The 144179-nt window shown below is 44.6% G+C and overlaps 2 protein-coding genes across 4 annotated transcripts; both read left to right on the top strand.

The window, feature by feature from the left end:
- The first annotated feature begins 36260 nt into the window (after positions 1 to 36260).
- Positions 36261 to 64476, top strand: LOC105280546 (sarcoplasmic reticulum histidine-rich calcium-binding protein). The gene is made up of 2 exons (XM_020032037.2): positions 36261 to 36617; positions 60885 to 64476. The coding sequence occupies exons 1-2, from the start codon at positions 36261 to 36263 to the stop codon at positions 62715 to 62717; spliced, it is 2190 nt and encodes a 729-aa protein (XP_019887596.1). The 3' UTR covers positions 62718 to 64476.
- Positions 64477 to 74983: 10507 nt separating this feature from the next.
- Positions 74984 to 138086, top strand: LOC105280544 (dipeptidase 1). 3 transcript variants are annotated; one of them, XM_026974457.1, is made up of 10 exons: positions 74984 to 75249; positions 78232 to 80574; positions 92256 to 92409; positions 100636 to 100768; positions 106543 to 106693; positions 111317 to 111386; positions 130824 to 131000; positions 131124 to 131208; positions 136484 to 136559; positions 137325 to 138086. In XM_026974457.1, exons 2-10 carry the CDS (start codon positions 80450 to 80452, stop codon positions 137326 to 137328), a joined length of 975 nt encoding a protein of 324 aa, XP_026830258.1. In that variant the 5' UTR covers positions 74984 to 75249; positions 78232 to 80449; the 3' UTR covers positions 137329 to 138086. The 3 variants fall into 3 exon arrangements, with proteins under 3 accessions (XP_026830258.1, XP_026830260.1, XP_026830259.1); XM_026974459.1 differs by lacking the exon at positions 137325 to 138086 and having other exon boundaries at positions 74984 to 75156; positions 136484 to 136647; XM_026974458.1 differs by lacking the exon at positions 137325 to 138086 and having other exon boundaries at positions 74984 to 75166; positions 136484 to 136647.
- Positions 138087 to 144179: the final 6093 nt, after the last annotated feature.

Below are 144179 nucleotides of genomic sequence, written 5' to 3'. Positions count from 1 at the left end.
ACAATACCTTTAAAGTCCCACCAGACTGACAGCATAATCTTTCTTTGGTGAATATCTGCTTTTCAAGTGCTTTAAGCAAGTTCATCACGCTTGCTCCACGATCTTTTTCGTTTGACGTTGTTGTAGACGATCGATTTTTCGTCGCCTGTTACATACGTTTCAAAAATCGATCATTTTCCTCACGTTTCAAAAGAGAATCGCAGATGTCAATACGCTTAGTGAGATGAATTTCTTTGAGCTCATGTGGTATCCAAATATCGAGCTTACTAATGTATCCAAGTCGTTTTAAATGGTTTTCAACACTCGATTTCGATATGTTAAGATTCTCAGCAATCTCTCGTGTCGTTAAACGCCGATTGGAATCGATCAGTGCCTTTATTTTGTCATCATCAATTTCGATTGGCCTTCCTGAGCGTGGTGCATCTTTCACATTAAAATCTGCAGATCGAAATTTAGTAAACGAATTTTGACACTGCCGCAGCTTTAAAGCATCTTCGCCATATACATCAGATAACTTTTTATGAGCTTGCACAGCGTTTTTCCCTTTTCGGAAGTAATAAAACAAAATATGATGAAAATGTTCTTTTTGATTTTCCATTTTGAAATCGACGGCAAACAAACAATTGTTAACGAAATCGTGTACTTTCTTTTTCTAAAACAAGCTTGAACTATGAGTTGTTAACCTACATAATGAATTTGCGGTTTAGAATGAAGTTAGTTACATTTCAAGACATGTATGTCCATCTATTGGAAAAAAACGCAATTACTTTTTGGCCAACCCAATAACTTTGAATATTGTATGTTCTGTTCCGATCGGCGATCTTTTTTCTCTCCTCGCTCGTCTCGTTGAACGTGTTAATTGCGGACCGTTTGCGAACTGATAGTTTCACAGCGATGCCGATTGCATCGCGCGCATGCGTTTTATACGCATCCGGACGTATCCATATGACGATGATAACGAGCCGCGAGAAATATGGAACTTCATGCGAATTCTGGGCCACACGCCAGGTTCTCGATGAAGGATACTTGGTGCGCGACTCGAGTGAAAATTTCGCTCGATCGGCGATCCGTGCAGAATCGCTCGGGTGAGTATGTCGAGTAAAGAGCCGAACGTCATTACTGCGTCCCGCTCGCGGCGAGTTAAACCTCGCTGCCATGAAACGTGCGGTACCAAATGACAAGTCTCGAACATCGGCCAGTTCAATTCGCTTCCATTTGAAGTTCTGGATTTCGTAGATTCCGCACGACGAATCGCTCTGACATGAGTCGGCTTAATAAAGTTCCGTTAATTGAACTCATCGCAGATGAAGCGTGAAAAATATGCTTCACCACACCACATTAGATCGTAGAGTAGCAAGCTTTCAAGAATCATCGCGTCTCCCTTTAGTGACAATCCAGTAGAGAATTAATATTCAACTCGCTCACCGTGCAGAATGATAATAACTCGCGTGGAGACGAATCGTTGTTTCTCTACTAATTGGGAAACTCGTTTCTCTCTTCAAATTTCCATCGAGTTCGGGAAAGCGCCAGAGTTTTATTCATGAATATTTTTCTTTCCCGTTCAAGAGGCGTCGCATTTTGTCCGCGCAAATTTTATTTCCACAGGGAAGACGGACAATTTGTTTTCCGGCTACAAGTCGGTTTTGCACGCGGCGCGGTGCGGTTTGGAGTATTCCGCCGACCAGTACACTCGTTCCACCATGTCTGTCGCTGCACTTTACTCGAGAAGCTTTCGATTCGAGTGGAAATCCAATCAAGGGCCGCTGAGTGTAGCGAATAACGAGTTCGATGAAATTACCACGCCTTTTTGTGTACTGTTCGGCCGTCGGTCGATCGGTACCATTGAACGTTGCACAGGGTCGTTGGCACACTGACTAAATCGATAACGCACATTGTGCACGCGTAATCCCGTTTATCACGATAAAAGTCGTCATATATGTTTACGTATTATTATACGCATCGTGCAAAGAGTAATAAAGCGCATCACATTCGTCACTCGTATGTCGTACATCTCGTACATCCGTTTTATCGAGGCATATCGTGCTTGACTGTGCACATTATTGTTATTGAAAACTGATGCTTCGCTATCTTTCGTCAGAGATTCCGATACCAAATTACAATAAAAAACACGATAATGATATTACACATCGCGACCAATATTTAATCGTCGGATTAAAAACGCATGCAAGGGATGAACAGTTAAAGAATAATCCTTTTCGGTCGCCGTGAACATCTTCCCGACAATTTACAAGTATCAGGAGTCAGCCAGTTTGGCGCAGATGGTCCTTAACATAAATTCGCGGAGGCGCCGCCGCCACCGGCGACGCCGGCGTCGTTGGAAGGCGCCGAGAGCGAGTACCGGCATAATTCCTCGCGAGCGGGAAGTGCGCGCGCGCGCGCGCGCGAGTGCATACGTATGCGCTCGCGCATACGCGCTTATTTAAGTGGAGTTTAAGCGACGCGGTCGGCCCTTGCTCGCGGCTGCACCTGCTCGTAATTGTCCTGATATTTGCTGTGCTGCCATGCCACCCCCATGCTCGCCACCGCTACCGCCGCCACCCATCTGGAGCTTATATATTAATCGGCTCTAAATTCAAGCACGAAAATGTATCCCGCTTTGTGAGTAGTGGCCGCACGTGCACGCATGTACGCACGCACGTATGCGGTCACGTCGCGAAAGAGTCGAGCGTTTACAGAATTGCGAACTGCTACCACCGAATCCACCCGTACTGGCTGTGAGGGAGCGTTTTAACGACCGTGGCCGAATCGGAATAATTTTTTCATGAACGCAAATGCATTCATACAAATTGGAAAAAATAATCTATCCCGCGAAGCGAAATTAAACTGCCGCTGGGCAGTTATTCCCCGGGGAGAGCTACGTTCTCGCTAATTGCGCTATTGCATCTCGCTGCGTTCCTAAACTACTACTGTAACGTTCAGCTAGTAAAAACGACAGGTGATGTTTAAGTCAGCATCGCGCGCATCACGTATGTTACACGAGATGGCGATTAGAATTCGGCCAGCGAATTCTGTTCCTCCACCGAAATCGGCATGGAACGCAGATAATGAAAGATCATGCAACAACAGAGATAAAGCGAGATGGATTCGAGGCGAATCAATTGTGATCCGGGTAGATTCGTATTGATAAGTTCGAATGCGCGCGCTAGCTCCCATGAATGATGGCGATGGAAAGTAGGTCGCCGCTGCATGTATCGAGATCGTTCCCTTGCAAAACGCATTCAAGATATCGTTTTTGTTCGAGAAATTATTTTCGGTTGAGACGTATATTTTACGATGAAATATTTCAGAACTTTCATTCTTTCCTTCAGTTACAGCGACTCTGATAAATCTGCAATCAACTCCTCCGAACAAAAATTTGATGGCAACTCTTGAATTTTATACGTCAGGGTTTTGATAATAATGTAATACGAGCAATTATAAAGAGAGAAGTTTAATGATCAATTAAATGATCAATTAAATATTTTATATTTAATTACACACATAATAATGTAGATATTATTATGCAATATGGCTCTAATTTGAATACTAAATAATATTGTAATTTAGTAAAATAGCAAAGTAATATTCCATGCAGGCCGTATGTGTAGAAATATTTAATAATACTTAATAATAACAATGCTTGATGTAATATTACAGAAAAATTTCAAGAGATATGTAATAGTACTTGACATTTTATACTTGATTATAATGTGAAAGTTGGATATTATTATATCATAAAATGTTCTATTTTTTCTTCTAAATAATACGCGAATTTATTCACTCTTAATATTATAATTTTTAGTTATATACATAATTTAGTTACATCACCCGTAACCATATTATTCAATAAAATAGTTCAGTCATTAATACCATAATGCTAAATAATATTGTAATTTAGTAAAATAGCAAAGTAATATTCCATGCAGGCCATATGCTATAGAAACGTCCAACCATAATAATACGCCGCGAACTCGCAAGCAAACAATTTCGTAAACAAATATTTTAATATTTCATGTCACGTTGTAATATTAAAGAAAGCAAGATATATTTTAGTCAGGTGTCGTTCTAATTATGATGTCCGGATAACATCGCAATTTAGTGAAACGTCAGGCCATTTAGATATTTAATTAAATGTCTCCGGCGACGCGCGAGAATGTTATTAAAGCAGATTAAATTCCCGAAAAAAGAGAATATCGTGACAGTTTCCGTTGGGCGCGCCAAGGCGCTTAAATATAACTGAAGAATTTACGTCGGGAACCGTATTCCCGCGGGGCGAAGCCGTGTAAACGGCATTATCCTGTCCCCCGGGAAGAGGAGCTGGCATCCCTTCATTCCGTAAGATTCCGTTTGCTCGTTAGATCAAACCCTCGCCCTTCCTCGTCCAAGAGCCTCCGGGCAATGATGACCGGAATCAGGGATCGAGCAGGACTCGTTACCAGGTATCTCGCGAGTTTGCGCTTCCTAATTCGTAGTTTGCTCCCGCGTCTGCACAACGGCTATCGTCCCGATAGGTATTTTTGAACGGCCGAAACCACGCTGCTCTCCTTTAAGTTCCGCCCGGCATTATCACGATCCTTACCGCGTGATTGCAAACGTTTACTCATTAAGATCGGTACATACCAGCAGTTATTATATTAAAAAGACGCTTCTATGTGCGCGCCTGCAAGTTCGTTCCGATCGATAACGATCCGACGCGTTCACCCACACGCGCGAAATTTGACAACTCCCGCCGAAATTTAATTTTTTGTCGGTTGCTCTTTTTTTAAATTTGATTGCACAATACGAACCTCGCGTAATGGTAACGTGCTGCACGCGCGCGCGAACACGGCTCCGTCCGCTGCTGGTGCGCACAGCAATTGGGTTTTGCGTAACAATGGCGAACGAGGCTGCAGTGGCTGCCGCGATCAATAAGCAATTACGCCCGATCGCTGATGCCGATAATGTATCGGTCCCATTGTCGTCGCTTTAAGAGTCGGACGCGAAACGCTGTCGCGAAACGGCGACTAAGATCTATTATCCGTGTGTACACAGTGTGTGTCACGTATCTGATGCAGCGCCCGCGGACAATCCCGAACAGTTTCCATTGTTCCCTGGTCGGCGCCACGATCACGGTTCAAAGGATTCTAATCGAGTTCGTCCAGTGGATCCGTGCGCGATCCGTCATCGAGATTCGGGTTATCCCACACGCACGAGCACTTTCGATAATCGCGACGCAGGACACCGCTGTTTGGACAAGAGAACGGCGCACCGGACACGGACGGCACCAACGCGCGTGGCAGCTTCAGCTCCTGGCCTGCGTGGACGCGCAATCGATTCCGCTAAATCGATTTCAGGGACGCGCCGACCGACTGCAACCGCCATTTCGGAAAACCATCCGGCTGAAAGATGCACCGCGATGCCGATGAGTGGTCGGGCACTGCTGAAGCGGATGATACTCAATACAAATCGATGAATCGTCCGGCGTATGATTTCTCCTCTCTCTTTTTTTTGTTTTTTAGAGTTGCTTGTTTTGCGACTTGGCTATCGAGAACAAATTTTGAAGTGACCCGAGTCGTAATTTTGCGCCTACTTTAATGCTTTTAGCAGTCGTACGAATCTACTTTTAGGAAAATAGAACCTAGAACTCTTACATTGAAACTCAAACTCCTACAAACAGATGTTAAGATGCTATTTTGACCCCGCAACATTCGGCTATAATCTTGATCGTAACCTGCTTTGACGCTCTAGCGACAAAAAAGGAAATTTCGGACATATTTTAGTGTTAAAGTAGTAGCTAAATAGACGCTGAATAACGCCTCGGATGAAGAATTCGAGGTTCAATGTAGAACTAAAATTTCGACTCGGGATGTTTCGATCTATTACCCGAGTCGAAATTTTGCGCCTACTTAAATGCTTTTAGCAGTCGTACGAATCTACTTTTAGGAAAATAGAACCTAGAACTCTTACATTGAAATTCAAACTCCTACAAACAGACGTTAAGATGCTATTTTGACCCTGCAACATTCGGCTATAATCTTGATCGTAACCTGCTTTGACGCTCTAGCGGCAAAAAAGGAAATTTCGGACATATTTTAGTGTTAAAGTAGTAGCTAAATAGACGCTGAATAACGCCTCGGATGAAGAATTCGAGGTTCAATGTAGAACTAAAATTTCGACTCGGGATGTTTCGATCTATTACCCGAGTCAAAATTTTGCGCCTACTTTAATGCTTTTAGCAGTCGTACGAATCTACTTTTAGGAAAATAGAACCTAGAACTCTTACATTGAAACTCAAACTCCTACAAACAGATGTTAAGATGCTATTTTGACCCCGCAACATTCGGCTATAATCTTGATCGTAACCTGCTTTGACGCTCTAGCGACAAAAAAGGAAATTTCGGACATATTTTAGTGTTAAAGTAGTAGCTAAATAGACGCTGAATAACGCCTCGGATGAAGAATTCGAGGTTCAATGTAGAACTAAAATTTCGACTCGGGATGTTTCGATCTATTACCCGAGTCGAAATTTTGCGCCTACTTAAATGCTTTTAGCAGTCGTACGAATCTACTTTTAGGAAAATAGAACCTAGAACTCTTACATTGAAATTCAAACTCCTACAAACAGACGTTAAGATGCTATTTTGACCCTGCAACATTTGGCTATAATCTTGATTGTAACCTGCTTTGACGCTCTAGCGGCAAAAAAGGAAATTTCGGACATATTTTAGTGTTAAAGTAGTAGCTAAATAGACGCTGAATAACGCCTCGGATGAAGAATTCGAGGTTCAATGTAGAACTAAAATTTCGACTCGGGAAAGCACATCGATTGGATGTTACAACTGTAGCCGCATGTGTACTTAATGCATGTGTGCATGAGTTAGGTTTCCTATATTTTCAGAAAAAGAAAGAAGTAAATGGACTGATAATTAAGTTGTGGAAAATATTTGCTATTCAAAACCGTTGTGCTTTAATTTCGCAAAACGAAAGCTCCTCGTTGAGAGTATCGCCGAGAAGACATCGCATGCACGACGAGCAGCGCCGACAGTCCAATGCAATCTCGTTCAACGTAACGTCTGATCAGACTTTAGGGATGAGTGGATATTTACGAGCTCTGTTCGCAATCGTAACCCCGTAAAGCAAACCCCGGTTCTCCGTTTCTTCGTTTGCATCGTGAGTGCCGGGAGCGAATGGCGTTTCACCGCGTAACGAAAAGGCCTCACGTAGCAGTAGAGAGTAGAATTGGAATAATGCAGTTGAGAGGATAGAAACGAGAGAGTAGAATTGCGCCGCATGTCGACGAGTAGTTATGATACGATTGAATCAGACACCGCGCCCCGCAACGGAACGATTTCCACCTGCAAAGCACCCTGGCGTCAGGATGTAAATCCGTTTCGCGGAATTTCATTTCTACACGCGCAGCAGATGCAAATATTTTGGGAAAGAAGGAGGAAGGAGAACGAGATGCAATCCGCAGCGCGGTTACGTAAAATCTGTTCTTTGCGGAAAATTTCTGTACGCCTATTCTTGACGCATTATCGCCGCGAGGAAATTGCCGCGGAAAAATGTCATGCTATTCCACGAGCTTTTCCGAAAATCGGGAAATCGCGTGGCACTTGCCGCGCATCCGGAACGTAAAATCAGCCGCAATCGCAACAATTTCCGTGTAATAACGGAACCGTTTAATATATAATAACACAACGCTTATCGTTGCAGACATAATGCGAATAAAATTCTTCTCGCGGTTAAATCCCATAATCTTGTGTAACTATTGTTCCTGGTCCCATACTGGGAGATGCTTTTCCCGGCGCGCGTTACGACGCGTCACTTGCATCGTGGCATGTGCGCTCACCATGGGATTTTCTCATGGCACGTGAGTGCTCCAATCTCCCTTCGTCGCTCGATAACATGCCGATCATAAATTCCTATACACGGCGCGGCTGAAAACACCTCTCTGAGAGTACCCCGCGGATTCGTTCATTCTTGGATGCTGACGCGATCAAAGCGCAAGAAGAGATGCTTCTCGCGATACTCAGACGTGATACGTCCCGAGAGCGTAACGAAAGCAACATCTTTAGTACAATCTCTATTTCTCGGCTAGAAAACTCGTCATTGCATTAAGTTACAAATGGCTAATCCGAGTATTCCCTGGAGTACGCGTCCATCAATTACCGGCACGAATTACCGGAAGCGGGAGGACGGTAAACCACGTGGGAGAAAGTACGCGTGATTCTTGGCACGAATTTATTCGCCTAGAATCGTGGAACCTTCAACCGCAAGAGGAATAGTTGGCCGCCTGAGTTGCTCGCTCGAGCTTGGCTCGCGCAAAGTTTCGGATATTTTTAAGTTTGCGCGTTATTGGATTTCCCTCGTAAATTCAAGAGCCGCGCCGAGAAGAGCGCGCGATCTTATTCACGATTCATGGCTCATCCGGTGGTTCGCGTATACATTATATAATTCGCTCGGTGCGGCTTAACGTATTATTGCTTCCAATTGCGCGTGCTTTACATGCCCTAAAGTTTGCTACCTGGTCGCTACTTTCGCCACTTGGTCTCCCGCATCGGTCCGCAATACGTCACGAGAGTTTCGAGAGAAGGATTGTGCGCGCTCTTTCGAAGGCGGAAAGCTGAAGAACGATGAAATTGCGCTGCACTCCTGCGCCGTCGACCATTCTTAATGCCGCGATACAGAAAACTTTCCCGGTCCTATCCGTTCTTTTTTCGCTCTTGTCGTGACGCCTATCACCGGAGTGGGCAAGAGTCGGGTGCTTTCAACTACGTGGAAATAATAAAAGAGACAAGAAAGAGGATACGAGGTCCTTCGAGTTTCCGATATCGGGCGGGCGAGCTAAAAGGGAGCTCTAGGGCCTGCACATTGCGAGCGCGACGGCTGTAACTTTCTCTCGCCGTTATCGGTAAACAACGTTTATTTCCCGCCCGTTGTTTCCGTTTTCTTCTTGCGACGGGAAGCGCCTTTGTCCCGGAAATTTAATTACGTGCTGCATCGGCGCGCGCAAGCGTATGGAGGCTGTTTTCCCACCCGTCAGCCCTTCTTTTAATAATGAATTAAGCGAAAATTTATATGTAGCCCGATTTCACGCTTTACAGCGCGTGGACTCGAGGGAAATTAAATATTTCACCCGCTACCGTATTTATGAAATCAGATACTGATAAAAAACACTCTGTCGCAAGGATTGTCCGATCATGAGCTTTCCTGCTGGAATTATTCGCATGTGCAACAGTCTTGCAGGTTTCAAGATTTGAAACAAATTCTTTCTACAGCTTGCCATGCCGCAATTTTTCAAACTTTTACCTTTAACTCGTTCAGTACTTGTTTTTTTTTTTAGCTATGATAGAAATTTAATAATATAAAAAAAGAGAATTTTTGGAAAACTTCAAAACTTTTAAAAATATCCATCAAACTCGTATGTAAACTTGCACAACGCTTTTATATAGCTTCGTAAAATATATACGAAATAAAATATATACGAATCCAGGGCGACGCGTGTGCGGAATCGGCGTTTGAGCGGATGCATCCGGCTTCTCTGACGGCGAGCAACGGCTCATTTTTTCTCACAATTAACTTTCTTAACAGCGATCGATACTTGTAACAGTTTCCGTTCCGCTTCTCCATCCGTTGAAGGGTACAACGAGATAAATTCTCCAAACAGCAATTGCTCGCCTCCAGCGATCGCCGATCGCGTCCAGGCCGCAACACAACGGGCTGCCCGGCACATCCTTTTCTCCTTCGCGCGAACCACATCGGCGAGTGCGGCAAATTGCTCGTCGGTGAAAACTTTTCAATTCCTGGCTCGTTCATCCGACCATCCGTTCGTCCGCTCATTCGCTCGCTCGCTCGTTCGTTCGCGAGGAATATCTCTCCCTCGTCGGCGGAGTCTCAACTCGCACGGAATCAATTATCCGCAACCGAAGCCGCATGTCGTAGCTCGAGAACACTCGAGGGAATCTGCCAGACGTTACACGCGAGCGCGCGCGAATGTCGGTACCATCGAATTTGCACGTCGCGGATGGCAAGCTGCGATCATCCGTTTCCGGTATCGTGAGGATCGCACGCGTTCGCACGATTCGTGATGAGAGAAGGGTGAACGGATGATCAGAACAACTAAGCATGGAATGCTAAATCGCATTGAGAAACAATTACGAGCGCTATGAAAGCGTTTACGGCATATTCCACCGCGAATGGTGGGTAGAAGACTAAAGTTTCTTACAGGTCAATAAGCACGTTGCGCTCTTCCGATTGATGTATCATCGGAGCGCGGATACGAAAAGACCAAATCAAAGGGAACAATGATCGCTCCAACATCAGCGTATCGAGAGATACTAAACACGGTTGGGAGAATATTCGACGGATTTCGAGATGAAGATAAACGCCAAAGACTCACAGGCAGTCCTCGATCGATCCTTATTGAGCGCCTCATCATTCCCTTTTCAACAGGGGGACCATAATTGGCAAAGAGGGCCGTTTCGCAATTGACTCGATGCAAATGTCGATCGAGTTTACATCCGTGTAAACCTTCCGGCAACGTGCGCAGATGCTCGAATGACATGGCCCGCGTGCACGTAATTTTGATTACAACTTGTACGTGAACGAGGTCGGCGCGCGGCGTCGACCCCGCGTTGGACGCATCCACGAGGGAATAGCGATGGCGCTACATCCGGTCGGGGGTGAGGTCGCACGGGGAGATAGGCTGCGTCCGCGAAGGGAGGCAGCGTGTAATAACCAGCCAAATCCGCGTTCCTGTTAACGTTGCATGCCAAGCTCGCGGCCCTCTGTCAACGGTCGAGCCTATAACGGCGAGCAAATGCAGCATCGCCAGACAATACGCCGTTTAATACCGCAATTGCGACACGACGCGCTTTTGCGTTGTTCTCGCCTTGCCGGACGCGTACCGAAACGCCAATATGCTCGCATCAGATTTTTGCAACGAGGTGCACCCGCACGCGCCCACCGGAAAGCACGAAGGGAGAGAACTGATTGATGCAACGAAAAAAAAATAGTAAAGGGTTGTTTTAAGCGAAAAAGAGGTTTAATAAGTATATGGATTGCAGTTGTGTCATTTTTATACATGTGCCATTTTACAGATGAATTTCTGTTTCCAATGATCATAATATGATATGATTATATTATAATCATGACTGAAAATATCCATTACGTTTTATTCTTTTACGCGTATTAAGTGAAAATAAATTTTAATCTGATTCCAAGTAAAATCACGCGGCTCTTTCCTCTTTATTTTATATTATTTGTGCGTGTGCAATATAATATTGACCAATTTTACGCAATCATCAGCGTAACGATTTAGCAATATATAAATTTTGGTAAAAGCTTACATTTGGCTTTTAATATTTAATATTTTTACACATTGGTATTTCGCAGTTCCTGGTAATGTTTCTCCATTTTATCGTAGTAAGAGAAATTCATGCGGATAATGGTAGGCAGTGTATGAACAGACAACATGCGCGTGCACTTGATTCCTAATTGTACTGACCGCGTGACATGTTCCTCTGCACACGCATGTACGCTCTGCATACGCGCCTGTGTACTAACGCGCCTTTTTCCAATTACGTAAATGTGTTACGATTGCGACGGGAAAAAAAGAGTGACGCACTGACAATTAACATACAAATGATCGTCAAATTCGTTTACAAATAACAAGCAAGCCACGGAGTTTTCAAAGCTCGTTACCTTTAAATTCGTAAACAACGACTCGTTATCACGTGCCATTTGTGCCATCGATAACGTTTAATTAAATTTGTCCAATAATCAACTCGGTGCATCGACGAGTAACATTAATTACCGAAAATTCGACGGACAATTCGCTCGATATTAAATATTCATTTTTAATAATACCATTCTGTGTATGCACGTGTCGCGCCGAATTCAAATCGGCTCCGTGATTGATTAGGATTTTAAATATGAACGGCGCGCGACTCTGATTTGCAGAAAAACAGAGAAATTACGCTGATGTATCGCGCTACTCCACTGTGCATGGCGTACATGCCAGTTTCGCCGGCATTACAAGCGGAACAACCGGCATTTCGCGTAAACGTTGTGTTTGTTCATCCAGGTTGAACGCAACGCAACGAGTGCATGTTCAGGACGATTCGAAGTCAGTGGCGGGAATGTTTTTGCGGAGGGATTGCTGTAGAGCGTGTAGCACGGTGTCCGAGCGTATGCCGTATTTTGCACGCGGCCGCGTGTAATTATTACAGAAATGTCGGGGCGAAACATCAAAATCGGGCCGCGCGGAACTCGCCGGTGCAAAACGAGCAAAACGAAAAAATAAATGTGCGGTTATTCGATAACATGCGAAACGTGAAATATTGCATGTAAATGTTGCGTGTTTTGCACGAAACTTTGTCGTGTGTGCTAATGTCCCTATGTGATAAATCGTATCATTACACGATAAACATGACTGTGTAAAAAAATACCCTATTACATGCGCATTGTGCATACATGCTCACATTGCTTGCGCAATTACAAACTCTCTGTTAACCTCTGTTTTATTCGGCCATACCGAGCGTTCTCCACTGAATCATCCATCGCAAAATCAGCACTCATTCTCTGCGAATTTTTACAATTCTCTGTCGAATTTTTCCCGCTGCAAATATTTTCATAAATCATGATAAGTTCGTAATTTGTATGTGATCATTTCATTTTTTATTCGTCTTGTTTTTCTCTCTTGTTCTATGTGTTGGAAGAGTTTTACATGTTCTGCCTACTTTCGCATATAACGCATACAATGCGTTTGTAATTATATGGACCGTTCATTAGCGTATAGCGCGTGATAATGTAAAATTGCAGCATTCTGCTACATTTGTTAGGATCAGTTTCAAGTTTGGCAATTAACTTTTAACTATTGCACGAAATGCCAGGCCACTGCTGTGTTGACGACCCACGCTGCTGTCGCTAGGAGGAACATGTAAATTTCTTGATCGTTTGAAGTTTGCATTGGGATGCGTTACGGTGCATCTAACACGCCTTCAGTTTCCTCCCCCAGTTATAATTTCGACATGTCACAAGCAAAAATAACGGTGTTGTTGCTCTAATGCAACAATGACTATATTGTCCTCTCAGATTACATTAATGTCAGTTTACAAAGGGGGTATATTTTATTTTAACGTGCAACGTGTTATCCGATTTCGCATTATTTAAACGCCGCATATGCCGCCCTGTAATTATTTTATTAATACTGCATAATGCGGCTATATACCGGATGCAAAAATTAAAAGATTATCGATGCAGTTATTAATTCACGGACCACTATTATTCAGGACTGAATCATTCGATACATGCGCTGCCTGCGAGAATATAAATAATATCCGGGCGGACCCTGATACATTGCAATTATAGAACGCTTTAATAAAATATACGATGTGCGAAATAATAATGAAACAATGACGATGAAATACGCGAGAGTAAATAATAAAACAAATTCGAAACTTCTTCCCGAGTATGTGCCACAAACGTTAAAACATTACACAATTTATTATTCAACTCGTTTGTGGAAAGTTACATTTTGCTGGAATAAATGTTCAATTATAACAGCCGATAAGCCAACAAAACTAATTCATTCCAGACCGTCGCACACGAGCAATGTCGTCTTATGAATTATGAGACGCTGCTACGCGTTCAATTAAACGAGCTATTGTCTGGCATGAATCCTGCATGAATCATGAACCAACTACGTTATGATGACCGACGACGACGTTGCGGATAAGATGAAGGATATGCATTCCTTAATCGTTCATCGTCAAACTTTGTTAAGATCAGTCGACTTGATAGGCAGTTTGACACACTTCGGATATTACTACAGCACGTTAGTGTCCGACCATGAAGGCTTTTGCAGCTCGGTGATAATTAACCGTAACGCGCAACGTTACGGCGACTATGACGTGGATTATTAAAAGGATCGCAGTGTTAACATGCGTCATCTTGCTCGGGAAAATTGATGCATTTGGATCGAGCGATCATACGATTGAAGTAAACTGACAAAGCTCCAGCTGGAACCTTGGACAAAGTTCCAGCAAGTGACTTTATAATTTCCTATATATTTTTCTTTCGGAATTGAATCGATACATCTTGCATTGATAATTTCAAGGAAGATAATCTGTACGCGAACGTATCTGGATTGAGAAGGCTGAAAGGAGGAATCCCTGCAATAATGTTGATCTTATGACTTATTATCTTCAATTTCAGCCCAGAATTCCGAGAGTGGACTTTGCGCGAAGTACAGCAATGTAATTAAGCCAAATCCGTGTTTATACAGTGAATGTGCGCGCTTTTATGTATGGGAGTTATTAATTTAGGGCGACAATAGCCAACGAAACGTGCAAATTCCTCGCGAGTGTAAATTTCGTTGTACGCTTTATTACGGAAATCGCGATATAACATGTCGGTTAATACACTTGCTGTGAGTGTGCTAACGTGATTGTTTGTACGAAATACACACGCGCGCGCGCGCACACATGTACACACGTGCAGGTGATTTGAAAATATCACGGAAACTGAAATGAATTATACTCGACTTTGCGTTAATCTGTGCGTTACGGCGAGTTAAGTGGCAATATTTGAAGCACTCGGAACAAAAACTAGATAAATGATACTGCGAGTCCAATTAAGCATACAATTGCAGCAGAGGGTGAGCCCTTTTAAGGGACGTTAACGCTATCCAAGCGGCACGTGTGCCGCGTACCGTCTTTGTCCGAGTACGACAGAACGTTCGTTAACCGATAACAGAATTGTCACCAATTAGTATGCGTTAATGACATTACGGTGTTTCTGCCGCGTGCGCGCGATGCGAAAACCATAGAAACTGAAATTCACGCTTGCACGACACGTCATTTTACGCAGCGCGGCGTACAGCCATGGAGTCGCGCAGCCATTGTCAGGAACTCCTGTCTCTCTGTCTCTCTCTCCCTGTCTCTCCTACACTCTCCTCATTTACTCAAAGTGCAACAGATAACAAACAGAGCAGAAACTTAGTCTATGAAAGCCTGTTTAACGTGTATAAACTTAAGCGACAGACGGATATGCGTCAAACTAATTACGAGTTTCGTCGCCGCCAGTGTCCAAAATAATGCAAACGTGCAAGCGTTCGAATGAGATCATTTGCTCGTGTTTTCCCTCCCTATGAAATGGCATTCTATCTTCTCTTTCTCGCTCTCTCCTTCTCTTTCTCGTTTTCTCTCGCAGCGAGTGTTTCGTGGGTGCTTCAATCCGCGTTGGAATATTTTTGCCAAATTTTTTCGTCATCGCTGTCGCTCGCTCCACGCGCTTTGAAAAGAGTCCCCGGAGTTCCAACTATCGCGATGAACGCATGAAACGTGTTTCGCCGACACGTTCTCAGTTGCTTCCTGTCTGCGCGAGCTCGAAATGCATCCCACGGCGAATTCATCAATGTCGTCGCTCTCTCGATACACCACGCAACGCGAGTCGCTGACTCTCTCTTGTCGCCGCGCCGACTGCCAGGGGTTAAATCTTTCGCGACACGGGTACGCTTCCGGTACGCTTTTAGGGAGGATGATAGTTGCGCTCGTGTGTCGCGCGCGCGCACTTTTCCGAATACCGGGAAATAAATCGCGCGAGAGCACGGAATCTTTCTAGCCTGATGCTTTTGTCCGCTGCGATATTTATCGGCACGTGAAATCGATGTCGACGGTGTCGATGACCGGATTTCGACATCGTCCACAGGCGTACGTAATGAAGAAGCAACAGCGACGGAGTATTATTCTGCGGAAAATTATCGCAACGAGAATCACGTCGCGTCGGAGATCGCGGCCGGTTTACGGCTTAACCGACGTGTAATCATCTGATTATTTTCCGCGATATTTGTCGCGATATATTCGCGATATTTTCGCGTTTTTTCGTTCAAATTGGTATGATCCAGTTGTATGTGAAGCACATTTATCTCATGCACATTTCAATAACGTCTATAACGCACTATCCTCTCTGCCGGATTGGCGTGGTAAAGGTAGTTAAAGTCGGAAGATAATTTTGGCGTAATTGCTGTCTCGTGCTACAGGATTAAGGATTAATTGCATCCCCTTGAAATAAGGCGCGTGCGCACCTGGGGGTCAAGCGAGAATCTCGTTAAAAAAAAGCGAAAGGGGTAGAAATAGCCACGACACAGTCAGACACCGCGTAAGCGCACGGAAAAATCTAAAGAAAGAAGCTCACGCGAGCGAACCGCGGGAAGGTCTGATATAAATCTCGTTTACCGGAAAATGAGTGAGAGCAAGAGATAGAGAGAAAGGCATAAAGATTTATCGCGCATTCAGGTGTCGAGTATACTCGCGGAGAGATATAAAATCTCGTGTAATTGCGCGCCGCGAGAACGCTACGTGACGCGCAGTAAACGTGATTATCAAGAGCGCTTGTCGTTCATTGACGCATAGCGTGCAAACTATGAAAACGTTTTTGGTGAGATACCCTCCTGTTAATCAATACTTATCGATATTCTTTCGAACGATATTAAATGAATCTCTGAAGCAACTATTTATTCAGTAGCGAGCTTATTATATTTTGCCGCCGTGCTTTTTTACCTCGAGATATTATTTCATATGTACGCGAGGCGCTACAAATTTTCTTAATTAATTTTTTTAGCTTACGCTGACCCAATGCGTTTTCCGCGCAAGAGCGTCCGCGATTTATGAGAGGTCGCTAATGGCAGAAAAGGAAGGTCGGAGCGAGCGGTGCGTTCGCGTAACGTCGTCGTTTAACGTACGAATGCATATTTCTGCGACTGTTCTATTGCCTGGTTTTGCAAAATGCACATTATACCGAGTAATATTCCCATAAATTCCATTCTTTCGTAATTTCCCTGCGTAATCCCCGTATTCTTCAAGATACAAATTTAAGACAGCTTTCAGAAGTAAGCTCTTTATCGAATTACCAAGAATTTGTTTCTGTGTCAGTAAGATACCGGTAAAAAAAGCGGGAGGAAAAAAGTGCCTTTCCCTGATCAGCCTTCACGGATCGCTGGCAGGTTGATACGCTACAACCGTACACTGCAAAACATGTCCACTTTAAATTCCGCGAAACTATAACGGAAAAAAAGTCATTTTTTTCCGCTTTAACTTGTAAGTGTGAAATTAAAGCGGAATCATTGCGAGTTGTCATAGTTACGTTATTTTCGTCCGCTTTAAATATGTATGACCGAAATCGTAACCGATGATCACATCCTTTATAATATCCGTTATAATGCTAGATTATTACCAGTCCTATTTATATAAAGGATTTTATATTAAAATTTTATATTAAACTCGCAATATGGCAGCAGTATATATACAGGGTGGCCCATTTTAATTTATACAGTCGATTTTTTAAAAAACTAAAAGAGATACGAAAAAATGTTTCAGACAGACATGTCACGATTTCGAGGGGGACATAAGATGATACCATTGGTTTGACCTTGAATAGTCGTTTGAAGGTCACGCGAAGATCACCTTCAATTTCTTAAATTGAAACCCCAACTTTTTATTGCAGATTCTTATTCTCCATCGAAAAGTAAGTAACTTTTGTCTGAAACATTTTTCCGAAAAATGTCATCTTATGTCCTTAAAATGTCCTCAAAACTCATCTTGAAGATCATTTTAAGGACATAAGATGACATTTTTCGGAAAAATGTTTCAGACAAAAGTTGCATGTTTTCTCGCGTAGAATCTGAATCCGTAATAAAAAATACCATGTCTCATTAAAAAAAAATTTCAGAATTCTAACTTCCGGTCTGAAATTTTTTTTTAATGAGACATGGTATATGATTCCGCTTTAATTTCACACTTACAAGTTAAAGCGGAAGAAAATGACTTTTTTTCCGTTATAGTTAAAGTGGACATGTTTTGCAGTGTAGCGATCGGTTCTTCTATGTCACTTCGTTCCTACATTAGTCTGCTACAAGCGCTCGCACGTCCCTTCGCCACCGTCCGTGTTCAACCCTTCGTTCCACCACGCGCGCCCACATCCCCCGCTGTTCGAAAAGCACCGGACCGAATTAGGGGCTGGTCTTGTTTAAGCTGCTCTCTGTTTTATCACTCCACCCTGACATGAGTCGCTGTCCATGCCGTGGTTGCCGTATATCTATCTCTCGTCTTCCGTCGAATTTCCGACTACGTTCGGCACGTACGGCGGAATTGGGTTTTCGCTCGGCCGGTCTCTTGATTTTCCACGTTAAACCCGCGATGGTCCGTTTGTACTGTGCGATTTTTTAATTATATTCTGTGTGCACACTGGCCGGATGGCTCGCGACCGCGGTATACCGTAAAATTATTCTGTAACGCGGAACGCGAACTTGAGAGACGTAACAGCGGCCGACGCAGCGAGGAATCGTTGCGATTTGCATTCGGCACTTAGAGTAAATTGTTGGCATAAAGTACAATGTAACTTGTGATATCTCGGCATTGTGTTCGGAATTTGCTCTCTGTATAAATCCCGAGTGCGGGATCTCTGAAAGCCTCTCGTTAGCGTGTATGTTACGTTCGGTTGCCCAAGTTATCGACTTCATCGGCACCATTTCCGACGACCGCTCTTCGGGATTCATGCACAGTCGCACGTATGCACCGCGGAAAATGCGCCTGGCTCCGGGAACGTACCTTTTAAATCGCGACGTCGAGCATTTTTCGTGCTTTCGTGCCTTTCTATAGAATTTGTCTCGCCTAGGAGCGAGAGCCAACCGAGTGTATTGAGTCGTTCGCTTGAGCTCTGATTCCTGCGGTCGCACGGGACCTGGAAAAAAAAAGCGACCGGGAAAAAGGGAGTATCGGAGGGTGGACGGCGCGTGTGCGTGCAGTTTTACGCTGGCGTATCGAAAAAAACTGCAACGCGACGTTACTTCGTGACAGGTGCACGCGTGCACGGTGATGACTGATTTTCGTTTTCGTGCGATCCTTTTTCTAGCCGCACCGGTGAATCGCGGCGAAATCGCGCGGGCATGAGAGAGAGAGAGAGAGAGACAGGAAATACGAATGAAAGAGAGAGATCGCGTGAGACTAGTCGCATTCGTCTCGCGTTATCTCATTCGAGAGCGTTGGACCACGAATTTCATTTGTCAGATAGAAACATTTTCCGTTTTCTGAATAACGCGAATGTGGAGAAGAGAGCAGGAAGAGGAGGAAACTAACGCGTTTGCTAGCACGTTATGTTCTCGTTCTCTTTCTCCATTTCGTTCTCGTGCTCGGTTAACGTTGATTCCCAAAAAAGCTCACCAAAGTTGACAACTGCTTTTTCTCGCGAATGGCGCGCGTGTGCATCCCCAGGCTTGATGTGTAATTTACTCTAAGAATTTTATCTACTTCGGGCAAATCTCAAATATCATCTTTTTTTGTAGGAAAATAGAAACGATCCAATTTTGTAGAGATATCAAATCTGGTTTTAGTACATGGGCATGCACAATAATGTATGACCGCAGTTTTGTATGTATAGTGTCAATAAGTAAGATCGTTAAATTTGAAAAAATTTTCTCTCTCAATTCAACACAGTTTATCCATCATATAATCAAAATAAAACGAATTGTTAAATTGCGTCATTATATGTTCGACCGTTTTACATAATGAATCGGTATATTGCACGGCGAATAATGACATTACGTATGCAGGCAGGACAGTAGGTGCAATCGCACATTGCCGGTCGAAGAATCCAAACCAAAGGGGATTGAAAATTGGTGCGCGCTCATTATGAATACGATAGTGGTATATTACACAGGGAAAAATTGGTGTTTATCGGAATGAAAGACTTATCGAACGCGGAGTTAATTAAACCGTCAGGAGAGGAAGGAATTGCTGCACAATGCAAAATCGAATTCGCAAGCAAATTACAAATAAATCAAAATAAATGTTTCCAGCCGAATGTTTCGCATTACGTGTGTGCGTTCCTTTAAATATGCTCTTTTGGCGAATCTTTGTAAACCGACGCCGTACAAAGAGTCGGCAGAGCCTAGACAGAGATAGAGGAAACCTTTGGCAATCGAGTCTAGAAAATCTCTCTCTTTAATACTCGAACAATATGCAGACTGTTTACCCCTGGAATATATCCGACGATGGAAAACCTGGGAGCAATATGCATGCAAAAAAAGCACGAGCCTGGTTTTCCTTTCTCTCTGCAGACTTATATTTTCCCCCTTCCCTTTCGCCTCGTTTTTCTCTCTGGCAAGCGAGTCATATACTCTTGTCTTAAAGGACTTTGCGCATCGTGTTGCAGTAGAAATTCAGCCTTGATTATTCTATGCTTCATATTTATGTAGTATATGCACCTACACAGAGAGATTAGTTTTTGCTAAATCGTTTCGCGCTTTACGAAGGAAATGCGAGAGAAACGCACTCAATTGGAAACATCTTCTCTCTCTTGTAAAATTTTAACAATGATATCTCTTTTGAATAATAATGACGCGAAACAGTTTAAAGCCTAAAGACGATACAAATTGTAAGAAGGAGAAATTAATAAACAATGAGAACGTTTAACAAAAGATGATGCGGGATTACATAGCGGGACATAGTCAAAAAAATTCCTCAAATTTTTAATTCGCACTTATCATCCACGCGGAAACTCGAAAGTTGGACGCGCGTCGCGTCCCGTCCACACGATGGAAGCAATTTTCCACAGGCCGGTATCCGGCGCATTCGTTATTCAGCAGTATGTATCGCGAAGGAAAGTTTCATTTCTACAGCCTCTTTTTCCGTGATACGGAAGCGGAAGGGTAACGAAAACGCGGCGTAAAATTCGACACGGCGCGAGTGCATCGGCCGTCGGGAACGCCGGTTGTCAGGACCGATGATAGCCGCAGGATGGATATTCCTCTCGCTCCACTGGGATCCGGAGGCGTCACTCGTCGCCAGATTTCCCGTGGTGGTCGTACTTCATCCGAAATTACCTGCGAGCCACGTCCGGCTGATTCGTCTGGAGCTCTCTGGTCAGTCTCTAACGCGACTGCACAACTAGGTTTAGGCGAACATTAACCATTCAATACTTGTAAACAAGCATCCCGAAAATTTCTCGCTATGGAAACGTACCGTATTGCTTGCGTTTGAGTTCGAGATCAGAGTTTTTTCTTTTCAGAAAGTGGCATCAGGATTAGGACTTTGTGAAGTACAGATGCGCTTATTAGTAATTCAACGAATCTCAAGATTGAAAAACGGAATAATTATTATGGCATTCTGATATAACTTGCAAACGCGAACTCAAACTGAAGAAATCGGAGGGATGTGCGTGTATATGTGCGAAAAGGAAAAGACAAGATTATAAAAAATGCATTACGGCATTCACGTGGAATGAGAATAAATGCAACGGCGACGCGCGTTCTCCGTCTTTATTTCCCAAGATTTTCCTTACCACGCTTTCTTCCCGCTTTTACCTGCGCGTATCGGATGTAACTGTGATTCATTATTACGGGCCTCCTGATGCAAATGCGCAAATAAATATTTATTATGTCCGCACAAAGTTTCTCAGGATATTAAGATTACCTCGCGAAAAGATGTTCCGGGGGAATTATTATGCAACATCTGGCATCTCAAATTTAAATTTTACAAAGCATTACAAAAGAGCATCCCAGAGCCGTCGCGGAACTTTCCCGATGCCGGGAGGTGAAGCGCGCAATCCGTAAACATTTCGCTTTATTATGCCACAGCCCTTTATTGCGCGTTGTTAAATTTATAAGACGTGGTAGACAACCGGATCGACGACCGTCGTGCACCGACATCCGTTTCCGGTGTGCACACCGCGATCTCAGGATTCCGGACCGTGGACTCTCGACCTTCCTCTCCAGGGAGCAACAAAGGAAACGGCGAGGAAGAAAAGTTTATCGCGCCGCACGAAAGAAAGGCAGGAGAGTGGTTGTGATCGGAACGATCTGTTCCGTGGGGAATAGAACGGAGGCGGAAGCGGAAAAAGCGCGGCGAGGACTAGAATGCAGATGAATCGCCGATTCCGCTCGATCGGATCGCGCGGCTTCATCTTCCTAATGCAGCTTCGTGATATCGAGAGATCGAGGGAAGAGAGCACCCCGCGCGAGACAACGTTACGAATTTGCCGCACCGAATCTTTCATGGTTAAAAAGAAAAAAGAATCAGAGCGGAGGTGGATCGGTACCTAGCTCTACTGCATTTCACGCGAGAAAGCGGTGCCATTGACCGTCAAGGAATATCAACGAAGGATGGCCGCAGTACCGCTCATCGTGGAAACGGAGTGTCTTAAAAACGAACATGTCGATACACCGACGCAATTTATTAAGTTTGCGGTGCACTTTGGTTCCGAAGAGGCGGAGAGAAGAACTGTCGATGTCACAGAACGTTTTTTCCATGAGAATCTTTATCGCGATGCTCGCGCGAGTATCTAAGCGATAAAAAGATAACAGTGCGCGCGCGGAGAGGGCGGGACACAATTTGAAAAGAGTCTATAAATTTTAACAAGCCGCGGGGCGCAACGGAGAGGAAACCGAAACCGCGGAAACAAAAACGTGGCCGCATGCGAATCGCCGATTCTCGCGATGCATCCGCCCTTGGCGCGTCGATATCACGTCGGGGTGGAAAATGAGCGACGGGAGACGGAAGGAACCGATGCGTTCGGCACCGCTTTCAGATACACTGGCGTATGTAGTATGTACCGTATATATATCTGACGCCACCGATGATGAGAAGTGAAGAGCGAGAGAGAAAGGTAAGGACGGAGGAGGAGGATCGCGACAACTTAATCAAGAAGAAACGAAAGGATCTCTCGCCCTCTTACTCGCCTTCCCGCCCCTTTGCGCACCTTACTTTTCGATCCTGGCGTACTTTCCGCCAGAAAATAACGAATGATGCGGCAGGAGGCTCAGACGGGGCAACAAGAGTAGATAGAAAAGAAGAAAAAGACAGTAATGCGGTGGGTGATGGGGAGGAACCAGGGGGAAATGAACGTTGCGATCTAAGACGAGCTATGGCGCGTTCGCTCTATTTTACTTTAAGATACACCTTCCCATCGTGTCTTTTATGTTTGCTTATCTTAAGTCCTTTCACGCCGATGGGAAATAGATATTATTCTTGTTCTAACGAACATTGTTACACAGACGAAGAAAACTTTGAAAAGACGTTGGACCAGCAAATGGAATCTACTCGGGTTTTCCACTTAGAACTCGGGTTTTCAAAACGTTATTTCCGACGAAACTTCTACGCGGAATCTTTCGAGATTTTCCGGTCAGAATCCAGGAGTTCCGTGGCAAATCGAACCGATTCCCGACGAGATTAGATTCCAGGATATTTTCTATGTGGGTCGTTACTTGTTGTAACATTTTTTAATTTTGCACAGCGAGGAACTTCTCTATCGCGAAAGTTTTTCGCACATTTAAGAGAACGACTGCCGCTGGTCTAGCACGATGTCGTTTCGCCGCCTCCATTCCTTTCGATCTTTTTTTTCCAGCGATCTGCAGCCTGCGAAACCCGCAGAAAAGTCTCAGGAGCGCCCTTAATACGTACGTTTCGCGTTCCCGCAGCCGTCATAAATACGAACGAACGAGTTTCCCCAACTGCTCCGGCACGACCGGCTAGGATTTCTTCGAAACAAACTTTGGAACTAACCGCTCGTAATATCGAGTCGCGCGCGACCAGCGCCGATGAAAAGGAGAGATTAAAATTTCACTCGTTTACTGGCAGCTCGTTTCGTCCGATGATGAAGTGCTTACTTTGGCACGTGGCTGTTGTGAATTTCGTGGATGGAATTTATGGCGCTTGTTGGCTCTCGCATGAGTATATCATGCTAAGCGTTTCCCGCTGGGAGAGAGATGACGTTACGACCCGATTCGTATAATACGACACTCGCAGTCATAGATCATAATCTTGTAATATTGATTAATGGATTATATGCCAAGCGTATACACGCGTTATACGCACGCATGACGTTTATAAAAATTTCGTAGGAGTAAGACCTATCTTACCTCGCGATTTTGCGAGGTAAAAGTTTTCAGTACCACAAATATTGTTAATAACGTTTCACTACATTACGCAGAGAATAATTTAATAATATACGATTTAAATATTTCTTTTTCCTGTCGACATTTCTCTGCGCAACAATTACTATGATATCATGAGATGTTTGGAACGAAACGCTATTTAGAGAATTTTCCAGCTGTCATTAGAAGGGTTCATCCTCGACATGAGGCGCCCTTAAAATACGGAAGGGCCAAGCAGTCGGAACCAGTTACTTTTACGGCGACACGTCTCGAGCGAGAGCGCGAGCGAAGAGTCCGGCACATGCACTTCCTGACAAAAGTAATACCTCCGGTATATCCGGCGTGTGTACCTGGACTAATGACGCGACTGCGGACATTTGTACGTGTCAGCTGCAGCTTCCGTGGCGAAACTATCGGCCCCGTGCATTAATAATGCACCGGTGGCTTCCGGTGGACGGACATAAATTGGCCCCGCGCGATCGTCGTAGGTACCTCGTCGAGCGATTCCTCTGCATATTTCATCGTGACCCGAACAGAAATCGAGAGGCTCGTAAGTAAAATGGTGGCTCGATCCGTCAGACCGACCGGTCTTTTTCCGTGCTTTCTGATGTTAGCTTTTGTTATAAGCGACACGCGCGTAAAGCGTGTCCCTGATACGCGCGGGCTTCCTTCAACGATATTTCACGTCCCGACAGCTAAAAACAACGTGTGCATCATAGTCATTGTCGATATTTAGTCGATTACGATTCAGGTTCGTAATTAATGGGGGATTGATCACGGGTAGGCACGGATGATACGTCATGGTATATTAACGTTTTATTATGCTAACAGCATTGCCTAATTTGTTCCGCTAATCAATTGCTTATGTGTCATATTACTACATTATTGGCGATTAGTCAATTATGTGACTATAAATTTACCAACGTGTCACACGCACGTGTCGGTTTTACCGACACCAGCTGATTAAGGAAACGGTAGTTTATCAAACCGTTTATGATTGCAACTGCACTTCAGCTCCAAGATACCGATCACATTTTATTCGTGAGATTTATTATCTGAGGAGCAATAAACCGTTGATGTCAATACCAAACGTCGCTCTACGGTACCGGACGCGGTGATATAATAACAGCAATAAAATAGCGGTTGTATCGAGTACAATCCGAGACGCCGGCGAAGTCAGAGGCAGCGATAATACAGTGCCAGACAGCTCCAAGATCTTGGATGAAGGATCAAGCCGGAGACAATGCCAAGGACGCGAACAAAAGGGTGAATGCCGGGCTCGATTGCAGACCGGACTCGAGAGCTTGCTGACGCATCGATGTGTTCAGGTTCCCGCGAGGATCGTTAATACCATCTGGCCGTGCGGCTGCAACGGCGATTTAGGTCTGACTATCAAACGCGCTCCGGATGATCTATGCGCGCGCGGTGCGTCATCACCCGATACACGTTGAATCGAGAATCACGCGGGCCACGAGGGAACGAGATCAATTTTGTAAGATAGCCGCTGCGAATTAAGATTGATACGAACGCCAAAAGCTGGATATCCTCGTTGTCGAGACTTTGCGAAAAGATGCGTAGATATCCTATCTTTCAACGATATTTAGGGTGCGTTCAGGATGACGCTATTAGCGCTATGTAGCGCTGAAAATCTATAGTATACGTGACATGACCTATAGATTTTCAGCGTTAAGGGGGGAGCCTGCTTTAGAACGTTGAAAATAAGGTATAATTTTACGAATTTGTTTGGAGAAACTATACAGCGGATCATTATAAAACTTTGATGCATTTATTAGTACATGTTTAAAGATAAAAAAAATTATTTTTTGATTTGAATATATCGCCTGTAGAGGTCGTCCTGGAGGCATTGTAAATTGGTGAGCATTCTCCTGCCTCCAAATTTCATCCAACCTGAAAAATTGAAATATTTTCTCGTTATTTATGAATTCCCATCGTCGATGAACCTTTAATATTCATAAAAACATTAAGTTAAACAATTATTTTTGCATGAAAAAGTTCAAAAACTTTGCCTAAAAATCATACTTTTGTGTTCTAAGCTCCACCATTTTGATACTTTTCAACTTTTTTCTTCTCTCTTTGGTTCATCGACGATGGGAATTCATAAATAACGAGAACATATTTCAATTTTTCAGTTTAGACGAAATTTGGAGGCAGGAGAATGCTCACCAATTTGCAATGCCGGCGACGCGGCTGCCCTAAGATTTCTCCAGGACGACCTCTACAAGCGATATATTCAAATAAAAAAATAATTTTTTTTATCTTTAAACATGTACTAATAAATGCATAAAAGTTTTATAATGATCCGCTGTATAGTTTCTCCAAAAACAATTCGTAAAATATACCTTATTTTCAGCGTTCTAAAGCAGGCCCCCCCCTTAAATAGCGCTAATAGCGTCATCCTGAACGCACTCTTAGTCGTCGTATCGATACACGCTTGTAACTTATCCCGGCCTCGTAATACGATATTGCGGTATCGCGCGAATGGGTTCGCGTCCCCAGAACCCGGCGCCAATTCCATCCTACCCTATTTCCCAGCTATAAAGAGTGTCACCGGCGGAAAGCACATTTTGAAGCCAGGGACATTTTGAGACTCTTCCAGCCTTGTGGCTTTCACAAGGAGCTGTTGCGACAACTTAATTGTCGTGCTTCATGAGTCAACCTGAGATTGGAAAAGGGATGTAGACAGAAAATGAGAAAATATCGTTTAAACCTAAAGAAGTATCATACTATTAAAACACTACTCTTCTCAGAGCAAGCAAAAGATGAGCTTGAATTTCACGTTACTTGACTTCATGTATAAAAACTTCCGCATGAAAACCACGCGCCGAAAGATCAGTTTCGGAGTATCGTGGAGGATCAGGCAGCCACGCAGGTGGAAAATCGAACTTCCGGCGAATTAGGCGGCGCTGCGAGGAAAGGGTGCAGTTTCGCCGAGGGAAACCGGTTGGTCGGTGGGTCTCTCACCGGCGACAACGGCGGATCCTGAGGGATGTTTTCCCGAGCGTTCCACTGGTGGAACAGCTAAAGTGCCGGAACGTCGGCGTCGTCGGTTGTAAATCTGGCTGGTGGCGGTGGGTGACTTTACGAGCCGACAACATCGTGAAAACGCGCCCGGTAGCCGACACGAGCGAGCGCGAGAGGATCGAGGGTGTTTCGTCTCTTATATCCGATAAAAGTTCGCTCGCACCCGTTCGAGGGGTGCGCAGGAACGGAAGAGGACGCGCGGGAGACACACGTATCCCCTGCCGGATGCGAGAGGTCGTTTACGCGTATCGTCCCCCATATGGGGGGGGGGGGTGGAATGGATACGATCACGCGTGGATGGAGCAAGAGCCAACCCCGCGACGTTTATGGAGCGGTATGTTTATAGATGATAACGTGCCTTCTGTTCAGTCTGCTCGGGGTAATTTACTTTGATATCGCCGTGGTGTGATGTGCGTGTACGCGACGGCCGAGAGAGAATATATTTTTGGCGAATTTAAGTTACGCGTGCGTAACCCGCGTAAGCTTTATGCCGCGTGCACTGTCACGAAACCGCGCGGATTTACGGCGAGCGGCCAAGTTACTGCACTCGAAATTGCTGTACGGTTGAGAAGAAAAACGCAACCACCGGAGACAATAGCCCGCATAATCGTGAGCGTGGAAAAGTATCACTTAGTAGAATTTCTGCCACATTACCGCCGCAAATCACTCGAAGAAATTGGAATATTGAAACTGAAATTCACACCCTGCGAGGAAACGCGAATGGGGAAGCATTATGGACAAATGCACCCCATACATCCGAGATAATCGTAAGCTAGCTACGTCTAGAGGTGCACGGGAGTGCTGGAGCCGCGTTCGCGCCAGGAATTCCAGAATCCGGCTTAGCTGGTTGTTGTTTATCAGCCGTTGTGTCGCACGGACCTCCCTTAAGCCAGACTGGACTCTCGTTTCGCTTCCTACGGTGGGTTTCAAACGCGGTTGTCCCTCGAGAATCAAGCGCGAGAACGAGGGGAGGTCTCAGCTCGGTTATATATACATATATTGTTAGTGTACCATCTCCTTATAACGTTCCCTTATTTATCGAGAGCGTAAAATGGGGTCGCGCACGAAAATTCCCAACAAAATATTTGATAAAGGAATCGAAGCGGGACATGGAACATGAGCCATTTGCATGGAAATGAGTGCTGTCATACTGGAAGGTATTAACGTGAAGTGAAAGTAACGCTCTAAGCGATATAAAATTGTTTAGAATTAAAAATTCTAATTAAAACTTTTGACGAGCCTCTTCCACGAGAAAGAGACAGAGCGAAAGAAAAAGAAAAATTGAAAGACTGAAAGAGCAAGGGAAAGTAAAACAATAACGTGGATGCTCCACAAAATCGATATCATCCCGGGCGATAAAAAAAATTACGGTACATTTTAGGGGTTAATCTTTCTATGATGCCGTTAAGGTTAAGGGGTTGGTTTCCAAGGGAAGCACGAGATAAATGGGACGCAAACTAGCAAGCGAGAGAGGAAGAGAGAGAGAGCGAGAATGATGCGAATGTATGAGTTAGACGAGCGCGATTCGCGCTCGTTATAATGAAGTCATTTGCGTGTTTCTCGAGGTGAATCCAGGAGGAATGGAGCCGCACTGCGTGCTCGCAGGTTTGTCAAGACAACGTAAGAGGGGCGGAAGAACGTAGAAATGGGACTGCTCGCGCTGCCGGTGGAACGACGACTAATTTCACCCGTCGCTTCTCGTATAACAAACAACCGACTAGCGTCGTTCTCCCTCCTAGTTGAGAAAACTCGTCTCCAACATCGTGGAAAAGGAGGGCAGAATCGGAGTGTTTGGAGGAATGAAGGCTCGAGGGGGGACGATCTCGGCACCGCCGACACCTGCGGCTTCCACGGTGTGCGGTTTCCGCCACCGAGTTTCTGCCATTTCTCCCCTTCCTCCTTCGATTAGATTCCCATGATCCGATTTGCAGAGATAGAAGGGCACATTGCAGAAGCGTGATAGAATTATTGAAACATTTGACATTTCCGTAGACCAGAGGGACGTATTATCTGTCTTTAAGTAAAAACTAAGCCGACACTCACTTTGCTAATATTTAATTAATTATCGATTCTTATAATTACTATGCAAAGTGTGTGGTATCTTGTGAGCTATCTTTTATCAAAGGATCCTTTGACCGATTCAATTTTTCCTCGCGAGAGCACCGAGGAGAGTGCAGTTAACATTTGTAGCTTTAAAGTAAGAGTCTGTTAAAGTACACTCAAAAAAGAATTGAAGCAATAAAGTTTTACCGTCTGCTCTTTCACTTAGCACGTGTACTCTTGAAACTCGAAAGAGCCATTCATTTTCAGCCGCTCGTAACTTAAAAACTGGTGGCCCTTCGGCGTTTTTCCTACGGGCAGATCAATCTCAAATTAATCATAGAATTCCTATGTAAAATTTATGGGAAACCCGTAAATCTATTTGTGCGATTCTGTTCCCTGGTAACTCTTACGCGCGGGGAATTTTCAAAGTCTCCAAGTACGTCGTAAATTTCTGGCGGTGATCGTTCCGAGTGGAAGCGCACGGTGATGAGCGTAGTTCACCGTAGACCGCCAGCCAATTCCCAAATATGCTACAAGGGAGGTCTTTACCTCTGGTTTCCTGACCGAGAGATCTCGATACAACGATAATCCGATGTTAAGACACAGCCGGGACCACAGCAAAGGCGCCGTGATAGGAACGACTGCTTCGGGAGTTGTAGATGGGAGCGGAGCACAGCGCAGACAGCGAACTTCATCGCTTAATAGTATTAAGTTGTAACGCCCATGGTAAGACGCCGTGTTTCGCGTGGGTTTAATTTCAAGACGAAGAGATGCTATATACTGCGGTCGCTTAAAATTAGATGGCACGGAAACGCAAGTAATCGATTCACGGTGAAATGCGCGCGCGCGACTAATCGTGGGGAAGCGCTATTAGAATTCCATTCATTCCATTACATTCGTTGTGTGTGTGTGTAATGTCCGTTTCGCCAAATTTATACACTACAAAATTTATGGCAACCTCGTAGATATTTTATCAAGTGATCGATACATTTTATTTTTTCTTTTTTTTCTTTTTTCCCGGCGTAAGCTAATTGCTATTCTCCGCTCACTGCGTGGCTCGCGAAAATAACATCTCCATAAATTGACGTGCTTTAGCATTTACAGAGTATTTTTCATTGGCTGGCGGCAAAAAAATTCTAGTTCAATTTACGCGCTCGTCGAAATAATCGCCGCACAAAAATCCGGATTGGCTGCGTGTCCAGAAATTTTCATGTTGGCGCTTAGCCGCGAATATAATTTCACGCCGCAATTACACGTGCCGACGCATCAATCTGCGGCGACGGGTCAGACTCGATGGAAATCCTTATCAACGGAGTAAGAGATAACGGGAATTACAATGCACCTCCGCATCCCGTCGGTCGGATTTACATTCCGTACTTGTCTCATACGACTGGCATTTACATGTGGATGCGTTTGACATAGAATATCTCGAGGGATGTTGCGCGCGCGCTTAAAGTTTCTCTCTCTCTCTCTCGTAAAATAATTTCTCGCGATAGCAGTTCAGGCGGATATCCTTCATCCTTCCTCACCGGATTGAACGTTCTGGGTTTAGACGAGATAAGTCCGAGATAGGTACGATCAGAGGGCGGACCACACGTGATTATGATTGATTGAAACGTTACAGTCGTGCTCGTGGTACGTAATACAGACGGAAGTACGTAAGGGAAATCGGGCGTGTCGAGCACGCGAATAAAAAGAGGCCGCGTTTACTTTAGCGTCCGTCAGTGCGATAATAATGCAAATGATCTTTGCTTTTTCCAATATATTATATCGGGGACGCGTCACGCGTGCACGCGAGCATCACGACGGAAATGGGCATATCCGCTCGTTACACATAACGCGCGTAACTCGTGAACTCCTGAGTACACGGTGGATTAATGTCGACTTAATTTTGCTAATTGAGGGAGAAAAAACGTGCAACTCGGCGTCGGATTAATACAGCATTAATCAGAGTAATTGCATGCGAAAGGATATCACGTCGCGACAGAGAAAAAGAGAGAGAACGAAAGAGGGAGAGAATTACATGAAAGAACTGGCCTTTGCCTCTTCCGCGGTTACGTAACCGCGCCTCTCTCTTTCTCTTCTCGACCGACGATGATATATTTTCTTCTCGCGTGACGAATGTGGGCGCTTCGCCTTTTCGCCCTCGCCCTGCCGCGCTTTTTGCTCGGCTCTCCCTTCTTTTTTCGCGTATCCTCCTCGCGACGAAGTCGACCTGTGACACACTGGGCCATTACGAGAGAGATATCGATTTGCAACGGATATCGCGCTATTTATAATCACGTGTGAAGGGATGAAGAATGTAACGAAGTCAACGAGGTCATTCCAGAATACCTAAGGGAGATCGATCAATTAGTTTCGCGGCCTCCTCGAGCGCGTCCCACTCGCGTAATATATATATATATATTGAGTACGGTAATATTTTCGAATGCTACATTTAACAATCGCGCGACTTAAATGGATCCTGAAAATGTGACGAGTATCAGAGACGAGTTATACCGCCTGAGTGAAATCAATACGATTGATATACGTTTATAATTAACGCGCCGAGCGGATCCGGCGGGATATTAATAACGCCCGACAAATACTCGGCTGAGGTCAGTTTCAGACTAGCTGCAGACTGCTCGGGATAATTTTGAGTTTGCGAAATTTGCGCGCGCGATACCGCGTAACGTGCTCAAATTAATGATAATGTATGCAAAAAGCGCGAGGCGAGGACAGCGCAACGCAAAGCGGCGATGCAGATTCCAAGGCACGACACAGGCCGGCCGCCTGTATCTGCCGCAAGTTTCAGCATATTCGAAAAATTACAACGTCTCCCGGCACTCCGTTCTCGAAACTCGGTGAGCGTACTTTATTGCACTAACTTCGCCACTTAAGCGAGATACAAGAACACGAATTTATCGCGCGGACTCGGATCGCCGAGGTTGACGGCGTGAAAAATGAGCAAACGCATATGCGGCACTCGTTGCCTGCTTATCGAGCAAGGTGCAAGAACTGATGGTCACAAGGGACATCCCTCATCGATGTTCCGATTGCAGCTGAACCGCGTAGTCCGAAAGTGCTTACGCGAAGTGCGCGGCGTGATATCTCTGTCGAAACCGGAATCGTGACTGGAAGTCGTAAGAGGTCAGCGGAAATTGAAGCTCGCTGCGAAACTGCATTCTTCCCGCAAAGCGATAAAATCGACGAGCGCGAACGGCGTGACTAATTCCTGCGCGGATATTCGCCTCGCTCTCGCTATTCCGCAACTGAGTATCGCAATTTGGATTCCGTAAGTAAGTCGCAGAACAATCAGTCATCCACTAAGAAATCTACCAAGAAGTCTCTAGGAGGCAGCAAATTATTTTACACTTCAAAACGAGAGATACGATTTGGCCGCGCGCCTGCGACGATCACACGTAAAATCCCGGACTGGCGACTCGAGAGAGGCGGTCGATCGCGTTGATTATAATCGCACGGAGAAGATTATCGTTACCGTGAAATTGCCGGGCTAATGTAGTAGGTCAACGTGATCCGCCACCGCCTGGCGCAATCCACCTCCGTCCTGCCGTTGCTAATTAGAGTTGAGACGGGGCCTCGCATTAACGAGTGATACAAGGCACCGGGAGTTAATGCGCCAGGCTGCAAATGGAACCGTTAATTTCTGTCACTGGCTGTCACGCGACCGTGCGGCGTTGCGCCCCGACGAATTACAGGGCAAATCTTGCCACCAGACACCGTGACAACCATTAAGCACGCTGAAATGAGGGATGTACACGGGACGCTGGCTGTTTTTTATCGCGTCGCAGCGAGCGCGGTGAAAATCGCGAGGGTAATCTGCGTGAAAATGACCTCGCGCGGTTCTCGGATCTCCCGGAGACGCGAGGTCGATACACCAGAGACAGATGCGAGTGCGAGTACCAGTGGATTCCCGCGGAAACGAGTTTTATTGGCTCATATGCATCCCGCCGGAACGATCCGCAAAACGACCGATCATCCGGCATTACGGTCCGACAAGGTCTTCCAACAGGCGACAAGTGAAATATTCATCGTATTCTTCGATGTAGCGAAGACTCTGCGCTGCATGAGGGAGATTTAGGGAGAAATAAACAATCTCCGTGTTTTATGCGTAACGCAACAGGATTTACGCAGTATCGCGAGAACTGTTTGAATAAGCGATCAGTATGAGCGGGATGTCCGATCGGTCGGACGGAGACGCGATCCTTGCGCTTCCAATCGGTTCTATGCAAAGAGCCAGCTCTTAATGAGTGCTCGTGAGTGCTCGGCAAGCAGATCAACAGCTCGTGAAATAACGCGGTGAATTTCGCTCCCGTTTCCCGCGGGATGCAGCGAAGCTGCGAGGAGAAAAGGACGAGGAGGACACGTAACACGATTAAAGTGTTCCCCGCTGGGAGGAAGTGGCGACGATCGGTTGGTTCTCCGGGAAACGGGTCAGCTTCCTGTGCAAGAGTACGTACCGTCTGATGGCATCTATCTTACAGTCCGCGAGCTGGACTCGCCGGAAGACTTGGAGGGTTCACTCGCGCGATCAACGCAGAATAACGCGCAGAGGTATGCGAAGGGTGCGACGAGTAAAAAGGCGACCGACTACGGATGTTGAACTGCGGGGACAGAGAAGGACCTTCGCGCGAGTCTCGATTGCGGAAGAAAAATTACGGTCAGGCACGGCGAAATAAACAACACACAAGCTGGGGCAAATCTATCCCTATAAATCAGGAGGCCGGCCGATGTCGGGTGTCCCTTCCTTTTTGTGCGACCGGAACCCTCGTCTCGTCCCTCCCGTTCGCCTTCCGCCCCGCGAGGAGCGGAACCGACGAAGAATGGAATCTTTATCGCCAGCCGTTGCCTTCGCGCGTGAGCTATCGGAGATTTCGAAGGCTCGTAAAGATCGTGATCCTTCGCGGACAGACGTGCGCGGCACTTCCGGCAGAATTCTGACGATCGATGGATACAAACGAAGCATATACCGGACGAGAGAGATTTAGATTCGTTTCTCTGAGCGAGCGAGGCAACCTGACGACTTGAATTTGATACGCGCGCGTGTCTGATCAATTCGCAGGCGAATGCGATCACGTACGCGCCGAGTTCCTCCTACAATTCCTTCCAATATTAACAGCGACAGTTACGCTGGATTTACGACACGGCGCGGCCATGAGGGATCAAAGAAATCAACGAGAGTGTATATTCCCATTCTCTGAATCTAGGATCATTCTTCTACCAGTCGTACCACCGCCGAGTAATAAATATTTTATCGCCGAAATAACCGCGCGAGATACGACCATGAAGACGTACGCGCGCTGGTCCATCCGAACGGGACGGCTGTCCATATTTGCTCGTTTCCAACGGGAAGTGGAACGAGCGGCAATTCAGTTGTATTAGTAGATAACACAGTGCCACTTATGTTGACAGCGCAGCGAAAGATTCATGCCGAAATCTCTATATCTCATTGAATTGCATGTTATTTTTTCTAAGGGAGAATCAACTGGAACTTTGATATCCAGCCTGCCTGATGAAAATCTATTAACACGAGTATATCATTTCCGAAACGCAGCGCGCTTGCAACGATGAAAATTAATCTTCCACCCCGCCGCGATGTAAGCTCTTTTTAACCGGCTTGTGATGTGCTTTCAAACGGAAATAATGGAAGAAATAAAATACGAGTTTACGGCACCATAAAAAATCTTTATGGCAAAACGTACGATGACGTACAACGACGTACATTTATAAGTCGTCAAAGTATCCCTTTAAGATTTATTATTTATTGCGCGTGGTCCATTGTCGTAACACCTAAAATTGAACTCCAGCCTTCGTTTCGCGCCGTTTACTTCCGTTTCATAAAATAGAGGGGATTCTTCGGTCCTTACGACCATGCAGCTCAAGGGAAAAGGGAGACGCCGCAAGCTATTCGATCCATCCCTCGTAAAGCTCGCCCTTTTATCCGCGACCCTTTGGAGGAACCGATCGTGCCTGGCTGTTAAAACAGACAGAGGACAATCGAGAGCGGCAATTGGCTTTTGCCCTCTAATGATCGCGCCTCCGGGCCGTCAACTGATCGGACACAGAGCGCTCAATGCGCACCAATGGCGGATACGTCGAGCTACTCTCGTAAAAAACGGCGAACACGATGAAAACGTCCGTAATGAAGAGGCGGAAAGCGCGACCTTATATGGAAAACGAAGCGAATGGTGTCCCGTTGAGCGGTGAGAGTGATCATTTTCGAATTATCCGATTGACTCGTTCGTCACGCAGATCGGATGCGATTAAAAGTTGCAAATGTCGTCGGATGTGTATCGGTGCTCGGTGATTTACGCGCGGTAATTCCCGCGATCGGTTTTGAAAAGGGACAATATAATGAGTCACCAGCGAGCGCGAGTTTATTAATTCATTAATGCGAGCGCGATTACTTCGTGCACCGTGATCGGCTTACGATAGCCGATATCGCCGACGGAAAATGCGATAACTTACATGTAATATATGTACGCGCGCACGTAACATGCAGCGTACCTCGCGCTCTACCGCTCTGGCGTATTTAATTTAGAATAAATCTACGTAACTCGATAAGGGTCTGGAGTATCGATTGGCTCCGTCGAGTTTTCCCCAGCGTCCTTTTCTCGGTGCATAAATGTTGCATCGTCGCCGTCGCCACCCTCGCGCCATCACCGCCGCCGCTGCTACATCATCCATGGTGGCGGAAGCGTCCGTCAACGGCGTCAGCAGAAACGCGGGGTATCAGACAAAGCGAAATTCGGTGCATGCATTTTGCAGCGGGTTTGAATTATGCTCGGGCGTAGTAGCAGCAGCGTCCGAGATGCCGCGCGACCGCAAGCGAAATCGAATTTTGCATATCTTAGTAGTGGCATAACTAACCGATCGTGGCTGGCGAGCAGACGATGGACGTTGAATCAGCGGACTGCATATCTTAATGCATTATACACAGCATATGCATACAAGGTGTTGCACGACCGTAGACGAAGTGGGATCAAGTGGATGCTTCAACAAGCAGAGTGGCTTAAGGCAAACGGGACACATAAGCTAGCAAATAAAACGGGATACTGCAAACCAGCAACGAGTCTATGTCAAGTGTTAAATAGTCCTGCAAGTAAATCTGTAATTCACCCTGTTAAATACTTCTGATGATAGATTTATGTTCTCTGTGGAATTTTCGCGTTCATTCTATTATGAAACGATTTACCATCTTTACATTCGCATGCGCTTTAACGCCTTCGATTTTTACGAGCGACTGGAAACATTTCCCTGTTACGCGATGAGGAAAGGAAAGTGGCCTTCACGGCCTGCGAAGCGAGAATGGCTACCGACGAGCAGCGATTCGTCGGATAATTGCGTTTCCATCGTGGATCGCGGCGGTCAGGGCAAAAACCCGGTTGGAACGCTCGAAACCAGTCGCTGGGGAAGAAACGTTTTCGCCGGCTTGGCAATTAAACTTCCGGTGAATCTCGGCGTCGTTCGACGCGTTATTAAACGTTTTCTCGCGCTGGAAGCCACCATGATTACGTTGTACCGGCCACTTTCGGGAACTACTCGTCTGCCGCAAGAACGCCGGCTGAGAAACAATTGGATCAGCGATTTCTACACTGATACTTCATCCGCGCTCGTTCAGCAGGTATAATTGGCAAAACATGATTACTCCCGCAGGCGAGCGAGTGAGTTTTTGCGAAATGTCAGAGGCAGAAAATTATCGCTGCTTAATGCTCAATTCCGCTCCCATATTTGTCCATTACGGTCTTTCTTGTCGCGCCACCAAAGTGTAGTACGGGGAACCGGGCCGCTACAGGAAATACAATTATTGGCCATCTGAATTTATGGATTTCTAATTAGAGCAATTTTTCAGTTTACATTGCTGCTTGCAGTTAAACGCAATTAAACACGCTTTTTTACACCAATAAACAGTGCGTCGGATTTCTCTCCACGCCATTTACAGAAGTAATCAATGAACGCCTTTCAGCTCGGTTTTTACAGCCAAGAGTGAAATTGTTACGTGGTCCCTTTGGTGCATTTATTTCTACATTACGCGGAAATCGACGGATGTGGATAACATGCGTTTGCAAAGGGTCAACTAAAATATCGCTGTTGCGAGTGTTGCGATAATCCCGCGGTTGTGGCACTCACATCAGTGAATCCGGCTAGAATTTTTAATTCCGTTGCGCGGCGCGTCGATCAAAAGATCCAACACGGTTGTTTGGGCGAGTTCCAAACGGTTTATTTGCCATGGATGACAGTACTTTGGAAATTGCGAAATAAACCAGTGATCTACCCGGCGCGACACTATAATTATTTGTGAAACCGCAAAGAGATTCTCTACACTACCGCGATGTCTGATGAAATTTTCACGCCATCAACGTCTTTTATCGCGGCAATTCGTAAATTCGTGTAATTGCGGTGACACCGGAAGTGTACAAACAAGCTTGACAGAGCTTAATAAATCTTTCCTCAGCGAAGCGTCGCTTGTGCATTTACCTCATTATGCGGCAACACGCCTCGAGCCTCGTCGTTGCGTCTGGCAAATCCGGGATCAGTCATAACTCGGTATTGTGGTTCCGCGTGCTCCTTTGATCAAAGCTTGCCGTGTATACGTTACAATTAAATACGCGATATATAGGATATACAGGGTGTCCCATTTTTAATGCCGCAGGCAAAAATCTCGAAAAATATGGGACATACGGAAAAATGTTTCGAACAAAAGTTGCATGGTTTGAAGGGGGCCACATGATGAAAATATGTACTTGACCTTGAGTGACCTTTTCAAGGCCAGGTCAATGTGATGGATGTTTTCTTAAATGGGACCCCCCCTTTTTTATTGTATATTCTTGTAGCTTAGTTCGAGAGCTTTCCAAAGCACTACCTACTTTTGTTTTTTGCCCAAGCAGTTCCCAAGATATGAAGCGTCAAAGTTGACATACCGCCGGCATTCGCATTACCCGATGTACACCGCGGGGAGGTTGCTCGGTCGGATTTGTACATCATAGTGGCCCTAAAAAGGGCCGATTTTGTGTACGGGGGTGTGGTAAGCAGTACTAGTACTAGTAACTCCAAATGGAATGCACAGTATTTACTAATAAGCAGAGCTCGGACTTCGGTGCCGCTATCCCCACTCCAGGTGCTCGAGCGCCGCGAGAGACAGTGCCGACTACGCCGGTGGAGCGGCCTAAGCAGATGAGAGGTACCGTTGCGTAAATTGAAACATTTTTTGATTGTTTGAGGCACCGTCTCTCGCGGCGCTCTAGAGCCTGAAGTGGGGATAGCGGCACTGAAGTTCAAACCATGCAACTTTTGTTCGAAACATTTTTCCGTATGTCCCATATTTTTCGAGATTTTTGCCTGCGGCATTTAAAATGGGACACCCTGTATAGGAGCGTTGCCATGGAGTTCTCGCGAAGACATTGCACGTAGATTATCAACGATCTGCGAGAGCGATATCGTGCGAGACATCTCATTGATCGGACTCACATTGCACACGTCTTGTCAAGAGGGTCAAGAAATCGAATGAACCGGTCGCAACGACAAATTTCAGTTTCACAGGCCGAGAATCTCGTTGTTACGTGACCAGCGTGCACCATCGTTATGGCTTTCTCAAATCTTCCGGCGTTCCATTCGTGTCGCTAGCATTAATCTTGCTATCTGAAACGTTCCAACGCGACGTTGCTTCCGTAACAGCACGTTACATGCGAAACGAGTTACATGCGAAAGGGCTGCTGATATCTCTTGCGAAATACTGACATCGCCGTAAATTGCGTGTTCTCTTCGTGAAGCGATTCGAGCCACGAAGCAACGTCGATGAAGGCTCCGACTTGACGTATTTGACTTACGTTTGAAGTTATTTGGCTCGTCTTCGCCTTATTTGAGTACTTAGATATTCGCAGGCTCGCGTACGTGCTTCTAAAATATTCATTCTGGCGGGAGAGCAATGGGGACTAGGCTGTGTGCCCTGTAAAAATATTTCCAGAGAGTCCGTACGTGGAAACTACGTGCGTTCGCGATATTTTAACGATTCCGGCCTGGCAACATCGTTTGAGCGAAAGAAAAATCCATACGGGAAATGCGAAACTTTTTAAAGAAACAAAGAGACTACGGCTGCGAGGCTGCATTTTGTTTTCGGAGAGTCTAGAGAGAGAGAGAGAGAGGGATGGACCGACAGCAATGTGCCTCTGGTAGAATAGTATTTACCTCGTGCAAACAGACCAGCTCGTGTTTAATCATTGTCGCTTCTGCGCGATAGCAACTGTCGCAAACAATACGCGTTGACGTCTGCACTTTGATTGTGATATTTGTTCAGGTTGGTGGCGGGACAGAGGAAAAGGTGGCACCAAAGACTAACGCAAAACTTCCTCGAGCACGTAAGAGGTCGGCGCGAGAATCGATGATAATCGAAAACGCGGAAGGAGATACGTCGAGATCGCGACGCAGGAAATGAGAGAGCAAACAGGAACCAGAAGTAATTGGAAACATTAATTTGCAGCGCGAAGGAAGACGACTGGTTATTGAGATAAAATGACTTCGTTAATGGATGTCTTCGTGATATCGCGCTCGATGAGGGAAAGGACGGAACTTCGAATATCTCGGGATCGCGAGTATAAAACGAAGCTCTTCGCGAACTTCTGTTCGGAAGAGGAGAACTTTTGAGTTATCGAAAAAAAAGAGAACGGAAGAAAGAAGGGAATGTGAGGTACGAATTGATGAAGCCTTTAGGGATACCGCGAAGGCGTGCAAGCCAAGAGGAAAAAGGTGACCAGGGCTCGGAAGCCAGAGACGAGGCGAGAAAAAGAAGACGGCGAAGTTCAGTAGGCTCGCAAGAAGAAGCGGATTATGCAAATCTTCGACGACACGACGCTAAAGCCAGACAGAGACGGTGGCGCTGATAAAAAGTTTGCCCTCTGGGTGAAAGTAAGTGCTAGTCGAGGATATTAGTAATTGGATCTAGCGGACTCTTATATATTCGAGCAAATCTCGCGCAGATCACGACGCGGTCCTTAAACCGCGCGGATTACTCAAGTAGCGTAGCGAGCAAGAATAACGCAAAAATTCTTCATCGCACTCGCTACGCGTGAAAACTACCTGCAAATAATTAATCTTACCCGATTGCGCGCGGAAATGTATTTCAACGCATTCACGTAAGAATGTCTCGAGCGCGACCCAATTATGTCACTTGATGATCGATAGGGGAGCATTGGAACCGCCGGTTGATACCCGATAACGGAAAAGTAAGGAGCAAAGGATGGCACAAAGTGCTACCGAGCAAATAAATAATCCATTATTAACCATCATGTATCAAACTCTTTACTCGTTATCTTGTAAATTCTCGCACATCAAAGTTGCCACCACAGGCGTTCCTTTCTTTGCCCGCATTCAGCATCCACTTGATCCCACTTCGTCTACGGTCGTGCAACACCTTGTATGCATATGCTGTGTATAATGCATTAAGATATGCAGTCCGCTGATTCAACGTCCATCGTCTGCTCGCCAGCCACGATCGGTTAGTTATGCCACTACTAAGATATGCAAAATTCGATTTCGCTTGCGGTCGCGCGGCATCTCGGACGCTGCTGCTACTACGCCCGAGCATAATTCAAACCCGCTGCAAAATGCATGCACCGAATTTCGCTTTGTCTGATACCCCGCGTTTCTGCTGACGCCGTTGACGGACGCTTCCGCCACCATGGATGATGTAGCAGCGGCGGCGGTGATGGCGCGAGGGTGGCGACGGCGACGATGCAACATTTATGCACCGAGAAAAGGACGCTGGGGAAAACTCGACGGAGCCAATCGATACTCCAGACCCTTATCGAGTTACGTAGATTTATTCTAAATTAAATACGCCAGAGCGGTAGAGCGCGAGGTACGCTGCATGTTACGTGCGCGCGTACATATATTACATGTAAGTTATCGCATTTTCCGTCGGCGATATCGGCTATCGTAAGCCGATCACGGTGCACGAAGTAATCGCGCTCGCATTAATGAATTAATAAACTCGCGCTCGCTGGTGACTCATTATATTGTCCCTTTTCAAAACCGATCGCGGGAATTACCGCGCGTAAATCACCGAGCACCGATACACATCCGACGACATTTGCAACTTTTAATCGCATCCGATCTGCGTGACGAACGAGTCAATCGGATAATTCGAAAATGATCACTCTCACCGCTCAACGGGACACCATTCGCTTCGTTTTCCATATAAGGTCGCGCTTTCCGCCTCTTCATTACGGACGTTTTCATCGTGTTCGCCGTTTTTTACGAGAGTAGCTCGACGTATCCGCCATTGGTGCGCATTGAGCGCTCTGTGTCCGATCAGTTGACGGCCCGGAGGCGCGATCATTAGAGGGCAAAAGCCAATTGCCGCTCTCGATTGTCCTCTGTCTGTTTTAACAGCCAGGCACGATCGGTTCCTCCAAAGGGTCGCGGATAAAAGGGCGAGCTTTACGAGGGATGGATCGAATAGCTTGCGGCGTCTCCCTTTTCCCTTGAGCTGCATGGTCGTAAGGACCGAAGAATCCCCTCTATTTTATGAAACGGAAGTAAACGGCGCGAAACGAAGGCTGGAGTTCAATTTTAGGTGTTACGACAATGGACCACGCGCAATAAATAATAAATCTTAAAGGGATACTTTGACGACTTATAAATGTACGTCGTTGTACGTCATCGTACGTTTTGCCATAAAGATTTTTTATGGTGCCGTAAACTCGTATTTTATTTCTTCCATTATTTCCGTTTGAAAGCACATCACAAGCCGGTTAAAAAGAGCTTACATCGCGGCGGGGTGGAAGATTAATTTTCATCGTTGCAAGCGCGCTGCGTTTCGGAAATGATATACTCGTGTTAATAGATTTTCATCAGGCAGGCTGGATATCAAAGTTCCAGTTGATTCTCCCTTAGAAAAAATAACATGCAATTCAATGAGATATAGAGATTTCGGCATGAATCTTTCGCTGCGCTGTCAACATAAGTGGCACTGTGTTATCTACTAATACAACTGAATTGCCGCTCGTTCCACTTCCCGTTGGAAACGAGCAAATATGGACAGCCGTCCCGTTCGGATGGACCAGCGCGCGTACGTCTTCATGGTCGTATCTCGCGCGGTTATTTCGGCGATAAAATATTTATTACTCGGCGGTGGTACGACTGGTAGAAGAATGATCCTAGATTCAGAGAATGGGAATATACACTCTCGTTGATTTCTTTGATCCCTCATGGCCGCGCCGTGTCGTAAATCCAGCGTAACTGTCGCTGTTAATATTGGAAGGAATTGTAGGAGGAACTCGGCGCGTACGTGATCGCATTCGCCTGCGAATTGATCAGACACGCGCGCGTATCAAATTCAAGTCGTCAGGTTGCCTCGCTCGCTCAGAGAAACGAATCTAAATCTCTCTCGTCCGGTATATGCTTCGTTTGTATCCATCGATCGTCAGAATTCTGCCGGAAGTGCCGCGCACGTCTGTCCGCGAAGGATCACGATCTTTACGAGCCTTCGAAATCTCCGATAGCTCACGCGCGAAGGCAACGGCTGGCGATAAAGATTCCATTCTTCGTCGGTTCCGCTCCTCGCGGGCGGAAGGCGAACGGGAGGACGAGACGAGGGTTCCGGTCGCACAAAAAGGAAGGGACACCCGACATCGGCCGGCCTCCTGATTTATAGGGATAGATTTGCCCCAGCTTGTGTGTTGTTTATTTCGCCGTGCCTGACCGTAATTTTTCTTCCGCAATCGAGACTCGCGCGAAGGTCCTTCTCTGTCCCGCAGTTCAACATCCGTAGTCGGTCGCCTTTTTACTCGTCGCACCCTTCGCATACCTCTGCGCGTTATTCTGCGTTGATCGCGCGAGTGAACCCTCCAAGTCTTCCGGCGAGTCCAGCTCGCGGACTGTAAGATAGATGCCATCAGACGGTACGTACTCTTGCACAGGAAGCTGACCCGTTTCCCGGAGAACCAACCGATCGTCGCCACTTCCTCCCAGCGGGAACACTTTAATCGTGTTACGTGTCCTCCTCGTCCTTTTCTCCTCGCAGCTTCGCTGCATCCGCGGGAAACGGGAGCGAAATTCACCGCGTTATTTCACGAGCTGTTGATCTGCTTGCCGAGCACTCACGAGCACTCATTAAGAGCTGGCTCTTTGCATAGAACCGATTGGAAGCGCAAGGATCGCGTCTCCGTCCGACCGATCGGACATCCCGCTCATACTGATCGCTTATTCAAACAGTTCTCGCGATACTGCGTAAATCCTGTTGCGTTACGCATAAAACACGGAGATTGTTTATTTCTCCCTAAATCTCCCTCATGCAGCGCAGAGTCTTCGCTACATCGAAGAATACGATGAATATTTCACTTGTCGCCTGTTGGAAGACCTTGTCGGACCGTAATGCCGGATGATCGGTCGTTTTGCGGATCGTTCCGGCGGGATGCATATGAGCCAATAAAACTCGTTTCCGCGGGAATCCACTGGTACTCGCACTCGCATCTGTCTCTGGTGTATCGACCTCGCGTCTCCGGGAGATCCGAGAACCGCGCGAGGTCATTTTCACGCAGATTACCCTCGCGATTTTCACCGCGCTCGCTGCGACGCGATAAAAAACAGCCAGCGTCCCGTGTACATCCCTCATTTCAGCGTGCTTAATGGTTGTCACGGTGTCTGGTGGCAAGATTTGCCCTGTAATTCGTCGGGGCGCAACGCCGCACGGTCGCGTGACAGCCAGTGACAGAAATTAACGGTTCCATTTGCAGCCTGGCGCATTAACTCCCGGTGCCTTGTATCACTCGTTAATGCGAGCCCCGTCTCAACTCTAATTAGCAACGGCAGGACGGAGGTGGATTGCGCCAGGCGGTGGCGGATCACGTTGACCTACTACATTAGCCGGCAATTTCACGGTAACGATAATCTTCTCCGTGCGATTATAATCAACGCGATCGACCGCCTCTCTCGAGTCGCCAGTCCGGGATTTTACGTGTGATCGTCGCAGGCGCGCGGCCAAATCGTATCTCTCGTTTTGAAGTGTAAAATAATTTGCTGCCTCCTAGAGACTTCTTGGTAGATTTCTTAGTGGATGACTGATTGTTCTGCGACTTACTTACGGAATCCAAATTGCGATACTCAGTTGCGGAATAGCGAGAGCGAGGCGAATATCCGCGCAGGAATTAGTCACGCCGTTCGCGCTCGTCGATTTTATCGCTTTGCGGGAAGAATGCAGTTTCGCAGCGAGCTTCAATTTCCGCTGACCTCTTACGACTTCCAGTCACGATTCCGGTTTCGACAGAGATATCACGCCGCGCACTTCGCGTAAGCACTTTCGGACTACGCGGTTCAGCTGCAATCGGAACATCGATGAGGGATGTCCCTTGTGACCATCAGTTCTTGCACCTTGCTCGATAAGCAGGCAACGAGTGCCGCATATGCGTTTGCTCATTTTTCACGCCGTCAACCTCGGCGATCCGAGTCCGCGCGATAAATTCGTGTTCTTGTATCTCGCTTAAGTGGCGAAGTTAGTGCAATAAAGTACGCTCACCGAGTTTCGAGAACGGAGTGCCGGGAGACGTTGTAATTTTTCGAATATGCTGAAACTTGCGGCAGATACAGGCGGCCGGCCTGTGTCGTGCCTTGGAATCTGCATCGCCGCTTTGCGTTGCGCTGTCCTCGCCTCGCGCTTTTTGCATACATTATCATTAATTTGAGCACGTTACGCGGTATCGCGCGCGCAAATTTCGCAAACTCAAAATTATCCCGAGCAGTCTGCAGCTAGTCTGAAACTGACCTCAGCCGAGTATTTGTCGGGCGTTATTAATATCCCGCCGGATCCGCTCGGCGCGTTAATTATAAACGTATATCAATCGTATTGATTTCACTCAGGCGGTATAACTCGTCTCTGATACTCGTCACATTTTCAGGATCCATTTAAGTCGCGCGATTGTTAAATGTAGCATTCGAAAATATTACCGTACTCAATATATATATATATATTACGCGAGTGGACGCGCTCGAGGAGGCCGCGAAACTAATTGATCGAACAATTTACGTTAAAATTCGTGCGTCGAAAGTAAGAATATCGAGCAGTTTTTATGACGCGAATAATTCCGAGAGGGAAAGCGGTCCCGTATTTGCATTAGCATATTTTTCTGTTTCGAGAACGCGAACGCAAAACCCGCATAAAGCTGTTCGGCTTTATTCTGCTTTCATCCGTTGTGCGGATGGCTATCGTGCTGCTGCTGCTGCTACTGCTGCGCGGGCTTGTGTGATCTATAAATATCACTTAAAAATCTATGTGCGCGTGGTTTTCGTGGTAGAAAAATTTTCGATGCCGGCGGAAAAACTTCATCGTTTTCTGTATTTTTTTCATTACGAAAAAAATGCCTCATTTTTCATCCCTGACACGTGCGGAACCAACTACACACAGTGACTAGGGTGGCACTCAGATAATATTGACACACGGAGGGTTGGATGAGGCAAAGAGCGAGAGGGAGAGAGAAATAGAGACCAAGAGGAAAGGAGAGAGAGAGAGGTGAGGTTGGAGGAAAGAGAATAGGACGAACGAGCTGCACGATCGTGTCTCATGCATGTATTTCACACGGGGGTGTTTACATCGAGCATCGTTGCCTCAATGCGTCCCTCGTGGTCCTGAATTAATGTCGATGTACACGAAACGTCGTGAACGAGCGCATACGTTTCATTAATAAAAACTATCACGCAGGAGATTAATTATTATGGAAATTCACTTTTAATTAGTTTTACGGCCGCGTGCGAATGCGTCACCCGCGTCATTTTTCTCGCGGCTGACCTGCATCGCGAAATATTATAGACGCGCGAGAGTCTGCCGAGCGGAAAATATCAACGAAATAGTAATACGAGTTGCAATTAATTATTCGGCCTCGATTGCGTGCGATTAGACTGGCGCAGCGTTGGGATCGTTCTCGCGTTTCGATGACAGCCAAGTGTCACGAGTGTCAAGGGGAGAATTAATTTTACTCGGTGTGCCGATAATTAATATTATTATTGCAAATCGTAGATAATTAATGCACAATTCCGGTCAAATAATCGGACATTAATAACGGCCAATCCCCGACAACGAGCATTCTGTGTTCGCATAAATTCCGCATTAATTTAATGGATCTGAAGTGTCGGGCGTTATCTCGGCCGAGAGTGATCCTCCGACTGGTAATCGAGTAATAATACCGGTAATCACAGCCCTCGGCCATGCGGCTGGCCAGCCTATAAAGACGTCGCTAAACACGATCGCGATTGCTGGCCGCCTTTGTCCTCCGCCTTGACTCATTATTAAATTATTAAGCGCGACGCGTTGTTTTCGGAATATCCCCGAATTCCCCGGGGAGGACCAGTAACAAAAGGGTTACCGGAAGCCGAAGGAGTGTTTTGCCCGTTTGCGAGGGTAGTATGAGGAATAGCCTTTTGTCTGAAGGGTTTGATCTCCTCCTCAAGTTTCGGATAATATTGACACAAGGGTAAAGGGGATGCGCCGCAGACGAACCGACGACGTATAATTCACGAGCAAGGGTGGCTGTTTACGCCGCACGTGCACGCAAGCGCCGGTCCACGCTGGTGCTAACGACGTTCGCACCCCCGGCTTTAACAAGTCGACGAATAATTCAGTGCTTTAATTACGACGTATACCCGGAGGGTAGTTCAATATTGCAAGCGGCGCGGTGCGCCCGTTCGTAACGCTTCTTCACTGTCGGTTAGCTACGCGGCGAACACGCGTGTACGATTCGTATTCGACGAGTCCCGTCAAGAACATTCGTTCCGACTTTTCCTATTCTTTAACGCCGCCCTATTCTCTCCCCCGCCATCCTTCGCTCGTCGCTTTATCAAAACCCAGAACCGCCCGGCTCGAATTGACCCGAGGACTCGCGAGGAAATATCGTTCTCCAGATCGGAAACGCGTTGCTCTCGTCTGGTCGGTTCTGGAAAACACGGAAACTCGGTATTTCAAGAGAATTCTTGCGAGAGCTGTCTTGAGATATCCGAATATTAAAAGCCGAATATACAATGAGGCCGAATATTAAAAGTCGAATATCAAAAGACATAACAACGACGGTTTTTCACGACTTCAATATCCCGGAGCTACGTGTAGACGTGCGTTTCATTTCGCGAAGAAATATTGCAGGAGCAATAGGCAACGCTTATTCTTACACGGCCACGTAAACGGCTTTGATACACGGCCAAAAGTCAGGGCATCGTAATTTCTCCGGCGAACAAAGGCGAAATTTCGATGGCACGTCATAATTCCTCGAGTCCGTCACCGGAAGCACGCCGAAATTTAGCATTTCGCCGTCCACTTAATGTGTCTGGGCATGCTGATTATTCACAGCAACACTTTCATTAAAGCGAGATTTTAATAGATAAATTAGACTTTCGAATCTGCAAATTGTTATTCAAAATCCGATTCACGCATGTAATATCGCTGAAAGTTGCTAACTGATCAAAATAAGTCGTAAAATTCAAGCTCGACGTCCTCTCACAGTCGTTTTCGTTTTTTTACACCAATGACGAGTTGTTGCATTACCGACCATATTTCCCAAATTTTTCACTTTTTTCTAGACCTCATATAAATCACCTATTAAATTTAACAAACAGACGACGACGACGACGATGATGATCGACAGGAAATTTTGAGTGCAGTGCGGAAATTGGAAAAAAGATTATCCTTGTTGTTCATCGATATTCTTGACGCTGGAATTACACGAGCTGTCGATACAGCTCCGCTCTGTAAATCCACACGAGTTATCTGCCACTTTTTCGTCGACCAACATCCAATTATTCTCGATGGAGTGGATAAAATGCGCGGTCGCAACGTCGTTCGTCGGCAACGATGGCGTTATATTGCATTTCTAACGTAAAAAGAATGCTCCAAGAGAGAGCGAAAGAGAGAGCCGATTGAATTCTCTGATACTTTGGTAACAGCGAGGAGAATTCTAAGAAAACTCCGGAACAAATAAAATGTCTAAATGCCAGGATGAAGAAACGCTAGGGATTGACAATAAGAATCAAACATTACCGGTATTTCAACATACCCCGATAATGAAGAAAGCTTATTCCATTCTCACATAAAAGTATGTTTCAAATAACGTCATTGTGTGAATCGCAGCAAGTGAAACGTTCCGCGAGAGTCTCAGTTTTGTAGAACGATTCTTACGTAAACATCCTTAGATAATTGATGAGTATTACGTTGCGTATCAAAGTGACATGATTTTTCCCAAAAATTACGTAATATATTCTTCAGCTTTCGGCGCACATTATTCTGTACATTAGTATATACAGAAGCAACAGAAATCAGAATCAAAATCACTCCAACAGCTATGCATCTCTCCGAACGCGTGATTGTCTCGCAATTGCTATGATTCCTCCCTCTTTCCTATCGTGCGGAACATATCTCTCGCTGTTTCCTTATTCCCTACTGCGTCTGGGATTTATAAGGTCCCACAGTGGGCCAGAAAACGCACAAAAGTGGCAAAAAACCAACACTCAAATTTTTACTCAATTATCACGATATCTTAAAATAGAGTAGTTGAAGTGGCCGTAGCGAAATGTTTTTACAGGTTATTCAATATTTGTTCATATAGGGGCATCATGAACAAGAAAAATGTTGTTTGTTTCCTAACGTATTTATAATTTCTTTTTCTCATATGAAAAATTTAGCTTATCACTTTTAAAGGTTTTTCTTTTATGTAATATCAGTATTACGGGTATTTGAATTTGAAAAAGCTAATAAAGATCTGTGGACGTTAACCTGATTTGAGTATCATGACTTCTTGTGAAATCAATTTTATTCATTTCGCTTTTGTACAGGTTATTGTTTTCCTGCTCCCCGAGACTCTACTTTCTAATCAAAAATTGAAGGTGTCAGGATCTTCATTATAATGTCTACTTTAAACTTATTCGGCGATATTTTGCGAATACTGTAATTTGCTATGTGTACATGAGTTTTAAATCGCCCAGATTTGCTACGATTACGCGACTAGATACGTACAATAAGGTGCATTAATTCACGTGATAGCGAATATTTATTAATAGTAATATATTTATTAATGTTAATATATATATTAATATTATATATATGTATAATATATAGGTATATATATAATATTAATATATATATGTTAATATATAGAATGCATTTTTTCACGATATAAAGCTAGTTTGACGGATAGACACCAAAGTTTTAAGTTCGACAATTTATCTCGCTAGTTTATTTCTCATTGTTCTAAATGTAACAAATAGAAAATATTTTGTCCTACGCAACGGTGCCCCATCTGCTGATAGGCCGCTCTACCGTGCCGGCACTGTCTCTCGCGGCGCTCGTACGCTCCGAGTAGGGAGTAGGAATTTTTCATGTCAGATTCGTTATCAGCAACCTTGAAAACCATTAAATATCAAGTTCCATACAAATCCGATCAAAATTAATAGATATTGACCGCCATATTGGATCCACTAATTTGAATATTGAATTTTCCATGTCAGATTCGTTATCAGCAACCTCAAAACCTCAAGTACCTCGAATTTCAGAAAAGTCTAAAGAAATCTTGAATTTTGTCCGCTTTTGCATGCTTTCTGGCCCACTGTGGGTCCGCGTAAAGTCGCGAGGCTGCCTACATATTTCCCAGCGTTCAATTATTCCCAATCGGCTGAACACGTCACCGTTGCTCGCCGAAAACGATCCCGCCGCGGCGTGCCGCGGAAATGCAGCATACGGAGAGTCCTTTAGGAAGTCCTGATTTGAATCTACACGGTCTGTAAAGTTCATTAGATTTAAATATTTATGAGGTGGGCGCGCGCGGGCCGCGCGGCAGCGCCGGTTCCGGGTCAATTTGGTGGCGCAGAGAAAACGACTTAGATTCTTTATTCCCACGGGGAAACGCGCGGCGGTTGTGGAGGCTGCATCCTTCTTGGATGAAAAGTTCTGTGGATTACGTGGGAAGAGACGACTCCTCGGAAGACAAATAGCGGGGTTTAATTGGCCGAATTGGTTCCGCGACTTGGGAGTCATGTCGCGCGAAACAATCGGCGAATCGGCTACGTAATACGGCCGATTTTACTTTCAGATCGCGTATCGTTTATTCCCGGCACCGCTCCGCGTGTTCCGCGACGCGCGTGCGATATCCGTTCCCTTTTCGTTCGTAAGGGTCCCTCGCTATCGATAATGCGCGGATCCTCCCCGCATGCCGGGAGCCGATGTCGATACTTCGCATCTTCCATCGCGCGGAGAGTAACTTTAATCGAAGCACCGTCAAGGAAGTCGTTATTTTTCTACCCTGGCGGATTACTGGCGATGTCGATAGTTGACAGCGGAGTGGTCGATAATCCGGAAGGACGGACGGATCGGAAAGTCCACGGGGGAAGTTCGCGACGCGAAAAATTCTACCAACAAGTTCGCTTCGCCGTGTAGGAGATGCCACAACGTTGTCCGATACAAATCACGTTTGCGACCGATCCGGAAATCCAAAAGTCATGAACACGATGACGAATAGTTACGAGTGAGCTACGTGACGAATAAGGCAAATTCGATCGGTCGTGCGCTCATGAACGAGTCGGTGGCAGCGAACTCGTCTCCGCTCCAGGGATTAAGCGTGGCTTCCTTCAGGACTCGCCGGATCCCGCGGGATTCGATCGCCGGCGAGAGTGGTTTGATAGACGGGGCGATAAAACTTGGGCAACGGCGTAAATCAAGCGAGGTCGGGCGCGGCGAATTCCAGCGGCTCGGAGCCTAACGCGGACCTTACCGGGTTAGGATGACGCCGTGGTCAAACCCCATGGCGGCTCCCAACCCCGAGATCTTCCGCGTGAGAACCCGGCTCCGGAACCATAGATCTCTTAGGCTTCTCGCCCGGGGGAGCCGCGTTCCAATTTCACGGGGTCGCCGTCGGCCAAATAAAAGATTTCGGAGATCCTCCACGCCTTTGGCGAAACGAGGGGACGAAATCGACCAAGTGCCGAGAGACTTACTGACGCCAACTTTGAGAAAATATAATCGGCGTCGCATTATCACGGAATACGTCTTGAGACGATACATCGCCGCGAAGCGTGCAAGGATATTATTATCCCCTTGTAATCATTAGTAGATGATAAATCTATCTCACAAAGATATATCTCTCTCTCTTTGTCTTTTTCAAGTTTTATTATTTAATTAATCTGCGTCACTTGGGGGACTATATGAAAAATTATAACTTGAGACAAGATGAATACTTTTTGATTTTACCCGAATATTTGTAATTGTGCACACAATATATTTTCTGTGTATATTCTTGATAGAATTAAATATAATTGAAAATTAGAATTTATTTTAAGTTTGTTCATATCAAGCCACTTTAAAATTTTTAGCTATTGAGACTACACGTTATTTTATCATTTTTGCGTCATGAAATACTGCTGAGCATTATACAGGCATTAAAGGATTACCAGCCATTCGAGATTACAGGCAGAAACCGATAGAAAACCATTCTGGGTTCCTTGATATCGATTACCTATAAAAGAGATATAAAGATTATCAGACGGAAGTCCTGCGAAAGTCTGTCATGTTTTTGCTTCGCGCGAATGCTGAATTTTGGGGCTTCTAAGTGACTGCCTTTTCATCCGAACTCTTCGTAAAGCTCGCTCGAGCGGAAAGGGATCGTCATCGAAACAAGGCTGATTACGCGGCTGGAATAAGGCGATAACTTTGACGATCGCCACTCGACACACTTTCACGTAGCCACGGAAACCAGATACTTGTTGAATTGTTTGGCGGTACATTTTGTTTGTCACAATATATATACCAGCTATTCACAAATAACTACGCGTAAAACGAGAAATGTTAAAGCCAGAAACCAAAAGCAGAAAACAATTCTGCATGGATATGCTTTAAATATAAACCTCCAACTATGCTAACCAACCAAGTTTTCAAATAAAACACTTGGCAAAAGCTAGTGGCAAAATCGTCGCGAGCGCTTTACGGTTTCACGCAACCGCAGTAACCTACTCCGAAAGGTCCGCAAAAAGGCTATGAGGAAGGAAACGAAGGGGGAAACGAAGGGGGAAGCGAGGAGCAAACCAGGGGAGGTACGAAGAATGCGCGTCATGGGGAAAATAGCGTCGACAGAAGTGGCAGTAACTTCCGGCTGCCAAGAGAGGAAGAGAAAGAGGCGAAAAGGGTAAGACAGGAGGAACGCGCCAACGGGGTAACGGGGGTACAGAAAGGAAGGGAATCTCGGGTACAGGATAAGAGTAAGAAAAGGATTACGATCACGTGCCTTTGCGGACGTGTACCGACTGTCGCCCCTTGCCAATAAGCCTGCCAGGATTCGAGGTAGCGGAATGAAATCCAGCATTCCGGCGGAAACGCCGCCGACCGTCTTTCCGGGTCCGGATGCTGAGGCGCTGAAGTAATCGCGCCCGGCGCGGGAGGGATGGAATTTCCATCCTGCGAGAGTGGCTAATGGTTTTAAGGCGGACGGCAATCAGCACTGGCACGGTTAGCACAATGGTCGCTAAACAGCGGGTTTTGCGTACTTCCTCGTCCCCCTGGATGCTCAATCCCCTGCCGGTACGTGCATTTTAACACGCGTTCTAACATTTCCGGCGCGCTCGCGTCATTCGCGCGCGAATGCGGCGAAATACCGCGGTCGGCATACCTCTACTTTCGGCGAAGCATGAAAAAAGAAAGGAGGAAGGAAGCAGAAGAAGAGAAGAGAAAAAAAACGAGAAAGCCGGTAAGTAGTCCCGCAAGCGCGAGGTGGAAGCTGAATTGAATATGACTGCGGCGCGGAAAAGATGTACCGCTCTGCGACTACTCGCGAGCGCAAGCGAGAAAAAAGGGATGCTCGTATGCATCGCACGGAAGTGCGCGGTGTTTGCTGGTCCAGGTGAATTTATGGCGCCGACCGGTAAGTCGGGATTTAGGGAGAAAAATGCTGCCGAGACGCGTATGATTGCGAGGCTGCGTTTAATCACGCGCGCGCGCGTGGGCAAGCGAGCAGACGAATTTTTCTCCTGAAAGCGGATTAGTTCCAGATACGCTTGCGGCAATTATCGCGCGGCTGCCGCGATGTAGTGGCTTATTATCGCGTAATGCGTAAACTTCGTGGCTTGTAAATCACGCGGAGGAGAGTCGTAACTCTCTGCGGCTAAAGACAAATCTGTTCGAGTTGCTGTCAACTATGTGATGAAAAACTGATTGCACGTTATTCTCCACGCTATTAGAAATGTTAGTGGCATAGGTTTCTTTAAAGCACTAAATACACGCTGTGATAATGTGATAATAATCCGCTTTAAAAGAGTGGACATACCTTTAAATTCAACCTGTAGCCGATATTCAAAGCTCGAGATGTCTCTGCATGAAACTTGAAACAGCATTTGCCGAAAATGGTTGACAAGGCAGTGGAGAATGCTCATAAATTCGTAAGTGCTCGCAATTTGTCGGACGTTTCTCCTTTATGAACATGCGACTCGCTTCGGATTTCGCAACGGATCGCAACGTTCGTCAAAGAGAGAACGAACAAGTTGTTTGGTACGCGAGACGAGGCGTTTCTCTTTGGTATGCAAATTTCGCGTTTCGAGATACGACGGAGGCGTTCATAATTTAAACCGGTTCTTAATTCGTAGGAAGTCGTTGAGACAACAGGCTGCTAAACTTTAAGCTTCCGCCTTGTTCCGCAAGTTGGAGTCGAAAGGAGATGAACGGGGAGGCTAAAATGACAAAGAGGGGAGGCGGAGAGGAGATAGAACTCTCGTTATCGTCACTGATTAAAACCGTTTCTCGTTATTGCTAATTTAATATTGCGTACGGAAACGATACCGAGAAGCACGAGTGAAAAAAGGACTTGATAAAAGTCCTCATTGTAATAATGCTAATTGTGTAGTTTCACCTACATAAGTTATACACGGACGAGTTTATGCAATTTTATTCTGTTATCAATGGCACACTTTCCTTATGATTTTCGGAGCAGAAAGGAAGGGAGAGGAACGAAATCAGAAAAATCATCTAAACACGCGAGGGCAAGACGTTTATCCGCAAGGTGTTAATGATCCGCATCTAATCCTCGAAGCTCCGGAATCTGGCGAGACATAACCATCTCCCAGAATGAAGAGCGCAAACCAAAAATACAAAAACCGTAATTTTCTCAAATGCATTCGCGAATGCACACACTGCTCTTAAGCGCTCTTGCCGTTATTGTCGCTTGCAAGAAACGACCTAGGCAACGCTCTAAGAGGCATGCAATTATCTCGGCTTCCCTCTAATATACACTCTGACGACCAGCTCGAAGAAACGGTACGGTACGAAATTTTCGCGTGTGTTTGCACGGATAATAATCGTTATTGGAAAATGGTGATCGAATCGGCATTCGGTCAGATTTTATTCTCTTCGGTGATCGATTCCGCTCGCGGATGCGAGCGATAGCAGCCGAAACAGAGGTGGCGAAGGTTGGAGAAACGATGGAGAATTTCTGCGCCAGTTATTTTAGGAGGGTGTATCTGACGTCTATTTACCGTACTTTTTATCTCCACCCACCCCTGTTCTCTTCCTCCTCTCTCTCTTCATTTTCCCTCTCCCTTTTTCTCGATTCTTCTTCTCACTCGTCTCTTCCCGCTCGATGTTCCTTCCAACTTGCTTAGCGGTTTTATTCGTGCCCCTTACCGCTGTTCCTGCCACGGATGAAGAATAAATGATGTTGTACAGCATGACGTCCCGACGCCGACGCCCGTCGTTTTTCACCGGATATCTTCGCGTCGGACCGTCCTCCGTTTCCGATTAACTCGTCATTATTCTTGACGCCCTCCGCTCTGCTGTGGATTATGCACGGCGTGTACACGCCGCGCGCATTATTATTGCGTGTCATTACACACCAATTTACAGAATGCAAGCCTCGCGCGCCGCGAATGCGGTGGTTTTTCCCCGGATGTCACTCGATGTCGCCAACGCGATGCGTCGCACTGAAAAATTCAGAACATCAGCGAGGCGTGACAGATCACGGGCGCAAAAAGAGTAACGCGCGCCGCTGACATGACGCTCGAAAATTCAGAAGCCGCGAAACGCGAAATTGCCGGCCGATGCATATTGCATGAAACGCGCGAATGATGCCGTTATTATCGAATCGCGTCTGCAGGCACGATCACTGCACGTCCACTGACTAATGAGCTCTTTCTTCCAAACTACCACGTTACCGTCCATGCAGCCAATGCGAATATGACGTGAATCAAGGTAATCAAATAAATCAGTTCGAGGAGAAGGCTGACGCGGACGCGATATTGAGAATTAATCTCGCAGACACGAGATCGTTGGCGTCATAATGACTGAGTCGCAAAGCCGGCAAGCGGGAGAAAAGCCCGGCGAAGCTGAGAAAATAATGTAGCCGCCACTTAAGGGGGGAGTCTGCTTTAGAACGTTGAAAATAAGGTATAATTTTACGAATTTTTTTGAAGAAACTATACAGCGGATCATTATAAAACTTTGATGCATTTATTAGTACATGTTTAAAGATAAAAAAAATTATTTTTTGATTTGAATATATCGCCTGTAGAGGTCGTCCTGGAGGCATTGTAAATTGGTGAGCATTCTCCTGCCTCCAAATTTCATCCAAACTGAAAAATTGAAATATTTTCTCGTTATTTATGAATTCCCATCGTCGATGAACCTTTAATATTCATAAAAACATTAAGTTAAACAATTATTTTTGCATGAAAAAGTTCAAAAACTTTGCCTAAAAATCGTACTTTTGTGTTGTAAGCTCCACCATTTTGATACTTTTCAACTTTTTTCTTCTCTCTTTGGTTCATCGACGATGGGAATTCATAAATAACGAGAAGATATTTCAATTTTTCAGTTTAGACGAAATTTGGAGGCAGGAGAATGCTCACCAATTTGCAATACCGGCGACGCGGCTGCACTAAGATTTCTCCAGGACGACCTCTACAAGCGATATATTCAAATAAAAAAATAATTTTTTTATCTTTAAACATGTACTAATAAATGCATAAAAGTTTTATAATGATCCGCTGTATAGTTTCTCCAAAAACAATTCGTAAAATATACCTTATTTTCAGCGTTCTAAAGCAGGCTCCCCCCTTAATAACTGACGTACCGATGGCGCGAGGCTGATAGTGCACGTAAACGGCTGTTCTATTATCACGGCGGGACGCTAATGCTTAAATCGATAGCGACGCCGGAGACGTCAAGTCGAAAAATTTCTCCCATCACATTTCGGAGCGCGGTTCCCGCCGCGTCACGAAATTCCCTTTGTAATTATCCTTGCCACCCACACGTAATTGTAAGCTACGTCTTGGAATGTCTCGAATTGCGCGAGGAGCGGGACTTAACGCGCCTCGATCGATTCCGCGCTGTCGTTTGTTTCGTAAATTTCGACACAACACGCCGGCATATCGCCGGGAAAATCGTGCGGAAATAATTACCAGGCCGCCGGTAACGCTACAGCTTCGGAAGATGGAGAGAACGGAGCGGTGGAAGGTTTGCGGCTCGACGGTGTAATAATGTCCTCTTTCATCCCCCCTCATCCTTCCACTCGGTTACGAATTCCCGTTTACCTCAGCGTTTGGTACTCTCTCGCTATCTAACTGCGCATTAAACAAATATTACGACTCCCTAATCGGAAGATCGGTACACTAAAAGCCCGGAGAAGTTCTCGCTAAGTCTTATCCAACTGCAGTTCGAGCGGAATGAGGAGAATTGTGTACAAACTAGGAGATTAACAAAGATATTAAAAAGACGTAACAGATTCTAAATCATTCTTTAATTGAATTAAAACGAGAACAAATGTAAGCATCCGCCAGAAGAATTTCGTAAAACAGCAGAACGTACGTAACAGTACCAATAAACATTCTCAGAAGATCATATCCGCAGGAGTAGTATGCGTGAAGCTGACGTACGACAGTGACGTACAGAAAGGAAATTGGAGATTCGAGAAAAGAGAATCACGGATAAGACTTCCTGATAAAAAAGAATCCGCTGACGGCGAAGCGGGGAATCGACAACTATGAATACATAAGACAAACTGCCACCATGGAACTCCCTGGTGGATAAATATTTTACGAGAGTACCATAGAGTATTATGGGGATGTAGACATAGCACTGCGATGGCACGCTAGTCTTGTGAGCGACGTTGCTGCGACGAGCGTTTATCTTTATCGCCGTTTCATGAGAACGTTTAAACGTGTGATATTCGTGATAGGGAGAGACATCCGCTGAGATGCTAACAATAATCTTTAGACTATCGGAGAATTCTAATGCTCCTCCGGCTCAATCCGGCGCTCTCAGCTTCCGAGTACGTGGGCGGAAGGGATATTTCCAGCGAGACATCTCGAAACTTTATCTCGAAACCGTATTCGAAACTCGTCGCTCATTTGCATTGGTCATTTGACGCTGATAGCCGGCCGATTTGTAGGATAATCGGTGCAAATGAATTAATTCGTGAACCTTGACGTACGAAATTTGCGATACTGAATTATCGTTACGAATTAACGCCCGTGGATATCGTAATGACATATCAAATTCATATGCTGTAATATTATAGCAATAAACTGTTTCTTGATGCAATATTATTTTATAGGTCCAAACGAAAATCGATACATTATATATTTCCTCGCTGTGTACGTGCCATTAATTAATTTTATCCCGTAATAACTCGAGATGAAGTTTGCTTAATCCATCATGTCGTCGTAAGTACATTATCGGATGCATTAATATTAATGATCGTCCCGAGCGCCCGTGTCAATGCAAGCAACGTAGGAAGACGTCACAAGATTCGCCTTATTGAGTAAACGTTACTAATTTAACACAGTCGTATGCATCGCTTGCTTCATTTCTGCTTGATCGCGCAGATATGCTTAATATGCGATATGCGGAACAGTCTATGTGTGTGAGTGCTGTCATTGCTCTCAAGGGAGGCGGGCGAATATGAAAGTGACGTGAAAGCGGAAAATTCGATTAGTATTACAGAAACAGGTAAAATTACGCCAATCGCTAGCGGCAATAATTGGGCCTTAAAATACCCACCGTTCATCTCTCATCTCGCTCGTTTATTTCCGGCAGTTAGGCAGGGAGCTGCCGGTACTTTTTAACCAGGATAATAAGCGCGGCTATAAGTCATCCTGTTACTTTGTCAGCCGACGAGTTTACACGCGAGATGAATATCGGCGAAAATTTAAATTGCCGCAAACCGTCGTTTATTTATCTACGCATACGTCCTCGTTAACATGCGTATTCACCGGATGCTTTATTATCGTCGGACAAAAATAGTGTATAAAAATTCATAGAAATTACGGGTACTTTCGCGAATACGGGAAAAAGAATGATGGTGCTTCGGACGAAATTAACTCTGAAAAATGCATTACGTCGCGTCCGACAAAAAATTGCCACTAAACGACGATCGATAACGTCTGCCGAAAGTAAACGTTACGATCAGGCGCGGGACCACCGAGCGGAAGGTGATCGGCACTTCCTCCAGCAGCCTTTTTCCTCCTTTCTTCTTCACGCGGCGGAAATGGACTCGATGGAACAATCGTTAGGCACAAATGAATTTCAACGATTGCAGCCGGTGATCGATGCCGGTCGCGGTTCGGCGCGCATTATGACGACGATTAAAACATTAAGCCCCGTCGTAAACGACATTGGTGCTTAGCACGGAAGAAAGTGCCGCGGGTTAGGTGCTCTCTATAAAAGTACGTAGTCACTCAGTTTTGGCATCCAGTTGTTCGCTGGCTGCATCCGTCGAAATAACGCCGACATGGTTACGTGGGTAAGTTTCGCCCTCACAGTTCTCCGGAGGAGCGTTTCTCCTCGACGAGCGAAGTAGTTGAAGGGTCGCGTGAATGAAGTGCGCCAAGTTTCTAATTGTTTTCAAAGTAGCACTCCGCTCGCATAATACAGCGGGAAACGACGGAATTCATCTGCGAGAACGATTTGGCCTTCCATTCTGTAAAAATCAGTTCCCTCTCGCACGCCCTTTTAATTACTTTGATTAATCAACGTATTACTGAACTCAGCATCGTGATGGGGACATTGCGTGACACATCGACCTCGAAATTTATCATTGGTATCAGTCCGGATTTAAGGGCGAACGTATTTGATTCGCGAGTTCGTGGACAGTTGTGATGTACAAGTGTCACAAATAAAGATTACCATCGGGACATCCGTCATTAGTGCGGACCAAGGCATTTGTGCTTAATTGACGAGCGGCCCGAAATTCTCGCCAGAGACGATCGCGTATCCCGGCGTATCACGTTAATCCGACTGTAAACGTGGCCAAAGTTCGTAATGGGGAAGGACGGCAGCTCGCCGTTCCGTGCAAAACACGTCTCGCCGTTTGGGATTCTCGTCGTGGACGGCGCCGCCGGCGTCCAGCGACGTCGGGCGTCGTCAGCGTCCGAGATCTTTTGTATAAATTGCTTTGTCGCTGATTAAATTCCGAGTTATTAAGCGCCGGAACATTTGCATTTCAAGAAGAATATATCAGCGCGGGATGCCATCGCCAGCTTGCTGCAGTTGCAGCTACTCGTCGGAGCGAGGAAATTAGCGGCGGTGGCGGCGTCGCGATGCCGCGGAATGAGATATTGCGGAAGGAGAAACGCTGAAGGGAGGGAAACTGAGATTCCGGACTTTCTGAAGTTCCTTCGATGGGACTCTTTCGATTCTAATTGGATCTAGCGTTTAATTGTCCCCGCGTCGATTGAAAGCGTTAAATAATCGTCTGAAAGCTGCCTCATACCACTCGGCGTAGAGCGTGGTTACTATTGACGTAGCACTCTGAGACATTATTACATTTTTCGAATTTGCATTAAATTTTCAAGAATCTTATTTTATACTGAATGTTTACATCAAAAGTAATTACATTTCGCGTGAATTTATTTCTGATATTTTCTTTTATCGGAAAACATATTGGGTCACTATTCTATTAGAATTCACGGTACAAAATCTGAAAATAAAGTCTTCCATAAATAAGATTGTTATAAAGTGATGCAGGCATGTAACAAAATAGATTAAACAGATGAATAACCTATAACTTGATTTTCAATTTCGGATTTACGAAGTAGTAATAATAGAAAAAATCGAAACGGAGTGCGCATCCGGGACGGTATGTAACAAGCTTCGTTTAAAACGGTTCAGTTAAATAAGATCGTGAAAGATAAAGTGTGGAATTACGTCATAGATTCAATCTACTTTCGAGTCCGATCGCACGATCGAGCGAGTCACAGAAGCGGATCTCCAAGAATAATTTGATATCACCGTCTTCTACTGATTCCCAATTCCTACGTGCGTCCGTCCTCGTGGAATCCCGAATAAATCACCAAGGCGATTATATTCAGCAGTGATTAATTGATTCTTTACGGCAAACACGCCAGCTGACCATGCTGATTTTCTTACTGGTTCGAGATGTGATTTCGGTTCTCGTTAGTCGAGCAATCTCTTCTTTCCCTCGAGGAATCAGCGACAAGAAGCCTGAAGCGCGATAAAACGACTCCCCGACGATTTACTAGATATTATCTCTGGTTTTTCCGCTCGAGTGTGCATGCGTACGACAAATGCATGTGCACGACAAAAGTCTGTATACCTGATATGACACGCTTTGCATCTACCTCAAGAATAAACGAATCAATATTCAAGTCGCTTCTTTGAGGATATTGTTGATATATTATGTAGAATAAATTAAGTAATACATAAATTAAATAATAAAAGTGGAAAATTTAGATCATTGCAGCACCATTATCTGAAGTCTAATTATACATTGCATTCGATGGTATTACATAGACGTCTATCTGCCTCGGTATACTACTTACAGTTACTATGGATAATTAAAGTCCAGCGTTAATCAGGAGTTGCCAATAGATCAACCCAGAAGATGTCTCCGTTACACAAACAGGTCCCATTTACCAAGCTCGTCTGTCATTCTAGGCGTGGTTTCCGGTCGTCGGTCTGCTGCTGGCAGCAGCGACCGGCCAGGAAGCTGGGACACGAGATGAGACTCGACCGCAAGCGTCGACGGTCAAGCAGGAGCTGGCCAACTCCATCAGACTGCCACGACAGTTGCAGACGCCGCAGTCGTTCGCGTCTCAGAATCTGCCGAGTATTATCGCGCCGCCCGAAAAAAATCCGAAGAAACGTCAGTTGTCCGATCTCGGGTTGAACTTCCCTCAGCCGTTGTCACCGCTGAATGGCCCAACTCCACTTCCACTTGTCAGCGCAACCTTTGGCGCGGCTCTTAGTCCGCGAATCACATCACAACCGAAGCAAATCATCACGCGGATAACCGAAACTGGATCACCGTCAGGTGATCACGTCACCATTGTGACCCCGCCGATCATTGAGTCACAGCGCAGGATCCACGAATTCGACACGTCATTCTACAGGTCTCCTTCCTTCCACCACAAGCACGGACATCATCATGGGCATCATCACGGCCATCACCACGATCATCATTCGCATCATGATCATCACGCGAAGCATAAGCATCACCACGGACACAAGCATCATCATGGTCACGAACACAAGCACGGCCACGATCATCATGAGGAGCATAAACATCACGAAGACCACAAGCATCACCATGGCCATCATCATCAACATGGACACCATCACGATCATGGCCATAAGCATCATTCGGAACACAAGCATCATCATGGCCACGAGCACAAGCATGGTCACAGTCACAAGCACGGCCATAAGCACGGCCATGAGCATAAGCATCACGGAGAGCACAAGCATCATCACGGACATCATCATCACTCGAAGCATGAGCATCACGAAGAACACAAGCATCAATCTGAGCATCATCATCATCACAAGCATCACCACCACAATGAGCATCATCATCATCACGATCATCATCACGTTAATGAGCATCATCATCATCATACTCATAAGGAAACCGAAAAGCATCATCATCATCACGGACACGATCACAAGGAGCATCACAAGCACGGACATAAGGAGGAGCACAAGCATCATCACGGACACGAGCACAAGCACGGCCACCACGAGAAGCATCATCATGGACATCACGAGGATCATCACCATAAGCACGGACACGATCACAAGCATGGTCACCATGAGGATCACAAGCACCATCATCACGAAGATCATCACCACAAGCACGGTCATGAGCACAAGCATGGCCATCATGAAGAGCATCATCACGGCCACCATGAAGACCACAAGCACGATCACCATGAAGATCATCATCACAAGCACGGTCATCATCACAAGCACGGTCACAAGGAGGATCATCACCACGGTCATCACGAGGATCACCATCACTCCCATCACCAAGACCACAAGCATCACCATCACGAGTCGCATAAGCATGGTCACGAGCACAAGGAGGACCACAAGCACGGTCACGATCACAAGCATCATCATGATCATCATGAACATCATCAACATCACGAGCATCACAAGCATCACGAAGGCCATGATCACAAGCATGGCCACAAGCATCACGAGGGACACAAGCACCACGAAGATCATCATCACAAGCATGGTCACGATCACCATCACAAGCACCATGAGGACCATCACCACGACGTGTTTGAGAACCACGGTCACGAGCACTACAAGAGTCATCATTTCGGCGATCACTTCGGATCCTCGCCGGTTCATGAAGAATACGTGTTTCCGGAAGAGAGTGCGGCGGTGCCCGTGACACCGCCAGTGGAAGACGTGCTGAAGATCGCAAAACCGGCGGAAGTGACGGAGTCTGTCGAGCGCGTGGGGGTCGTGCAAGTCTAGTGAAGGGATTACCACGACGCAGAACATGACAGGGTTGCTTAAAAGCAGAGCGTTTAAACTAAGTTACTCGTAAACGCGATGCATGTGTGCGCGTCTGTAAAAATTGGAAACAGATATTTATTGGAGCATAGAATAAAAGTATAATATTATTATCTTATTATAGATATTGTTTTTATACTCTATACATATGTGCTTTTAGCGCTGTTAGAATCAACTTTCCGATCGAAAATATTTTGTAACGCATTATATTAACTCGTATACAAATTTTAATCGAGTCCTTGATTACCGTAGAATAATTGAAAAAGATTATGTTAATCTTTTTCGATCTCTCTGATGTCTTTCCTTTATAAGTATTATTTTTTCCTTTATAAGTTTTACAAAGATATTTTACTTCGTGCTTTATATATTTTCTGTTAGTATATTGTAATTGAGTTAATATTCCAACTTGATATACAAGCTTCGTTAAGTATAAAATAAATCTGAACAAAGTAATTAGAGAGAGCGGTTCGAAAATAAGAAGTTAATTTAGTTATACAATAAATTAAAACTTCTGATTAACGCGTGCTAGGTTCTTTTAATTTATTTCACGGTTAAATACAACTCACTCATTTCCAAACTAAACAGACGCATTGCATTAATTTTCTACTTATGCTATTCTACTTAAATTTAACATCATACGAAATGAGCGCATGGTACTGTTTTCAGGCTAAACAATACGTATAATCGACGAACGCTACGTTTTAGATTACACTCTGCATTCTTCAACCCTGTCATAAGAAACCACCCAACTGAATACCGTTCTACATTACCCGCTTTGTTTTTTCTCGGCGATAGGGTCGTTCGGGAAAACGATTACGGCTCGATCGTGGTACAGGCTCGTAGGTACATCGTTAAGCGTTGTTTCTCGTTAGTCAGACATTACTCGAGCGTTGTTGACACCTTTGAAATATAAAGTTTTCACCACTTTACGATCCTTTCATTTTTTTCCACCACCCTGGCCCCTTAGCATAAAGCCGACGTAAACGACGTCCCGTTTTTTTCACGGAACAGGGACAATATTTAAGGTTTATGGCAAAGAGCGTACTTTTATGTTGTTGCAAGAAATTTTATCTGCGAGAATGCAGGTAAACGACGGAGAGTGGAAAAGTAGATTAAAGCGGAAATGTGTTAATTGCGTCGAAATGGTATTAACGTGTTAAAATTGAGGAAGTTTAATCGTATTCCAGCAGGAAAGCTCTAGGCAAATGTATAATTGCGAATTGGTAGACGATCCGAAAGTTAACTTCCGACTGTAATGTAATTTCTTGGTAGGCGGCGAGGGTTGTAGTCGTAATTCTCTGACTTAAGAATAATTTACAGACGATACTAATTTTCCCGGGGCAGGCTGCGATTCGCGGAAGTAATTTCTTAGCAAGATAGCAAGGGTTAACACGTGTGTTACGCTGCGAGAATCCCCGAATGGATTCGATACGCCGGAAGGGATGTATCTATCTTCCGTGCTGGATAATGGATCGATTATTCAGCGGGAACAGTTTTAGCTTTGGGTATGAGCACGCGTAATCCGCTAATACCGTCAAGGATCTATCTCGGCGGTATAATTCGTTCGACGGCAACTTATCACGCCGGCCGTTATAATCCCGGCTTTCAAATCATTATATTGCTTGGAATCTTTCAGCAGTTCAGAATCTCTCAGTTCAATGGAAGAGACGGGCAAACAAAATAGATCGAACGGTGGCAATTCTGAGTGAACGCTATTCCCGAAACGTTAAAAGAAAAATGAAAGAGGACGCTTAGGAAATCCTTGAAAGTGTCTCTCCGAAGAATCTCTCCGCGCGATAAGAAAATCGAGGAGGACCAGAGGTCTATGGCAGGATGAAGGAGAGGCAACGAGGAGATGGGACGATAAATCCCGTTTGTGGATTGAATTGACGCCTCTATCGTTCATGGTACGCTTCGCTATAAAGGTGTTGCCATACTTTAAGATTAAAAGAACCGATATGTCCGTCTCTCGGATAAAGCGCGATAAATTCTGCGAAAGGGATTGATTGATTCGACAAGTATCTCCGTAAGGTTCGCCGAAGCCAGTACGACATTATTATTACTATTATTGCAGAAGTAACCAAAATATAAAAAATAGACAGATACAATAAATGGCATTCCGAAGTAAAAGCACGAAGTGTAGAAAAGCGAGTACACGTTGAAAGGAACACACAAGTGAAAGTCATCCCAAAGATGGTCTGTCCGTCAGTAAATTGTCCTTTAGCGTAATAAGTGAATCAGGGCGAAGAGTATCTAGCGTTGAGAGGAAACGGGACCAGACTAGCAGAAAGAGAACAAGGGAAAATAAATCGTGTTTGCGAATAGAATTACCAATCCTATCTTCGTCGCCTCGCGTAACTCTGAGTCTCGGAACCTCGTCTGTCACGTCTTTGACTACATCTTCATGACTTTAGTAATATATTACGCTACGGTAACACGATGATAATTAAACAGATTATATAATTCGGAATATTCTCTCTCGATTTCAGAGATTTTAGAGAGGAAAAGCATCATCTCAGATGATGCATGTTCATGAACGCATCGTGTTTTAATATCAAGTTTCAGATAACCAACTAATTGGTTCTGAAGTTCCGAAGGATATTGCGAGGCCGACCGGACATCTCGGGAATGTTCGTCCATCAGGAAATTGTCCCTTTGTTGGACATAGGAATCAGGAGAAAGACAAAGAGAGGGCGCGAGAGACAAAATGGGTATACGCGAGGCGAGCGAGCGAGCGAGCGAAGATAAATCCTGTTTGCGGACTGAATAGCTTGCCTCGACGTCCCCATCGTGTTCAACTTTGACCTAGAGCAACTTCCGTCTTTCCACAACCGCAAACTTGTTACCGTAATGTGCCTGTAAGTTGGTCTCACCGATAGTTCCCGTAGTTAATTAATTAACACAATTAAGCGGCGGCGGTTTCCGATATAAAGTTGTCTCCGAGTGGCGCGCAAAATATGTCAGGAAAGGGGGCCGGGGGAGGAAGAGGGTTGCAGAGCCTGAAGCACAAGAGCGAAGACATAACAATGGATACTCCAAGAAAGTGCCGCTGCAAAAGGCGATAAAGACGACACCGAAGTAATTGCGAGTTGCCCCTCCATTAGCGAATTATCTCGTCGTCCCGCGAAGAAAACAGCGAAGGAAATGAATGAAACAATGCGGAGAGGAAGGCGATGTGTTTTCGCGAGTTGGAACGTTTGGTCACATCATTGCCGATGCAATTGTTCTTGCAGCCGAGGCAGCTGCGAGATAAGAAAACTGACGACAATGACTGTCCAATCAAGGAAGAGTGCGAGCGCATTTGTACAAAGTATGTTCGGATAGTTAATGGTGGAGCAAGTGCCATTGTTTATTCAGTGCGAACGCCGGGAAGAGATTCTTTTAAAAATTGAGAAAAGCGCATCAATCAATCAACGCGAGTTCTCGTAGCTAAAATCTGTTAGTTGATTACAAGTATTAATTTCCTCACGTTAAATGAACCATCTTCTTGTGACGATAAACACGTTAACATAATGCAACTACGGGTTAGTGATACAACGCGCAAGGAACTAATAAAATTATACGAAACTCCGTGGTTAGTTTGCAACACCGAGATCGTGCTCAATTTACACCTGTATGCAAGCTGAAAATTACTTCCTCTACATTGTTATAGATCATAAAGTTCCGCCGTATACATATTTAATATTTTTTCCTTACCGTATAATTTTTCTTATAAACGTCGCAGCATTTTCGCAATGGCGCAAAGTTTCCGCGAATTTCTTCAATTTTTCTCATTTTTGCCATCCTAAATTATCAAAATTCGTAATAAATTATCTCAATAAATTATTTTCTATATTATTTAACACAACACAAGATCTCGAGAGAGTAAAAGAAAAATCTTTAATACTGACAGGATTATTTGCCACTCGCAAGTTTCGATACTAATTTTTAACGAGCAGCAACATTAATTATGTTGCATCGCTTACTTCAGTGTACTTTCCAACTTTTTTAGTACTCCTTTATTTTAACAACGAGGCGCTTTTACTCATCGACGCAAGCTCTGCTAATAAGGAAGGTAATAAACAGAAGCAATCGGTATTAATACATATTTTCGTTTTACGAGCATACCAAATGAATAACAAATGACTAACAACTGACGGACAAAACGCGCACTGTTGCAAATCACGGATTTATCCTCAACCATTTTTCACATAACGTTCCGATCATAATCAGAAATCTCCTGCAGAGATTTATCATACGATCCACAATTTTATAAAATAGATTACGAGAGAAAGATATATATATATATATATATATATATATATATATATGCAACACAAATATTATTTATGTCTGAGTTGCCAAGTGTCGGAATACCACGGCGATCCATCAGATCGCGCATATTCCCGCTAGGAAAATGGCCGGCATCGCAATCACGAAAGCCGCGGGAGCACGGAAGACGCCGGCGGCGTGGAAAGTTATCGGTATCTATCTCGACGAAATCCTCGAAGTTCGCAATGTCTGCTCGTGGAATGGGTTAATAAATCGTCCGGCGTGATACATTTAAACCGCAACGCCGGCCAGAGGAATTGTTGCAACGCGGAAGAATCCAGGATCGAACAGCAGCAGAGCGGCTAGCCGTTGTGCGGGAGTTCGGGAGTTGCACAGACGCCATCCCGGGATTTAAATTCGTCCGACGGGTTTATCAGCATGCATTGGCCGGCACACATCGGCTCAGTCCGGCGCGAATGCCATTCCTATCTCTCGTTTGGTTTCCTTCGAGGGGGCTCGGGAGATGCAGGAGATAAGCCGTGGGGCGGGAAGAATCGCAGAGACCGAAGAATCCCGCAGATGGGAAGCGGATGAATTGTGATAGCTGCAGGCGAAAGAGGGGTGAGATCATCATAACTCACCATGTCGAATTTGACAAATGGATCTATCGTCTTCCGCGGTGATACGATATCATTATGCAGTTATGGCGCGAGAGCTGATACCGGTATCGGAGACGATTTGATTGAGGGCTACGTGCCGACTCAATGTGGATTATTCAAGAGTTATCTCTTCTAGAGATTTCTAAAATTGCATTTCGCAAAGAAGTATTCTTGTATCGAAAGACGAGACGTACACGCGCGTCTTTTCCGGCTACGCTGACCTGTCGACAGTTAGAGTAAGAAGTACCATTCTTCTCTTGTACATTTTCATTTAAAACTATTCTCCTAATTTGCACCACCGAAGAAAATAATCGTAGCTTGCGGATGATAACGAGAAAGAAAGATCTTAGGAAACAGCATTTAAAAATTACAAACAATTTCTGCTCGCTCGTAAAATTTGTTCCCCAGCAGCGTCATTGACTATCTGGGTCAAAGCTGGAACAACGGGAAAGGTGAGCAGGAATCTTACGCAAAGCGAAAGAACGGGCACTTCTGTTCAGTCATTTGTAAATGCATTTTGCTGAGAAAAAACAGGATACGTATTGTTGCGCGTATAAAACAACGAAAAATTTTTCGCTCGAGAAGAAAGAGGAGCAATTCAGATTTCTCTTGGTTGAGTAACTTTATTATTCTTAAATAATCGATCAGGAAAATTGACCAGCAACGAGTGGAGCTCAATGTCGCGCGCGTAACGGGCGGAATAAAATGTTTCGCGACGTAGAGAAAATCTATAAATCGTCGCGCGTCTATTTTTCTCCCTCGTTGTGCTAAGTGACTGGAAAGAATCCAGTCGGCTGCCATGCGAAACGTCGACACCCTCTGGTTGACCGACGTTCCCTCAGCTCGGAGGGAACTCCACATCACGATCAGGACCATCAGGCACCATCCACGGACGATTTATTGATAATTGATCGCGCGTTGCACCACGCAAATCGCATTGTAATAGGCCGAAGTAAAGCCTATGTGGATTACGCGGGATACGGATCCTCGATTTATTTCGGCGTATTGTTGAAATCGTATTTTCGATGCGCGCGAATTAATTACACGCATATAAAGCGCGCTACTTAGCGCCCGAATGCGGCGCGAGTCGTTAGCTGAGTGGATCACTCGAAATTGTAGCGTCACGGAAACTGCAACGATACCCAAGAAGAGGTAAATCTCCGCTCGACTCGATAAATATAACGACGCTCGCGCTTTTGTTTATTAATCCAATTGCGCGAGGAGTCGCGCGATAAATATCGTGCGGAGAACTCCGTGCTGCCATTCATTACGATTTCTGTGCATCTATCTTCGCCGTCGAAGATGGTTACGACAGCACCCAGGCTGTTAATCGGCACTGAAGAGGCCGCGTCTAACAATCAGACCATTGGGGAGCATTCCACGAGGCATTTATCGATAATCGATCCTAGTAGACCCCCGAATCGCAGAGGGTTCCATTCTCGGCTCAACCTTGTCCTCACGAACTCACGTTCCTGTACCTCCCTCTCGATCCCTTTACTCCCTTGCTCGTTCTCCGCCACGGAGCAACCCGGCTCGACGGAGCAGGTAAGGGTGCATTCACACATAGCTGCGCCACGCGAGCACGTAAGCCCTTAGACTCAAGAAGGATCTTGTTTCGGGCTTCACGGAGCTGTCACGAGCACCCTGCAGGCACCCCAGGCGCCGAGTTGTACACGCGCGCGCGTATGTACAAGCAATGCGCGCGGGCTTTCGCGTGTACGGCCACGCGGTATATATATGGAAATGCGTCGTTAGACAGGTGCTCGAGAACCGCACCGCATGCCACGGGGTAATTTCTCATAGGTGCGACACGTCGACCTCGCCGTGCGACGCAATCTGCCACCTGCAATGGTCCGCGCCTATGTACGGACAGGGGGTGGTTTACGTGTATGCACGCGGAAACGGACGCCGTTGCGGCTCTCTCTCTCTCTCGCCTTCCGTCTCGGTGACTGCGGTAAATAGATGAGTCGCACACGAATGAACGATTCTACCGACGAGTATCCAGATTTTCGACGTGACTAGCCGGTGCAGCAAAACACCGCGGTAATTACGCGGCGTGAAAGTAAATAGCATAATGGTATCCGCAAAAGCCGCTCCTCTCGCGGAGGGTGGCGCAAAGCGCCCCGTGACTCGCCCACGAGTCACGAACACAGAATCTCGCGATTTCACCATCAATTTATTACGAGACCGTTTAACGGCAAATATCGATCGAACTGCGGGTAATCCTTCGGAAGAGCCGCCGCGCCGCCGCAAGGATATCAATCTTTATCTTTCTCTCGTTAAAATCCCAAGATAGAAGAGGACCCCGCGAGATATTTCGCCGCGGCGTGACATCGTTCCACGCCTCCAACGATCATATGCCCACCGCGAGTATCCATTAAAAGATACTTTTTACTACCGTGTACATGCGATCAAGTGCAAATCAGATCTGGAAGCTGTCCGCGAAGCTGAGTATGCGATTTGCGCGAGTCTCGGTCGGACTATAATCATCCGCGGAATATTTTCATCTTGCGGATCCCTGGCCTCGTGACTTTTATGCTTATCACGATGAATAATTCACGCTATGCAAGCGCTATAAAAAAATACCTTGTATTTCGGGAAAGATTGCGTTTTTTCCAGCGCAACCCCCTTTCACGGAGCGGACGCTGTTAGCAGCGGAATTTATCGAATACTCTCTTCTAGCACGGCGGGTCAACGGAATCGATAGCCGATGAGGCTAATGGTAGGTATCGCGTAACGCCGATACGGCCGATGTCGTCATTATGTCGAGATCGCCACTTTGAATGCGGACGCAAATTTGAGGGGACGAGATGGTAGCGCGTATTATAATCCGCGAAAATATATCGGAAAGCAGTCTCGTCACAGCGAGTCATTTATTATGCGGGACAAATTTTGCGACTTCGTACTCACGCCGCGATATGTACACGTTTTTCTTTTTTCGTACAGGAATTATGAGATTCGATATTATTCGATCGATGCAAAGTACACTTTGTCGTTACGGATTGTTACGGTCTACCAATAACAAGAACAAAGGATGCTTTCGGAGTAGAAGCTTCGCCACCGCGAATGGAATAAATCCGCTCTCGTGCACGTTTACGCTTTTTGTAATAGATTGCACAATTCCGTACCGACTCGCAGCTGATGCAAGGCGCCTTTTATGTATCGGTGCCTCCCAGTCCCTATTGCGATAAATTCTAATTACAATCGAATACTCGAGGAGACCTCGGTAATACCAAGCGAATCGCTGCACAATAATACCGTATAGGCGCGATATATGACCGGCTTTATTCATATTTCTCACGCTATTCCTCCCAATAATCGTGTGTCGCCCCTTATCGCTAGCAGCTATTCCAGTATAATGGATCCAGCTATATTGGGACCTTACGTCTCAATCGCACGTTAGAAAGTGCCATTTAGAATGCTACAATTGAAAGTCCCCAGGCGCAACATTTGCTAGAAGGATTGTTAGAACAATAAAGTTAAAGTTTTGTATAACTTTCAATAATTTCCCGCGGTACTACTGTATTAACTCTAATATAAAACCCTTACTTCTTATGCACAGCTTAAAATGCTCCTTATATATAAAATTTTTCTTTGAAAGAAAGAGTAAAGAAGAAAATTTATCGAGGGAAGGTAGCCTGCGCTACTGTTCCACTCATAGATTCTGATGTAAGGAGCTTAGCTACAAAGCCAGCTTATTTTTTCGCTTTTATGGGTCCCGACAGCATTACATTCAGCGCACCTTAATTAATATCTGCTACTTATTAGATCAATATTTCCGTCAGTATTGAACTTTCCGCTAAAGTTTCACAGTGGATCCATCAAATTATGGCTGTTTGCAAATGGAATTTTCTTAAAGCAGTGAAAAAAGCGAAAAAAGTACAATAATAAGAGTTAATATTGAGGATCATTTCTCTACAACAAAAGTCAAGTTCCGCTATGCCAATTTCTTGTTTTTTTTTCCAAGACCATTTATGTGCCTTTGCATGCCCCCTCGATTACGATGACCCAATATTCGTACATTCGTCGTCGCTTTTATCCTTCGCCAAAATTGAATTCGATCCGATAACGCCCACCATAGTATAGTCCCGCACGGAATAAACGTAGCGGCGATCGAAATCCAGCAAGAGATACCTCGTACCAGGCGGCATCCCTTCGCGTTGTATTCCGGCGTCCTTTATCTATACTTCTCACGCTATTTCTTCCAATAATCGAGTGTCATCGTCGTGCATCGCGCACAGTTATCCTGGATCACAGCCAGTTTTGACTCTGTCGCGCATCGACGGAATACCGCGTTCGCCGGTTGACGTCAAATCGCGCGGTAAAGTATAAGAAGATCTAGACCATTACAGACATAAGAGACGATTCTTGTATTTCACGTCTCAGTAAAAAATCTGTTGAAGCGTTAAAGCGAAAGTGACTCCGAGGAAGAAATCCCTCTCGATCTGTGCATTGTATTCTCGCAAAAAGATGTTTGCTAGTAAACTCGTAGCTAGAACTACTGGAGAGAACTGCTGGAGGGCAGCTGGAGAGAAGAGCAGTAGGGTGGAAGCAGGGGAAAATGAAAGCTGAAAAGAACAACGACTCAAACCGCCCTGAATCAAGGCGCACTATTTTACCGATTGCATCGTTATCATAATCGCTGTTATCGCAATCGCGTGGCGGACTCGACCAGAGAAGCGACCGGCAAGAGATCGCGATGATGGCGTCTGTTGCACCGCACTGTGATGCACATGCCCCCGGCTAGCCTGGGCAAACCTGGATAACGTTAACCTGATTTATGGTCGGAGCCGAAGGCTTTTCGGAATTTGCATTGCGCCGGTGAGAGATGGATGAATATGCTAGCGAGATCGGAGCAGAGAGAGAGAGAGAGAGAGAAGAGAAAGATGTGCCGTGGAGTAACATGGCGGGAAGCACAGTTATGAGGACGGGATGGTAGGAAGAGGAGATCGAGGGCGGCGACAGGCTACCAAAGAGGGAGATTAGGCCGAGCTAACGGAATCAAGGGTAATTCGATAGAGGAGGCAGGATGATTTGGGCCGAATAAAGTCTCAGCGAGCAACCCACCCTCCCTCTATCTCTCAGGTGGATCCGTTTATCATCGTGGTACACGCGAAATTAGATCTATCCTCTGCAAACACTTCGCTTGGTTTTACGGATTTTCGGCGGTTATCCGACGTGATCTCGGTACCCCGATTGGAACCCAAAAAGTTTCCCGTCTGTTACCGGATCATCGTCTTTCCACCCCCGCGATAGTCAGACACGCTCAATTTCTCTCTTTGACGCAGCTCCGCGAAAAGTCAGCGGGATATTAGCTCGCTCGCTCATTTGCGTAAAGATAATCAGTATAGTTCATCATTTTTCACGTGTAGCATGAAATTTTACCTAAGCGTATTCCCGATTGCGATCCCGCCCGGTCATTCCCATGGCAGAAGCAAATACGCGAGAGAGAACTTGCCGACGAGTCCTTTTTTCTCTGGCAACGTAAAAATTTCCGCGCTCCATCATTGTCCGTATTACAAAAGCTCGCGCCCGCAAGTTAAAGTAATTTACGAAATTGCAATGTGCGGTGTCCCGCGGAGACATTAATTCAGCGCCCCTCGCGCTTTGCACGCCGCCGTTTCTCTCTTCTTTTTCCTAGACACTTTATCTGCAAGGCCGATCATGCTGCCGGTAACATAAAGTATAGCAATGCGAAGTACGAGGCGAGCATGCAAAAGAAAAGCCAAGAGAAATATCGAAATCTCGTAACCGCGCCACTGTCTTGTAGCAGCGAGATACGAGAGGCGAGTGTTCCCCGAGTGGAAAAACTTGCCGGTCCTTAGCTCGAAGGATGCTGGGAGCGGCAACGCGACGGGGCGAAGTAAGATAGGAATGCGAAATGTCGAAGGGAATACCCGCTTCGCGGAAGACGGCAAGCGCGTTCGCTTCAAACAAAAAAGGGGAAACCATTCTCGCATCCCATGCGGCGAGAGAGAGCAGCGCGAGACCATTGGCGAGACAATATATTACGGCACACTTACCATGTCGGGGATCCAAGTAAGATACGATATAAAGTTGCTGGTGTGATACATAACGACGACACAAAGACGTGACAACTTTCCTTACAGAACGTAACTTTCGGGTAGCAATAATTCCCCGCGCTGTCCAAGGGGAAAACTTGGCGGTGCCGCGCAACTATCAAGTCACCATTCGCGATTCCGCAATATCACGCCGCTAACTAATCGTTAACTAACATTCCGCAGAGCGAGGTAGCCGCGAGCCGTAACTTACAAACGCACTTGGCGCTACCCTGCATTTAATTAGCCCCCAAAAACCTGCTGTCCCGGCCCGTGGGTGAGTATAAAGTTCCCGTTTGGCAGTAGCGGACTGATATAAAATTCCGGGGTTATAGACCGATCGGGAGTGTGAGAGGCGAGAGGTAATTCCGCCGGGGAAGAGGACCAGCTGTGAGCCGGCGTAAAGGGCGGTCGCGCACTGCCTTCTTTTTCCACTACTTTACGCGAACGGTAACAGAGTCCGCACGCAGTAAAATCCGTACGTTGTGTGCGCGCGTACAGCACGACGTTTGCCATACCCGCCTCGCAAGGAAGAGATCGTGTTACAGCTTCGATCAATCTTGAACAATCTGCGAAAAGATTCGGTAATTTATTTTGCGAACACTCAGTCGTAAGAAGCGGAGAGCTAGGCGGTTCTTTGAATAACGGAAATCATCGTTGGAAGTTGAGAGAATTTGGCTCTTGAAAAGTTTCCTGTTGTTTTAAAACGCTCGTTCCTTTCACTCTTTCGTCTCTTTCACGTTAGAAAAAAGCGACTACTTACCACAGAATCAGCTTTGACCGCAGTCAAAGGTATGATTCTGAAGAGACCGTGCGATATCAAGAAAGCCGCCCGGGAGAGAAGTAGTTTGAAAATTCTCGAAACTTTCTTGGCTGCCGGCTGTGTATGTGTTTGTGAAATTTGTGGACACTACAGCAGGGTTATACGAAGTTACCCGTTTTGGGTAAACCTCGTGTACGATCTTGTGATGCACGTGTTGTCAGAGCATACATGCTAGTTCACACACACATACGTACTCGCACACAGAGCGTACCGCTCCCAGTTACCGGTTCAGGAAAGATAGGGGAAAAAGGAGATGACACGTGACCGCCCTAAGGTCGGGACGCGCGATGTCGAAGAGGACAGCGACACTTCGGAAGGCACGGAGACGCGCGGTCGCGGTGCAGCGCTGCAACGGGGCAGCCTCCGTGCAACGGAAGAAGATCACATCACAAGAGCGACGACGCGGAGGCGCCTGCGCCCTCGAGTATGCCGGAGTTTCTGCGTGCGTTTCCATCAGTCGGGTCTTCAACTCCGGACCGCGAACAACGGCACCGTTCGCGCCGTCGTCCGCGTCGCGACGCACCCTCCTGACGCGCGGAACCACCCCTTCGGTATATCGGTCGTGATTGCGCCGACCTGCCCCACTATACACCGAAGAGGAGAGCCAAGTAGGGTCACGTACGAGATTTTCGAGGACACATCGGGGCCCTTACCCCGGACCTTTCACTATCATCTCATTTCATCTGCACGATCCCACCCCCGTAAGATCGCAACTCGTGTCGAGAAACCCGAAAGGAGTTTTACTCCGCGGGCGGAAGCGACAAAAATCGCGTGGAGAGGTTCTTACATCGGAAAGCGACTTTTGTAACTTTACGAGCGGAACAGATGCGCCCTGACCCGCGCGCAGATTTTTACGGTACGTGAAACCCACCCACGGAACGACCATCTGAATTTTCGTAAGGGTGAAAGGATGGAGAGGAACGGCCGCGATAAGATTTCGCGAGACGGCGCTTATTTAAAAGATTCGCCGCAGATCTGCACGCGACAAAAGTTTCTCCATACGTGAGACTTTTTTAAATTTTCGCTCAAGTTGTGACAAATCGCCAAAAAATCGCGATACAAGGAATTTGCGTGATATTTTAATTTTAATTTGTTGTACGACTGGATGAGAAGAATGGTATTGCGAAAATTCGCGTGTCACACGCACGGCAATTGTTGTCGCAACGTCTCGTGATGTTCCATTCATACTCGACAGAGAAATCTGGTTCTTGCATATCATACGCGAGAAGTAAGTACAACTTTTCTTTGTGAGCGCCTGACTCTCGTCGAAAGCAATTCCAACAACCGCGCCGACGATTCGATACCTCGACGGCGGAAAAAACGATCGAAATGTCTGTCGAGAGACGTGGCTGTCAGACGCATCCGTGCCGCCTCGCGTGTTCGTTTCTCGAGAAAAGGCCCGCTACTATCGGCGATGGTTGCACATCTTGCAGGTCGCTAAATTAACTTGTCATTTTTCTCACGTCACGCTAAAATATGGTCGTTCGCGCGCATCTTCGGATACAAACAAACGCCGCCGAGACAAGCTCCGCCCGCGCTGGCCAATTAACGTCCCCGATAAAACGTGCCCGATAAAAAAATGTAATTAGACAACGAATAAAAAAACTTTCAAATTACCGCGGGTAACTCGCGTTCGATACACGATGAGACGAGAATTTGTCACGTTTCACTGCGTCGGTTTCTCATTATCCACTCGCACACAAGCGCATCTTGATAAGCAGCGCTAGATGATAGATAAACAGAGAATACTGTAATTCCGAATTTTTCACGATGCTATCATACGTTTTACATTACAAAATGAAACGGTAAACATACAGACTAACAAAATACTCGTATCAAGTAAACTTTCGTACTGATCATCAATTATTGATGATTGATCCCGTGATGATGCATCTGTATTGATCGCGTAATCATTTCAGAAGTTCTCGCGAAAGAAGTAAAAAAGAAATACAGAAAAAAATATGGAAAAGTGATATAGACAATCGCATGTTAATACGAGAATACACACAAGACAGCGCGTCCTACCGCAGCGGTTGAAAACGCGCCGTCGTTAACGCTAATTAATCATCGGCACGTAGACAAATACCGGTTATCAGGGCGATAAACAGGCGCGAGCGGATGGTCGCGTCTGCCGATAATTATGAACAAGCTAACTCATTAGTCGCAGTCGACGTTAACGGCCTCGTTGCTGCACCCCATCACACTCGCCGGCCTTCTATAAGCTGTCGAATTACTAACCACGCGCTCGCGTTAAGAAGATTACGCGTCCGGCATGACGGCCATCATGAGATTAAGAAGATTACGCGTCGAAAAGAAAGCACGGTTGGAGACGATTATGGTGGAATTATTCTGGTGATGGGCTGCGTTACGATAACTCGAACGTTGCGACGCTAATACTCTCGAGAGCAACACAGTTATGGTCGGATTATAGTCATTAATTATTGTACCTGATGCGCCGTGTACATCGATTTGATCGCCTTTCCGTAATTCGTCACGATGCAATCAATCCGGTTTATATTATATCGGCGCGAATAAGATACGCTCATGTGGAGAACGTAATTACATATCGAATGAAAGAGAAGGGAGTCCGTAATCCACTGTTTACGCTAAAGGATTTCAAGCCACGTCAATTTGTCGCCGCAATTTTGTTCACAGTTATCAAGCAAAACGGTTGTTTCCGTAAAATATTAATCTTTAATTGCGTCGCTTTGATGTGCTCTGATCGATCGGTTTATACGAGCGCGTCGGCTAACTGGTTTTAAAATCCCGTTCAATCGAGCTCGACTTTTCGATAATGTAATAAATTCACATATATATTTTAACTTTGCGATTTTATTAATGCATATACAGGGTGTTTCCTAAGTAAGTAGACAAACTTAAGGAGGATATTCCTTGGCTTATTTTAAGAAGAAAAGGTCATATAAACATATGTCCTAAACTGCTTTGTTTTCCAAAAAAAGTACATCACTGTTTTCGTTCACTTTTCGGATAGCGTGCTTTTGCAGTACGAGTCAACAGCGATGGGGATGGAGTGGGGATCGGTCGAGGTACTCAAAGACCAAACCATTTATGGCCTGCAAGATCCCCAGACTTAAATCCAGTAGATTTTTTTCTATGAGGACAGCTTTAAATCTTTAGTTTACGCTACACCTATTCAAAATGAAGAAGATCTCAGAAATCGCATAATAGATGGATGTGAAAGAATACGTAACACTCCAGGTATTTTTGAACGTGTACGTCAATCAATGGAAAGGAGAGTTGAGGCGTGTATCATGGCTGCAGGTGGACATTTTCAGCAGTTACTGCGATGTTATTATTTTTCTTTTTAGTTACTGTTTTCTTTTTCGTTATAATTTTTCTTTTTGGTTACTATTGTTTTTCATTTGTTTCATTTGCTATAACACAAACTGTTCTATAATAAACGAAAAGTGAACGAAAACAGTGATGTACTTTTTTTGGAAAACAAAGCAGTTTAGGACATATGTTTATACGACCTCTTCTTCTTAAAATAAGCCAAGGAATATCCTCCTTAAGTTTGTCCACTTACTTAGGAAACACCTTGTATAAATCGAGCCGTCATAATCAGTTCACCGATCTAGCGGTAAAATATTTCTCTCGCCGAAGGCCTCTCCATGCGATAATTTCCCTCGCTATTCAACGAATTACGAAAATCCTCTTAACAGGTCACAGCGGAAGTTGGAAAATATCCGGGCCGAGAGACTAGCACGGTGATCCATTATCGAGCGACGTCGGGGAGCGACGACCGCGGGACCGCGCAAGAGAGTCGTTCTTCGCGTTTCGAGTAACGTAATTAATCGCGGGACTTAATCGAGTGCCGAATTAATCGCGACGGATTTATCGTTAGCCGCGCGTTGTGACAGTGCATTCGCGTGCGATTATGAAACGTCGTCGGCGGTGCACGGTGATTCAATAGATAGAACAGTCTGCGTGGAAGGAAGACCGAGGTTCACGAGCGAGGAGAACCCGAGGGAAACCGAGAACGAGGATACCGGAGGAAGAGAAATGGATCGTGCATTAGAAAACACCCCCAGTAACGCTGATCCCCGACCGCGGGAATAAAGAAGAAACCGGAGAAACGTTTTCGCGCTCGGCTAGCGGGACGTCTTTCTCTTTCCGCTCTAATTAATCTCCGGGAACGTAACGAGCAGACCGCCCGTGGGATCCTCGCGTAGCACGACACCCTCGAGGAGGTGCCGCTCCCTGTGAAATTCCCAGCTGCAAGTAGCGCGAGCTGTAAGTAGTGCGATCTCCGACCTGTCAGACGAGACGATGAAAGGCGCGAACGTTCGACGTTCGAGATGCCGCTTTAATTAACAGAGAGCTCCGGCTAACCGGAGGGTTCAATTTCCTTAAATACACCCGTTACGGATAGCTCGATCAAAGCACATTCGAGACGGGCTCAAGGTCGACGCCAGCGTAAATTAAAGACCATCGACATCGATAACCTCGCTTAAGTGGTTTCAACCAGCACTTTACACCGGTGAGGATCGAGCGGGGTGAGCGACGCGTCTCCGATTATCGACCAACTCTAGATCACGGAGTTACTCCCTCGAGTGCCGGCGAAGAAGTCGACACCGGGCGGGGGGAGGGTGGTCTCCTCAATCCTTAAGGGTGGATAGAGAGGCGACACAGGAACGGGGAAAACCTCTGAAAGCTCGTGATCAAACTATCGAAGCGAATCCCCGAGGCGACTCGGTCGTCTCGGAAGTCATCTGCACTTTGCGAAGAATTCGCTGTAGATGAGACCGAAGCGAGAAAGAGATAAAGAGAAGCGTAAGAAATAACATCCCGTAAGTGATTAAGAATAGTCTGATTGGAAGAAGAGGGAGTACTACTCGTCTCGAATAGTTGGCTCCTCGATCAGCGCGCGATTGTGGAAGGTAAATGCCGGCAAGGCATTCTCAATCTGCGAGCGAATTCGAGCGACGGATAAACGGAGCAATACGTTTCGGGGGATTAATTCGGAAAGTGGCCAAAAGAATGTTCTGCCATTCCTGAGAACCGAGCAAATCGATCGAAGCGCGTTGCGAGTTTCGTTTGAGGGTTTGTGGGGCTGTGACCGCGTTAAGAAAGACGGTTGGCTTCGCCGCGCGGGGACGTTGAGTGGTAAGGGACATTAAGGACGTGGTGGCGGACAAGTCGAGAGTATTCCAACTAGAAAGACAAAGCCGGAAGAGAGACGCAACGAGAGGAATAAGAAGCGCGGCGATAGCAGCTGCGTCGGACGGAGTCTATGGCGATGAGACCGAAAGGTTAATCTGGAAGGATAGAACGGAGGGAAGAGGCTGAAGTAGCTATCGCGACGGTGGAAAAAGTGGACCTTTGGGCCGGCTGAATGTGAGAAATTGGGGATGGGCTCGAGGATGTGTGAAGACGAATGCGCCGAAGATAAGAGCCAGCTGAAGAGGAAAGCGACCATTGATCCTTGAACTCTGTTACCCCAGCGAGACAGGCGACGGGGAGTCTCCGCATGCGCGCGGTGCGTGATAAAATCGAGTGCGTGGTTTCGAATGATTTTATCAGCGAGAACATTGCCGGTGTGATTCCTCGTTGATCCCGGAGAACTCACTATTAAAGATCTTGCAAGATCACGAGCTCGGGAGAGCATCCGGAAAGCATCGGGAAACCGCGATAAATTTTGCGTATCCTGATTGTTGGCGCGCCAAAGGATTTCGGCTCATCGCCGACCGAGAATGGCCGAGTAATCCTTTCGGGAAAATTAACTGGACACGAACAGCCAAGACGGAGGATCCATGATCCTGTTACATTCGGCCGTCCTGAGAACTGGTTGAAGGAAGTGCTGCGGGTGAGCCGGGTGGGTTAACGGCGATGGCATGAGGACATTAGTAAGGGCGTGCTGCGGGTCCAGCGAGGAGGAGGATGAGGATGGTGGTGGGCATGATGGTCCTGGGTCAGCTACTGACGAGGATCCTGTTCGCGGCCCACGCGGGAGATCACCTCGCGACAGCTCGCAAGATTCTCAGAAACGTGCCACTGATAGATGGGTAAGTTAAATCCTGTTTCAATCAGAGACTTCACTTGCCAAATCACCGGACATTAGACGCAAATTGCCAAAATGCTGCAGCGAATCGCGCGATTGCATTCTCTGCAATTTTAAAGTAATTGTTACTGCAGCACAGCGCGATAAAATTTTATCGCGTGTAATGGTGTCGACCGTAATAATGATTTCTTATCTAATTTCTTACTGGCGAAATTGAAATTTGCAGCGCGAGCTCAATAACTTCTTCTTTTAAATCTTCGCAGTTGTTCTGATTTATCTGTGTTCGCGAGGATGCTGGACTTGCGAATTGTATATGCGTTACGCTCGCAGCCATTTTCGCCCGGCAATATTTCACGAAGCAGTTACAAACGGGAAAATATATGCGTTAAACTAGCGTAATTTGCGTCGACGAGGAAAATAGAGAAGGCAACTCGCGCATATGAAAATCTGCGAGCTGTAGTTCAAACGTCAGAAAACTGCGATTTAATTAACGTAATTAATGTTAGTCTTAAAACAATGCTCATTTGTAATGATGTATATATACGTACGCAAGACGCCAGAGAGCGCCTGTTGTACGCGATGAAAATTCTTGACGCCGAAACGGAATAATCGGATCTCGTTCCCGGGCGAAACAAAAGTTCTCGTGAAAACTTCCGCGATAAAATTCGCGAAAACTCGTAGAGAATGGCGTCTCGCCCGTTCTCGCATATCCCGCTCTCCTTTGTCACGTTGACGAGCGGCGAAAAACGCTGCGTCGAAAATTCAGCGAATAACTTGAATCCCATCGTATAATCGTTCGCCGTGGTACGGGAGCTACAACGAGACGCGAATTTATAGCCGGCGTAGAACAATGTCGTCGTAACGATGCGCACGGTCGACTTTGTATGGCCGGGCGTGACTCTAATTACACCGGGAATTAAACTTCAAAGGAACGTCCGTCGTGTCCGATTTGCTGTGACGCGTTGCACCCGTCCGTGCCTTTACTACCAGCAATTCTATTAGTCGGGAATTCTATTAGCCGATCCTATTAGCCGAATGCCACATTGTCATATCCAGTCTTGCGGAAATGAAATGATCCTAGAAATCTGAACATAATAATCAGCAGGAATTCAGGAGGAAGGAACGTGCACGATCGCGAACTTCAATGAAGAAGTTAGAAGTTGGAAAGTGCATAGTCAGCGTCCGAACGATTGAGACATGTCTGCCTTCACATGGAATTTCGGTGAATTTGTTCTCCCGGAAGACGAATGCAGTGTTAATTAATGAAAGTTAATGTGATATGTTTGGATGCATATATCATTAACATTCTGTAATTGAATAATATTATCATAATTAATTTCCATATACGTCGCGATGAATTCGCAAAAGTTAACCGCTAAACAAAAAGTGATTCAACCATTCTGACGCTAACTAAAAGTGACATTATTGAAATTAATATTTAAACAATTCTACAACGTTTTAAATTTTATAGCCGTTTTGTAGCTATTTTGGTTCACTAAAAGTGACATTATTAAAATTAATATTTAAAAAATTCTACGACGTCTGAGAAACTTTATCGCTGTTATTTTGCAGCTATTTTGGTTAATTAAAAGTGACATTATTGAAATTAATATTTAAAAAATTCTACGACGTCTGAAACTTTATCGCTGTTTGCAGCTATTTTGGTTAATCGAATCCTGGATACTTGGGAAACAATCTCACTTAATATTCTAAGGACCAATAGTTCGAGTTTAAAGAAGATGCACGATGCACAAAAATAAGATCAGACTCAAGATACAACGAGAATTAAAAATAATCAAACTGCATAAATAGGATTCGCTGGTCTATCAGGGTCACTCTAGGGATCGCGTCTTTATTTAAAACAAAAAGAAAAACCAATTGAATCGTACCGATCTCAGGGAGAGAGAGAGAGAAAGAGTCGCATTTTCGTTGAGATAATGAGAAAGTTTTGCGAGCGCGGAAAAGAAAAGACGTTAATGGGAAGAGCGAATAAAAAAGAAGTCCAGGAGAATGGGGCGGAAGATGCACCGGTAAGAGACGCAAGGAGGATAGAATTTACTCGGGAGAGTAGCCCGTGGCTCTTGGTCCCCGAGTTTCTCGGGTTACCGGAGGGTAGATACGAATTTCCGGTTCTCCTGCCTGCTACAAACTCACGTGTCTCTCCCATCCACTTCCGTGTTCGCGCGCGCGTGTCCATGCGAGCACGTATACTTCCTCCGCACCCCCGAACTTGCCTTGGGGAGCACATCTACATCGACGTACCTGATGTCTGACATTTTTTCCCCATGCCATATAAGAACAATTCTCATAAGTTCGCCATTCTATCGTACCGTTTTGTATCACATGGTATTCATGCATCTCACATAAATACTCCGACATTTTTTCTTTTTATTATATTAACAGACACTGCTCGCGCGATGAATAATACGATATCGAAGAAAATGGAAACTGATACCGCAAAAATATTGCATCAAAAATGTATCGGTCCAATAGTTCCTCTCGTTGCAAGATACGCCATTTCTTCGGAAACCCGACCGAACACTGATTTCGCCCTGACCGCCGATTTCAGCGAGCAAACTCCGAGAAACTCTCGAAAGTGGCTCCGATAAAAGACACCGAGGAAGAGGCGCACCGACGATTTCCCCGATGTCGGCGAGCCGAAGGCAGCTCGTTACCGATAACGAGTGAAAGCCTCGTCGTACCCATTGTGCACCAAATAATAGCTCGTTCTTCTCGCTCCGGCTTGAGAAAGAAGTGGCTTGTGTGACCCGCGGGCAATGATCGCCACGTGTCGTATATAAGACCAGGAAAATTGCGAACGGAGCTTCTGAAATCCGACAGAACGGGCCGAGTTCTTCATTCAAATAAATAGTAGCCATACACGCGATAGTCAGACAAAGCGTCTCGCGTATCGCTCGCGTAACTTCTTCAACTGCGTGCTCATTACCTCAATTCAATATTAATGGTTAAAGGTCCACGTAATGGATGCTGAATGCCCAATGCGGGATACGTGGAGGCAGCAACGTGCAGTGCAAGGATTGCAAAGCAATCGGTTTCGCATCCATTCCCGTCCCACATTACAAATTCGCATCAGCTCCCGTGAAGCTTAACTCTCAAGTACCTGCTATATGTTTGATACACTCGGGATATGTGAATCAGCGCGTTTCGCTGATCCATAATATCCCCCATAATTTCCACGAAATATCCCCAACGAAAAATGATTTTCTTTTAGCTCTCCTAGCTCTTATTAAATCATTACTACGCGATTTATTGACGCGGCATTGATCATTCCATTCATGAGAAAAGGAGGTAATATCCGCATACGCGGATAATCGTGCGGAAGCAACGAAGAATATAAAATTTGTACAGACGAGATGGCTAAGTAGAATTCCAAGAATTGTCCCGTGGTTTTACAGTCCGTGAGAATGAGAAACGCAATTCTTAATTCTGTCGGTATCTGCCGTCGACTACGTTGGCCTGTAATTGAAATAACTTAATGGCGCCATCGTATAATTAAACCGGTGACGAGTTTCCCGCATTAGGTCTCGCGACCGACAGAGATCTCGAAAGTACGCCCCCATAAGCCTGATAATCGCGATGGACCGACCGACGTAATTACCTCGTTACACCGGCGCTGTTTATAGCTTTCGTCGACGCGCGGAAATATTTAATTACCTTCGTCGTAATCCCGGCTAGACCGAAACCGCGCGCGCGTTGCCGTCTACGCGGGTTAAACGCAAGACGGTGGTTTGAATGAGGGTCCTCCATGTCGCCATTACACTCGAAAAGACCTCCGAGGGTCGCGAAAAAGAATTGCGGTAACCGGTAGCTCGGTGTTACCGGACGCTTTCGGGCGTTCCGGTTGTTCAGCTCGACCGAAACATTCTCGAGGCTCCTTCGGGGGGATCGCGAGAACCCATCTCGAGTGATTCTAATTACTTGCAGTTACGTTCACCGTGTTCTCTCTTTGTTGCAACATACCGCCCATGCGATGGGCAATTTCACGTCTTTCTACACACGCAGAAAATTTCAAGCTGAAATGTTGATCTATTTAACGAAAATGCTGCCCTCTCTTCGAGTGGCGTCCGTGAAAGTAGAGCGCACGCTTGTACCATAATTAGGCGCGTATGCTCTCGCTAGCAAAATTGGGGTAATGTCTCCGAAATAATGAAAATGCGAGCTCATTTTAACTAGTTCTATACTCGTTGAAGAAAATTTCGCTGTATCAGGTGAAATGCTCATGTAAGTTGGCTTCTTAACTTTTTTTTTATCCGAAGAATAAAACATAAATACGGCAGGAAATGCACGCGAAGAAAATAAATGCAGAGTCTTTTGTAAATGAAACTTTTCAGGATTTTAGAGATAAATAGTCTAACTTTTTAAAAATTATATTCGAATATAAATTTCTTTTCCCTCGCGACGTGAGGTTTTCTCGTCGGAGCAGTGTTAGGTTACATCGCTTTTATTGCAGGCGATTTTCCGATTGACTACTCTCGGGAAAGTGTTGTACTTTTGGTAAATACGGTATCCCGCAAGATGTAAGATGGCGAGATGTAAAATTGTCAGACGCAGGGAGAAGACATCCATGAAATGATGTTGCGTGTAGGTTTGCTCGCGTCGGAGACGTTCAATGGGATCGTAACTTTCCTTCCCGGAATCGACGTGCTGCAGAATGATTATACGATCGCACAGTCGTAAAAATTCGTTATCGAAACTGCACACCGTTGAAGCAAACGTGCGATATCTGATTATCGTATTCCGAACAATGCGACCGGTTCCTTCGAAAAATACCAAACTCATCGTTACGACAAATTGTATTCTTGCATGCAGCAGAACCTTAACTTTCTCACGTACACGACATGTACAGACGTATATCGAGAGGTCTGACTATTTGATGACATTTATATACGAAAATAAAAAGTCGCGGGGCACTTCCAATTTACTTCGAATCTATTCCGTCGTCCGATTGCAGGCGATTTCATCGAATGTAATTGAACCATGCCTGTTCCAAGCGGATGCGGTCCAAGTGGAAAATAAGGATGTTCTTTCTTTTATTTCTATCCTACTTATATTCTACGTCAAGATAAGAAGAAAATCGAAAAACAGAGACTATGGAAAAGAAAGACCTGCATATTGCGTGAAAAAATATAGGAATAAGAAAGGAAGAAGAAAAACGACACGCGTGTCACACAAACGATAGCATCATCGCACTCTTTCTCTCTCTCTCCTGCAATAAAAAACGCCAACGAGTATTTAAAAAAATTCAATTTCACTTTAAGAGCGAGGCGTAGTGCGTTGGGACTAATGAGCAGTGCTGCTCCAGACTGCGTAGTTCGATATCGGGGTTCGTTAATCTAAAATTCTCGCAGACACGTCATCAAACGACTTTGCTAATTTTTTGCCGTCTTTGGCTATAATTGATTTTATTAGCGAGCTGCCAAAGTCGTCGGGCTCGCGAAACTTCGGTAGTGAGCTTTCGTTGGACGTTCGTTAACAGTGCGCGGGCGAGTCGGTGAGCGGATGGAAAGGAGGCCTGGTTCTCAGCCTCTGTCCTCTGATAACGATCGTAGTTCCCTTCTCTCGTATCCCGCGTTTTAAATCCGCCATTGTACAAAGTGATTCAAGGGAGGAAGAATAGAAACGAATTATTGGCACCGTCTACTGAATCCATTTGTAAGGAACGGAGAAATTGCGAAGGGTCGGTCACCGTGAGATCATATTATAACGCAACGGGCATTCCCCCTTGCTTACCCCCCGGGATTTATGTGTTCGATCGATGGTCGAGCCTGGTACGCCTCGAAAAGTCATTCCCGTAACAGCAGCGTATCAATTTCTCACGCTAGGTCGATTACAAAGCGATACAATGGCGAGGCTGTCATCGCAGAGTCAATCAAATAATTGACAAAAAAAATCACCGAGGGAGAAGATATATCGAAGCATGACACTCCGGTCTGCGCGACTGCCGGTCGGAAAGAAGATGCGCATTAATCAAAATCAGTCGACGTGGCAATTAATTAAGTTTCTTCCGAGAGATGTTTCCGAGCCGCAAATTTCACACGAGACGGAAGACAGATGGCGGCGCTCATACCGAGAGGGCATCCCGAAATTCGGGCAAAAACATGCTAAGTACTAATCCGGGATCCCGTTCGGCCTGTGCTCGAGATACTGAGAGGTAGACGGATTAACGGAGTAATTTGCAGCGCATAGGAAATGTCGGGAGAATAAACGATAAACCGTGCGACAGAGAAACGCGGCGACAGAAAAGGTGAAAATAGCCCCGGATGACGGAGTCGCAGACGGAAGCGAAGCAGTCAATGCGTTTGCAAATATGCAAAATATATAAGCAAAAATCGAGAAGGTAAAATCAAAAAGCGAGGAGATAAAAAGAGCGATGGAGTCAAATCAAAGAGAATAAACACAACGGGAAACAGGAAATGAGGAAAAGGAGCAACGAATACTCGTAGCTGCAAGATCAAACATGAAGCAGAGGCGAGGGAATTCGCGTAATATTCACGTAAATTCGCGAGTGGAAGAAACATCGGATTGACGGGATAGCCCCGGCACACAAGACAAATCTTCGCAACTACGCGGAGGATTGCGTGAGCGAGATGAATGTGGTGAGATTAATTTTCGGCATCGTGCGTTCGTGGTCCACGATATGTACGTGGCAGGAACCAACACGACAGACACCAACTTCCGACGGAGTTAATGTAGCAGCAACGTATAACTCGATTTCACGGAGTTGCTCGAACGCGTTCCGTGCGTCGTTCCCCAGCCGACCTCTCGGGGACTCTATCTCCCTCTCGATTCTCGGAAATCAGATCTGGATCTTTGGATCTGGATCTCGAAACGTGACTGAAAACTCGCTGCGAAGTCCGAGGATTGAGCGAGAGATGTGCGAACGCATCTCCCGACGTATGACGAAAATCAGGCGACGCAAACTTTCGCGGAACAACTGTCGCGAAATTTCATTGATTCCGCTCCCGTTCATGCTACGAATAGCAAATTGGGAAAATCTGCTTACCGCGCTTCGTTAGGATGGCCAAAGTTTGCATGCTGGCAAAAGCGCGTCATATCGACGAAGTTTAATTCGCACATCGTAATGCACTAGCTTGATTGAAAATTGCGGGGGATGCAAAGGAATGGAATACGCGAAAGGGAATTCAGTTCCGGAAATAGCTAGATAAAAAGTGAATTATAGATACACGCAAAACCTCTTTCGTTAGAGAAAACTGTTTATCTTTTGTTAAAGGAACGAGAAATTTCTTGCTTTAATTAACAATTTAATTCTATAGCGCAACTTGTGTGAATGTAGTGAAATCGTCCAATGTGCAAACGTCAGGGCAATGTGTTTAAAATTTTTTTAATCTTCTACACCACGATATAACATCCCTCGTGAGTTTCATGAATATATGAATACATGAGACCCGTAACGTTTGCGTACGCTCTAGTAGAGTTAATAAAAAAGTTAATAACGTAATAGAGTCGTAGCACGCAAATAGCGCGAGACCACGAAATAAATTGTCACTGTTACGGGGAGTATTAAGCCTTAAAACGTTACGAGTTGCTTCCCCAGGAAAGGGTGTAACTTTAAAGAGGTACTAACGGAATTCACTGGCGAGGGAAAACGTTGCGCGCCTAATATACCAGATTACATTTTACGAATCAGATGAAAATGGAAAAAAAAAAAAACGAAAAAAACAGAACTGCAAGGTAACTGTCGAACAAATTGAAACATGCGAAGGAAGGCTTAGCATTTTGCAAGATCTGTTTTTTTAATTACTAATTCCTGCTGTTAATCAATCTCCTATGTACCTCGTTATCATTATCGAAGGGATAAAAAAAAGTTCACTTTTGCTTAACACGCATTATAACGTTCACTCGTCGACATTTATTGATAGAGCAATCGTGCGTGATATGTATTCCGCAAAACCAACAAAAAACGTGGCTGACGTTAAGTCGCGGAAAAAATCGGTCGACGAAGAACAATCCCGACATGCTGCGTGCTCGGCCGCGATTGATGCCTCCAAAAAGAGGTACGCAAGCGGGACGATTTGTCAGCGTGTTGAACGGATTTCGAAGCTGGAAAATCAGAGTTGTGTGTATCCGCGGAGGCAACCGCGAAACCTGAAGCGAACGGACGTTGATCTCTATCGAATTATTTTCGATGACCGCTCGAATCACGCCATGTGAGTCCCTGGTGAAATGATCGCGCCGCTAAACTCGGTCTCTCGGTCCGCAAAGGCGACAGGTCCGAATCACGTCGGTGACCAAAGACTGAAAGACTTATTTGCATGCAGGGTAACGTAACTGCCAGCCAGCAAACGGAATATACTCGCTGTTCATATGCATATACGGGACCAGCCACCTTATCGCGCTTTGCCAATTAACCACCACTCGCATCACCCACCATCCTTCTCTCACAGCCGGTGATCTCGCCGCAGCTTCAGCGAACGGCGAAAATTCGTCGGCAGTTTCGCGAAATCGACACCGCAGCTATCTCGGCTCTCGAACGTGCGCGTCGCATCGCTCTGAATATGTATGAGAAAATGACGAAGGGACGGAACGTAAAAGTACGTTTAGGAGATTATGCCTTTGCGATTATTAATTGTATCGTTTAGTCGCCGTTTAGCCGAAAGCCTCGCTCGTTTTGCATTCCCCAGTTTAAACGTCAGTGCGAGGAAAATGCCGACTATTAATACGATGGTTTATGAATCACGTTTTATCATGTTTTATCTTTCGCGTTATTCCTCTTCTTTTAACTTTTACCGGCTTTCAATCAATCATTTCTCGGTATATAGTTAACTGCTAACGTCGGGCTGTCGATACGGGAACTTGTCACAATTCGTATTTGGACACGCGGGGTGCACAATCGACAACCAATCATCATCACGAGCGATATAATCGGGAGATAAAATCAATATCATTTCTCTAAAAGCGAACTGAATAAATTATAATAAATATCGGACGTAGATAAATTATATTAATTCGAAATTAACGCTGGAAATAATATTTACATTTGCGCTTTGTTATAAGACGGCTCTAAGCCTCTGTAATTTTGTATTTTCATAAGAGCAGAAGTTTCGGCACTATACATAAGCCGAAATTAATGTCGGATATATCTCGCCTCTTAGGCACGCCCTCATTCGCTGAATATGTATGAGGCGTTAACGGAAACGTACTTTAATGGCACGGAAATACCTTCATAATCATTACTGCATTACGTTTTCGCTGAATAGTGTAACGTACGTGCGCGCTACCATAAATCATTTATTGTTTCCCCAGTCCACTTAGAATTCAATTAAAAGTGAGTTTTCGCAATTTGTAATCACGAGGAGTTATGATTATTAGGCGATTTGCAACGTGATGATTCATGAATCATGAATTCGTGATCGCGACAACACCCTGCGAGACGCGAGGTGAATTTAATGTTTCACCGGTACTTGCGCGCGCGGCGGAGGCGCATAAATTAAGGGCCGAATTTCTGACAGGCCGTTTTACATAAGTAGTCCTATCCGCGTCCGGTTTTTAATTCTATTCTACCCGCGCCTCTCCCTCCTCCCGGGGAATAAATCTCGCTAGAGCTACAATGAGCGAAATCGCCATCGACAAATGCAGACACGATATTGGCTGTCGGCCAAGTTTCGCGGTAACTTTTATGAATATCCGAAAAATTTCCTACGTGTCGTTAATGGCTCGCCTGAAGGAGCCAAATGACGATTACGTCGTCGTCCTCGTCGTCGAGAAACTCCGCGCGCACAATGTTGGATATGATAGAGGGTAAATGGGCGCAGCACCGGAGGTAAATCACTGGGCACAGGGAACAATGTCGATTAAAGGATTAATTGTACACGGAACTCGGACTTATGTGCGGAATTGTATACGTGCTCTGTTAAAATACATTTTATGCGGATGTTCTCGCGTGTGCACATAGATACACGCGTACTTCCTCCTCTCGATGCAGCAGTTCGAGTGTCTCGAGACTGCATGCGTGGTAGCCCACATGAAACAAAGGGCTTTACCGGCGTTTGGTCACACTATCCTGCACGGGCGATCCGATGGACAAAAGGACTCGGGATCTCTCTGTGCACATAGGAAGTCTCATTGTATCTGTTTAGCCGACCAGCGTGCACGCGCATTTGCGGATGGCTTACCGGCCCGGGCGGCCTACTGTTAGATTTATCCCTCTCAGCTCGAAATTATCTCCATTCCCGACGAGCACCCTTCTCTCGGAGGTAAAACTTCCCAGAGATGCAACAAGGACGCCACTCGACGTTAATTTAGAGCGCGCCGGCTGCACAAAACGCTCCCGAATGTATGAAACGCATTCTACGAGCCTGCACTCCGGTAATAAAATTGTTCCGTCTCTCGTGAGGTAGCTAGTAGCCGAGCACACAAGCGGACGGTGTCGGACAGCGCATTCTTGACATTTAAATCAGATTCACGCGCTATCAACTCTCTCGTATTTCAAAAACGATGAGAACTATCCTACTAGGGAGAGGAGAGAAGAGCGAGGAGATACGCGAGTGCGGGTACGACGGTACTCGAATGCTTGCTCGGTTATCTAATTCTGCTGGAAGTTAGGCACCTATCGCGCCGCATGCAAAGTACACTCGGAGAGGCCACGGTGCGGTTAGTTACAAACGGACGGTAGATCCATCGCTGATTCGAGGCAGATTTGTTGGGGTAACAACGCATGTACGCACCCCCCGCACGCCCCGACGTGCAAATCGAGCCCACCGCCTCGTTGCCGATGTGTGTACCGGATCGAGTACCGGAAATTCCTTTACGTCGAGCTATGCCGTTGCCCGCTGACTTGCGATTAGAGTAAATTCCGGAAGCACGAAGAATATTTGGAGTTTCGGCGCGACGAGTTCGTCAATTTTGTACGCCGCGCTGATCGGATAATTACTGTGCCGGCGAGAAGCGAGCAGTTGCGATCAACGAATTAATCAACGATACTGAAAATAGCGCGAGGGATTTTCGATTCGCAACGAGACAAAATACACGATGTTTACGTTAATCTTGAGCACGAAATTTGGTATTCAACGTGCCAGCGAATTAACTTTGTGTCTCATCATGGTAGGAATGCAGGGTGCATTTCTTGCACCCCGAGATATCCCCCCGTAACTTTGTGGAAAATAAGTTTGTCACCGCCACCGTGATGTCCACCACAAGTTGGACATCAGGTAATGCTGCTGTAAAGACCAAACTTTGGCTATCCGGAGTTTCTTCGGCTATGGTGTGGAATAGAATTACGAGGCATCGAATATTCTCGGGTATGATGTACGCGACAGGCACTTGAGCTCGAGATTCCAGCTCGAGAAAAGATCAAACGCAAGACGTATGCACGGACATTTGAAAGAATACTCGACAAGAGCGACCGGAATACATTCTATTAAAAGTTCAGACATTAAATCGTCGATCGTGACATTGTTCGTCTCGCTTTTTCTTCGGGGAAACACTTTCGTGAACTGATGCAACGTTATCGGAGAAACATTCGATACGAATTTCAAGCGCCGAGTGTATTCGATTTGCATCACGCGTTCACGGGACACGCGTTCCGGAATAAATTTATCCGAGCATTTTGGGACGGCGCGCCCAAAATGTTTAGGTGAAAAAGTTCAAAGCCAGCGCAATCGCATACACGCATACGATCGACCGATGTCTCTTTCTTTTCTTCAGGCACAACGACCTACCCTGGAACATACGAAAGTTTCTGAAGAACCAGCTGAGGGAGTTCAGATTTGATGACCTAAGGGACACTCATCCCTGGTCACAAAGCGCCTGGAGCCATACAGATCTCAGGAGATTGAAGGAGGGAATGGTTGCAGCGCAGGTGAGTTTAATAATAACGATAATAACAAGAGTTTGCCCAAGTTATAACTTTGGCCGAAGTTCATCTGACCCATCGCGAAACTGATTGAACCTACCCGATGGAAAGTTTTTCATTCAATATCAGACATGCTGTTCCTCGCTACAATTAATTGCTGTTAATATTCGCAGCGCGATAAGCGGCTTAAGTTCCACAAGTAAAACCTGATAATGGGTTAAGTGACATTTTCGGTGATTTGACTTCGCAGAGACGGTCCTCCGTGGAGATGAATGGGTACATTATAAAACTCGTACCGTAAGGAGCTTATCGTAAAGCTGCTTCGTCGAACGTGATTGTCAGTTTCCCGATAAAGTTTTAAATGCTTTAATTACGTGTGTTGTACTCGAGGATATTTTCGTCTTTTTCAAAGAATAATGTCCTTTGAAAACTTTGCTTTATAATTTGTTTATTGTCCAGCGAGAACGCATGTGCGAAATTATGAGAATTAGCAAATCAAATTAAACAACACGTTGTGGATTAAGTGAAATTTTTCTCGGCTTTCAAAACCAGGCTTGGCAATTAGTCAAGCTTAACACGCGATTTTCGCCAACTTCGTCGCACTGAGTGAGTGAAAATTAAATTCACGCGAATACGGGAATCGCATGTCGCCTTCAAGCCACAGTACCACCAAATTGCAATTAAATGTTCGCACGCGGGGAACTCGACCTGCAGAGTTATCGACAATTATAACTAATTTAAAGTCACGTTAATCCAGTCTGATTTAAATTTAAGCGATCGCCGACTCTCAGAATCGCATGCAATTGGCCGTTCACCAATATTGCAATTAAATGTTCGTTCTAACCTGAAGTCTGTTTTGTTCGTGGCAACCAGGGATTATTAATTTATAGCGTACTATACGTGGCACGTGGCATGGCCATAAATCAAACAGCAACGTTACCGCGCCTAATTGCAATTAATCGATTTTATGAAGATTTCATGTCTCACGTTTAACTAAACATGAATGCATAATGCAAGTTCGAAACGTCCCAGATCGCTAATTTCTGTGAATTTTGATAGTTTCGTCCACCGCATAAAGTAATAACGATATCAAATACGTGACATGAGCGGAAAAAGATACTTTATTATCCGCCACGTATTACGGAAATGCAGGTAATTACATATCTGCCGTGTTATGTCATCCGAAACAGCCTCGTGGACAAAACTTTTCCGGGGTTCTTCGTGGATATATCCGGAATTACCAGCGGATCCGATCTTCTTTGAACCGTGAATCTAACGAGTATAAATTCAGGATCCGTTGCGATCGCAGTTAAAACATCCGCGAGCGCTCGCGCACGACGCTTCTACCGGGCGGCCGTTAATAACGGGGATTAATCTGAAATCGCAATTAAGATCTGACCGTAAAAAATCGCCTCTCGGTTCAATTAACGTCGGAAACGGCTCTTTAACGACCCGAGGAAAATCGAGGCGAACTTGAGCAATTAATTTCCTTCGGTTGCCCGGCGTTCATGTGCTGCCGAAAATTTACCACGACACGATCGATTTCCTCTATCCCGCTCTACCGAAATACCTTCGATTAATCCCACGGAAATCCTTTTCGAGCGACTCGGTATCGTTTCGAATAAACTTGGACCGAGCGCGCCAAACTTCCCACCAAGTCGAGGAACGTCTATTGAGCCAGCGACTTCTAATCACATCCGAGGCAGCCCAAAGTATCCTCCAAAGAAAAACACTAATGGTAAAAAGAGAATTGTAAAAGAATTAAAAGTGTATAATTACAAGAATCGTAATGATTGTGATGATCGTGAAATTAAGTATTACTCAAAGATAAAAATCTACTGTAATAATACGGATATTGAAGAAGCCTTGGCTGATGCTTCGCAAATTCTTTTATATGAAGGTTTCCACGGGTTCGAGATATTCTCATTACCAAAAATTACTCTTCTTTGTGCATCGCGAGCTTATTGCGTTTAGAGTAGTTCCTCAAAGGGGAGCGGAAGCTGCGCGGAGAATTTATTTACGGTACTTGAAGCGAGAGTATGAGCGTGCGAGCGTACTTCTGAAGACGTGAAGTGCATGGTCGGGAGTTAGCGCGGTGGAAGCGGCAGATAAAGACGAAACGTCGTACAGTCGCAGAATGCGCACGCAAAGTAGCCCGATGGAAAGTTCTGGGGCGGCGTATGCGGAAATAAAGATATTCCCCGCGAACGTGCTCGAACGTCGAATTTCAGCGCACTCTCGCTGCGTCTCTCATATTTATATAGGTCGTACAGCCCACGAACAGGTCCATTCAAACGAGGATCTTGGCTCGTATTAAATAAGCGATGTGACTCAATAGCGCGGTAATAGCGGGTATATCGGTCGTAGACCTGTTACGGGCGCGGAATAGCGCGCGAATCCATTTAGGAGGTCGATATCGAGAACGCTAGAACCGAGAGAGCGTGGTGCACGCTTCTCGTACACACGCGCGCCCGTTGCGCGATATATATACATTCTTAAATGCATTGAATCTCGGATTAAATCGGAAGGAGGATTACGGGATTTCGGTATCGCGAATGCCGATATTCATTTCCGAGGTGCCACGCGCGGCCGCGTCGCCCGTAAATCCGCGCTTTTTCGAATACGGCCGCTCGCTCGCCCGCGCGCGGAGATCTGTTAAAACGCATTACGAATTAACGGCGCGCGTTGTTACTCGCGCCGCGCATATAAAGCGCCGGTGATCCTGCCCGGTAAAAATAAATAATGCAACACAACGGATTATTCCGATGTGAAACTTTCAGTCATGGCGCAACTTCACCCGGCGCGCGGCGGTGAGACGCATAAATCGAGCGTTTTCGGTGTCGGGCAAAAATATATAACGTCCAAGATCACCCGATATCACCGCTGAGATGTTGACTGGAAGGAAAATTTTTCGAGAGACTTTTGAAAATACCACCGTTTTCGTTAGTAAGACAGTACTCGAAGTGATCTAGCTATTAGAAATCTAGATGCGGTTATGTCGGTCGGTGCGAAGTGGTAAACCATGATAAAGGAGCTACCATGATCCAAAAAGTCTCTCTCTCTCTCGTTCCCTCTTTCTCTCTCTATTTCGTAAAAGCGCGGCGTGCCATAAGGTACGCTTTGAAAAGCATCGAGGTCTTAATGCTTACCTTAATGTCAAGGTATCTGCTTACGTTCAGAGGAGGTGAGGCAGACGTAAAATGGGCATCCACCGTTAACGAGAGAACGTGTAAATGCCCCGCCATTTACCGCGTCGCGGTGTAATAAAATTGTTAACGTTATTAAATGAAATATTAATACGTCGCGCATGACAACGTAGTAAAGCGCGCAGCCGCGTTTATCGTGCGCGTTAACTTGCCGTTACGAGCGATTTTTCATAATTAATGTCAATCTAGGATCGCGAGGTGCGCGGGACGCACGTCGTAATAACGAGGAGAAATTATGGTGATGAGAGCGCAACGCACAATACCTGGATAATTACACGAAATCGTTTTTCCTTTCACGAATAATACGTTCGCGCCGCGCGAGTACATTAATAACGCATTGGAATTGAAACGCAAGATACGCGAGAATTTTGTTATCAAGCCGAATGGAAACGCGCGAGGTATCTCGCAGGGAGTCGTTACACAATGTAATAATAGCAGCGCGGATTATTCTGGCACTATTCGATCAGATCTCTATGATTTTCATTTAATTTTCATCGTAATGCAATTTCGATTGCGTAATGTTGCATATATATCAACCTAAAACGATTCTCTCTCTAAACAGCGGTAAATTTGATAATGTATCAAGAGATATCGGGAAGGAGAGAGCCTTTGAGGATCGCAGAAATTACATCTCGGATTATGTTTCGGCCTCGACAGATCCCTTAAGGTATCCAGTCTGGCAACGTCAGGGCGAAAGGGATAACCACCCGGTTATGTCCATTGGGACATACACGCGTATACACGTATGCATATAACGTATACATAACGATACACGGTATACCGAATGTGTATACCGGTAACCAAACCGAGTCCCGGTTCGATCTATCACTGTCCTGGTTAATTCAGACGGGCTGTTGATATCCACCGTGGAAGGTTACTCCGCCATTGATCGCGTGCCGTCGACTTACATAAGATCTTACATGGCATCGCAACACGAACGAGACTTTTCGTTGTAATTGAACCTTGCCGGCAATCGTTGCCCTTTCAAACCGTTGCCTTTTCAAGCCGTGTCAATTTTCAATGTCGGCATGTACCAATTTTATCATTAAGGGGGGAGCCTGCTTTAGAACGTTGAAAATAAGGTATAATTTTACGAATTTTTTTGGAGAAACTATACAGCGGATCATTATAAAACTTTGATGCATTTATTAGTGCATGTTTAAAGATAAAAAAATTATTTTTTTATTTGAATATATCGCCTGTAGAGGTCGTCCTGGAGGCATCTTAGTGCAGCCGGCATTGTAAATTGGTGAGCATTCTCCTGCCTCCAAATTTCATCCAAACTGAAAAATTGAAATATTTTCTCGTTATTTATGAATTCCCATCGTCGATGAACCTTTAATATTCATAAAAACATTAAGTTAAACAATTACTTTTGCATGAAAAAGTTCAAAAACTTTGCCTAAAAATCGTACTTTTGTGTTCTAAGCTCCACCATTTTGACACTTTTCAACTTTTTTCTTCTCTCTTTGGTTCATCGACGATGGGAATTCATAAATAACGAGAAGATATTTCAATTTTTCAGTTTAGACGAAATTTGGAGGCAGGAGAATGCTCACCAATTTGCAATGCCGGCGACGCGGCTGCACTAAGATTTCTCCAGGACGACCTCTACAAGCGACATATTCAAATCAAAAAATAATTTTTTTTATCTTTAAACATGTACTAATAAATGCATAAAAGTTTAAAATGATCCGCTGTATAGTTTCTCCAAAAACAATTCGTAAAATATACCTTATTTTCAGCGTTCTAAAGCAGGCTCCCCCCTTAAGCTGTTAAACTTTTGCTGTTAGAAGTTTCATCTTAAATGTTAAATGTTAAAGACAAGCTGTTAGAAAGAAAATGTAACCGTAAACGCAAAATTTATTAATATCTTCAAGATTAATCAAGTTTTTAATTTTGTTTTTTTTTCGACACTTTACTCATTCAGAAATATAATCCTAATATAATAATAAGAAACCGAATGCGTGTTCTCGTAATTTATAATAATGCATTGTAAAATCCAAAAAGCACGTCTCGCAGATATCTTCGTTTACAGCCGCAAGCTATCCATCCGGAGAACCGGATGCATCACAAATCACGAAAGTGCATTCCAACTTGAGATGAGTCGAAGCTGCGCGATTTATCGCGTCGGAGGGCCGCTCGATGGGAATTTGCGCTACACTTTCAGTGACTTCGTCGGCAGGAAAGCAATTCGCAAGACGGGAGCAAATTTATGGTCGGTTGTTTAGGAATTTTAGGTGCAGTACGAATAAAGGTGAAACGTTTGAAATGATGATCAAATCGTCTAGTCATCTAGAACCTACAACTTCGACTAATATTTCATCAAATTCCAAAGTTCCAAAGTTCCAAAATGACTAAATCAGTTGAAAAACTTGTAGAACATAGACTTCACGCTATGATCATGCTGCGACATTCCAAAAAACTGCGTAATGGAAATCCGTGCACGTGACATCACGAGAGAGACCCGTTCGAGTTGCTGAACATGAAATACGACGCGGTCGAGGTTCACTAACGCGACGAAAGGAAGAAAGCAATCTTTTAAATCGATTTTCACGTGCGGAAGTGGCCTCCGCGTGGTAAGCTCAAACGACCGTCTTAATAGCCAACGCCCGCGTCGTATTGCCGCAAGCTTGCTAAAAAGTACCCTCGTACCGGGGGGAATGGCGAGCCCTTACAAGCGTAGCTCGCCTTTAAGTAGAATCGCAGACGCGACACGTTCCGTACGCGCGGCGGAGAGTATTTTTACGAAAGCCGGACCTAAAACTCGTCGTGACTGCTGCTCGTTCTTGTGCAAGAGGCTGCGCTGGAGGCGCGGAAGGGAAAAGAAACTTCGCACACATACCAGAACACGTTTCCGTGAACCCCTGACCTAAAATACCAACCATGGTAACTGCTTCCTCGCGATACCTAAGAGAAGGATACGAGCCATTGTACGTTAATACAGATGTTAGTATATCTCGGTTAATATCCGTGCGTTTTTGCTCCGATGAGAGATTACTCCGTTCGTCTAGTAAAATCAAGATTTTCTCCACCGTGACGTTTAAAAATTAAGCTCCGGCATCTGGACTTGAGATTATTGATGACGCGAGTAATAACGTCAAATTCGCTGCAGCGTTCCCGCCTCAATCCGCGTAATCATAAAGAAACAAATTTCCGAGAAAGTTGCCTCATGCCGTATACAAATAATATTTCACGTAGCTGCAACAATTTCTTCACCAAATGAATAAAGCATACTTGACCTGAAAGATCTCGCGCCTAGCATGATAAGGAAACATTCTCGTCAAATAAGCATTTTATATTATTCGTACTCAACTGCATCAAATTGTTCCTTTTAATCATGCTCCGTGTTGCAAGTAGTTATCCAGTTATACGTGAATATAATTGCGCGGTAAAAGTTTCCCGGTCTCGGCATTTCCGTTCGAGCGCGGCGACACGAAGCCGCGGGGCGTAGGCCGAACTTCGCGCTGTCGTTGAATTATTCGCGTGTCGCAATTAGCCGTTCGCGATGCAAGAGTCACCGGGGGTACTTGAAATACAGACGTCCCGAACGTAATTACGGCCGCTGGCAACGCGCGCGATTAAAGCCGCCACTATTAGCAGCATCGCGATCCGCGGGAGTGCAATTTCTGTCGACCGCAGGCCGAAGCGCGCCGGGCAATACAGGAAAAACCCTCGGAAAATGCCCTCTTGCCCCCGTTGATTTACGGCGCTGCGACGGTGACCTCACGCTTCGGGCATAAATTTTCCCTCCCCCACATTGTTAAATAAAACTCGTCCGCGGTAGCGGCGACGATGCGAGCGATGCGCGCACTTGTGCATAATGCGGAAAATTCACGCCAAAGTAAGACACCTCGTCCCCATTTCGCCGAACGACCGCGCAAGAACTTAATGTATCTCATTTCCCAGTTGCGACGGTGCCATCTGACGCGATATTCCCGACTGCTTCCCCTGATAAGAATTTATTAACTCGACTTGACGATACTTTTCCGATTTCTTTCGTGAAGGGATGGAGATAGATACGTGGAGATCACAATCGCGAGAGACATCATGACAAAGGGTAGTGACAAAGGGATAATCCGCGGTCGCCAGTTAATTTCGTTGCGAATAATAACCAGCTAAAATATGCACATAAATTCCACGATGTCAAACGGACGTCGCAACGAATGAAACAAGCTAATTATATCGTCGCATGACAATCTCGCGTGACGGCTAAACGCGGAACGTCATGCGTCGCGATTTTCGCATCGCGTGCCTTTTCGAATGTCGCGTTGTTCTTTGCGTAACGTCGAGTATATGCCGTGCGGCGTAATCTTGAGAGACACACGACACGTTCGGAATCAAATTATTCCGCGATACCGACCGGTCGTACTCCTGCAATGAATGCACCTCGCGCGACTCTTAAAGTTTCCGTTATTTATGATAGTCGCCGATAGCCGGTTATTTAAAATGCAAATCACCCGCTGTTTGCAGACTGTCGTAATATGCATTTAATTATTCCTGGCGTTATCAGATGCCGGATTAAAACGAAGTATTATGTGTGCGTCAGAAATATCTGGTAATTAGAATACGAACGCGATTAACGTTATCGCGTTTTAAACGCGAATAAACCCATGCGCCAATATTGAATAAGGGTAATCCTTCGCAATAAATTGCATTGCATTTTTATCGATTTTAGCTTTAGCACGAGAATAGCCTATTTTACATTAAAGCGTCGTCGTCATAATATATCCATTAACGTGATAAATTCGATGGAATCTATCGATACAAAATTTCCATACTTTTTAAATAATGATAATCATAAAATCATTTTAATATAGTAATTGGTTTTATTTTCGTGCGCTGTTGCCCATTTAAATATTTCATTAATATTAATATGTCAACGTTGAAATTTATATTTGTAAAATATCAGCGTATGTGCGACCTTCATGGCAAATATTAAAATATTCAGAACAGTGCTCATAAAGCGATGTTTGAACTGGCAAACGCGATTTAACTAATGTACTTCTGTCTTGCTTTTTTGCAGTTTTGGTCCGCGTATGTGCCCTGCTCGTCGCAGCATCTCGACTCGGTGCAGCTAGCCCTGGAGCAAATTGACCTTATTCGCCGATTGGTCAACAAGCATCCGGAAAATATGGTCCTCGTTACCACAGCGGAAGGTTCGTGCTTTTTATACCACGCATTTACGAACCCGTGAATGCAACGATAAAAATCGCGAACGCATAAGATATTAACCTGAAACTAAAGGCAGTGCGACTTGCGAGAATGAAATGAAAATGTTGTCCTCCTCCTCCTCCTCTTCCCTCTTCCTTCACCCCGCGATACACATGGCACACGGCCAGCTCGAATCAATCTCGACTGCGTTCAGTGCTTGAAATACTTTCGATTGAACTCGCTGCCGATCGACGTTTCGTCCTTCAGAGAAATATGCGAGGGAAGGTCCACGCAGCGCAACTTTCAAGAGCCATCAATTTAAAATGCCCGCTATTTTTCATTCGACAGGGAATTTATCCACCTCGCCGGATCACAACGAACATTCCACTTAATCCCCTAATGCCTACCATATTACTTGATAATCCGAGTCGCGTCCGGAGAGTAATGCGTTACTCGGCGTCGGATCAATCTTGCATAATTGCTCGCTATATCAATCTACTCCCTCGGTACGAGCTCGGTGATATTTTGAATTACAGATACAAAGTTCACGCGGTCGGGTTTGCCTTCCGAACAAACAGATTTTTAGATCCTGTCCCGGGGAAATTTTTTCACTGCCCGTTATCCATGTCTGTACTCTCCACCGGCTTTCTCCTGTAATCTCCGTGTCTCGCATTTCTCGCGTGTTGATGCATATTCGCGAAAATAAAAGCATAGCTAAAATATTGCCCGCGGAAAATGCGTCGTCCACAGCATGTGCTCTCGCTCGCTGGTCCCTCCGCTCACCACTTCCTCTCCCTCGATATCTCGAAGTGGCGCGAATCACTATCATATAGCATTAAATTTTCATTGTCAAATCGCGTTATCTATTTTCTGCTCGCAAGGCCTCGACATATTCCGGAATCCCTTGGCACGGTGTCAGCGAGGATCATCATCCTCCTTTCCTATTCCTTCCGTCATCTACGCCCTTCGCGGGATTTCTTTCAAAAATTTAGCATGCACTTTAGACCGTGACGAGGAAGCGCGAGCCAGAAAACGAGCAATCTCTTCTTCAACGTAAGAAGCGCCTTTCGAATGTCTTCTTCCGAAGCGTCTTTCGACCCCGTCGAATCCATTCCGGAACGATCCGCCGGAATAGTCGAGTTTTCCAGGTGCGAGCTTCCACAAAAGGATTAGAAGAAAAAAGAAGAGAGACGCGGGAGTGTAATAAGATCGATCCGAAGGAAATGCTTCTCCCACGTATCAGCGCTCTGCTCTATTTTTCGAGGTGAAATCCTCGCGGATGAGAGAGACGTGAGAAACGAGAGAGACGACCTTTACGCAGACACGTATTGCCGCGTTGAGGAGGCGGAAGACAAGAGACGAGAAACTGAACAAATGTATTAATCCCGTGAAAGTTACGGCAGATCAGCTCGGTTGATATTATCGTGAAAAGGGGCAAAAAAGGCAGCGACAACGATGACTGCGTCGTGATGAATCTGCGACATCGCGCAAAGGAGAAAAAGAACGTGATAGCCCCGGTAAATAGCCCCGGTCTTATCGACTGGCTTCTATTTGACGTATATGCATTCCTGGACAAAGATTGATTCGCTTCGCAGAAAAACAAGCCTATCTAGTTTAACATCGCGGAAAATGTATAGTCGCGCACCGCTGCCTTCTCTGGTGGACATTATGAACGGAAATTACGGCGTCGAGCGCGCAAATAGAACGTGTGTGCTGCTGCAAAATTCGGAGTACAAACTCTTTAGCGGTGTAACATCGATATTGCGGCGCTGCATGTTCCATGATGTCTACATGCTCAAACTGTTGACCGTTACCAGAAAAAATAACAGAGAAAAAGAACAATTCAAGCGCGCTCTGTATTTATTGCGAAAAAAATACGTGTGTATATATATATATATATATATATATATATATATATAAAATATACGTCAAAGATTATGATATAGGAAATTCCCGCCAGATTCCTGAGCTCTAATGAAATATGTTGAATTCTTTTGTGTTTTTAATAAACAGTATGAAATTCCTGCCATAGCTCTCCATCACCTCAATTGTCATTGTTTCCCTTTTAACAATCCTCGAGAGATCTATTCCTCGTTTACTTCCTCTCCCTCTCTCTCTCTCTCTCTCTCTCTCTATTATTTTTAATGCGTTATGTTTTGCGAGGAAGTGGAGGAAGTGTGTACGCACGCCACGAATTCCTAGAAAATATCGCTATATTTGGTGAGCAAATATTTGCCGTTGGATTCCGTCGTTCCGCTGTCACAATGCGCGCGCTGTCTAAGCGTAACGCAAATCCGATGGGAAGATGATGGAACGCGAGCAAGATGCGCCGGGTGGTAAATTCTAACCGGAATGGAAAAATGTCGGTCCAGCGTGCCCGACGTACACACTCCTCGTACGTTCGATAACCCCCCACGTCGACGACTGCATGTCGTCGCGCACATGCATATGCAAATGAGCATAAAATACGCATACGTACGTTCATACATACGGACAGCTGATTGTACGAAACTGACGGCGTGTCCTCGCATTTCTCCGGGTGTTCCTCTTTTCTTTTTCCGCGTCACTGATTAAAAATACCGAGCTATTTCAGACCGTGACTTAATTCGCCAATTTTTCCGAGTGTCAAATATACATATTCAGAATGTGACGTTTTGTAGAGAGTCCTGTTCGCGTGCTCTTAAGTTGTCGGCGTACGCATATCAATATCAATGAGACGGACGTTCCGAACCATCAGACGTGTTGCATCGCATTTCCTTTATGTGCAGATAATCCTGTTATTGGTATTCTCCGGCGTTTTTTTTATATATATGAAAAGGGGAGAATCCTGTGCTTCATTCTACGTGCGCGTGATCCGTTCTCGTGAATCATATTTCTTGCAGAGATATTGACTCCACTTTATTCATAACGCGTTTTCGCGAGTGTTGACAAAAAGACAAATGGTCGCGCGTCACCGTGAAGCAAACCGCATGGCTATCTTTTCAAAAATATGCAAATTTCACGCGCATCAGTAACGCGTTATCTCTCCCGACTGAAAAAGGGGGTCGCACGAGGGTAGTACGCGACGCGTGAGCGGGCAAGTACGAAATATAGCACTTTGGGGAAGCAATCTGCCAGATGGAAGAAAGGGCGCCGCTAGAACGCGGAAGATGAGAAATTCCACGAGGAATGGAAGAATGTTCTGAAACCATGGAACCCGCCGTAGCTCCTCCGATAATGTCCAAGTGCTCGGTCTTCTCGTATGTACGTGCGAGTGCATACGTACGTCGGCGTGCGCATGTACATATCGCAAGATATACACGTGTATCTGCGTGTAGGAGGACACACGAACCGATACACTCGCAAAATCAAGTGTATCAGCGTTTCGGGCGGGCGGAACGGGAACGCAAATATATAAATCGCCAGGCGCACTAAATTAGGAGCCCATCGACAGCACGCGTTTTATTCGCGACGCTCCTCTTTCGTCTGCTCGTCCATTAGAAGCCGTAATACAACGTAATCGGCGGCCACGTCAGCGCGAAAAATTAAGGCCGCCGACAAATAACATCGCTGCGATGCATTCGATTTACTCGCGGGAGTGCGTGCGCGCGGCAAAAGTGCATCTTTTTTCTTGCCTACACGTGGAGGAGAAAAGGGAAAGAGCGCGAGGGTGAGGGCGTACTCTCGAAGTTCTCAAATCTAAAGTAACTTAAGTCGACATATCGGAAGTTTTCCGTACGGGGCTATCGGAAAATGACTGTCGTGGAAGATCGCTGTCGTTCGTCGCAGAAGTGGGATTATACATTTAAAAATTATGTAAATTCGAATTGCAGGCAATTTCTCGTGCAGACTTTTATTATACGACCTTTCGAGGAGACGAACAAAAGTACAATTTGTCAACGTTTCTTCGCGCAAGTCGGATCACACGGAGGGAGATATAAAACCGTTTAATTTCAAGACATTTAAAGAAATGGCTAAAGATATTTTTTTAAATGACATTAAAAGCTGTATTCTTTCTTTTCTGTTAAAGAGATTAACAGTATTTGTATTTGTAGATTAGTGCAAAGTTAGTGGTTATGAAATTATTGTCTATTCTTCTATAGACGATGGGAAGATACGATAATTCGGACTCGTAAACAACTCAAGCTGCATTTACTTCCGAAAACGTTTCCATGCAGAAAATTTATCTCTGCGAGTTATTCGATTATCGATCGGCCGGCTAGCGTGCGAGCGTATAGGCACGATAAACGTATTAAAAATATACGTCGACACATTGTAACGATGCAGCGTAGGTCGTATTATGTATTCCGCTTACTGCTTTTGCGATATCGCCGTGCTGCGGAACGATATTTTTAGAAGCGCGGTAATCCGTCGTCGGCGTCAAGTGTATTACTTCCGCCTAGCTGCCGTAAATTCTTTATAATTGAATGATACATTACCGCGCGCTCTTTTCCCTTTTTTTTACTAAACTCATCTATACCGCATAAGCCGGTAGACTGAGTCACGCTCAAACGGACGGACGATAGCAATTCGCACGAGGAAAAAAGAAAACCGCGAGAAAACGATACAAGCACGCTCGCACTCGTATTGATGCAGTTTAATTGCAAACGTATTGTCCCGGCAAGATGCTGCTACGTTCGACGTTGGTATCCAACGAGGATGCGTATTTTAATGAAATCCGCGCAACGCGCACCGCGAAATTGGATTTCTCGATTTCCGTGCAACAGCTCTCGTGTCGTCGATTCGATTAAACGATTAAAATGTCGTAGATCGAATTCGCGGGGGTGCTGACAAAATGCCCGATTACCCGCTGATTAAGAGCTCCCGGCTGCGCCCACCCGCCGAGATTTCTTCGATCGGCTCAATTTTCGGGCCCCCAGGTCGACTGCGCGCACGCCGCCGGGGTTAATCAACTTTTATTTACACTTTGTAATTAACGATCGGCGCGATGAAACATCCCCGATAACGACAGGCAATTTGAAGGATTTAATTAATCTGAAGATCAGAGACATCGGATAAGCTCGCTTAATTATAATCTGCGTGCGTCGCGCATTGTGCGCGTCGTGATTGAATTTTGCACTCGCAATTGTTTACGCTGGTCCTACGCACGAAATAAAACAGGACACACGCTGGACACGCAATGGGATATCGGAAATTGCGCGCGTAACGACAAAGTATTTTTGTCCCGATAGTATTGCGAAGCACGCGCGTGTCTGTGCTGGAAACAACGTTTCGGCGCGACTCTACCGAGTTATTTCCCGACGTCTCGTGCAACGAGAAACTTGTAAACTTCGCGGATCTACTTACCATCGGCATTACCTATCGGTAGCATAGAGCGGAACTTGGTAAAATCGTTCCAATCATTATTGAATCCACGTGTCACTCGCGTTACGTGACGAGTAAGAACTTGCAAGAACGAAACTATTCTTCCGTCGAGGAGAATTAATTAATGAACCGTACATGCACTTGCACGCGTATACGGAACTCGATTTTTCATAACGCTAAACGTGAGAACAGAATTTTCAAAAGATCCAAAGATCGCGTCTTGTATAAGCGTCGTATAAGCGATCGCGTCGCTTTATCTGTGCGAAGCACGCGTCTAAACATTCACCCCCGGCTTATCGGGCTCGTGTGGCGGCACCCGTGTGATTCAGATCCACCACCATCGGAATAATAGCCCGTAATGGTGATGGAACTGAGCCCCGAGTAAGATCCAGATTTACGTTGTTGCATGAATAACGGGCGGCGAGCGGCGTGAAGGGATGTAGCTCGCGAAGTAAGTTATAATGTATGGTTTCAGGTATCGAGAGAGCGCACAAGGAGGGTAGATTAGCGAGCCTGATAGGGGTCGAGGGGGGCCACGCCGTCGGGGAGAGTCTGGCAGTCCTGAGGATGCTGTACGAGCTGGGCGCCAGGTATCTCACCCTCACGCACACGTGCAACACGCCTTGGTGAGTGTGCCGACGCAGAAATAAAAATGCGTTCTACAATAGAAGCAGTAGAGCAGAACACGTTACATCAGCGTTCCGTCATCGGACATCGTAAACGTTTCTACGCTACGTTAAACGTCATCATCGTCGTTGTCATTGATACGCGTTTAGATCGTTACGTGCACGAGTTGCAGCTCTAATCGCGTCGATTTCCGCAGAATGCGAATGCGGAATGCGCTGCGATAAATCCGTCTCGCTCAAATCGAGACATTAAAGACGCATCGCGGGACCTTATTAAGGCCAGAAATCGCGTCATGTCGCTCCATTAAATTTTCACGGAGTGGAAAATGCTGATATCCATTTAAAAATATTGGATACACTTTGTATCTCAGAAAGATACTCGTGCGAGGAAGCTCCGCCGTGAAAGTCGTTGCGTTTCTAGACATTCGCGAGATCGATTAATGATAGTTCGCGCGCGTTTCTCTTTGCCACGTAAGCGCGCAATACATCTGACGAGTGAAAAAAACACCATGTAACCGGCGCGGAGCTAGTCACCGTCGGGATCAGAAGCAGAAATAAAAATGGATCATCCCTGATCCGCGCGCGTTGACGCGTAAACGCCGATTACGTAGAATTTTATCGTCCAGCTGTTGAAAATGGTCCGCAAGCCGCGTCATAACGTCAGGTATCGCGGCAGATGCGATCTGCACTGGAGCCTTTACACCCGGAACTTTTCATCCGCGTTGCCCGGAGCGAAATACCTGGCCGGAGGTGGTAGCGTGTAATTCGAAGCCGTCCAGTTTCATTCATTTCTCGGGCATTAAAAGCTATCGCTTTGAACGCGAGCAGTAAAACGTTTAACGTAAACGGATTAAAGTTCCTATAATAGTTGGTGCACGGCCTGTAAGAACAACGGCACAACGTTACTGCAGCAGATATACGTCTGTACAATAATTCGTGAAATTCGCGTACGGCGTAATTTTGCGGTACCGCCCGGGCTGCCCGGGCTTTTTTTCAGCGGTCAAATTGAAAAAGATGACGATTGCCACACGCCGAGGGATTAGTTATATGAAATCGTCTAGCTTTGCGGATTAATCCTCTTTTGCGCTTCAAAATATGATATTTCGTCTATCTCATCAAAGTCGAAATTTTAATTTTCGCGCGAATAAATTTCACCGTGCGATAAAGGGCGTTTATTATCACGCCGTTCTATTATCGCTCTTATATTAATTGTTGGAGTGAGCGTTTCCACACGAGTGCGTACATGAAAAATATCAAATATCACAGAAACATGTATCCAACACTTTTTAAATAAACGAATAATTTAGTTGTATTGCATTACAATAATCTCCATTTTCAACGAAACTCTCTGATAATCATTGGCAATTTCTGTTTTTTTTTTTAAACATCAAATTACTCTATAGCGAGATAAAAAGAACATCGAACAGAGACTTCTAAAGATCGCAGGTCATTTGCTCCAGCTGGTACCGCGACAGACATAACTAGAAATATTGTTCCACGAACGAACAATGGACAAATTCGCGAACAGCGACGTCCTTTTTTACGAGACATCGACGGCTGCAAGAAGGACGTAATAAAAAACTTTCGGCAATTTACGAAGATAGCTGGGTTGCATCGCAACCAATCACCCTTCCCACAAACGAGACGAACCCTGATTTATCTGTCCCAACAATTTTGGCTCCCGGTTTTATAGCATCGCATTCTGTTTTATGACTTTGCCAGTCAAGAGTCGGTGCTCTATTATAAATTGACTTTGCCGCGCTGCAGCGTACGATACACCGAGATGAATTTACATTTTTCCACCATCGCTTCTCTATCTCGCGCAACTTTTCGATAAGAATGCTCATCAAAACGCGATGAGATATGAATTTCTAGCTAATTAATATTAATACCCTCGACATTAATATCCATCTCGCTCGCAATCTAACACCGCAATTTAAGCGGCCACTTAACGGATTAAACTCACGCGTATCCGTCTTACTCAATTAGCCAGTACATTCATTATAACGTCCGTTTGTAATTATTCAAGGGTAAAATTAACCGAAACACCGATCCGACATTTCAGTGTATCTGAAGAATAAAGGAGAATTTCAGGCTATTTCGTCGAATAATTCCCTCCTAGTCGCGAAACGCGGTATATCGCGTCGTGCATAATGAGAAACACGCAAAATGGTGATCAGCTTGCTCGGCTTATTTATGGGTATATTTAACCCGGCCTCAAGGAACTCTGATCCGAGGGGGAAAACGCGCGCGAAAACCACATCGATAAAAATCGGTAACAATAGAACGGCGATTTATTCCCGCGTCGGTGGCGGCGCAGCGGCCGACATATTTCATGCATTCCCGGCTCTGCTTATCCGTCGCTTCGCAATTAAATCTCGCGTGTAACGTGATAAATCCCGCGCGGATTAATGTATACCGTAACAGTATTATACGCGTCCGGCGAAACCCCGCCGTCCCCGTTTCACAGCTGCGATAGACGAGAAAGGATGAAGGGGAGGGCAACGATCGGGCGACGCAGTGGGCCAAACAAAAATGCTGGATCTGTCGGACGTTGCAGCCGCCACTCTAGACTGCCGATATCATAAATTCGTGAAATCGTGCGGGCGACAGGGACCCGGGCCGTTAAGTCCCGCGCGATTAAGTTCGATCCGGCGAAATGTCCGGCGATGGCAAAATGCCGCGTGTACAGTCTCGGTCGGCGCGGTACCAACGAAAGGGAAAGCCGCGGGAACGGCGATTTAATGGCGCGTGTCCGACGTCGTCGTTTCGCAATTAAATCCGGCAATAGGCTGAAACTTGGCGCTGATCTCTCTCTCTCTCTCTCTCTCTCTCTCGAGAAAGAGAGAGAGAGAGAGGATGGAGGACGGTGGTACGACGATGGATACGCGGATGGCTCGATGCTTATCGATTACCGTTACCATTACTGCCGCCACCACGGCCGCATCGTTGCTCTATTGCGACGGCTTTACAGGACACGGCACTAATGCGCGCGATTGTCAGCGTGGTATTACCCCGACCGACGAGTCCTCCACGCCTAAAGCAGCACGTCGTATGTCTCGTATAATCCCATCTGCACGAGATATTTAACTCCCTGGTCTCTCCGCGTTGTTATTGCGATTAAATGCGCCGCCCGCCTCGAGAGAATTGTGGAGCGCGATGTTACGTGATACGTTACCAAAAGACACATTATCCGAGAAAGCTGAGTTCTCCGCCCCGGAGAAAGAAGTATCGGGCAAGTCGCGTTTCTCGACTCGCGCCTAGCTGATTCGTCTCGCGCAAAACCTATCCAATTTGACGAACCGTGTCGCGCGATACGATCCAATTAGCGATACATCGCGTTGGAGAAAACGTGGCATCGGGTTGATCAAATTGCACAGAGGCCACAGAGGCACGTAATTATTTCTCGGCATTGAATTGCAGATTGCAGATTATTTCTTCAATTGTTTACGGCACGTGTCTGTCGCGTCTGTCCGGTAAAAGTATTGTAGCAGTGCACGCAACTCGTCTCGATTCTTTCATCTAAAAAAGCAGTTGGTTTAAAGAATACTTTGTAGAAAGCACTGAGAGGACTGTGCGTATTAAGGGGGGAGCCTGCTTTAGAACGTTGAAAATAAGGTATAATTTTACGAATTTTTTTAGAGAAACTATACAGCGGATCATTATAAAACTTTGATGCATTTATTAGTACATGTTTAAAGATAAAAAAATTATTTTTTTATTTGAATATATCGCCTGTAGAGGTCGTCCTGGAGGCATCTTAGTGCAGCCGGCATTGTAAATTGGTGAGCATTCTCCTGCCTCCAAATTTCATCCAAACTGAAAAATTGAAATATTTTCTCGTTATTTATGAATTCCCATCGTCGATGAACCTTTAATATTCATAAAAACATTAAGTTAAACAATTACTTTTGCATGAAAAAGTTCAAAAACTTTGCCTAAAAATCGTACTTTTGTGTTCTAAGCTCCACCATTTTGGCACTTTTCAACTTTTTTCTTCTCTCTTTGGTTCATCGACGATGGGAATTCATAAATAACGAGAAGATATTTCAATTTTTCAGTTTAGACGAAATTTGGAGGCAGGAGAATGCTCACCAATTTGCAATGCCGGCGACGCGGCTGCACTAAGATTTCTCCAGGACGACCTCTACAAGCGACATATTCAAATAAAAAAATAATTTTTTTTATCTTTAAACATGTACTAATAAATGCATAAAAGTTTTAAATGATCCGCTGTATAGTTTCTCCAAAAACAATTCGTAAAATATACCTTATTTTCAGCGTTCTAAAGCAGGCTCCCCCCTTAATATTGAACCGTAACAGCCGGATTCATCTCGCGGTGGCACAGATTGGAATGGTTACTAATGAATGGTACTGCGCAACGTAAATTTAATATAGTCGCGTACCGGAATATTCCCGAGATCATTGGAAATAGAGAAACGAGTCAGTTGCGGTATGATTGCGAGCGATCTATTGTGCGGTCCGGTGCGAGCTACTGTGAATAATACTATTGCCGTTATCGTTAGTATTAACGGGGGCGTGGAAATCTGTGATTAGAGAGAATTCTATCGCAATAACGCTCACGACTGTCGCTACTGAGTTACTGACCTGTTGGTTCGTTAGGGCAGACTGCAGCACGGCGGATGAACCCGGTCAAGTGCCTCAAATCGGTGGTCTCTCGAATTTCGGCAAGGTGAGTACGAAAAAAATATGTGGGTTCAAGCTTACTCCGATGAACGATCGTGGATTGAATTCTTCAATATTTGCGAAGACGTGTATTATATTACGAATATATAACACGTAATAATTCATTTATAATTTTCCACTTCTTAATATTTAAAGAAATTCTAGATTCTAAAGAAATAATGTAATTTATAAGATTTTGGATGGAATCACGAAAATGAATGTTACGGTTATGGCATCGAGCACGACCCCATCTAGCACGTATATTTTCATGCTATATTTTCACAATCCATAAAATTTGTGCAAAAATACCATGTAAACATCTCGTGCTGTCATAACATATTATAAAGGATATTGTAAAATCCATGCTATCAATCTCCCAATCAACATGGTATTATTTATGACATGTGTAAAATGGAATTGTGAAAAAATAACGAGAGTATTATATGTCTATATTTGTTTGAAGTTTATGCATTGAAGTATGATTTGATTACGTTTTGAAACAAACCTGTCGACATTTTGCGGATTAACAGCTTCAAAGCTCAATTATAATATCAAACAAAATTAAAACGTACTTCCTGTCTACTTCTTTTCATGGTATGTTGTGACAGAATGACAGAATGATTCTGGCCGCACTAGCCGCACTAAACTGAGTTTAATCGTAAATTTAGTGTGTTTTGTGCCGTTTGTATCGACGTGTCGTCCGCAAATATATGGATTTCGATGAGAATTTAAATGAAAACGATTTCGCCAAAGTGGAACCGAAATGTTTTTGGTCCAATTGGAGAATTCCTCCTCGCCATCCCTTTATCCATCGAGAGCAGTGATATCGAATTTATTGCCACGGTGATTTCACGAGAATCCGTGCGTATGCACTAGAAAAGCTAACGCTGTAACATCAAAGTAATAGCGTCAAACGTTATGATACAATTTTCTCGCTATATCCCATTCTAATTACAGGAATACTAACATTGTGTTAATACGATATTAATATGAGGTGCATAGGGTCGCGTGGCAATGTCATGGACCACTTGAAACTCTGAATATCTCTGTTCTCTAATAGGGAATTGGATACCAACCGCAAGTAGTTTAACACGTGACACCGCGGGCCATATTTCTAACGAAGTGGAATTGCCATTATACGTCTCACATAAGCAGCAAATGAATGTCCAATCCAACTGCTTTCAACGCTTAGCCGACGTGCTGTGTCTGCAGAATGAACATTGAATTCCACAAAGAGAGAGAGAGAGAGAGAGAGTTTGGATCGGTGCGGATCGTTTCGAAATTTAGTTCCGTAAAATGCGCCGTTTGTTCTACCGATTGCTCGAAATTTAGTTTCGTTCATCCTCTGATCCCCTGAAAACTACTAAAATGGACGGAGCATGTTTCGAAGTTCTACAGCGCGCCATTGTTCACTTACATGACGAAGGATGGTTAGTCCGGAGGATTAGTGGTCGTTTCCAAATTCCGTTCAAACTCCCATGCACCTGTTCTGTCCAATACTGGCACAGTAGCTGCTTAACTTTTAATATGCAAGTTGCCGTTGTTGAAAACTTTCAGAACATTATATTCTTATCTTTGCAAAGGACGCTAATATTTTGAGGCTTTAACAAACCGCGCGTTCATTGAAACAACTTGCCCACAAAGAGAAATACAAAAGATTACAAGAGTTTAAGTGACAATACAAAGCGAAATCTGAAGAAGGGATCAGTGAAAACAATGACGAGCTCGATAACTAATTTCGCGCGTGAGGTGATACGAGATCCCGTATTCGGTTTCGGAGCGAACTTTAGGATACCACTCCATTCGCAAACGAGGAGACCGTTCCTAGGCAATCACTTAAGAGCAATGGCGCCTCTCACCTTTCAAGGATATATCTTCCGCTTGTCAAACTTGAAGTTCCTCGCGAAAGTGTCACGTAGAAGAGTCGTTGCGAAAGTTTACGTTACGGAGTAGTTTGAGCAACAGGAATGTCACTCGACAGTCTTCATCGATTCGGATGAGCTTAGGAAACAGCAACAATAAAGTTTCCTCAGCCGTCCCAAAGTTGCGAGATTGCAGTAATTGATCCAGTTGCCATTTGCGCCATTAATGTCTCCGAGTGGCTCATCGAATCTATTTCGAAGTGGGATAAGTTCGGCGAAAAAGTAACGTCCCGGATTCCGCTCGAAGACGGAAGTCTTTATATATTTTCCAAATCACTCTCACGTTTCGAAAATTATCTTGGCATCCACTTAACTCGTTCGAGGCATTTTCGCGCTAGTTTCCAATTAATCGATTTCTACCTAGACGTTAGCCACCACAGCTCCTCCGTAACAGAAATTTTGATTGTGTTTGCGACAGTACTACGGTTAAGTCCTTGCCGATCAAGGAGGAATTGAATTTGCACCACGGTACTGCTTCGAGCTGTTAGTCGCACGCTCAAACAGAGCTCTAAGAACTTCATCGCCTTCATCGCTGATAACCACCACCCAAGGCTCCGTTCCATTAGCAACAGGATTGCGTCAACGGTGACGTTTAATCAAGCTACGATAACAATCGGTGAATGTACTTGGCTTTCACTAATTTTCCGATTGCCTCGAAATTCCGTGTACGTTTGCGTTTTCAATTTGTACATTTACATTGAACAATTTCTACGGCTTTATTGGTCGTACCGCTTTTAAGCATCTCAGATGAAGGCAACAATAAAACATTGCAGCAATATACTTTTTTATGTTTCTGAGGAACACCGGATGGTATTGGCACTTGTTCAAAGCATCACGCTTACTAATTCCATTCATACCGGGTCAGCTTTCGTGGCACATTCACGAAAATGAGTACGGCTGCGAACGAAACGGCGGAGGAATTTTCTCAAGATCTTCCTGCGATGCACTTATTGACTCATTCGTATTTTATGGATCGAGTGAGCCCGAGTTCTTTCTCGTTGCGCGAATATCCATCTGTACTGACGGATATCACCCGCCGTTCTCAAACTCGTGCGGTGAACGGTCAGGAGCAAGGGAAAACGGAAGAGTGGCAGCCGATCCCAGGGGCGTTTTCGACGGTCGAAGATGCATGCGAACGACTTCAGGGATGTGGTACACACGTGAGGCAACTATGTAGAAACTCTACAAATGTTCGGAAACGGCACGACAGCGCATCGTCTTTTTTTGGAAGAGAGTGATCTATCGTCTAACATGATAAATTCCGAAGAAGCAACAATAGACACTCGACTCGAGATATTAATGACTTTTTATCTGTAACGGAACGAAGTTGTAACATGAAACTTAATGTTGGAGCCTATTAAACTTAACGTGGATGAACGTATTGGGTCGTCCGGAAAGTTCGTGCCGATTTTTAATAGATGGCGTTGGAACATGTCTGAATATATCAATGTTATTGAAAACATACGATTTATATACATATGCTTAAAGGTGACATTTCAACGCATCTTTAGGAAAAAAGTTGTTTCAGATAAATTGATTCGTGTCAGTTTTGTACTCTTTTGAAGATGGAAGAAAATAAAGAACATTTTAGACACTTGATGCTTTTCTATTACCGGAAAGGCAAAAATGCCTCACAAGCAACAAATTCGATATGTTCTGTTTACGGAGAAGGCGCTTTAGCTGAAAGAACCGTGCGTAAGTGGTTCGCTAAGTTTAGAGCTGGTGATTTTAACCTTAAAGACCAAGAACGCTCGGGCAGACCCTTTACTACTGATGATGACCAAATCAAGACACTGATCGAGAATAACCCGCGCTACACGACACGTAAATTAGCAGAGATACTGAAAATATCGAAAACCACTGTCCACGATCATGTAGTGAAGCTTGGTTACGTAAGTCGCTATGATGTATGGGTTCCGCATAATTTGGCCGAAAAAATTTAATGGATCGCATTTCCATCTGCGACTCGCTGTACAAGCGCAACGAAAACGTACCATTTTTGAAGCAATTAGTGACGGGTGACGAAAAATGGATCATTTACAACAATGTAGAACGAAAAAGATCCTGGGGTAAGCGAAATGAACCAGCATTAACCACTCCGAAAGCCGGCCTTCATCCAAAAAAAGTCATGCTCTGTGTCTGGTGGGATTGGAAAGGAATCCCATATTATGAGCTCCTACCACACAACCAAACGATAAATGCAGATAAGTACTGCTCGCAACTGGACGAATTAAAGACAGCGATTCAGGAAAAACGTCCAGAATTAGCTAATAGGAAGGGCGTCGTGTTCCATCAGGACAATGCCAGACCTCATGTTTCTTTGACTACCCGACAAAAATTGTTGGAGTTTGGCTGGGATGTGCTACCTCACCCACCGTATTCACCAGACATTGCACCTTCAGACTTTCACTTATTTAGGTCTTTGCAAAATTCTCTTAGCGGCAAGAACTTCGACTCTTTGATCGACATAAAAAACCACCTTGAGGAGTTTTTCGCCGAGAAACCTAAGAAGTTCTGGGAGAATGGAATCTTCCAGTTGCGTGAAAGATGGACAAAGGTTGTGAAACAAAACGGTGCATACATAAGTCAATAAATATTTATCGACATAAAAAAATGTTGCCTTTGAATTTTCCTTCAAAATCGGCACGAACTTTCCGGACGACCCAATAAAGATGGAATATGCCGGCAGAAGACGTATCGCGATGTATATTTTTCCATTTTATCCTTAGATTCGCACTATGCAGCGTACGTTGTTTTTCGCTGAAATTGCTGGAAAGCAGAATAAACGAGATTGCTAACCGTGACAGATGTGATTACCTAGCGCGCACATATTCTTCGGTTGACTCCTTTGCAATGAACATTTCGTGTCACGTTCTCGTGGTACTTTAACGGCATTCGGTAGCCTCGCATCTTATTCTACGTGCGGAACGTAAGGAGAATCCGGGATTCCGGGTACACGGCTCCGTGAACGTGCACGATTAAAAATTCATAGAAAATCTTCGAGCCCGTACGATTTTACGGAATCTTGGATTTATCCAGGCTTCGAGGGAAAGTTCGATTGCATTAGTCCGATTGTATCACTATGGGAGTCCGGATCGCGAGATTACTTACAGTTTCCTTGATCGCCCAGGGATTCCGATTTATCAGTCCGGAAGTATATGCAAATTACTTTAAAATATCTGTTATTCTTTACAAATACCGCTGCATCCAGCACGAGAAGAAATCACACTGCTTCAAGAATACAACGAGATTGCGAGGCCTTCCTAACTACTCGAGTAAATTAACATCAATGGAAAAGTTAAAGTAGCATTGCATGTAACTTCCGCGCAGGTTGCACCCAGAATTCAGAATTATTAATGCACGTGAAAGAAAGTATTAGCCGTGACGAATCGTCCTTTGTTCTCGAAAAGCCCGCCGCTGCTACTAACGGCCAAAGCCACTTTCGTCCCGCTATTCGGGAAAATACCAACGACGTGCTTTCTAGACGTCGAAAGCCACAACGTGCTTTCGCGGGAAAGGACATGCAACTGCAGCTGAAACGGAGCACTTCCGTCGACGCGCGGAATTTACATCGCTCGCATATTCGTAGGAGAGTTAACGCGACTCGTCGTAGTCGTCGTCGACGTCGTTGGTAGTCTCCGCATTCACCAGTAGTACCGGAACATCACGACAAGACGAGTACGACTCGATTTAGCGGCGATGGCGATAACGCGAATAAGGTGTATTATGCACAGGGTAGAATTCCGATAACAGCACCGTTTTGGAAAAATGAGAGCGCGAGTTTCTGGCGATTTGGTTAATACAAAATGCATCTCGAAATTTCTGTTATTACATTCGGATCGAACAAGTTGTTGACACATTCGTGCGTTCAAATAAAATATGTAAAGTAACTTAGCGGAAATCTCTTCGTTCGCCGAGGAAAAAATGGAAAAAGTAAATGAATTTTGAAGGAAACGGTGAAATCTAACTTTTGCAAGTCTCTTTCGGAATTTCATTTGATTACATATCCTTCGAGTTACTTAGTTTGCGACTAAAGCGAAAAATCAAGAGTACAGTCAGCGTTTGAACGAATTTTTGCCGAGCTGCATTCGTAGTGCTTTCTTGGAGAAGATATTCAAACGGCTCTCGCGATTCTCCTTTATTAAACAAAGATTTGCAATTCAAACTTTGTAATTAACTCCGCGCTCTTAATTCGTAGATAAATATAACTGATACACACTTTTTTATTATATTATCAAAGATAACACCGATAACCGTCAGCAATCATATGTAACGACAATCATTAGAAATAATTCAGACCCCGTGATATCGGAAATGTCCAATAACGTCGCGAAATTATTTTTTATTATTGTCAGCGGAGAATATACCGTCGTAACTCACGTTCCGCGTTCAATATCGACACGACGTCAACAGGGTGGAAGGATTTCGGGATGAAAGTTCCTGCCCACGCCAATACGTACACGATCTTCCGGTTAGCGACTGACTTCGATACTCCAAGTATCGACTGCAATTGCCTGGACGGGTTTGCGCGCTATTCGAGCGATTCGGCCTGTTTCTGACACGTCAGCTATTTATGTTCGCAGACTCTCGTGTTCTCACTCTGTCATCCACGTCATGCCGGCCTTCCCTGTTTCCATCCTCCGTCATCTCGTGCCCTACGTGCTTTTCCCCTCAAGATGAACGTTTTTGACACACCGGGAAATTTCACGAGGAAGTTTTATGAATTCTTATTACTGAATCTGCTCTGCGAGGAACGAAAAGACGAATTGCGAAACTCCAAAGTGGAACAGGCGGCGCGCTACTGAAAAAACAATTTATAACTCTCTTCCGTGAGAACCTAGACCTTGAACCTGTCGCGAATGCGATATCAGCGTAAATGGATATTTTATAAGCGCGCGACAATCACATCTAAATGTTTCCAGATATTTTCTATTTAACTCCATTACTTTATTCAGGCTTTTATTCAGAGGTTCGCGCGACACGCGCGTACATTTTACGTTTGCAGTCCAGTGGTCCACGGGCTTTCCACCGTTTTTCATTCGCAACATGTACGCGTGCGAAAAGCTAGAGTTGAAATACCTGTTATCGACAGGTCGAATTTTTAATATCGTGCTCTCTCTCTACTTCGTAAATTCCAAACTGCAAAAATAATTGCGTTAGCTCGATTTTCTATACGCGCCCAGGCTTTCCATCAGATCGTAGCTGCACGAATGACGCTGCAATAGTTTATATACGTGAAAGAAGTGCTGTCAAAGCGATTTATTTCAAGCCATTTGAACGTAGTAAGACTTCTCGCGGGTAAGGATGTTAACGAAAGTACACAGCGTGAGACGCACACCATCAAATCCAAATGAAGAATATAAATTTCACGTCTTAAAGGAGAGCAAAATTGTATATCGTTATATCTTTTTATGACGTACTTCTAATTTCGCGTCTTGCATCTCGCTCAATCTCATCCGCGATTTCTTATCTTATTTCTGTTTCTGCCCTCGCTCTCTTTCCCCCATCCCTTTCTTGCACCATCACTTCTTACGTGCGGTGACACCGACGAGAGAGAAAGCGAGAGAGAGAAAAAGAGAGAAACAGAGCGAGACCAACGGAAGCCATTCCCGTGGCGTCGCCATAATTTACGTAACTGCATAATTCTTCTTGTTTCCACTTATGCAATAGGAACAACGGCTGCGCCAGGCTCGTAAAGATAAAAAATTGTCACCAAGCTCCGAGATTGCCGAGTGTCCGCGGTAGTATTTCACTTTTACGGAGTCTCTTCATGCGGCTAACCGGCGATTCTCTCTCTTCCTACCTTCTTTTCTTCCCACTTCCGCTCTTCGTTCCACCTTCCGTGTCTCCCCCGGCATACCCTCGCACCCCTCGCGAGATTTGACCGGCTTTACTCCGCTGTCGATTAAGATCTAAAGAGCCCCCTCGGCGTGTCTCCATTTCCGTCGGAGGAAATCTCCGCGCAGCACCCCTTTCGCGTGGCACTACCCCTGCTGTCTACATGATCCACACGTGTACTCGTCTACATAGAACCGAGCTTAAATCAGGCAACCACTTCCGCCGGCTGTTTGCCGAGCATCAACGGTGAAATCATGTAACGTGGTAATCGCGTTGCACGGCACGTATCCATTGCTATGGAAGAAAACGGCTACCTATGGGAGACGATTCCGCACAATAAACGATGCCGCGCATTTCCGGGCCGAGACTGGGCGGGCTCAGACAATCGGTCGGCATAAAGAATTCCGACCGAGCCGGCAAACTGCGTTCCGATAATGACTCCGTCGATCGCGGTTTTCTTATTTTCGAAATTGCAGTTTCGGCGAATGGACGCGGGAGTCGCAGTATGGGGCTCGTTTCGATGCTTGTAGAACGGATAAAGGAGGAAGTTTAATAGAGGAACTCTCATGAAACGAGCATCGCGGCAACGGCCAGATGGCGAGCTTCCGATTATACCGATGTGCAGCAGGAAACGGAAAGAAAACTTTTATACCATTTCGCAATCTCTTGCATCTAGGGGGGAAGAAGGGACGGAATGTAACAGCAATATTAATTTCTCTGTTGCACTGCTTTCTCGGGAAATGAATAAACGAGAACGTTACCGTCTTCTATCGTCAACTTTGGACACACGTGCCACGTTTTATGTCAATCGGGATAACGAGCGATCGTTAATTTAATATTCCAAGCCGAACGCGTTGTATCAAGGTCCACACGTAATCAAGCGACGGGAACGTTTAATTAATTAGTCCGATTACAAGCTTTGCGGAGTGTCGTATCGAGGCAACTGTGACTTTATTTGCACAAGACTCTCGGAAAGTTCATACGATCTCAAGCATGAGCTGTTGCGAACGGATATCCAGTTTGGGCGTCGTCGGACGTCGATAGCCAGCGTAAACCTTATATCTCGAGTACCGAAACATCTGGTCAAGCAAACGTTCAAAACTTTCCGTGGCCGTGGACACGGTCTCTGTCAAGGGGCAAACTCGACACCGATACGATTCGGTGCCCGGGATAGTCGAGAATCCCTCTCCAGCTCAGCAATATTCGACGCAATCAATTCGGTCGGTTGGTTGGCTTAACTGTCCCGATATTCCGTCATCTGGGACAGTGTCGAGTCGATGTGTCCGTTCGGAACAATCGAACTGACGCGATTTAATCTACTGAATTTGTCGATGAAACTGCCGCCGTCGTGTTCGACGGTGTAAATGATGTTTCCTCCGTGGGAACTGGACATCTCGCCGCTCATCTCTCCCTAAATTAAGTAAAAGTATCGATCCTGATTTCTGCGCGATAATATGACGGATGCGTTTTGATTTTCCATATTCCGCGACTTTCCAGCGTTGTCTAATTATTTCTCAAACTCATCTTAGAGGGATGTATTTCGAATTTTTATTGAAAAATTATAGATATTTTAATACCTTCATAAGAAGATGTGAATTCTAAATTAAGCTAAAAACACGTCGCTAATAAATAACGAGGAAAAATAAGGCAAGTTATGCATAAAATGATATATTCCATGTATGAAACGCTCGCGAATATTCAAAACGGAATGGCTCCTCGAATATTCAAGCGCTTGAGAATTCGTCGACCTTTTTCAGTTTCTTTCATGGTGCTTTCCGCTTCTTAACGATGAAAAAGGGATCGACCTAGCTGCAAGCTGGCTAACTGTGCCTCCGTTGAACCAAGAGAGCCGAGACATTATAAATCTTCACGTACCGTGAACCAACCGACACGCTACTAAAACCGTGAGAGGTGATGCACATTATCTGTGAGACTTTACGACAGATTTTGTCGGTCTTTCCTCCCTCGTACACGCTTCTCTTCTGCCCTGCTTTCTTCTCTCTCTCTCTCTTTCCCTCTCTCTTTTGCGACCCATTTATGTCGTGTCCGTCTTATCTACGTATCGACACGATTTCGAGTAAATAAGTCTACATTCGACTCGCCTGCAGCGAAAAAGGAATCGGGCGTTTCCCGCTTCGAGTCACGGATTACAGAAAGCACGGAGGATTCACTCGACCGTAAAAAAGCTCGCGATCAAGATGAATGGATGAAGTAGAATGTTTTCCAGGGAGTTTCCATTTGGAAATCTACTGGAATAATTCAGATGTAGCTTTATGGCAAGAATAACAGTCATCACGTAACAATACAAAGCAGAAAAGATACAGCCACAGCAACGTTTCAGAAAACTTCCTTCAGGCGAAAAATAAACAAGACTGTTAACGACTATTCGCGAACAACTAATCGCCCTTATTCAAATTGTTCAAATCCATCGGACATGTACTTTCAACCTCTGACCTGTCAAAATTTTTACTTGCGAATAAAATATCTAATAATTTTTCACGTAGGCATTATTTCGCTAAATGAGACAAAGAAGCAAGAGAAAACGCCTCGTAATTCCACTTGCAAATCAGCGTTGCATTTATGCGATTATAATTAATATCATTGAAAAAAAATACGACAACGCGAATATAGATGAGCTTCTGAGTTCAGTGAAATCGAACAGGTCTGTTCGCAGGTTTGACGGGTGATTTTATATATCCATTCGGAGGCGTGCGACACGTGGTGAATAAATTTCAGTGTGTACTCTTGCACATGACATTCGCGTAATACGTTTTGACGTGCGTATCTCGATGCCCCCCGTGTAACAATGCGGAAAGAGTGTACTCCTTTTCCACCCCGTTTCCGCCCATATTGCGAGCCCATATTGCGAGCCCCGCTTGCTCACCGGGGGTTTTATATATGATCCCTCGCTTTTCTTTTATGCTACGGGCCGATATCCGCATCATTTCTCACCTACACCCGAGCAATAAACAGGTCTTCAAGCACCCGCGGAAAATTCCTGGCGATACTTTGGAAGTAAAGTTTAAAAAAGAAAGCCGTCAGATCCTCTTACTTCCGTGCCATAAGCGAGCGTACCTTTTATCGTTTCTGATATTTCTGATCTCTTTGATGTTAAGCATCTTTCGACATTACTGTTGAATCGTTATTCAACTGTATCGCGGACAAGAGACTTTATTACAAGCCTTTATTACGTTTTAGAGCAATCTTTCTACCAATTATTATTGCTTCTTTACTCTCCTGTATATTTCCTGCAACGCGTCAGTTATATCACGATGAAATTTCTTTCATCAGATAGCGATCTGTTTCTAGTCTAGTAAATTTAAAAATATTTTTATATTTCTACCGATACGTAATGTAACGTTTGCGCATAAAAGCTGCTCTATACATTTGTTCCTCTTGTATAAATGCGTGAAATATATTAAGAGAAACATCTCTCGCGAAAGCGCAGCTCGCCTAGTAAGCAATGAAGCAGCGGTGTGTACGGAAGCTGCCTTTTACGAGAAAAGCACCAGGATCCGATACCTGGACCATTTCATCCTCGCTCCCTTCCAGTCCATTCCCCTCGACCAGGACTGGGTGATCGTTCTAGTGGGAAAACTTTCGTAAAAGGAAAACGTGTGCGCGCGCGTGCACGACTACTACAACTTACACTGTAATAATGTAACGAAATACGTAAACAAGTGCAGAAGCGCTGAAGAAAAGAAAGGAGAACAGCAGCGCGCTTTATACACAAGTGAAACGTAACTGCGACGTCGGGAATATACACGAGTATCTTCCATCGTTTAATAGTACATCTGCAAAATCCTGTTTCGCTCTGTAATCGTTACCTAGAATGATATCTCCGAGGAAAACTCGTCTCTACGGTCGCTCCGCGGCGGAGCGCGCGGATTCAACGCCGCGTAAAATGGATCTCCTAAACGAGTGCAGCGAGTACCGCGAAGACAATACTTCATTTGCAGGAATTTATTTAATTATTTTCTGGAATTCGATTAACATCATCCCGCCGCATCCTCGCGACCTCTTCTAGAATAGTTCGCGCGCGAATTCCTTCACACGTTCCCGCTTCGAATATCGATGCGCTTCGAAAGAATAATAATAGCTTGCAACTGTAAGCGGCGAGAAATTCAAGTATGTGTAAAAAATATCGAAGATCGTGATGGGATTCGAAAAAAAGTTGATCTTTTTCGGGAAGCGAATTTCCATCTCCCGACTTGTTTTCACAAATTTACATATTTATGCTATTACTTTTTTTATAATCGAATAAATTGAACACCGCGGCTTCCTCGAGATCGACATTCACGTTGCTTTCGGCCATCTCGATCTTCTGGATGATCTCTATGGTATCAGAGGTGAAACGATTTAATAGGCTATCCACAACAGCGGTATCGAAAGAAAATAGAGGGCGACTATCGTGCCTCCATGATCTGCCACGTACGCGAGAGCGGAAGATAGCTTCGCCCCGGTCTGGGCTAGGTATCGCGAAAGAGGCACCTCTTTCCTCCGTTATATCCCGAAGCTACGTTTTCCAAGCTTCTACGTGACCCCTTGTATCGACGGGACGTGTCTGGATCCCGCAGTGCACTCACACGTGCACTCGACACGTGCACTCACACGCTTCGAGAAGCGATCCGTCGAATCCGATTCGCATCTCGCGTGCATGCGCACGCCAAAAGTGGCCGATATCTACGGATCGCTTCTACTCCGCGCTAAAAGCACACTCAGTCACACCCCGACGCTCTTGCTTAATTGCTTCGGCAAAGCCCTTACCGCCGAAAGCACCGGCTAAAATCACGGAAAAGGAAGCAGGCGCGGCAGAGATCACAGGTTTCGCCAAAGGGCGAGTAACTTTTTTTGCGTATCGCTCGCCTTTCATCCGAGCACCCTTAAAGGTCCATGGAAACCTCCCTCGCTAAATGATAACGTTAACACAGTTAAATGATATATTGGGTCATTAAGTATGAAACTTTACAAATAGAACATAAACTTTTGCATTTTTTTGCACATGGACATGATTTATTTTCAATCGAAGTATGCGCCCATGTTATCTACACACTTCTGCCATTTTAGTGGTAGTTGATCTATGCCTCTACTATAGAAGCCAGGAGTACGGGAATCGATGAAGTCGCGGAAGGCTGTTTCGACTGCCTGTTGAGAATTGAAGAATTGTCCCACCAACAAGTTGTCCAAATTCCGGAAGAAGTGATAGTCGGTAGGTGATAGATCTGGTGAATATGGTGGATGACGGAGAGTTTCCAATTCCAACTCCTGTAGTTTTGCCACGGTCAGTCGTGCAGTGTGCGGTCGAGCATTATCATGCAACAGGATTGGCATTGACCGATTGACCAATTTCGGTTGTTTAATAGCAAGTTGTTGCATCATTTCGTCCAGTTGCTTGCAATATACTTCAGCCGTTATCGATGTACCAGGTTTCATAAAGTTGTAGTAGATAACACCTGACCTGGACCACCAAACAGTCACCATAAGCTTCTTCTGTGTAATGTTGGGTTTCGCGTGATGTCTCGGTGGTTCATCAGCGTTCAACCACTGATGTGAGCGTTTACGATTGTCGTAGAGTATCCACTTTTCATCGCAGGTCACAATTCGATTAAAAAAAGATTCATTTTTGTGACGGGAAAGCAAAGAAAGGGAAGCCTCTAGACGTTGCGCCTGCTGCGCATCGGTCGATTCGTGCGGGACCCATTTGTCCAACTTCTTTATCTTACCAATTGCAGCTAAATGAACAATATGGTGGGTATAGAAACATTGAATATCGATGCCAATTCACGTGTACTTTGAGATGGATCGGACTCTACTACGGCTCTCGAGTGATCATTATCCACCTTCGTCTTTGGTCTTCCACGTGGCTCATTAGCGAGGCTGAAATCTCCATCTCTGAAGTTTTTGAACCAATTGCCCACCGTTGCTTTAGTAGTTGAACCTTCACCAAATACAGCGTTGATATTACGAGCTGTCTCCGACACTGTGGTTCCACGGCGGAACTCATTCATAAATCACACGAATTTTGGACTTTTCCATGGTTCTATAAAAAAGAATCCACCAATAAAACTAATGAAGATATTTGAACAAACAAATATGACATTTGAAGAGCGAACATACATCTATCACACTAACCTAACCTGATACTGACGTCTGGCGCCAAATTTGAGGTAACAAATGTTAAAGATGGCGCTTTTACATTTGTAAAGTTTCATACTTAATGACCCAATACTACCAACCGCAAATTACGCAGATCTCACTTTGACGTACGTTACTGCCGAAGCGCTTCACTTACTCCATGATTAATCTCCTTCCGCCCTCGGTTCGATGAAATCGAATGGGACTGTAATAAAAGTTGCAACAAAAGAGAGAGAGAGAGGGGGGGGGCAAGGGGAGCTAGTGATCATGGTGATCAGAAGCATGATTTATTATGGCACATTCTATTCCGGACTTTCGGAGGAAAATGGATTAATATTTCGCGGAAAAAAAAGAGTCGGAAGAAATGCACTGTACGTGTGAGGAACAGCCGATAGTATTTCTTTCGCGGCACCATTTCTCAGCGTCTTCGACGTAAGAGCATTAATCGCGCCGCGTCGAGATACTTGTCTCGCGTCGTGAGCCCCGTTGCAGACGAGGGGTATTAACTACTTACTCGACTTGGCGACGTTATCAATATTGCGCACAGCACCCATTCCCTTAATTTCATAAAGTTCGCGCCCCATCGTACCACCCCGCCATCCCCCGCTGCACATTTACCGTTCGCGAGACTCTACGTATATAGCGCGACTCTTTAAAACTGCATTATCGTTCCACTCTCGGTCCACTCGATCTTAATTCCCAGGATCCGCGGACTATCTCGTAGACGCCACTAAACTTTCGAACACCGTCCCTTTATTAACTTCCCCGCTTTTTACTCTCTCTTGTCCCTTATCGTGTGCCGCGCGACTTCAGTTCTTACCTATCGACGAACTTCAGAGGGGGCAGAGACGGGGCTGCAACCAAGATCGATTTTCATTTTCAAACTGAGAGTCGCTCGGAATGCAGATAAAACTTCATCCGTTTTGACATAACGGTAACACGAACTCGGTCCTCCTCCCTGATTTACCCCCGTCATATTACCCGCCCTGCTGCATTGAAATATTATCGGAAATCCCGGAAACAGCGCGCTGCCTCTTGCAAATCAGAAATGGAATAATTTGCAGTCAGCGGCAATTCGTAATTCGGTCTCGCTCGACAGTAATATCGTCACTTATTTTTCGACATTTTATAATTGCATGTAACATTATATGTCTGTATATCTATGCGAATAAATTAAGTACAAACGCGACGGTAATATGAGTCAACTCTCTGAAACGAAAACTAAATACTCGACTGCAATACAGAAAACGTGCATGTCGATTTATACGGATCGGATTTCCGCGGATAGAGTCCTGCGGAGAAAAAGAAAGCTGCGGTGGTGACTTGGGTGACAGTTTTCGCGACAGTTTCCGAATTAATCCGCCGCAGCATACAACAGAGTCGCTCGCCAGAAGAGCGACGTAGATGTTCGCAAAGTCGCGCAATATGGTAGTACAGCTGGCCGATAAGTTTCCGAGAGCGTTATGGGTTGACCGGTCACCCTTTTGAGGCCAGCTGCGAGCTTGTTCTGGGAGTTCGCATCTAAATAGTCGGTGGGGCGCCGACAGTTTCGCAAACTAGAAGTTGGACGATAACGGCGGTCGCGGATGACGACGGCAGAAGCGCGGGTGTCGCACAGCGGGTAAGTTTTACCCCGAGAAAGAACAGAATGACCATCCTCCAGCCATCCGCTGGCCAGTCGTCACCAACTTGAATCAATCAAAGCGAGAGCATATACGTTCTCGTACGTGGCGAACAAAAGGCGGACAGAGGCTCGCGCGCGTTTCCCGTCTGATCCGTTCCCGACCCGCTCGGATCACCGCTGCAAAAACTTTTGACATTTCGAACCGCGCAATTTCCTATGCAACCAAAGCGAGATGCCGCCCGCTGATCCTTTGTCTCTGCGAGAGGGGTCGGAATAGAATCTATCTCGTCGGAGATTTGGCTAGTCCGTTTCGATCGAGCAGATCCTTCGAGTGGAAAATGCATCCCGGAGAGCGACGTCAGGGCTGCAGAGGTTGAAACCAGTAATTTCAGAGAGTCCAATTTTGGATACTGCGGACTCGGTGGGTGTATGCTACTCAGAATGACTGACAGTAAAGTGAATACGATGTACTTTTCGTGCTACTTTTCTCTGGTAACAAAAATTTTCGTGATATTAATATAATTTGATATTAATATAGATATTAAAAATTTTAACATACGCGGTAAAAAAATTAATATAAAAATCTCAACTGAAGATGTACATTCCGTGATTTTCATTTCCAAGTGTAATATTCTATAAAATTTTCGAACTGATTTGAGAAAGTAATTTTTATAATTATTTCATTTCGTTGGAAAAAAAATAAAAATGATCATTTTTATTAATTCCAGAGAAATGTATTTATATAATAATGCAAAAATTCTATCAAAGAAATATTGTAATATTATATCTACACTGAGTAGATATCTCTTATTCTCGTGTGGAATTCATAATTTTGAATTTATGGAGAAAAAATCTGAATAAAGTTAAAATTGAAGTAATCCAGAAAAAATCCATGGAATACTCTCTGTCGATTGAATGCAATTACAAGTTGGAGAAAATTTATTTTGATTTGCCTTGAATAACTAGTGACAAAACTGTATGAAATTCCGATCGTGAGAAATTAGTTTGATCTCAGGGTCGAAAGTTGAGGTCAAGGAAAAGATTAGACACTGAGGTCGAAAAGGAATGAATAAGCATCCCGACTGCTTCTTCGGTTTTCGCTTCGAAGAATACCTGAGGGAGCAATGAATGGAAGAACGTATCTATGATACGAGTGGATACCTTTCAAAAGGACTCATGGGAAAATGAAGCTTATTCGTCATCCTGTCGACCGATAGGTCGTACCAGCTTCCACCGTCACTACCACCTTAACACACCCCGGAGATTCTCGAGGGTGAATTCTTCCAATAACCAGAAAAAATATATGTATCGTCGGGCCTTCAAAAGAAATAAATTTACTATGAATGTGCTTTTGGGGAAGTAAGCTCATAGCTTTAGGCAATAATATCTCCTACAAGAGAGAGAGAGAAAGTCCCTGCTAATATTCATCAATCAAATATTTATGTATACATGTATCCCATTTACAATTCGTAATTTTATTTCCAGATAATTTAGTTATACATAAACTTTATAATTATATATCCACTCTTATTGATTTAACGAATTTTAAATCATCGAGAACTCTAGGCAATATGCCAAATAACAATATAAATATACCAGAACTAATCGGAAAAAGAAAACAATTTTTTGACTAGAACTTTTTCAGTTATTGGTCTAAAGGAGTTTCAATCGTCGAGAACTCTTCGCAACATGCCAAATACCAATATAAATATCCCAGAACTAATCGGAGAAAGAAAAAATTTTTGGGCTAGAACTTTTTCAGTTATTGGTCTAAAGGATTTTCAATCGTCGAGAACTCTTCGCAATATTCTAAATAACAATATAAATATCCCAGAACTAATCGGAAAAAGAAAAAAATGTTAATGGCTAGAACTTTTTCATTTATTGATTTAACGAATTTTAAATCATCGAGAACTCTAGGCAATATGCCAAATAACAATATAAATAGTACAGAACTAATCGGAAAAAGAAAACAATTTTGCATAGCGCGCGCCGGTGTTGTACTAGTATATAAAATTGTAAATGCAGATATACAATATACGTTTTGAAAAATATAATAAAAATAATAAAACAACATCATTGGTTAAAATGCTAATACGAAAGAACGAGAGGAATTACACACACACACACAATGGATCGATCGCGATTGTTTCGTTTGATCTCGTTGACAAACTTTACCGTAAATTTCATTAAAATAACGTTCCTGAATAACGGCAAGGTGAAAAGTCTGGATACGTCACGAATACACGGAATACCTCTTCAGGAAATAAATTGCTTGAATAATGGAAAAGAATCGCTTGAGCCAGGCTTACGCATCTTCGTCCTCATCTCCTTTCCTCTCTTTTCATCAAGGCTTCTCCGACCAACAAAATCATTCTATCGCAAATCGCATGTCACTCGCACGTATCCAATCCAACTACCCTTTTCTCTTTCCGCGATGCTATGCAACGAGATTTTTCGCGAACTTCCTCAGATTCTGAGAATTTGCTCCAGTCTTGTTGAAGACAGATTCCGGTTACGTCAAACGTATGATAAGTACATCTTCGAAGAAATCGTCATGGTTAAACCAATAAAGCAGTATACAAATCTGCTTTATAAATGTTCAATAGTCAAAACTCGTGACACGTTTTTCACATGGAACGGATTTTCGAAGTGTTGACAGATAAATAGAGAATATTTCAAGGCTTCGAAAATCCGTTTCGTGCAGTTTTCCTGGTGCCTGAAGCATCCACAATGAAAACAGGACGGAAGTCACGCTAAGAATCACGACTTGCAGAGAGAGAAAAAAACGCAGAGGTGTAACTATGGCGAAGCCGTGAGAAATAAGAAAGCTGAGAAGGAATCCAAAGACGTTCAGTTTATCACGTTGCCAGTTTAACAAAGCATTCTCGTTTAACGGAGATAACGTTCTCTGCGTAGCAAAGAAATTGGTATTCGTGCGACAACTTGGCTCCTAACAAGGATGACTTTTCCGTGAAAAGAGTTCAGCACGTTTCAATTCTTGTCAGTGGTTTCATAAAAATGTAGATATAAGCATGTGCCGAAAATATCAATGGTTTCTCTCTATAATTTCGTTTATTTACACAATATATTTATATATTCCTTGTTGCAAGTATAATTTATAATATTGTAATTATAAAACACATAATTCGAATGTTACTTTCATTTTTATTATATATTAAATTGTAAATTAAACTAGAAAATTTCTAGATTTTTGTTTTATGTGAATAAATTTGTCATATTAAAAAAATTCTAAAAATATTGCTCGGCAACTTACACAATACGTCTGCATAAATCTAGATACTGTTCTTATCATATTGATTAGCGGATGCAATACTAGAAAATCCGACGTTTCGATTTATTCTATGGACCACTATCCCTTGCATTGGCATTCTCCTCGAGGTTGCAACCCCAGAAAGAATTCGTTCTGAAGTTCAATCCAGCCCGCGCAATAAGTGTCACTGACCTAACGTGCACGTACTATAAACTCGTTCCACTACTAACGCGAAATTTAATTCGAGAAGCAACCCAGAGAGGTACGTAACTAACCCTCTTCCGGCTCGAGTTTAATCTTAAGAAAGTCACGAAATAAACGAGAAAAAAGAAAATACTCGAACAGTCCATCCAAAATTCGCCAGGACGACAAAATCCCAAAAATAAAAACCTTTCTAAAGATTTGCGTCATTAAATCGTCATCGAGGTGATCCCGTGGATCGGTATTCGGCCGTTTTAATCAGGATTAGTGTCAGTTTCTCACAAGAATATTCAAGAGATGCACCGAAAGGCATGCCGCCTCTCGGCAATCACAAAGTCCAAAATCCTTCCAAGCATTTTAATCTGCGGTGTCTCGATGCCATTATCGCGAAAAGCTGCAGGTCGTGAATATCGGAACTAATATTTAACATCGCATCATGGGAGTTTTCAGAGTGTCGTGCTCGAAATGAATCGACTTGGGATGATGGTGGATCTCTCTCACGTCTCGGTGCCCACGATGCTGACCGCCATGAAAACGTCGAGGGCGCCAGTGATTTTCAGTCACAGCAGCGCTCACGCTCTTTGCAATTCCTCGCGAAATGTGCCTGACCACGCGTTGCGATTTTTGGTAAGTAACGAAACGGAAAGAATAAATGTTTAAAATACGAATAAATCATTAAGTAATAAATCATTCTTGTCTAATTCAGTGAGAGCGTTCGCGTTAAACGTAACACGAATATTTTGTTTACAGGCGCAGACCGGTGGTATAGTTATGGTATCGTTCTATCCCCATTTTATCAGCTGTGACGAAAAATCAACGCTCGAGGATGTAGCAGGTGAGCAATCGATGCGATACAGGTTGTTCGATTCAATTATTAACAGTTCGTAGAGTGATCGTAGAGCCGCAATATCAGATCCCGCACGTTCGCAAGAACACGTATTATTTCATTGGGCTGTTGTTTACACAATGCCGCACAATGTGTTAATAATTTTCTAGAATCCAACTAGCTGTATCATACTTGTTTTAAGCTTAATGGTTGTTTCTCAAAATAAACAATTCCATTATTCTGGGATTTTTTAAATAATACAATACATGTAACGTGATCCGATATCCGATAAAATCCGCTATTTTTCCCGTGTTTCCGTTCTTGTTTCTACAGGGTGTCCCGGGTTTTAACCGACAAACTGCGGGAGCATATTCTACTAGTGGAAATAAGAAAAAAATTCTTATATCGAGTTTGCTTAGAAATGCTTTATTACAAAGTTATAAACCAATATTGAAAAGAAATATGAGATAAGTAACAACGGAACATAGTGTAGAATTTGGAAGGTCGAAGATGTTTATGTTATGTGCCCATTTGCAATTACGTAATTTGGGTTCATTTCGACCTATGAATGAATATGATGATGTTCGTTCAGCTCTAAGCACCGACGACGCTCGGAAAGAATCTTAAATCTTCGCCAAAACAGCTGGATACAGTTAGACGGTTGTCCATCGCACTATGCTAGACAAGTTAGAAACTGGTTAGATGAACATTATGCTCATAGGTGGATTGATCGAGGAGGACCGGTTTTCTGGCCTCCAAGATCGCCCGATTTAACGCCTCTTGATTTTTATTTATGGGGAACTTTAAAAAATAAAGTTTACAGTACAGAAGTAATCTCGCTTGAAGATTTAAAGCAACGAATTACTAATTCAGTTACTGAGATGCAACAAAATTTTCAGGAATGTCGTACCGTAACAAATTCTGTACTACGTCGATGTCTAGCTTGTATCGATGTGCAAGGACAACATTTTGAAATGCGTCACTAAATCATTGCGTAGATAATTTTTATTTTTGTGAAAAAATCCGTTGTTACTTATCTCATATTTCTTTTCAATATTGGTTTATAACTTTGTAATAAAGCATTTCTAAGCAAACTCGATATAAGAATTTTTTCTTATTTCCACTAGTAGAATATGCTCCCGCAGTTTGTCGGTTAAAACCCGGGACACCCTGTATATGTTCCGTCCGAAATGAAACAAAAACGTCGTTAAATAAAATGAGACATCTCTTGTTATATGAGCAAGCAAATTTGTCACTTCTGTCTCTTGATTTTAAGCACGGTAATCATTATCGTCTCCGTTTACGTCTCTGGATGAAAACTGATTAAGAAAGATACGGAAATCGCATCCATTTTCCGCAGTCTCTTTTCACGACCGAGGTGTTTTCCGTGAGTAAGCCACGGCTTTCAACGTAGACGCTGCAAAACGAACATCCGAAGCGTTTTGCTAGTGAAGCAACTAGAGGAGCATTCCCGTTGGATGCCAATTCCTGCGGCTTGCCGTCTTATTTGCATTATTATAGTGCGGCGCAAAGTTTCGAAGGTATTAACATTTGAGACCGCACCAGTAATGTAAACGGCTGTGTATATATATCGGATACAATTAGGCATACGCGAGAATGGAATTTTAAACAAGCTCGCAACTCAGACGAGCTCCGCGATTAAATTAGCACTAAATGCGATAAATTCCTCATTCCAAATTGCCAATTTAATATATTCAATAATCAACCGTCTTGCCGCAAAAAGAAAGAAAGAATAAAATTCTCTTGCTGTGCTGTTAGCGATACAACTTTTTCGTACGCTCAAAGTACGCGACGTTCAACAAAGTTATCTCCGTGCTTTTTCGCAGCGTGAAGAATGTGTCGCAAAACCAAAGTCCACGCGTAAAGCGTAATCCAAAGTTCACACGTTGCGCGGTTCCGAGTGCATCCTGCGAAAACCGAGCGTTTTGCAGGCACACGTGACAAAAAAGCGAAACGGCTCTGACGTTCTCCGTAGATGCAGCCAATTCTACTCGTAGTACCAAGCCGCGTCGCTTTTTGCAGAGGCGCAAATGCGAATTCTGATCTACGAAGAGCTGATCGTGGATTCCGTTTATTCCGTTCCCCGTGGAATTCCGACCGCGAGAGAAGACCAGCAGAAGACGACAAAACTCCAGTAATTCTTAATCCACGAACATAATAAATGCTGCACAATAAATTCTTTAGTTTCGTTCATTTTTCTTTCGCGTTAATCTCCGGGATCTGGCAAACCGGTCCGGAGCGCCCGGGAAATTTGTAGTTTTCCTAGGATCGCGATAATCCACGTCTCGTAGTTTCTCCGGTATTTTCCACGAGAATGAGCAAACGTGTGAGAAACGTCATATCCCGCATATGTGACCACCGCGAAAAGTATAACGTGTCTCCCATGTGCGATAACGAACCTCGAGACGCGGATTAAGAGGTCGTTCAGATTGCATCATGCAACGCCTCCCACAATGTCTCGATTGTGCAACAAAAGAAGGAACAACGGATAATTGCTAGTACCGCACGCCGGATGGCCGCGCATCGGACGAGGCGTAATCGGGCATGGCCGGGTGCCTGAATAATTGTTTCCTTCCGCACGCCGCATCTCTAATTGCTTTACATCGGCTACCACGGCCGCGGAGAAAATTATGTCCACCACGGCGGAGAGCGGGCAAGAAAATTATGCGAACGCGGGAAGTGCGTTATGCACCGGGTGGGCGGTAATAATTTCAGGATTGCAGCGTTTGCCCAGCGTGGTCATTCGGCCAGTATTATACGCCGGTACACGCTTATGATTGATTCGCGCGAATTCTCCCTTCGCCCTATCCCCATTGCCGTTGCTCTTCCCGCGGAGCGTGGCTGATCCCATGGTGACCATTGCTACTGCCATCGCGCGTTGCAACAATCACCGCCGGTTAATAATAACCAGCACGGCCGCTCCATCGCAGCCCGCAATTCCCTGCATTACGTTTGTTGAGTAACTGTTCTTTGTTTACCGTGTAAATGCAATTTTCTCGATTTGAGCCGCACGCTGGAACGCCGCGCGCGAAAGCACGATATCTACGGAAGTTACTTTCGATCCGCAGCCGATGTGTTATTTAATTCTTTGTGTCCGGTAATTGTATTCGCTGTATTCGCACTTGTGTTTCAGCATTGGCAAATGAAATTCAAGAAGCCTCGCCAACGTGTTCATATAATCATCACACCCATCTGTTTTCTCTCTCCCTCTCTCTCTCTATTCTCTGTTTTCTGTTCTATGTCCAAGTTTCAATCGATTGGCAAACTACAAAATAGTATTTAATTGGAGATAAACTAATAATTTAGTTGTATGTGATAGTATCAATCTTTCTGCAGATAACAATGCACTTTTGTTATTTTAAACGTGATTACGTTTTATATGTGTTTCGCACGCGCAAGGCATCAAATGCCTCGTATTCCGTGTTCTCTCGTACTCTCGTATTCCGGACGATATTTGCACGTTATTCTACCAAACAAATGTTAACCGCGTTTGTTTACGTCGTACATGCAAATCGAAAGATCTCGGTAGCAACCTGCTAATGGCGCCAACTGTTACGATGCACGGAATGCAATGCAAATGTGACCACTTCCGTTTATCGTACACATGGCAGTCATGCTGTAAAGTCGTCTGCATCTTTAATGGAAACTTGTAAAGATCGCAAACAACTCTCTGTTTCCTCGTGTCCTCAACCGGAATCGTGATTTAAGTAATTCTTTTAATTTCGATAAATACAAGACAAATTTGTAACGTTGTTTGTGCAATAAAACTCAAGATTCTCGATTGACGAAATTTTATTCGAGGATCTCTGCATTCGCCACACCTACATGATTTTCTGTCCGTATCGAGTAACGATGTGTCTCGGCGAATCACGATCAATTTCGAAAGAGCGCCCGCGTCATGCCGGACTGGTCGACATATAATTTACGACATGATGGAGATAGCCCGGGTGGAGCACGAGATCGACGCCGCGCCAACATGAAAATCGAAATTTGTGACGTTTCTGATGTGTTCCGCTTCGCAGCAGCTCGTGCTACTCTAACAAAATTGCGGTTCACTGACACGCGCGCGCGCCGTTGCTCTATGGCTTGATCGGCTATGAATTATGTCATCTATCCGATCGATTATGCATGTCGCACGTTCGTACGAGCGGCATGCCGTTATCTGTTAGATACATTGAATCTTAAATGCCTTAGCGTTCGTTAGAGTACTTTCGTATCGACGCATCGACGGATACCAATCTCAGACACGTCACGGCCCGCGGTTGTGAAATGTTAGAGCGGCCTTTTTCCTCCCCGGCAATAAATCCAACGAGAAACGGAATTTGTTTATAATTCTGATGAGAGCACGGAATTGTCTTTCACGTTTTGTGTCGCCGCGAATGTAAATTACACCCGTGATGCATTAGATCACCGAGGTGTAAATTGCACCCACGCACACGCGGCCATTTCCGAGTTAACAATAACATCCGCCTGACGGATATGCAAATTTTCATTGTTTATGCGCACATTCATGATCTCATTGTACCTGCTCAAATTATTATTCGATTTTATCCATCTTCGCGCGGGAGGGTTGTATATTTCCAAAATTTACGTAGTCATGGAAATTGCATTTGCAAACGCGATTACGCGAAGCCGCCGATAAACAGAAAGATACATTCTCCATGCACATCTGAATGTAAATCGAAGATTAACAACAGATTTCCGCGAATCTCCTTCCAATTTCTTTTTCACGGCACGATCACGGTAATTGCAAATCGATCTGCGGCGTCCCACCTGGTGGTTTTGCATAAATGGGAGAACGAGTTCGCGCAAACATTAACGAATTCTTTATCCAACCTTATCAAACGCGATATGATTAATTAATGCACGTTCCGCAAAATTGTATCAGCGCGATTGTGACATAAAATTATGATAACCGGAACGCAAGCACGTACACCACGTACAGGAACGCGCGACATTATCCTACATCAAATATATAAAAATGCGTTGTCACGCGGCGAGCAACAATGCAGCCGGATGAAACGTATAAATGCAGGTAATTTTCTTTGTGGCTCGTGAGCAGAATACCGGTCGTGTATTAGTCGTAGTTGAAAAATAGCTCGGTCGGCATTCACCGGGCGCGATAGTCCGCGGTTAGGGTGGCGAATGTAATTTTTCTCGTTACATGGCAAACGACCTGCGCGTTCGTACATCGCGGCGCATTACAGAGCGCATCGGATTACGACGATTACATTATACGTGCAATTTTCTTGATATGTTGCAGAGCACATCAATCACGTGCGGACGATCGCCGGGGTGGATCATGTCGGCATCGGAGCTGGATATGACGGGATCAATTTGTAAGTGTAACCATACATCCGAACGCAAACATAATTATGTGCTGAATGTGCGAAAAAGTGTGTCGTCGCTGAATAAAAATGCTCAAGATGAAAGAAACGTGGAAAGAGGTTCTATATTCCGTCGAATATCGCAATCAACCGTTTGAGTGCCGAGGGCAGTCATGGGAACGTATGCGAAAAGTGCAGCCGTGCGGGGTAGATTTACCATCGATGCGCTCAATTTCCATCGTGACTCTCAGAATTTAATTATTCGTCATCGATACACTGATATATCGATGCTCGTTTTACGTTCTCATAGAAGATCAATTTTATCTTTGTTTGTCATTTGTCTTGTAGCATTGCAAATACAAAATGGAAAACGAAAACAAAATGATCGCCGGCACTCATCGGATGGTTAATTGAAAACAACAGTTAATTGACCCAATCAATACGAAGAGATCATAACGTGCGATAACAACTGTTTTAATAATTTCAAGTAGCAGCAACTGCTTTGTTCGCCATTATCGGGCACGGGTATGATTTCCTCGCCAAGTGGGAACAACGCGAATTCGTAAGCGGGTTTCCTTTTGCGCGCCAGTTCTGCCGAGCTGATTGCGAACTAGTACGTGCAAACGCGGAGAAGTTTTCGGCTACCTTTGGATGTAGGTCGGGGGTGTAAATCAATACGTACGGAGCTACCGATCATTTGCGCGACTCGAAGACACAGTTAAAGTCCGCACCGGAAAATTTATGAGAACAGAAGGTATTACCGGTTCTCGATTTTAGATGATGACCGTCAAGGTGTGCAGCGCGCAGAACGTTTCTCGACCGCATGTATTTGAAAGCAGAGTTAAAATACGGAAGGAACGGCATACAAGAAAAATGTTTAGTCAATGTGGTCTCATAAATATCTCTCGAGGTCCATCATTTCCCAACGTCGGCGGAAAAACTACCGGTACCAGTGCATTTTTAAAGAACTCCATAAATAAAATCGTTCTCGTGAGATACCCGATAGTATTCAACCGTTTGTTACCGACCGGCCGGCATTATTCTCTTCCATTATTCCCGCCTTTGTTACGCTTTTCACGCAGTTTGTTCAGCGCAGAAACGACTCACGGGCTTCTTCTTTGCCGCGATAACTCGAGGTGAAGGGTAGACGGAGTTTGCTAAGTGGACGTGAGAATCGAGTAAACACGCGGGCGAGCATCGAGCAACCCCTTTTGTTAGAAATGCCGACCTCTTTGTGGCACGCGCACGTTGCTGAAATCGCAGCCTCTGCCATTAAGCTGCACGAAAAAATTGACAAAGCATGAAGTAGTCGGAGTGACGAGCCGAAGAAAGAAAACGAGGAAGCGCTGAAGAAAGAAACGAATGATGAGAAACCGCAAGTAAATTGAGGACAGTAGAACACGACTAAAAAGTTGTTGAGTTTCCCCGGATTCCGCATAAAAATGTACCTAGTTGCATCTGCTATATATGGTGGAGGATTGAAAAATAGTGTGGATGCATCGAGGCGTGATTTGCAGACCAAACGATAAAGAAGAAAAACGACGTAAAAGGTATGCCGCTGATCGAACCATTGCGATATACAGTTTTCCCGTATTTTTGTCCAGCGACAATATCGAATACAAATGCGGGGAATCAGAAAAAATAAATACGTACAGCAGCGGATATGGTGCAGCGCCGCGCGAATAATTAATGCACGTAACATTCCTGTTTCCTTCAAGCGAAAAACAAACTTATAAATTTTTAAGAAGTTAATTTGTTAATCTAATATGTAAATTCGAGCTGTCCACGCAACATGTAATGTGATAAAATTGAGGTATTCATGTGCTACGGTTTTTAACATTATTATGCGGTAAGCTTTTATTTATTTTTCACGAGCAAATAAATTGGATTGAATCGTGAAATCCAGGCAGAAACCACAAAATGGGCAACGTTTAATAAATAAAAGTACAAATGATTAATTATTGATATATTGGAAATCAAATTCTCCTCGAAATTTTATTTTACTGTATAGACTATTTTCAATTTTATCGTAAAAATGTTCGATTTCCGAACATTAAAATAAAGGCACGGATATAGGATACTGTATCATATTTCTGATCAATAAAATTTTTACATATAGATTACTTACACGCCTAAACTTCCAATATTATTGATAAAATTGTTCACATAAAATTTAAAAAAAAACGTGAAAATGATGCAGTCGTACCTTAATATAGTAACATATTTACCAAAACATTTTTTGGTGAATGAATTAATTTTAATAGAAACACTTAAATTTTATATCACAGAAATACATATTTCTCATTTCTGAAATGTTTGCTATATAAATATCATGCAATTAAAATCTATCAAGTTTATGCGAAATGACCTACATGCTTCATATTTTCTCTCATTTCAATTAAATTTATTTAAAACTGGCACCGCAAACAGAATTGGCCTGACACATATTGCATTTTATTTTTCTTTCTATTGCGATATTGCGTAAAGATTATTCTCTCCTTCATTCTGTTTAATATGCGAACAGGCACAGCCAGAAATCTATAAACTGTTATTATTCTAACAATAACTAAGGTTGTTCTAGATTCTCTCTCGTCCGACAGAAATCATTCTTAAGCGTTTCAAGATTCCTTCGTGAAGGCTGAGATTTCTGAATACGACGGTTTCGAGAAGAACGACATAAATGACAAGGGTATACCTTGTGGGTGGCAATATAGGAACTGGAATCTCGAGAGAGATGTCGCATCGGAATGAAAACAATGCTCGTTTCCCTCGTACTTTACTTCCAGCTTCTCGCACTACAGGAGAAGGGAAGTTTAATATCTGCCATGGCAATCCAGTCTAAAGTTAAAGCCTGTCATGCTAGAAAAAATATCTTATGCCACTACGAATCTTCTGGTACCGTGTTCGCGTGCTTGTCAGAACTTACACTACAAAAAGGGAATATGGGCGCATGGAAAATCCAAAGAAGAAAAAAAGAGGCTTATATTTGCTGTCTTCTTTATTTCATAATGACCACGGAAAATGAAAACTCTAGAAACATTGATGGTTTCCAATATCTTTCCTGGCGAACTTGTGAAATATAAATGATCGACTGAATTTTTAGGGGGCGAAACACATTTTATCCGCTGAACAAGCTGCTCGAACTCGCCGAGGACTCACCTCAACTAAATTCGATAACGTGCTTCTATTATAGACAAAAACTGTTCTCTCTCGCAAGTATATTTAATTTCGAAGGTAAAATTACGTTATTTCCGTGTCAGGGAGATCACGTACATGGCGGAATCGTACGGCGAAACGTTCCGGCTGGCATGGTTAAAATTTCAACGAGACTATCGCAATATCCGATACGAGCATAGAACAGTGAATAGATCTTTATAAAATATTTTTTTGCTTTTCTAACTACTACTACATAATGTAAGTCTGCATAATTCTTTCCATTTATTTTAAACATTTCCTTTTATCTGCGGAAATAACAGAAAAGAAAGTCATCCAACATTTAATCACATATGTATTTATAACATGACTGTATAATACTAAATTGGGTAAATTTTAGAAAAGACGTTTAAAATATACAGGGTGGCCCATTTAAATTTATACAGTCGATTTTTTAAAAAACTAAAAGAGATAGGAAAAAATGTTTCAGACAGACATGTCACGATTTCGAGGGGGACATAAGATGATACCAAAACTCATCTTGAAGATCATTTTAAGGACATAAGATGACATTTTTCGGAAAAATGTTTCAGACAAAAGTTACTTACTTTTCGATGGAGAATAAGAATCTGCAATAAAAAGTTGGGGTTTCAATTTAAGAAATTGAAGGTGATCTTCGCGTGACCTTCAACGACTATTCAAGGTCAAACCAATGGTATCATCTTATGTCCCCCTCGAAATCGTGACATGTTTGTCTGAAAACATTTTTTCGTATCTCTTTAGTGTTTTAAAAATCGACTGTATAAATTAAAATGGGCCACCCTGTATATATAGGGTGAGGCACCTAAAACAGGCCACCTGAATATCTCGGCTGTTATTGGTGATAGAAAAAAATGTGTCAGACCAAACTTGCATGGTTTCGAGGGACACATAATTTTTTCTAATCGTTTTTTATTAGGTCGACGCGTAGAGGTCATATGAAGGTCAACTTCGTTTTTTTAAATGGTATGATATGTTTTTTTTAACGTACCATCTAGTAGAGCGTTTGAAGATGCGCACATTGATCTACGGGTCAAAATTCATTCAAGGTCACTGAAGGCTAAAATGTCTAAGTGCTAAAACTTTTTCATATTGCCTAGAGTTCTTGCTATTATAAAAACTCTAGAATAAAAAAAATTCTACCTTAGAAATTTTTTCTTTTCCAAAGAAGTTCTGAGTTGTTCATATCATTATTTCTTATATTGCTTAGAGTTCCCTGCTATTGAAAATACCGTAAATTCAGAAATAAAAAAGTTCTCGAGTTTAAAATTTTTTTCTTCTCAGAGCAGTTCTGAGTTGATGATATCATTATTTTTTATATTGCCTAGAGTTCTCTGCTATTGAAAATACCGTAAATTCAGAAATTAAAAAGTTCTCGAGTTAAAATTTTTTTCTTCTCAGAGGAGTTCTGAGTTGATGATATCATTATTTTTTATATTGCCTAGAGTTCTCTGCTATTGAAAATACCGTAAACTCAGAAATGAAAAAGTTCTAGCACTTCAGTGACCTTGAATGATTTTGACCCGTAGATCAATGTGCGCATCTTCAAACGCTCTACTAGATGGTACGTAAAAAACCATATCATACCATTTAAAAAAACGAAGTTGACCTTCATATGACCTCTACGCGTCCACCTAATAAAAACTATCTAGAACAAATTATGTGTCCCTCGAAACCATGCAAGGTTGGTCTGACACATTTTTTTCTATCATCAATAACAGCCGAGATATTCAGGTGGCCTGTTTTAGGTGCCTCACCCTGTATAATACTTATATAAAACATATAATAACACGGAATTCTATAATGGAAAATTCGATATGCAAAATATATGTAAAATTCGATACAAACATAATATTATTTATTTTATATTTTCAATGATAAAAGATATCTAGTTTTAATACTTAGGAATGTCTTTCTTGAAAATGATTCTCGATAATGAAGATTTGCGAATGAGTGTGATTAAAACTTCAAAACTAAAAATTTTCCTATTCCTGTAACTTTATAAAATGCATTTTATGTTAAACATTCCACTGTTTTTCCTATGCTTTTACACACTTCCACGCGCTGTATTTTTTGAATTCTTTGAAACACTTGTTCAATAATTTATGATCTATTCTTCGTATTCTATAATCGCAATTGCCGTAGTACTTGCCACGCGAGGACTTGATGGTCGCATAGAGCGAGCTATCGGAACCACGCTTCATGCGATCGGCAAAGTCCCCGTGCGTTATGCGATTGCAGAAACGCGAAGTACCTTGAGCTCGCGCGGCGAATGGGCGTAGAGGTTTCCTTTCTTTCCTAATCGCCTCCGCAATAGAACAAAATTGCGTCTCGTACATCGTTTAATCGCCCCGGCCATGTACGAATTAGCTGTAAAAGGGAAAATACTGCGAAATGCTTCCCCGTGGGGAAGCATGTCTCTCTCTCTCTTTTTCTTTAGAATTTAATCCCATTCGCCGATTATGCGAATTGCAAGATGCGAACGCATCGTACGCTCGTCTCGCAAGTTTCGAAGTCGGTCCGTTCGAATTTCAAGCCTTGGCCATCGCCATGCTCGTAATCCTATTGCGACTCGATTGTGGCTGGCACAATCGGCATAATCTCATTCGAAGTTCCTGCAATTCGGCGCAGCTTATGGGATCAGGATGAAATTTCGGATTCGGCCGGCGAAACGGCGAACTGTTCCGGTTGTCTCGGTCCTTTTGGGACGCGGCCGCGAGTAATACGCTCGTCACACGCCGCGTGCACCGGCGATCACTAGGCGTTCCTCCTCATTAATGCGTACGCGTGACAGCTAAGAGACCATGCAGCTATGCGGTTACGCGAGTGTTCATACAGACGCGTGCTTTCGTATGTAGATTTCACCGCGGCGAAGACAGACCTGAAGACGCATGAAATTCAATTCTGAGTGCACTTGTGGATCGTTATGTCACGACATATTTCCCTAATTGCATCCTTTGCAGAAAATATGTCCAGCGCCCAGCGTGTATCTATTCGAAACATCAGTTTGCAGCAGCCGTTAATTAGGCATAAATTAATTATCCAAACTGCCGTAATTTCCCGATTGCTCCAACTGAAAAAAAGCTTTATTGTATTATATTACACAATGAGAGAATTTCTCTAGGCGCGCCCAGCTTGCGTTTATTTTCAAATACCGAATTGATTTCCCACGTCGTTGCAAGCGCATCGAAAGTATCGGGTAAAGAAATTAATGTTTTATTTAGCATATCATTACTTTATCATGTTCTGATCTGTCGTTTCCGTGGAATCGCGATGCCAAGGGAAACTGACGCGCTGCTCATGCAGGAAAAAAATATGGAGAGTCGCCGATCACGTGCGGTGTCGCGTGTGCGGCTTGAAGAAGTCGTTACCAGACGCGTATGTATCAATGAAAAGGTCCCAGCTGCTGTAGTAGGAGATACTCGGATCTCTCGAAAAATTCGCGTCACCGATACGTGCGTCGCGATAGAAATCATCGGCGCTTTTACTTGGTTAATATGCGCGCTGCCTGAGGGATGCGGTTGTCGCATAGAAAGTCAGGAAAAGGTTTTCAAGAGCGACGTATAAATATTAAAAAAGGAATTAATTACTGTCTGCTACTCTCGGAAAGAGAATACGGTACGCTGCTGCTTCGTGCTCCTTCCGTCTCTGTCGGAGATAGCTGCCGGCGACGAGGATGTTATCGCGGGGTTATCAGCGATCGCTCTCGGTCGTCGGGAGCCGGAAAGCGTATGTTTCAATGTTACGCTGTTGTTTCCACCAGTAACAAGCGCACCTTAATCGTCACGGTGGTGCTTAATGGAATAATAGCTTCATGATATCAGGCGCCTTTCATCGAACGTTCCGTCGATTCTCAGCGACTTCCGTTGCGAAGGAAGTGCGTGAATCTTATCAAACACGCGATGGGGAAGATACAATAGGATGTAAGGAAGAAAGATCCATTAGATGCGAACAGCAACATCTGTATTATACTTGTGTCATTACAAAGAGAGAAAAGAAAGAAAAGAAGAGGCTGTCATAAAAATAAAATGCTTCTTCTAAATTTGGAATGACTGATCTTGTCTGTCGGAGCGTTATTTGTGATGGACATTATTATCACATTGACTGTATTATTATTGCAATCGAGATTTACAAATAAGATTACAAAATGTTTGAATAGTTCAACCGCTGAATTGAAAAGTCCATCTTCAGTTTATCGTATTCAATCTTCTCGCAGCAATAGATTACGCTAGTACGCGTTTATAACTTATTGATTGCTCAACTGTCCGCATGTTCTCCTTCGCTTCCCTCGCGGATTAATAACATTTCCTTGGCTCCCTCTGCGCTTTAATACGAAAGTGTTATTCGCGTCGCTGGCAACTCGTGAAGGCGACTAAGAAGCATTCATGCGCGGTTTAAATCGCGATGGAAAGATGTTTTCCGTCCCTTCTGGCCATCCCT

Source organism: Ooceraea biroi, chromosome 12 (assembly GCF_003672135.1).
Source record: "Ooceraea biroi isolate clonal line C1 chromosome 12, Obir_v5.4, whole genome shotgun sequence".
Taxonomy (NCBI): domain Eukaryota; kingdom Metazoa; phylum Arthropoda; class Insecta; order Hymenoptera; family Formicidae; genus Ooceraea; species Ooceraea biroi.
Note: the sequence above shows the minus strand (reverse complement) of the source record. Positions and strands in the feature narration are given on the sequence as shown.

Coding starts and splice junctions, on each gene's coding strand:
- LOC105280546 (XM_020032037.2), top strand. CDS start 36,261: ATGAGGAAAGGAAAGTGGCCTTCACGGCCTGCGAAGCGAGAATGGCTA. Junction 36,618..60,884: donor CATCCGCGCTCGTTCAGCAG/GTATAATTGGCA, acceptor CTGTCATTCTAG/GCGTGGTTTCCGGTCGTCGG.
- LOC105280544 (XM_026974457.1), top strand. CDS start 80,450: ATGAGGATGGTGGTGGGCATGATGGTCCTGGGTCAGCTACTGACGAGG. Junction 92,410..100,635: donor AGGGAATGGTTGCAGCGCAG/GTGAGTTTAATA, acceptor GCTTTTTTGCAG/TTTTGGTCCGCGTATGTGCC. Junction 131,209..136,483: donor AACGCTCGAGGATGTAGCAG/GTGAGCAATCGA, acceptor GATATGTTGCAG/AGCACATCAATCACGTGCGG.